Source organism: Ruditapes philippinarum, unplaced genomic scaffold (genome assembly GCF_026571515.1).
Source record: "Ruditapes philippinarum isolate M1 unplaced genomic scaffold, ASM2657151v2 ctg441_1_1_1_1, whole genome shotgun sequence".
NCBI lineage: Eukaryota > Metazoa > Mollusca > Bivalvia > Venerida > Veneridae > Ruditapes > Ruditapes philippinarum.
In genome coordinates this window covers 46345-190523 of record NW_026856228.1, presented here as the reverse complement: position 1 = coordinate 190523, position 144179 = coordinate 46345, and the positions used below count along the sequence as shown (strand labels likewise).

Sequence of the window (144179 nt, the reverse complement as noted above, 5' to 3'; positions counted from 1 at the left end):
AATTCCAATTGACGATGCCGATTTTGCAGCTTCTGACGATGATTTACCACCAATTATTACTAAGGTAAAGACACAAAAGTCAATCGGTACTGCATTTTATGCTTTTTGAAAAAATATTAATAATGGATCAGTTTGAACAGTTACACGGACGTAGTCTTTGAGATTCAGTTCCAGTTTATACCTTAAAACAGCTTTTGTTCCAAAACAAACATTGCAACCAATCAAGGTCTTGCCTGTAATTGACTCCCCATCCTTTCCAAACAAGTATAATATCATTTATGAACAGCCAGAAAAGTTAAAGCAGTCTACGATCTGGTGGATTAAATCCATATCTTAAAATGATCACTTGCTCATCGTCTATTTCTTGTACACCTGCAATGTCGAACGTTATTTTTATAAGACATCACATACACGTCGTAGTACACAAATAGTAATACGTACAGGAGGTAATATAATACGGGGTTGCACCATAGTAGGACAGGTGAAGACTATAACGTAAAGGGTTGTCTTGAATTGTAGTAAAATGAATTTCAGGTAAACATGTGACTAGAGACGTACATAAACATTATTTCATCTATCGGTCTTGTGACTTTGTTTTTGACAGAATAGTCCTACAGACCAGTCATTTAAAGATTAATGCAATAATAGTTTCATCCAGAATATAAAATAGTTGCGTCTTGCGTCTTAACCAAAAACATCCATTGCACTTAAAATGGTTGAATTGGTTGCAGATAAATTGAAAATACCTTTTATGCATATTTCAGGTATTATTGGAGACTGGAAGAAACACTTTACAGTTGCACAAAATGAACAATTTGAGCAAATAGCAGAGAAGAAAATGGGAAACAGTATATTTAATTACAAAGCGTGGAACTGATGTTATTTCTGTGTTACAAATATCCGTATATGGTTTTAGTTTTTGTTCTGGTTTGAAATAATTTTCAGCAATGTGATTTTATCTGTTTTAGTTTCTAAAAGAGGTGGTCAAACTTGTTCATCATGTTGTATAATTTATTTTTTATTTTTGTATAAAAACTTTACCTTACAATTTTAAGACATTTTAAGTATTGAGACATTTTTACAACAACAATCTAAAGAATCTTATCAATATTTGAGTTTGTATTGTACATAAAAGGAATATTTGCATAGCAAGCATTTTTTTGTGAGGGTCATATAATAAATAACCTTAAACAAAGGATAATTTTCCGATCTCTTCATTAAATTTTATGTAATATTGTAAGTCCTACTAGTATGTATTTAATCAAAATAAATGATCCCTCAGCGTTCATGTGATGAAATGAATAAATGAGATAAGCAATTATGCTTTTGCCGGAATTAATTTTATTTAATATAACAAACATTGTTTTTTTTTCAAGCATACCAGCCTTACTTATAACTTATTTATTCAAAGGAATATTAAAATACTTTATCAGTTACTGTTACTGTTTCAGGGAAAGGAAAATACAACACGCTAGTACAAAAAAAAGTGTAAACTTTGACAACAAATACGTATTCAAAGAATTGTATGTGGTATCATTTGAAACGGTTATGAAACAAAAATATATCAAAATAAAACTTCCATAAACCGACCCATGTTTTGGAAAAAAATATGTTTATTCTTTGATTGTCTTAAGTAAATAACCTGCGTGAAATACGCTTTACTTTCAAAAATCATCAACATGACATGCGATTTATATTGAAATTTCACAAGCGCATACGATAATTGGGCTTATATAATAAAGTAATCACAATTAAATGCTTCAGGTTTTCATCGACCAATGTTGTTACATTAAAAAATATCACAAATGTTTTGTGAACAATAAGTTTATAACATATTAACTTGCCCGTTGCCTATCATCATGCTATTCTCTTTGTCAATGAACGAATTTTGGGAATCATTCTTATTTTCAAAACAATTAATCACATGTTTATACTTCCAATAATGATTCCAATGGACTGCTACATTATCACCTTCGAAAATGATTAATTCATTACAAGAGAAGTTTTTTTTCTTCTTTTTTTGTGTTGATGAATATTTTAATATTTGTATCTGACAATTGTTGCACCAACTAGAAATTAAGACGATATAATTACAGCAACAAGCTATTCAAACCGTTTTAAACTCTTCAATTTATAAAATGTTACACTTCATTTATTAATAAATCAAATAAGCTAAATATTGTGTTTTCTATTGAATTTGAATTTGAAGATTAAAAGTGCTTTGCGTGTTAAATAATATACCGTATATCAAGCTATTCAGATGAGTAAGACAGGATGAGCGTTCGCGTGCATTTTATCAGATGATTTTCCGTCTTGACATAGGAGGTAGTGATATGCTATCAAATCCATTAAGCTGATAAATTCTACATTAAAATAAAAGGTCAAACGTGCCTCATACGTTATTATATCTAGGACATTTATATCAAGGCCAAATGCGATAGCATGTGTGTATACAACACAATGGTATAAGTGCACTTTGGACAAATTTATTTTATCAAGGCCAACATTGAAAGCAAGTTGAACAACCTTGGATTTAAATAAGTTGCACTATTCAACTATGGCGGAAACCAGTGAGGTAATATGTTTTTTATCGTCATAGAACATTATAATATAACAAAACACTTTTTTTAGCAAAACATTTTAGCCTTTGATTTCAGAATAAAAAATTTAAAATATACAGTGTAACAGATCATGGTATTGAATGCACATACATTTGAAGGTTGAATTATGGAGCACAATGAAGATATATTAAAAGATAGATAAAAAATAAACTTTAATTCGTTTAAAGATAATAAAAAGATAATATAAAGACATGATGCTGTTGTTGTACAATAAAATAATATTTTGTAAAAGAAACACCTGTCACTTCACGGAAAGAGTAAATACAGTATAATTTCCCATGCAGTTTCTTTAGACATATGCGTAATAAACATAAACGTTTACGAATTGTTATCTTCAAAACTGTATGTTTACAATGACTCATGTAGGTGTAATTATGTAGTCATTAATTATAGAAATATAGCGTTTATTGAATTTAAATGAAAACATCAAAGGTTTTCATTTTAAATCAAACGGTCTTGAAAAGTTACTATACCGATCAGATAAAAGATAATGATTTAATTAGCAACTATAATATATCGGTAGTATATTACAATATTAATCTTTCATTTTGTCAGAATATCTTTATCTCTCAATTTGGTTGTATTTATCTATTGATTTATGTACCATCAAAATCCAACGAAAGACAACAACGAAAATAAACGTAAATTTGTAAGATTTTTAAATCACATGTGCTTCACTTATAACTATGTAACTTTTACGTGTTAACTTTTTGTCAACAAAAAAAATATACTTAATGTTTTGGAAAAAATGACAGATGTCAGTCTATCTTTAGTTTGCATTTTTATGACACTTAAAATCATTGCTTACTCAGTCTATCAAAAATCGTATCATGAAAATATAAAATTAATATAAAAGTTCAAAATCTACATTTAGAAAAGTTTAAATCAAAGTCTGAGACATGAGTACATAAACATTGAGTTTAGTTTGACTGCATAAGCTCTAAAATTGGCTTATTTGCTATTAAGACCAGTTTACTATTAAGACCATTTTGAGTTAGCCCAGTTAGTAATAGAGAGAATTTATTGTATTGAAATTAAAATAGGACAATAAATAAAGTATGGAATTGGAAAAAAGTTTTGATCTGTTTTTAATTAACTTAACTTTCAGATCAATACCAAATCATAGTTTTTTAAGGGTGTCAAAATACGTTGTTGTGTAACACAAACACATGCAAATTAAAAGACAATTAAAATTCAAAGCCGTTACTATAACATTGTATAAGGAAAGACCCTGTGGAGGAATTAATTAAACGATTCTGTTCTAAATGGTAGTTGTAAGTTCAATACCTATCCCCCACTAGTAATTCCATGTCCAAAATAATAAAATAAAACTGTATGAGAGAAATATAACAAGACGTTCATGAAAGACTGGACATTTAATACTTGTCACGTGACACTTTAAAGTATAAATGTTGTGATAAATGGAACTCTTACTTCCCTAAGGTTTAAATTACATATTTTAAAAAAAATATTTAAACAAGTCAGAGTATAGCAAATATGTTGGGATAGGTATTAAACATGGTAACATGGGTCAATCACATATATGACTTTATTATAGATTTTTATCTCACTGATCAAATTCTATGCTCACAGAATAAAAATATTTTGATACTAATTCTAAGACAAAACCTGCCAATTAAAACAAGTGAGGTCTATATTTAAATAGTGTAATTATACTCAAATACAATTTCCTCACTGTCTTAAAATTGTTCATAATTCTCCAAATTGCAAGGTAAATGTTTGTTTTATCGGGATATAACTAAATTCATATATATTGTTGTCAATATTACTTTTTGTTTCGTTTTCTATTTTGACAAAACTTGTTATAAGGTTTTCAAATAACGTTATGTTATTTTCGTTTAAAAGAAAGATAAACCAATACTTCTATGGTATATAACTGTCTTACTATGTCAAAAATAAGTTTCTTCTATATCATAGTATGATGAGACAGGAACGAGTAAGGTTATGATGCTTGAGAGCGAAGACGGTGGACAAATTAAAGTGATTGACATTGGTGGAATTATTTTTCCTATGCCCTTTTTCGACAGTGAAGAGGCTGTACTAAAACGGCTCTCCTTAGTGAAGAATCTCCAGTATAAAAGCGGTGATGTAATGATATGTAGCTATCCGAAAACAGGTAAGTTTTTGATTTGGCAATTTATTTTAATTGTCTTAATTCTAAAGTTAACAACAAAATGACATAAATAAAGTCATATTTCTGTTTATATTTAAAAAAGTATTTAACTATATATTTGCAGCTTCCATTTTACGTCTAAATGTGTTTTATTATTGATGATACCGGTACATTTGAAAAGACTAAAGTGCCTCTATCTAAACGATATTCTGTAGATACTTAGTTTATGCCCGATTTTTGAAAGTAAAATGTGTTTAATATACCAAGAGTTATATTCCAAAAAAATGTTTCTAAACAATATTCAAGTTCATTATTCAATAGAGTGAGTTCTTTTGCTAGATCTTTCAATTTTGAGTTATTGTTTTTAATTATCACATACTGACATGTTTTGAAACCAACTGAAACAAAATCCATTGTAGGAACACACTGGACAGCCAATCTCATATACTTCCTTCAGCATCCCGATGGTCCGTTGGAAGATAAGGTTTCACATGGTGGTTGGCTAATAGATTTATATGGCATAAAAGACTCTGAAAAAGATGAAAACAGAAGACTTTTAACATCACACCTACATCCAAAACGTCTGCCAAGAGACCATTTTGCAAACGGCGGAAAAACTATTCTTGTCTTCAGGAACCCAAAGGATTCAGCCGTCTCGATGTACTACATGATGCGAAAACAGAAAGTTGTTGGTGATTTTAATATATCATGGGACAAGTTTCTTAGTTATTGGCTTGAAGGAAAAAGTATGTAATTTTACAATATGTCGTATTTAATAAAAGTAGTGCAGTAATACGAATAACAAATAGTTATTTTACATAGTTAATAAAAGTTTAAAACAATTGAATTATAAACGGTATAAATTTATGTAAAAGAATGTTTATGTTCCTACTTCGTCATGAATTGTGTTTTTTCCTGCATCTAGATTTCACAATTATCAACATTTGTGCAATAGTTTTTGAAAATGTAGTTTTGTTTCAGTCTTATTTGGATCGTACTTTGATTACTACAATAAATGGCAAGCGGAACTCAAAACTAATTCAAAAATGGATGTTCTTATTGTTCAGTATGAAAATCTGAAAAAGGTTAAAATTTATTTATTTTCCAATCTTTTATTTGTTAATTTCTATCTATAATATTTCACATTTGTAACTTGAATTTCATTGGTCAAGCGTGACTGTCTGTCTGATAAAAATCTGTGCAACGTATTCTCGTTTATTTTTTGTTATTACTATACAAGAAGTTAACACTTATCTGAATTAACGTAACAGAATTGATGAATGGAACTTATTTTACTTGTAAAATAACAAAAACATACACATATTTTTACTTTTAATCCGATTTCTTTACACGAGGTTAACACAATCAATTTGATTTCAATATGTATTGTTTTTATAAAGAAGTGTTTAAACGAGTTTTGCCGTATATATAATCACATTGGTTTGAATAATTTTATTTCTATCACATTTAAGATTATTTAATGTAACTTGGCATTAGAACAAAAGGTCTGACTCACCTATTGTCTATCAAAGTCACACATCAGTTGACACGATGATCGTCGTATACAGAATAATTTATATCTGAACAGTTTTTAACAGATTCAGCGTGTACGGAATAATTTTAATCTGTATTAAATTCACAGAACAGTTTACACGAGGTTCGCCGAATACAGAATTATCTCGGTACTAATCACTCAGATGAGCGTTTACAAGAAGTTATAAATAGATGTTCTATCGATTATTTGAGAAATGACGTTGAAAGTGGAAAGGTGGAGACAAGTCTAAAAGATGATAAAGGAAAGTCGGTGCTTTATAGGAAAGGTAAAAACTTTAACAATAATGGTAGAAAGATTTTATCATTTTTTTGTTTGAATCAAGAATATAGACGATGTTCACACAAAATGATGGATAATTTACATTATCAATGCATTGTTCTTTCAGATGTGTAAGGGTAAAAAATGATAATTTTCAAATAGTTAAAATTTTCTTTAACATGATAAGGTGAGCAAAAGGAGGTTTCCTTAAGTCGGAAATTAAGATATTTTTATGATATAAGACCATTTTACAGGAAATGTTCAACATTTTGAAATGCTACAAATGGCAATTTGAAAATCTCTGAATAAAGGAAGCGATTTATACATAAGAATCTATATCATAAATAATAGTCATCCTTTGTGAGAAATAGGCAGCTATTATTTCATAGTAATGTAGTATACACTACGGGTGATCCCGTGACCAAAATCGTACAATGGGCTCATGAAATGGCGGCCTAAACGCCTGAAAGTCGAAAAGGTTGATGTACATGTACATCTCGTTATGCAACATTACAAAGGATGGAAATTGTTATGACGCCCAAACTTACAATTGTACAAGATGACATGCTAATTTTGCTCAAAATGCGTTTCTTTGACTGAAAGCAAAGCATTTTAGTACCTGTTGCCCCACTGTGCTAATCACCCAAAACAACCTTTTCGACTTTCAGGCCTAAACAGAGATAAGAACAAAGTAACTGATAACAGAACATTGCGTGGATTTTATACAGGGGTTCTGTGCGACCTAGTTTTACATATAATGCTTACCTTAATTTTACTGTTTTAAACGGGCGTTCATGCCGCCCTTTTATGTTCCCATGGTGCGATTTTGACCAAGTGTTCATCCGCAGTGTAGTATAATCAAAGCACAAACGGCGCTGAATTGGTTTGGGTCTCAGAATGTCAGAAAGGTGAAGGTTGTGAGATTTTAAACCAATTTGTTTGTTTAGTGTCACCAATTCTGTTTCCAATGTTATACCTATAGTAAATTGGCTATAAGACTAATTGCATCACTGATATTTAATTCAACGTTTATTTGGCTTCAAAATTTTTTTAAAAAAGCAAAAAAAATAGCATGAGTTGCCCGAACTGGGGTTTGAACTCCAGATCTCTCGTTTCCTAAGCGAGCGTGTTAACCCCTAGACCATGGAGACTTATATGTTAACAGCTTGAAGAATTTCATATTATTCTAAATTAGAGTTTGTAACCCATATTTTGTTAACGGTAAACCTGTTGTTTAACGTTGTTTAACACTGAAGTAAATAATCATGGAGCTGAATATAAGCATGTATATCTATAAGAATAACACAATATTTGAAGTCTTCGACCAATCAGGAGCTATTTTTATGTAACGAAAATTAATGCGCCTGTCATTTGACAATCTTTACGCAGTGTTCTCCCCTTTATTTTTCGGCGTAAATGTACATATGAATGGAAGTAACCGCTTCGAGGAGTTTGGACTACTTACGGCATTTGCAAATAAGAACATTAGGGTCTGAAATTTCGCTACCATTATTTGTTTGGTCTGACGACCCAAACAAATAAAAATGATTAAAGTGGTCGTCAAAAATAATTATATAGTTTATAAATTAATCTAAATTGAAAAAGTAAATTGACGAAATATGCTGTTGACGCCTAAAGAAACATTGTCTTGTCAAAAATACCGGTGCTTTCTAATAAAAGTATGTTCAATTTCAAGCGAAATAAAATTATCAAATATTAATCTGAATTACTCTAATTTTTAGTTTAAGTTTGTTATTATAACTCTTAAAAGTAAATCAAATGATGCCACAGTATATATATATATATAGAAGGAGGGTAATAAGCAAAACAAAGAAGGAAATTTCAGGTTTATATAGATTGGAATACACAGATGAAAAGAAGCGCATACTGCCATCTAAAAATATACCCTTTCAAAACATATAAACCAAACCATGCAAACACAAATATTTCAACATTTGATTTCAGGTATCATTGGTGACTGGAAGAATCATTTTACAGTTGCACAAAACGAGGAGTTCGAGAAAATTACAAATGAGAAAATGAAAGACAGTATATTCAACTATAAAGCATGGAACTGATTGCATTTGTAATCTTCTATGAACTCAAAGTTAACTTACATAATTAGCATACATCATGTTCATTGTTGTTTTGAAAACAAAAAGTTCTAATCTCTAAAAGTACAAACATAATCAGAGTTACATAAATCCCGTCGTGTTAATTGTTAAACAACATGAAATCTGAAGATGACATATTGTCAAAACTAAAGTTATGTTTCTATTAGATTAATGATCGAGAAGATAACAAGTGTACTTGGTTTATTATGTCGTGTCTATTTGTACCTTTGAAATTAAATAAATAGTAAAACTTCGTGTTGTATATGAATCCCCAGAGAGTATCAACGATTTAAGAGAGACTTGTACATCATACGTTTTATCACTAAAGCAGTTTAAACTATATATGAAGCAATTAAACAAGTTAGCAGTTTGTGATAAATTGTTTTACAATATAACGAACCATCGTATTATGTTACCAACAATTTAATAAAGTGACTGAATATTTAGCAATGAAACATAATTTTAATCAATGCTTTTGAATATCAAGGATGATAAAGATAACTTGATATTTCAACGCTGAGCGTGTTTCTCAGGATAGCTACAAACGCAGTCTAATACATAGGTTAGATTGTATTAATCAGACCGAGGAAGTTCCATTAGAGAAGCCAAATTAATACAATATATTGATATTATAAAGACTTTGATAATTTTTTCCGTTCATGAATGCTATTGTTTGCAACATTTATGAGAATTAATAGTATATTTTTGTATGTACAGTAACAATTTACTTATAAGTGAAATTATGCCCATCTACGGGTATATGATGAGTGAATTGATGAAATTAAAATAAGTTAATATTCTGGCATAATTCATTTTAATCTTATAATTAACGTCACACGAACGATAAAAACACATGTGAATAAAGTAGCACAGTCCCCAAATATTTAAGGCAGATTTATATTTTAACTTTCAACTGTTTCAACTCTTGGTCAATCACCATTATAACATTCATTTTTGTAAAATAAATATTCAATTAAGCTCAACTTCACAATAGAGAAAATGAGCATAACTTCACAATGAACAAGTGTGAATAACAGTAAATCTGTGAATGTGATCGCCCTTCCCGGTTGAAACACCTTTTGTCTCGCCTCTTGTACTCAGAGATTCATTTTCATGCGTGTGCGAAGTTTAAAAAACGCCAAAAAAAGTTAGCATTTGTTTTCTATGATACAGTATTTTGTAGTGTGCTGTTTTTAAAGAATGTAACTTTTTTTTAGTCAAAATATATTGTAATGTGATTAAGCATATATAAAATATAAACACAATTAACTGATATATATTTACGTAGATGCAAAATAAAAAAAACAGTAACAAGAAAAACAAAAACAAAAAACAAGGTGTTCTTTCGATATGAATGTTATCTATTCAAAAAGTAAGTGATACACTGAGTCTATTAAAATGTTTAACAAATAATTACTCAAATTTAATCTACAGTATTTAGTTTTCAATCATCAAAGGTGATCACTTTAAAATGAAGTACATACATACCTTATATGTTAGTAAACAATTTTAAGATTGCTCGATAATAATAATAATAATGTATGCACATGATGAATAGATATGGATGCACTATGTAAATATTTATCCTATCTAGGTCAGCTTAGATAACGACTAAACGACCTAGGATATAAAAAGTAAAAAATATTAAATTATGGCGGATACTACTGAGGTAGGTCATTTTGTTTTCCAGAATTAAAGATTTATTATTGCATTTCAGACAGGATTATTAACCGTTCACACCGGTGCTTGAAAAAATATCTGTCTTGCACCACACCCCTTTTAAGACAAGTTGCTGCTTATAATGACGTCATTCTGCATCCATTTAATGAATTAATTGCGTTCTTAGAATGACGTCATTTTGCCGCCGTTATGAATAAAGTTGTAAATTCATACATTACCATTTTTTTCGTCATTTCTTTCCGAAACATGATAAATATGTAATATACAAGTAAAACGAGTCGTAACAAACGGGAATATCTAACTCTCGCGTAACTGTTTAGCGGAAACTCGACAGAGCCTCGTTACCGCCGTAAACAGTTGCCCTACAGATAGATATTCCGGTATGTACCACAGCTGGTGTAAGATCCTTATAATAATACGTTATCATAAATAAGCCTGTGATTATGTATGTGTTTTGTGTCAATATTGATTTAGCCCTAGACTAAGATAAGTTTAAAAGTCAACGAAATTTCATTTTACTGCTGCCAATATTTTGATGTTTTTAAAATGAAATCTATACACATAATATTTTAAATGTCAATGGTAAAATGGTTTATATTTAAAATCTATCTATTCACAATTCCTATTGCATAAATTCTGGGATTTAATTATTTGTATTGAAAGATTCAAATATAACTCGACACCTATAGTCGAATTCTATATCTGAAAAATGTACTCGTAAGACAACGACCGTACCGCATCCACGGTATATCGTAGCATTCAATATCACAATCTTTGCATATACTGTAGAATTATGTATTTATAATTCATTAATGTTATCACTATAGCATGTCTATACTTCTCATGATTCTCTGTAACATGTATTCCCGCCTAAATGTATGCAGCTCCAGGCACTTGGAATTAGTAAATCAAACAGTCAAGACACACTTTGTGTTAATTGTTTATACAATGACTTAGATGTCATTAGAATATTATGGACTATTGTCTATACAAAGTACCAAATATTACAATACCTTGTAATTTAAGAAGAAAACTTCTAGATGTCGCATAATTATCTTGTTATGTTCTATAGTATTTTCATCTATATCAGTATTTTCCTATCCTAGCGTGTAAAACAAGAGCGAGTAAAGAAATGCATCTTGAGGGTGGAGACGGAAAAAAAGATTCAATATTTAAGGCTCATAATTTTAGATGAATCATTGACAGTATTCGGGTATACGTCATGTTTTCGAAAATGTGTTGATAAATTTGAATTTGTATCTGAAGTCTTATTCGCACGATTTGACAATGCTCAATGCAATGTTCCGAACATCGGTGTACAGAATCGTTCTGTTACACAGGCACTGTAAAGGGTATCTAAGTAAATGAATATCTTATCGATAGTATTCATGAATCGTTTACTGGATATTTTCAGACTCTACAGTTTACTGTCTAAATAATACTGGCAATGTTAACAGTCATTCAATGTAACAATTTTCACTATAGTTACGATAATATAGAATAAATGTGTTTTGTCCGATTGATAGGCCTCTGATACTCTTAACTTTGATTAAATAATGGCATTTATGAAAATGAGCTGTATGTCTTCAGATGAGTCAAACTATGTCAAGAAAATCAAATTTAAGAAGGATAAAATATGATTTTAAGAAAAGATTTAATGAAAAATGTGCATGTTATTTGCGTTTAATTATTTTCCAGTATTAATTACCATATTTCTATGCGAGCAGCCTAACGCAATAAGGGCAATCTTTAGCATATGTTGGCTTATATTTGGTAATTTATGCCGTTTGCAACGTGTTTATTACTTTCTTTGGTTACAACAAAATATTTTACTTTTAAATACATTTTCAAAATGTTCATTAAGATATGCATTAATCTGGAGGTTCTATTTTTTGCAGTGGAGAATGTACATTGATTTTTAAGCTATTGCCTAAACATTTTTTGTCGGTAAGAGCAATGCCCAACTTATAACAACGTGTTGTAATTCAGATTTTATTTTGTCAGGTACTATTTTTGACTGGAAGAATTTGTGTTTACGAATACAAGGTATTTAAGCAATTGCAGATGACAAAATGAAAGACAGTATATTCAACTATAAAGCTTGGAAATGAAATGACTTTGTTATTATTTGTCTTTGTATATGTTGATATTGATTTCAGTGTAACAAATTTGCCATATCTCGATATCATTTGCAGTGTTGGATATGCTCATAGTTTTCTTTATATACAAATATGCACATTGTCATATCTACGCAAAGTCCGACCTTTTCTGGAGACACAGTTAATTGTCTTTAAATCAACGATAATACATACGCTCAATTAATGTGACAGACATATTGAATAGTGTTATGGTCAATTAATTTTACTTTAGTTTTAAATATTTAAGGCATTTTGATATGCAGACCATAATTATTAAGTATGCTGTGGTGGTAATAATTCTAATAAACAGTAAATCAAAATGTACTTTTGATTCATGTTTGCGATAATTATTGTATTAAGTTTTTGTCAAATAATAACATCAGTGCAACATATGAATACCCATTATTTGTATGTCATTTAAGCGTAACAATTGTGTAAACAGATGAGTTAATATGTTCATGCTTAAGAAAATATTAAATGCAAGCTGAATTGTATAAGCTTGCAATATTTTACGATGATCGGGATTTGAAGTTGCTTATAATCACAATAACACCAATCTCACTTTCTTGGCCCTATCCACTTGGATAATAAACCTGGAAAACAATAGTAAGAATACACAGAACGGAAACGGTATTTCGGTCTTACCGACGCTAAAAAACTAAACACATAAACATATATTTATTGAATGCAAGGAGTTGAAAAGTAAATTCATGTAAGTACATATCAATAAATCTGATGTCAGTATGACAAATACAACAGTAAACAGAACATTATTAATAAAAATTGTAACTATCCATTATGGTTTGCAAAAACGGAAAGTAATAAATATCTACCTGTTATTTGGTTATAATTTAACATCAGTTATCAGTTTAAAATGATAATGATTGTCAGATTTTTGTGCAATCAGGATTTTACCGAAGTAGATTTTATTAGCCTGTGGATTTCAAATATATATATATATATATATATGTTATACATTATGAAAGATATCAACCTCTCTTTTTGTTTCATCTAAAACTTTTAATCCGTATCAACTCCAAGGTTATTACTGATAATAGCCGAGATGTTCTGATTGCAAAAACACATAATTATACATTCAAAATTGAATCAATCATTTTAAAATCGAATTATCGTTTTCGAAGGGTAGCGGAGCGTCAGTAAAGATAAGTGACATTAAATTGCATTTACTTATAGTAGATGATACTGTGTTTCCGTTTCTACGCAAATTGTGCAACACAACGTTTAAATTTATTGATAGTTTAAAGCATATATAGTTGTTCAGAAAATAGTATAAAATTTCTTCAAGAGTGAAATGTTGTGATTGCATGTACATTACTGTAGCTACATTCTGACTTAATCATATCTTGAACGGAAAAGTCATCTAACTCTGCAGAGCTAAAACAATCTATAAGGAACAGATATAAACTGTATGCTACACCCACAATGTAGGCAACATATATATAAGCATTGTTAAGCCCTGATTCAAAAATTCGAGGAACTACTCGTGAACCAAAGTTAATAAATGAATATGATCTTACAATTTTTACACCCGTACTAAGCGCTGACTCTTTTACATTTTAGAGAGGTCTGTTTAATTAAACGAAGGCCCTCGACACGTCCGTTGACTGTACAGCCCTCGACCAAAACAAAGCTAAATAAAGATCACACAAATGTGAACGAACCATGGTTTGATAGGGGTGCCTTAGTACTTCAACAGCACGCCTCCAGAATTATGTTAATTTTCCTGAAATTTCTAAAATTGTTTTAAAAGAAAAAAACATATATGAAGTTATTAAAAGGAAGCAATCAATTGCAACCTGTACATACAGCACACACAGTCCGCGAAAATTACTAAAATAAGGTCAAAATATTTGAAAATAACATGTACTGCGTTAATTACGCAGTAGATATATAGTTGTAAATACTGAAAAAAATCAATCATAAATGGCATATTACGAGGGTGCATCAATAAATTCGTAAACTAATTCAATAGCGGGGAAATGATTTAATTCATATACCTAAAATGATTACTCCTTCTCAAAGTAACGTCCCATGCACGATTTGAACTTGTCCCATCTCTCAACACATGACTCGAACACGTGTTGTAGCCTGTCACGTGACATCTCCCCATGGCACACCTCTGTGCCTCTCTTGACTCAAATTTCGTAACAAGGAGACTGTTTTTTAAAGTTGGAAATAGCCAGAAGTCACAAATTGATAGGTCCGGGCTGTAGGGTGGGTGCGATAACAGTTCGACGTCGAGTTTTTCTAGTGTATCCATGACAACGTGGCTTGAATGGCTCAACGCGTTGTCGTGATGTAATATAAATCCGAACCTAAGTAGATGTGGACGCTTTCTCCTTATTGCCGCCATGAATTCCGTTCTAAGTAATGTTGCATAATAGTTCCTTGTGACTGTCGTGTTCGGAGGAACAAAGTGGTTTAGCACTACACCGTATGTATCACAGAATATAATGGCCATAACCTTCCCGGCTGACTTGGAATTAATCGCTTTTTGTAGGGAAAGGCGAGGAAGGATGCTTTCAGACAGAACGCAGACGTTAGCTTTCCAGTTCAAAAAAAGTGAATCCACATTTCATCATATGATATAACTCAACTTAGAAAGTAATCGCCTTCTTCACGATAATTATCTTCTGTCGTACTGCTGACACATTTTCACCCTTATCCCCATCTGCTCCGACGTCAACAAACGAGGCACCTATCTTACTGAAACACGGCGCATCCCTAATCTATCAGTCATAATGCCCTGAGCTGTATCATATGACATAGCGAACTTTTCCAACGTGCTCCACACTTACTCGTCTATCTCGGAGTATGTACTCCTGAAAAGCAGCCACTGTTTCTTCATCTGTTACAGTCTACAATCTGCAATCTGTTGCTAGTCTACCTGTACGACTGTTGTCTTCAGTTGCCTCTCTACTGTCTTTAAACCGCTTCATCCACTTTGAGATGACACCTTTAGACAGAGCAGCTTCTCCGTAAACTTTTTCGCAAATCTTCACGAATATCGGAAAACGACTTTCCGAGTTTTGTGTAAACTTTTATAATGATGCGCTTTTCGTTGACGCTGTGTGACGCCATTTTCGAACGGACACCAGTAACGTGACGTCATTTACGGTTTATGACGTATTAAGTAATGACGTCAAAGTTGTGTACATAGTACGATTCAATTTGAAATAATCTGTTTTCACAGCATTTAAAGTTTCATTTTAAACGGACCAGTAGTTTTGACGCTATTGAATTAGTTTACAAATTTATTGATGCACCCTCGTACGTGCAAAATTATTATTAAAATCTGGTATCATTTTCATTTTCTTAAAATCTTTTGCATTTTTCTCAGGTTTGACTTTATTGAAACAATTTGGCTTTTTTGGGGGCATGCAACTTTAAACAATAATCTAAGTAAACTGACGAAACACATTCTGTGTGCCGATATATAAATAGATTATATGTTATATCGAGGAGTGTTTACAGTTGAGATAGATAAGGTTAAAATGTAGAACAGAAAATTTCGTAGCTATATAAACTGCGGAAATTTCAAGGCTTTATCATAACACACGCATGAAATAGCACAGTTAAGTCGGGATAATTTCAAATACACTTCATGGAACAATCAGAAAAGGTAGGACTATGATTTGATTTTCTTTATCATTTATTTATTAAATGTTCAAGTAAAGAAATGACAAATGTATGACATGAAGTTGTTATCATTTATAATCTTTAATTTTTAATTGTACAATAAAAAAGACATTAAAGTTATGGCGGAAAATTCATTTTAAATCAGCTATATGAATTAGGTGTTCGAACTGTTCAAATTTTATTTCGTGCATAATTATATTGCAAAATACAATGGTTGTCCAAAAAGTTTGATTGTGAAAAGTTTATAGCTTAACTTGCATTTTTGAGAAAACTTGTATATAGTATCGAATTATCTAACCACATGCCAAATTCTACGGACAATTGTTCATAACTTTATTTTTATATTTCTGTCTAAAATTTTGATTTTTTTCAAACCGGCGCAGTTCAAAATTTTGTCAATTTTCGACGTCAAAACGAGTTATTATTTTCAATGTAAACTACAGGCACCTTAGAGGACTTTTTGCGTATCATTGTCGGGTGTATTTGATGTAATGCATTCAGAATGTTGACATCATATATCAACGTATATATCCTTTCAGCACGCATGACTTTCTAAACAAATAGCAATGAAAAACTTTAAAGAACTTGCAACTTAAGTTAAGAATTATATAATTACGAGTCTTAAGAAAGAGAAAGACGGGCAAAAATGTGTTCAGTAAGTAACAAATTAAGAGTCGGTTTAAGTTCTGCATTGAGAGTATATACATACATTCTTGGGAGACAGATCGATCTATTACGCTAAGTTCCCCAGCGATTGTTCAACCCTAGAACGAATGATATTATAGCCTTCATGTTGAAAAAATATTTTCAGATAATCACTAATGTTGACGTCAAATGACAAATGACGTCGTGACCTGCGCCGCTACGTCGATTCTGCATATTTTCAAATATTTGTTTTTTGTAAAACTTTATCAGAAAAAACTTTATTATAAAATTTATGAAATATGTCATGTAAGGTGGAAATATATTGAATATATGTATGTACACATTAAAGGGAGACACGGGCAAAATGTTCATTTCTTAGTTTTGAATTTTTCATTCATTATTCTGTAACTGTCCTCAAAATGAATACACAAGAACAGTCAAAGGAACAAACCTTTCTCCATATAAAGAATAAAATGGTGATTTCCTAACTTGACCTACGTGGGTCAGGTTAGAGCGCTAAGATTTCACAATAGTTGTCACTGTGTACTCTGGAAACGTTAAAGAACATGTCAACTGGATGACTTAGACTTGTTTCAATCAAACAATACCCACAATACCTGTTATTGTAACTTACAGGGTTTGTTCAAATCACATGACTTGTTTTTAAACTATTCGCTGATTCTGTTGGCGTCTAATTTTCGTTCAACATATATAGATATATTTAAGCTTCAAAGCCAAAATATATAGAATTTATACAGAAATTCATGCTGGGACTTTAAGAAATGTCATTTTAATGTGATTTCCGTACACAAGATCATTTTTATATTTTTGTCAATATTTTGCCTGTGTATCCCTTTAAAAAATTGTTTGTTTTTTTATTTCATGGAAGCATTATGCGACCATTATGGACAACCCTCGTACTATATATTACAATATCAAATTTTAAATTTACCCTGTCACGTTAGCTTTCGTTTTTCCTACAGTGCAAAGAGTTTCTTCTCATATCTATCACAAATGCTGAAAAGCAAGGGGAAGCAGGATTTATTTATAGTTTTAATGACGTTCGATTTCTTTCAAGAACATTCTGAAATTCTTCTTTTTTATTATACCAGTAACTTTTCTATCTTCATTATTACATGAACTATTTAATTTTCGAGACAATTATTTAAATTATTAAACTGTTATTTAAAGTTATAACATTAAATGACGGGAAAATAAAAAATTAAAACCCCATACACATGACCCCTAAACCTGTCCCCCTACCCCAATTACGGGTTCCCGGGCCCGGGGAAATTTATTTAACTGTAAAATTTAAAAGCTTAACCCACAAGTATTTAAGGGTTTTAAAAACCAAAGACTTTAAAAAGCTCGATAATCAATTTCATTAAAACTCTTAAACCCATTTATAAAAAATTCAAAAATTAAAACCTTTAAAATGCTGTTAAATACCCTGTATTAAATATCGAATTTGAAATCTAGAAACAATAATCAATATTGATTAATAACAATGGCGACAATTTTCAAAAGGCAGTTGTTTTTTTACATTTTTACATTAAAAGGCTATAATGCAATGAGATCAGAAAAGTTTAAAGATTCAAATCGACTGACATATTCAAATATTAAGGGTGACTGACCGTCCTTTGGAAGAGAAAAACACACGCTGCGACGAAGTTACATCTAAAATTGACAATGACAAACTGACAATTTAAAAGGTTATTTTCGTTGTATAAAAAAGTGAAAAAGGTATTCGTATTAATTTACAAACTTCTGCTGGACATAAAAAATCAAAGTATATAACTTAAAACTAGAAAGGTCACAGTAGTTTAATGTGTACTTTTTATCTCGTATAAACGTACAATTTAGACATACGCGTGAGAATATATCCTGATTATATGAATATATTATATGTAGTAAATTGACTAGACGAATGTGTATCTGTAGGTCTCCCTTCTTGTGCAGACGACGCTGCGATTTCAATATACATCATAAATTCATTATAAGTGTCAGCATAACAATTACTTCACACACTTGAACGTTAGTAAAAGATCCGATCGATGCGGAATGAAGAGTGTAGTGTCAGAATTGCCAAACACGAGTTGAGATACAAATATAAAAAAAATTATAGCGCCAAGAAAGAATCACGCAGAAATTATATACAGCAATTAAAAGAGCCGGTTGTCAATTGTGTTGGTTGTTAACCGTAATAAAAGAACAAGGCCAACTCCCCTGTCTCAGAGCGTTGTTATTAAGCTTTATTCAGCTGTACAAGTTTTGCCATATCAGTGACGATTACTTAAGGTTACTGTGAATTTAACATCAAATTGCTTTCCTAATAATGTGCAGCTTTTTTACTGGAACTGAATATATTTTATTGTTAAATGTATTCAAACTTGCTGTATGAATATATTTTTCATTCCTTTACCTTCATATAATGGCAAACGAAAATACTTGTTTTAGGTCAAAGATGAAGACGAGTGTAATGGTGTAGTGACAGTACTGGAAGATGAACACGGGAACCAGTTTAAAACTGTAACTGTTGATGAAGTTGTCTTCCCATTTGAAAAACTTAAAATTGGAGCAGAAAAAAGGCTTTCTTACGTTAAGAATTTTCCTTATGAGGATGGCGATGTTCTCTTATGTAGCTATCCGAAAACAGGTATGACTAAGTAACGTTATTTTCCTGTAATTAATTCTTTTTTATCCTTAAGTCATTTTGTACGTTACTAAGACTTCATTTCATGTGATTATGTAATGACCTTTTCTTACTTATTTTGTTGAAAAATGAAAGGATGACATTAAAAGCTTTTCCTAAAATGGTCTCTGAATTTACATCCATATCTGTTTTGTTCAACACGATCATGTGCTATATATTTATTTATAGACGTATTTGTTATGTTTGTATATACACAAATGAAAAGGTTTTTACATGTTAATTACCCACGAGTTCTTTATTTGGTACTTAACTGCAGTGTGAGTGTTTATTTATGATTAATTGCGTAAATCAGAAATTGTTATCCATCTTGAAATCCAAACCATTATTTGTTGCGTTTACATTAAGTTATTGTGTAGTCTTCTTCAAAGACTTATACTGTATGTCATCCACAGTTTTATGCAAAGATACCTTCAGTCCCTTTAGAAAATAAGTTTCCTTTTTGCTTTCAGACTCCGGCTAAAAATTATTTTCCAGTGTTTTTTTTGCTTTTTTCCCTTGTCCGGACCCTATTTTAAAAAAGACAAAAATTTTTGGAATTCATTAAAACTTCTTTAAAGTCAAGACATTGGGGGGAAGTACAAGTGCACAAGAACAAAAAACCTTTCATTTTTAAATTTAATTTACAAAAGTGATTGCCCTTTTTTAACTTTTCCTTTGTCCAGGCAAAATTTTTAAAAACTTCTTTTTTGGAAAATTCAAAAATAATTTTCTTTTTGGGTTTAAGCCCAATAAGGGGGAAGTGACAAAAACCATATTTTTTTCCTAAATTTAATTTAAAAAAGTTTTTTCCCCTTTTTTATTTTTTGATTTTTTTTTTCTTGTCCGGAGAATAATTTTGAAAACCATTTTATTTGGAATTCAATAAAAATTCATTCAATGTTCAAGCACATTGAGAGAAAGTGCAATGCCGAAGAACCATAACTCCATTTTGAGTAATCGAGAGTTATTGCCTTTTGATATTTTCAATTGTTCGGGGGATAACTTGAAAAGTAATGGTTGGAATTCAAAACAACTTCATACAATGGTCAAGCACAATAAGAAGAACTGCAGTGCAGAGTAATTAATAGGTGATTCCCCTTTTTAAAACTTTTTCCTTGTCGCAAGACCAACCCATAAAAATCACGGGTTTTGGAAATTCAAAAAAAAGTTTTAAATAGTCAAGAAATATTGATAAAAAACCCGCATTTTAAAGGGAGTGTATTTCTTAAAATTTCATAAAATGATCAAGCCCCAAGGGGAGCATTGAAGTTCAATGCAAAAGAACCATTACTCTATTTGGACTTATTAAGTAGTCATTGCCCTTTGTTCCTTTATCTTGTCCGGTGCTTAACTTAAAGACAAATGTTTGAAATTCATCAAGAGTTGATACAATGGTCAAGCGTAATGAGAAAGAGTGCAGTGCTTAAGAACCGTAACTGTATATGGACTTATTACAGAGTTCTTCAATAAAGTTTCATCATTGGTCAACCACAGTGAAAGGAAAGCAACGTACAAGAACCATAACTATCTTTAATTGCCCACAACCATAACTCTATTTCATTTTTACGAGTTATTCTGTTACTAGTTACTTCCTCATTTCCGAAGCAGTCTTGCTTGGGTATTAATCACATTTATTGATAGCTCTAGTTTAAATTGATTTTTACAAGCTTAATGCTGCATTTGTTTCTTACTGATCAGATAGATTCATGATGCATTTTATTAAAAAATCTCGAATCTTGAGGGATAAAGGTTTATCTTTGCACATCAATCTGTTTATTGAAACCTTTTTCTCCGTTTAAGGTACCCACTGGACAGCAAACTTGTTACATTATTTAATGTATGATGGACCACTGGATGATCTTGTTTCACATCCGCCCTGTCTTATAGATCTCTTTGATATGGATACAGTGCAACAGCGAGAAGGCAGACGAATTGTGACATCACATTTCCCGCCCAAAAGTCTACCAATCGAACATTTTGAAAAGGGCGGGAAAACAGTTCTGGTGTTCCGTAATCCCAAAGATGCAGCCGTTTCGATGTATCATCAATTAATAAGATTCAAAATGCTGGGTGAATTTAAACTATCATGGAATAGTTACATTGATTACTGGGTTGATGGAAAAAGTAAACAGTTTTAAATGATGATTTAAGACAAATGTAATTAATTAAGAAGAACTTATTAAAATGTTTATCCGAAATTCATTTTCACGTAGAATCATAGCATATACAAAGTCAGTGCACGAAATATTGTAAATAAAGTGATATTTCATTTAAAGTCTGTGAAACTTAATCATAATTGTGTGCAATTCAACACACTGGCTCGAGTGTTTAAGAGCATAAAATAAATATGATTTTATCTCACCTTGAATTAATCATGTTGTTTATTTCAAAGAAAGGTAACAAATCTCAAACCTTTCTCCGTGTCTATCCTTCTAAATTGATTCAGCAATAATGCACTTGTTCTCAATTTCAGTGTTGATGGGTTCTTTCTTTGACTATTACAACAAGTGGCAAAAGTATTTAGAAGAGAAGCCAGATCTTGATGTACTTATTGTCCAGTATGAAGACTTGAAAATGGTTTGTTTTTATTTTCTAATTATATTTTGTTGATGAAGGAAATGATGACGATTCTTTATTTTCAGAAATATATTGTTATTAGTCATATGTGTTCGTATCTGTGTATTCTATAGTTGCTTTCTTTATTTCTCTCTATTATATCTGACATTATAGTAATTTCAATTTTACGTTTACAGTTTTATATCGTTTATTACCTTCTGAAGGTAGGCAGTTACTCATCTCAGCATTGGGTTTTTTTTTTTATTTTCTTAAGAAACAATAAAAAATAACTAATTTCTTGTAACAACAAAATGATACTAAAATGTCTTCCCATTTCACAATGAACACTAAATTTGTATGTATTTCTTCCATCTAGGATAGTTTAAATCAGTTACGTCGAATTCAGACTTACCTTGGACTCAGCCATTCTGACGAAAGACTTCAAACCGTTTTAGATAAATGTTCGCTAGGCAATCTTAGAGCTGATGTAGAAAATGGAAAAATTAAAACAGTGCTAATTGATGAATCAGGAAAATCAATTCTTTATAGAAAAGGTAATTAAAACCAGACTTTCTGTAGTTTTGTTATCTTTGCATGGCTATTGAAGACTTGAAATTAACAAATTTCTATTTTCCTGAGAAGTCTGTAAATGATTCAATGCTTTATATAAATATAATTTTATCATTTGTTACAGGCATAATCGGGGACTGGAAGAACCATTTTACTGTTGCACAGGATAAGAAAATAGAGGTGATTGCTAGAGATAAATTTAAAAACAGCATATTTAACTACAAAGCTTGGGTTTGTTGACATAAGCTTATTATACAGTGATTTGCTGTATTTTATTGGACTTTTGAACAACGATGTTGAATCAAACAAGGTGTTCAATTACAAAAAGGCAATGTACCGCTGCTTGAAACTATATCCAAGCTTTTATAAACTCAATCATAGTAAGTTTTCTGACAAAACAAAAAAACATTCGAAACGGAGAGCACTTTAGGGGGTGGGGATGAAAACAAACGTTGAATAAACTTAGTTTGTATATTTAATACATAATCTTCCATACTGCTTATTGTTTCACTAGGATGCATTACTTTAAATAAAAACACGTTTGGTTCAAGGAATTAGACCGGACAAGTTGTATCCTGTCGAAACGTACATATTGCACTTACACTTGCATAGTTCATGTACATTCTATCATCTCTCATTGTATATTGTTTCCAATGATTTTTTGGTATTACTACTGATAAAAGCATCAGAAACATCGGCAACACTACAAAATGTTCTAACGGAAGAAACACATTTTATATAGCTTATAATATCGGATTATCAATGTGTTGCTTCTTTTTGAATAACATCTTAAAATGCTTGGATAGATAGATATGTTAAACGTTAAATCATTAGAAAGTTATAATTGCTCTTGAAAGAGTAAATGGAAATAGTAAAATGTAACTCATTAGTTAGTATTTTACTTGTTTTATTGCTTTCAAACTAATACATTATTTTATATTTCAAGCATTTTGGTGTTTTAGAGATGTATGAATACGAGTATGCCGCATTAAAATTATTGAAAATTAACAAAACCACTGCAAAGTAACTGAGCGTCCGTGACGTTTAACGTCGTTGACTTCAAACCACTTGTCCCTTACCACTGTCGATTCGAATGCTATCAGGGATTTTGGATTCTGTCATGTGATTAAGCTATCCACCTAGCTTACTGGAACGTCGGTGTCTGTACTTAGAATCCCATTATTGCCTGTATTAATGCACATAGGGGTGCCTAAGGTTTCTCGCCACCTGTAAAGTTTGAAGGGTTGAAATTTTTAATTTAGAAACATCCGCAGATGTATTCATACGGCACATTTTCGTAAATACTAAACACGCACTAAAATATGGAAACGGATTTCAATACGACAAAGATGGTGACGATATAATAAACACCGGACAATCCTTGCTCCCAAATATTATGAAAAATTTCACTACCGAAACTCTTCATAAAAATTTCACATGACAGTTTCTAAGAACATATAAGAAATAATAAACTGCTATAAACGCTGTTTTCACTTTTTCCCTAATATAGCGAAAAAACAAATTTTTTTAAAAAATTTCCGTCTGGTGGAAAAATGAAAAAATCAAAAAAATTAAAAATCAAAATAATGAATTTAAATTTCCAAAAAAAACGCAAAAGAAAAAGAATAACATTTTCGAATTGTCTTTAGTACTTTTCCAAACATTTTCTTTCTATTTTTTTTTATTAAATTAGGTTTTGGCATTTAAAAAAAGGGCCAAAAAAAACAATGTGTCACATTTCAAAAAATTATTTTTGTACCCGTTTTGAATCTTATCCGATTTTATGGAGCGAAACCCGTCAAAATTTACATTTTAATCAAAAATTTTGTAAGACCAAAAGCATTTAAAAATGATTAAAATTTTTTAAATATCTTTAAATTTAAATTTAATTATAGAATTGTTAATAAAGATGTTTTTCTGAATTCTCATCTAGACATGAAAAGTAAAGAAAAAACAAATATTAAAATTGATTAAAGATCATTTAGACTAAAGCTGTCTGCTAGGGAAACAGTTCAAACAATTCAAAAATTATTTTAATTTGGGAAATTATAAAACAGATGATGTTATTACATTTAATTTATTTATTACTAAGTGAGTTCGTGCGCGCGCGTCTGGATTTTTTATTTTTTGTTTTTCGTGTTTCTTTTAAATTATTTTTGAAACAATCTAACTGTCTAAATTGCTTCATTGTACAACGTGTGAAAGATAAAGAGGATATTTGTTTTTTGTTTGGTTGTTTTTTCCATCGGGGGAACATTTAAGATAGTATTTAAGTTCACGAGAAAAAAATAATAACATCTAACACAATAAACAAACTAATTATCTTTTTATTCTATGCTTCAAAATACCATTTTAAACGAAATTTCCTCAATATTAATTTGAATATAAAAATCAGTTTTCCCTCAATTTCAGACGAATTTCTCATAAAAACATGAAGTTTTGAGCTAAAAAATATATTCAAAAAATAACGTTAAATGTTTATGATAATAATAATCATTTATTTTATTTAAAATTATAATTTATAGCTTGTTTATGAATACAAAAAAAACCAAATAATTCCAGCAGAAGAAAATTTCACACCATCCGACCTTATTTTCGTTATTTTTGCCGGAAGTTTATATTTGACAAGGTTTTGTGTATTCGGGCGGTCGCCATTTTAAAAGTTGTGTTTTTCACGAGAGAAAAAAATGTGTTTGATTCAGAGGGATTTCGTTTGGATTTGTTAGTCAAACATCTGTTGGCAACAAAGCAAAATTATTTGAGGATTGTTAAAGACAATTAATAATTGGTGATAGATGTGTGTAAACATTCAATAAGAGACTAGGATATTGGAAAACATGGACTTGTTGAAAGGCTGTCTTACGACGCTAGGTCTTCGGGCTGGTGACTGTCACTGCCTTTTACATTGCATTTGGCAGTTATTGGTCGTAGGATACTTAAATATGCCCAATGTCAACAAGAGCAGTTGTGCATGGCATGTGGAAGGAAATGTGTTTTTCAAACTATAAAATGAAACAAAAATTTATAGACGAGAAAATATTTGGTGTTCCATAATTTGAATGAATTCTTTTTATTACTTTTGATATTTAAGTTATTGTTCAATTTCAGCTTTGCTTTTTTCTAACAATCCCTGACAATTACATTTTGATAATTTTTTACTATTACCAAAAATAATTTTCACGGATAAATCAGTTATCCACTCAAAAGCATAAATGTGATAAAAAGTAACTATAGTTTTGAAATGAAAAGATACAAAACCAAAAAAAAGCATATGAAAAAAGTGGTTAGCTGAAACAGGTATTTGTAAAATAAGAGGGATTAAAAAACGGTCATCTTTGCTATCTGTCGATAAGGCATCCTTATACCTTCATAATATAGTTATTTACGAGGTATAGTCAAAAGGTTCCCGGACTCTTACGATAACTTTGTTATTTTGTGTATGTTTTTATAATGACATATATCACATTAAAATTTAGAGAAATCGCTGCATGAATATATAAGAGTCAATGATTTTCATAAATGTTACACATATTTAACACCCCGTTAAAGTTACACACTATGTCACGTACGGAGCACTTCGGCGACGTCGACGACGCTAACGACGTTCAGGTGACGTTCATATTCCAGAAACAACTTACCATCACGTTCATGCTTTTCAAAATAGTCCCCATTGTGTTCAATACACTTTATGTGCCGCTGTACCCACTTCCGGTAAATGTCTGCATATCACTCTGGAGTGTAACTTCTTATTGCGGACCTCACAGCATATTTGATCTCATCTTCTGTATCAAACCTCCGACCCCTCAAATCTGCTTTCAGTCTAGAGAAAACACAAAATTCTAAGGGGGCGAGATCGGGGCTATAAGAGAGATGACGTAGCCGCTCATATCCTATGAAGTCAATAGTAAGGAGTGTCTCGTCTGAGCTGTGCTGGATTGTTATCTTGATGAAAAAATAAATTTTCGATGTCGCACCCTGCTCGCTTTTTCCTGATAGCGTTCGTTAGATCCCTCCGCACAACCTGTTAATAACAAATTCATTTTATTTGTAACTACCACAAATGCGGCAAATTATAAAAATAATAGTTTCTTTCACTTTTTGTTATATTTTATATACTTTTCACCTTACATATAAATAAACATAGAAATGTTGTAAAAACATTTCATACGACATAATCAATGCTTACCTTTTGATAGTACTCTTTGTTGACTGTCGGCGATCTTGGCACCGCATGTTGCAACAGCATACCCTAAGCTATCCATGAAGAAAATATACATAACTTTATTCGCCGACTTGCAGGTTTTTGCCTTCTTGGGGGGAGGTGATGAAGGTCGCTTCCACACCATCGACTCTCGTTTACTCTCCGGGTCGTAAAAGTTCACCCACGTCTCATCCGTAGTGATAATGCGCCTTAGGAATCGTTCGCCGTCTCTATCATATCGCCGTAAAAATTCTCGGGAAGCGTCTACACGGGTTGCTTTGTTTTCATCTGTAAGTAACCTAGGTACCCAGCGGGCGCATACCTTATTCATGTTTAAATCCTTCGTCACTATCTAATGTACAGTTCCATGACAAAGCCCGACGGTGTCTGCGATATCATCAATCGACTTTTACCGATCTTTGGCGATGACGTCCTTTACATCTTGGATTGAGCGCTGATCGTTACCCCGTCTTCCGCTTCATGCACTATCGGTAATTTCCGTCTGACCCTAAAACGCTTGTGCCAGTCAAACACAAGTGTCCTAGAACAATTATGAACACCCTCCTTCTGATTCAAAAACTTCAAGGTATCAGTCGGAGTCATGCCAGACATCGCACAGAATTTTATTACTGCCCGCTGCTCCGTACGTTTTTCTGAGGTTGACATTTTTTCGTATAGAAATTTTCACTTGGCTTGAATAATCGTGCTCAAAATGGCGATACGTCATCCGGTCACGCTGAAGTTTTGCAGTTGTTTACTAGTAACGTTCAGCTGACGTCACGTACAAAAATCACGACGTTCTGGCGCCAGTTTTTTGAGACATTCATGAAAGAGTAGTATTCACTTCTAGAAAAATCAAATTAATTCTGAAATGCTCCGTACACGGGTTGCGGGCGTGTTTCAATTGAAAAATAATTTCCAAATATTTACTAAATGTTTTTCATACATGTTGCTACTCAAATTAGTTTAAAATACCTTCATGGTAAATTTCATGACAATCGGACGTCAATAATCTTTTTAAACAGACCAGTCCAGGAACTTTTTGACTATATCTCGTAGATCTAATTCAAACTGTTTACTCTCAAAATTTGGAATATAAACATTTCAAAATGTAAAACCATCTTGTTCTCACTCATTTTACAGAACAAATGCATATAGATTTGTATATATATTTTATTTTAAATCAACAAAAAAGCAAGTGAAAATAATTACTCTTCAGAAAGATAAAAACATACATTTTTGTATATTGATCTAAGCCGCGACATATCAGTGTTAGACAAATAATGGAGTCACAACACTAAAACACCAACGTATATGAATTGTCCTGTTTTTGTTGCACTGACCCTGAAGTTCAAACCTGGACTGTGATCTGGCCCGCATCGCCTGCATCTCCGTAAAATGATTTTATATGTTAATTTGATCTAGAGAGTGCTAAAGTTCACTGTTAAATGAAGGAAAAAAAGACGGCTATCAATCGTCATATCCTTAGCATTTGAAATCGGTAAATTTCCTTTGGCTTAGCTTATAATCACGATGGGTTGACTATGCAAATGATAGGTTACTATATATTCTTGCGCTAAACTTTGGCATATGATCTACTTAAGGCCATCTTCTGAATAGCTTACATGCAACATGTAAAATGTTATAGAGATGAATGACTGACTTGTGAGACCAATTCCCCATATTGAAGTGTTACATTGACCTGACATGATATATTTGTATATATTAAGATAATAAGATCAAGAAAATGACTCGTTAGATATAAATGTAAATGCTTCAAATACTTTACTAACATAAAATCAAATAAAAAAAATTCTACAAGACTTTTGCGCTGCTTATGATAAAATTATAATTATTTGCTGTGATATGATATATTTATTAAGCGTGAAAATGATCTTGAAAACACAATCCGTCTGATATTTATGTAAGGTCAAAATTGACAGTAACATGTAGCAACGTCCATTTTCATAATTGATGATAAAATAGAGATCATAAAAATCCCTAAAATTAATATAAACGGTACTGTCAAGTGCACACAAGCGTCCTTGTCTTTAGCACCGGCTTAAACAGTATTCAACATTTAATCATGGTAATGGTGAAATTTTGAGTTTAGAATCCTCCGCAGATGTGTTCATACGGCGGTTGTTACACTTGATCGTATCCCAGTCCATTTGGAAACTTAAAATATTATTCTTAGTACATTTTCCTTGAAACCCAGAGCAGCTTTGTAACATTCTTAAGCTTTAAGCATAGGTGTTTCTGTTTCAAAACTTTGGAATGATGACTGAGCATGACAATTATATCTATTTTGTTAATTATGTCTGGACAGTATTTATTTAAGACAAAGGTTTCTGTTGATGTAAAATGATACAGTTGTTGTAAACAAAATGTTGCTCTTAAATAGGCCAATTTGTGAACGAACTGACAATATCACAAATCATCAGGAAAAAAACTGACAAAAATTAGCTATAAATTTTAAAATTGATATGTGGAAGCAATAACTAAACCGGATAATACATTAAATATGAGGTAAACATTTTTTAAACATATTTTATCTTAAAACTAGATTTTATCAATACATTGTACCATTTTGCATTCGGATATTGTTACACTAATCTTGCAGATACTTAAGATAACATGTTGAACAATAATATACTGAAAATTACGGAATACCGTCATGGCCATCGTGGTTATACTTTATAATGCAGAGGGCGACAATGCGACAGTGCGATGGCGACAATGCGATAGTACGATAGTGACAGTGCGACAATGCGATGGCGACAATACGATAGTGCGATAGTACTACCGCGTTGTCGTCATAGCGCTATCGCATTGTGGTCATCGCACTGTCGTATTGTCATCATCGCATTGTCGTATTTTCGTCATCGAACTATTGTACTGTCGCATTGTCGCCCTCTGGATTATAAAGTATAACCACGATAGACCCAAAGGTATTCCGTTGAAAATGGATCAAAAGAAAAATGTAATTTTCAAAGCACGTCAGGAAATGAATATATGGTACTCGTTCATGACTCTTTACTCGGTCATTCCTCCGATCGATTACACAATTACGAGTACTTGGAAAAATAAACATGAAAATTTAAATTGAATTATCATAAAGAATATATACATGTGCTATTTCTGTTTAGCTCTATAAGATAATGAATATGAAATTCAATGATAATAATATAGTCTGAGGCCAATTTTTGTTTTTCTTATCATACCACATTTTAGAAGGATTATACGTTCTTTGACAGTGAAGGACTTTGTCATAATAGACGGCAATTGAAACAAGCGATATTTTTACTCTATAGCTATAGAATGATGGTAAAGTTATTTTAGAGACTTCTTTACATGAATACTTTAATGCGTTTTCCTTTAAACATTTTTAAATACTCAGTAAACAATTTTCTAGACTTAATTCGGCTTTTTGGATTCTAAATAACATGCAGGTATGTCGAAAATCTCAGTCGGACAACAGTAGCTACTAGGATGAGATCATTTAAAAATGGGTTTTCTAAAACGTTTGAATGAAATATGGTAACATATAGTTAATTAATTACTAACAAGAACTTACACTTCAATAACGACACTTCAGAGCAATTTCTTTTGAAGACGCATTTAAAGAGGCTTCCAGCTTACATATCACCACCACCAATCTTTGTATATAACAAAACCCCATGTGAATGTTCCACTTATCTCTAATCTTAGGTTTTGCGCTTTCATTTATTGTTAATTCATATGTTTGAATTGTAAAAACAACCTTTTAAGCGCATCAAGATAAAGAAATGTGTACAATTAGTTATGCTAAAAGCTAAAAGCATTTTTATACTCTTGAGTCGCACTAACACAGAATAGGTCATATGGCGATTTTAAGAGCATCAAGATTAAGATCAAACGATTATACAAATTGCATGACGTGTTTTATAAGTCTTAATCAGTCATGTTAAATAGGTTTTCATAAAAGCTAAAAGCTTGTGGTTAAGTCGCACCAACACAGTATAGGTCATATAGTAACTTTTCAGCTTTACTGATGGAGGACAAGCTGAAGTGCTACTCTCTGCATTTTTTCAGACACTAAGAGGCACCTAAGTAGAACCGCCGACATTCCGTCAGGAAGCTGGGTAGCTTTCTCATATGACATAGTCCAAAGACGCTTGCGATGCTCGATTTTACAGCAATGAGTGGCAAGTGCCTGGAAGTCAATAACCTTAACCACTCAACCACGGTCGCCCCTAAGGTTTTTAAACCTTTTAAAACGAAAAAAAAATAACATAAAAAGAGGTTATTACACATGAAAAACATATGTCGATAAATGAGCAGTTTAACTAATTTAAAATAGATTTACAAGCTGCAAAAATAGTGAAATTTCCTATTGAATACGAAACGAAGTTGAATCATAAATAAACTATTTATTGTGAACAAAAAAGTCACACTTTTCAGGATTTTCCAGTATATTGTCTTGTTTTATTGTTCAGGCAAATTTTGATTTCTCTACGGCACGTATCGGTTGTTAATTTTTCGTAGCATTGCCGAAGAACTCTTCATTTAAACATGAACTGAGGAAACCACGTGCCATATTCTAAAATGTGCACGAGGGTCATGCTGTCTTTTCACGATAATTTTTCATAGCTGAGTCTTCAGCATGTAACATGTACAAGTACTATGCGTGGCCTACTATGCATGGTAGAAGAAAGTCAAGTTGAAATTGCACTTGCTCCTTCCGGAATACCAACCCGATGAATTCCATTAGATCTTTCACATTTTCACATCAATTTTATGTTAGGAAGATTCCTTTATTGCCAGCTCCTATCAAATTTTATAATTCCTTCTCACTTAAAACGGATCAATTATGTGTACAGGTAATGTATGACTCGTGTGATTCTGAGCTTTTTGCCAAAAGTCTCTTGAGAAACACTATTCCGTATGCGGAGTCCTTAATATCATGTGCTAAACCTTTGTTTCTGAACACGTTAGTATTTTCGATAAGCGGTATGTACTTCAATTAATCATTTAAGCAAGTACGAGTGTAATAACTTAGGGAAAGTTTCAGAATTAATATTCAAAAATAGAAAATAGAACACTGAAGTGAAGTACGGGGCCACTGTTTACTGCTGTCACACAGCACTTGACACTTGCTGTTTTGAAGTATAAAACTCTGGATAAAGTGTGATCCCTCGGAAGCATTAATCACAACAAAAAACATAATTGCAGACTGGAGTTTTAATTATGATTATATAAACTTATCATCCCTAACAGATGTACATGTCAAGTAAGATACAATCTTCGAATTCATTCTTGAAGGCATTCTCATAGTCCTTTTTCAGGTGTACTTTAAAAAACACTTGAATATTGCATAACCAAGATGTTTGCGATGAAAGGTATTTTTATACTTTGGAAACAAAAGGAAGTCAGAAGAGGCAATACCAGGTGAATACAGAGAATGGGGGAGCACAACGACTTCAGCTTTAGAACTTTAGAAAGTTTGCGTGCGATGACGCGTTGGTATGCAGCAATCTAATATTGCCCAAGCTTGTTGTGGGTATTCGTTTTCGAAAGTATTTGTTTAGTTTTCGAAGAATTCATTACTTTTAAATCATGTTTTTGTGAACTAAACCTAAAGAGATGCCAATGATACTTGTTATTTATCTTGCATCGGTTTTGAATATTTTATTCACTTTTAAAACGCATGTTTATGTCGAGGAAGATAAAACTCTCTAAGAGATTCTTGCCTTTTCAAGCGCAAAGGATTTTGTACTCGAGAGAGCTAGATTTTCCTGGGGATAAAAGCGGTGTATCAATTGTTATGCAATATCCGCAGTCTTTAAATACATTGCACTTATAAATTTTCTCATTTGAAATAAGACACATTTGATATTACATAGAAAAAATATTTTATAGTTTCATATAATTATTATTACAGTAACTGTAAATATTAAGTTGAACGATTCTTGCTAGACTTTCTGCAGTATTTGCTGAACATAAGCTTATCTGCACAGAAAGAGAAAGAGCTTTTGATTTATAAAAAAATGGGAAGATGTGTGTTTCCATTGGCTTATTTAATGGTTTATTTTCACATAAACATTTTCTGTCTAGCAATGCAAAATTTAAAATACTGTGCAATACTGGATTCTAAAATGATTTCCAATTTATTGCTCATATCATCGCCGTCACAATCAACTTGTGGAATGATTTGTCAACAGACACCCGGATGCCTTTCCTTCAATTATAACAGATCAACAGAATTTTGCAAGTTACATAATAAGGATCCTCCTGTCATGACGCCGCTTGAAACTATTGAAAGGAAAGGAAAGGAAATAATCTATATAACACATATTACAGGTAATTAGTTTTAGTTAAGTACATTAATCTTGCAAGTTACAAAATAATCCCACTCGTTCAAGATATTATATTTATTATGTATAACTCACATTTTTATTTGATGAAGAACATTGTTCCTTTCTTATTCTTACCACGTTAAATATAAAAAAATGGACTTGTACATCTTTTTAATCTGGACAAGTCCTTTCATGTCTTTTTTTTTCAAAATTTTAACTAACTGAAAATCGAACAGTGCAGACCATGATCAGACAGCATGTATAATACTCAAGAATTCATAGGGTTACCACGCTATTCTTTATTCCACGCAGCGAAGAAAGATTTCTAACAAGACAGCAAATTGAAACATATCAAAGGTATTTCAATGGTTGATTCAGATTTAATGCAAGTTTAACAAATTATATTGTTAGCACCGAACAAATCAACATTTTATCTACAAATAAATCGAGTTAAAACATTAATATTGTATACCGATAGGGTTATAACAATTTAAAATTGGTTTATACAGTCATTATACTACGTTTTTAACTTTGCCGGCAATGCATAGTAATAGCAATACTGAAAATCTTTCTTACATTTAAATTCTAGAAATATATAGGGACGATTACCAGGTGGATTTATTGAATCAATCAGGTCAAAGACCTGCAAAGAAATGATAGTTGTAAATTTGTATCTTTCTAAAAGAATATCCGTAGAATCGAGAACAATTGATTTGTGTCTCAAACATGTCAATTTTATTATGAGGCAATCGCTATAAATGTGTTCAATAGAGAAAATAAGAATCCATAAAGAAAGCGCAACACGGCAAAATTGAAAATATTGCAGGCTCGGTCATAACTTTTAACAGGTGTGAATATTCTACTTAGGTCTTGGTAACTCATCTGTCATGGAGGCCAAAAATTGCCTCAAATTTTACAACTGTATGAAAGGGATTGTACCAAAACTTACATTCTTTACATTAATCATCATTCCAAGTTATTATTTATGTCATAAATAAGCAGTTTGGCAAGAATGTTTATCACAGTTTGAAGTCATGTTTTCGTTTTCTTTAGGGATTCTGTATTTTATCTATTTCGTAATTATTGGTATCCGAAAAAATTAAATCGTTCAATGACAATGCTAAGTCGTACAGGACCAGACTTATTTCCGACTAATTAGAGGAAAATTTGATGAAAAGACTTATTTTTAAGGCCTGTCCTGATGTGATGAATCCCTTCTCCCATATATTAAATTCTTGCTATTTTGTACATTCTATTGCTCTCTCGAAGGTTTACCAGTATATTTTAGTTATAACATTTCAAGATCATAAAACTGTACGTTTTACCAAAGATTTAAGGATTGAAATTTTGTGTATGTGTTACGAGCCAGGCGTAACGAGAAAGAAAAGCCAGCAACAAACTTGTAACAATAACAAATTTATTACAGAAAAATTATTAAAGAAAAATTAAATAACAATTTATGTTTAATAAATTACTTAATATCCAAGTTGAATAATACTCCAAGTGTATTGATGACTTAAAAGGTAACTGATGACTTAAAAGATCAAGAAAATGAAAAATGTCCCCTTATATAAAAATTAAGAACATTCTAAATCAGTCTACAGTAATCATAATCTAGCACCTTTAACAGTAAAGAATAATCGGGAAATTTCTATCTAAATATAATGCACGAAACATAATCTAGACTTTTTTACATCAGTTAAGAAACTTCTAGTACATACATATAGTTTATGTTCTAAAAATAGAACAGTGATAATATTGGAAATAACTTGTCAAAGATATACTATATACATGTAATATATTGCATACATAACACTTCCCCTCTTCAAGAAAAAGAAATATGAATGAAATGAATATTTATTTTACATAAATCCGAACAGTGTTACTTATAAAAAAAAACTTAGGAGAAATGTTAAACAATTTTATATATAAAATCATATATATATGTCTATTGTAAACAATAGCAAACAACAAAGTAAATTTAAACAATCATATGATATAGATGTAAAATGTAAAATACTGAAAATTACAGTTTTAGACACGTGAAAGTGCATCAGGGATCAAATTATCTTTCCCTTTAATGTGTCTAATGTCAAGACTATATTCTTGCAAAAATAAGCTCCACCTCAACAACCTTTGATTTTTGTTTTTAAGTTTATGCAAGAAAGTGAGGGGATTGTGATCACTAAAGACAACAACAGGCAACTTTGAAGAAGTTAGATAAACTTCAAAATGCTGAATAGCAAGAATAAGAGCAAGGCACTCTTTCTCTATAGTAGAGTAATTTTTCTGATGTTCATTATACCAATACCAAATGGCATGACTTTATATTGATATAAGCCGTCTGGTGTTACAAAGGCTGATATTTCTTTAGCTCTATCAGTAAGTGGAACTTGCCAGAATCCTTTTAGAAGATCAAACTTTGTTACATACTTTGCTTTTCCAATTTTGTCAATACAGTCATCAATTCTTGGTATAGGAAATGAATCAGTTTTTGTTACAGAGTTCACTTTACGATAATCTGTACACATTCTATATGTTCCATTTGATTTCGGTACAAGAATACATGGAGAGCTGTAACTGCTTTGACTTGGTTCAATAAAGTCATTATCCAATAAATACTGAACTTCTTGTCTTAGGTACTTTTGTTTTACAGGATTTGTTCTATATGGATGTTGTTTTATTGGTTCAGAGTTTTCAAGAATGACGTCATGATGTATTTTATCAGTCCGTGTGGGAATATCAGGAAATAAGTGTTCATATTCATAAATAAGCTGTTTCAGTTCATCTCGTTTCGACGGTTCTAAGTGAGCAAGTTTTTCATCCAGATTTTTCAGAATATCAGAGTTTTCAAGCTTTGCTGAACCAGGATCAGACTTTTCAAAACTTTCATAACTATTAGATTCAACTGAACTTTGATCTTGTGGAACAGAGTTAACAAAAGATATAGGTTCACTAATTGTGCTATCTCTGTCAAAATATTCATTTGTTTTTGCTTTCGCCTCCCAGGAGTATTAATAATATAATTTAGGTCACTGACTTTCTTTTCAATAGTATAAGGACCAAAGTATCTTGCCTGTAATGGTTTTCCATGTATAGGTAAAAGAGCAAGTACTCTATCACCAGGGTTAAAACTTCTTACCTGAGCATTCTCATCATACCTTGATTTCATTTTACTTTGTGTTGATTTTAAATTAAGCCTAGCTAACTCACATGCATTAGTCAACCTTTTTCGAAAATCTGATACATACTAAGCAAATTTAAAGATATGTCATCTTCAGACAGGAATTTCTTTTTTAGAGGTTTTGAGGGTCCTCGGACAATGTGACCAAATACTAATTCAAAAGGGCTGAAGCCAAGAGATTCCTGAACATATTCTCTTACAGCAAATAACAATAAATGGATGCCTTCATCCCAGTCTTTTTCAGTGTCAAAACAATATGACCTTATCATATTTTTCAGAGTCTGGTGAAATCTTTCTAATGCACCTTGACTTTCAGGGTGATAGGCTGAAGACCTATATTGAGTAATTCCTAACTCGTGCATGACCTGCTGGAAAATACCAGACATAAAGTTTGACCCTTGATCAGACTGTACTGATTTAGGTAAACCAACAAATGTGAAAAATTTCACAAGAGCCTTGACAATAGTTTTGGCTTTAATATTTCTTAAAGGAATAGCTTCAGGGAAGCGCGTAGAAGCACACATAATAGTTAATAAGTACTGAGAACCTGATTTAGTTTTTGGTAATGGACCTACACAGTCAATAATAACTCTACTAAAAGGTTCATCAAATGCAGGAATAGGCTGTAAATGAGCTTTAGGTATTGTCTGGTTAGGTTTTCCAACCATCTGACAAGTATGACAAGATTTACAGTACCTAGATACATCTGCTTTAAGGCCAGGCCAATAAAAATGATTGAGAATTTCATGGTAGGTTTTATTAACACCTTAATGACCTGCTATGGGTGTTTCATGAGCCAAGTTTAATAGGCCAGTCATAATAGAAATTATGGTTAAACTAATTCCTTCACAAATGTTTTCACGATTAAATAAAAGATAAACATTATCTACATTTTGAGAAAAAAAGTCCTCCAAAAATCTCCTTGCAGAATCCTGAAAAATCGATCATAAAGATTTAGTAAAAATCGATATTTAAATGTGTTTCTTAAATTACACCATACTTAAATTTTATGCACGTTCGGTGACGTCACGTTTATTATATTTTCGTTGAAAGATCTGAAGTTACTTCAATTCCTGCATTCCTAGTGCAAATGTGAGTAATTTTAGTCATTTTTATATTCTTCTGTATAAATTTTAGGGAAAAATATGTCAGTAGATATATATTATTGACCACCAATCAATCGATTATGCAGATGACAAAATGTGTCATATAATTTCGCGATTTTAAACACAATTTTGAATGAAGTAATCATTAAAAGAGAGTTTATCTTTTACTTAGTGAAAGATATTGTTAATGTTGTAATACTATGGATTTAGAAGACAAATACCACTTTGTTTTGATATGCCCATGCTATGTTGACATGAGGAAAAAAATATGTGAAACGATATAATTATAAATGCCCATCAATGTGTAAATTTATTGAACTGATTACTTCTAATAATAAAAAATTAAACTTACTAATCTAGCTAAATATTTGAGAGAATCGATTAAAATCAGGAACATTATTGTTAGTACTAACAACTGAATTTTGATATTTTGTTACAAATTTATACTTAAAATTCAATTTATTTGTTGTATACTCTGCGTAACAAATTGTTTTATAAGTGGTTATAATATAGTCTTTATCCATTATTGTTCATTCTCCAGCTTTACATTAAATTCAATACTATATATTAAATCCTATATTATTTGTTAAAAAGAAACGTGACATCTTTACAATTTGTGTATTAATATTGTAGTGATGATGCACTATGTACAAATCCAAAAGAAAATTCTGTTCTGTTCTTTACAAAGTTTTATATCTTATGTTTTAACTATTTTTTTATTCTATCATTCTAGACAATTTAGATAAGTCTAATAATCAAATGTCAAAATGCAATAGATTTCACTTACCAAAATGGTTTTAAAACACAAAATTTACTTAAATACTAAGATGACATATGCGAAGAGAAAAATAAAATGAGGTGTTAACAGACCAGACTCCAAAATTGCATTTGATATAGATTTTAATCATATATCTTTTCCGATCCTCAACCATTTTATTCATATTATAACATATTAAATCTGCTTCAATTGTTTTCTTTCTAAATGTTGTGTAGCATGATAATCTACCCTCATGATACCAGTGCCAGTTGTATGTAGATTTTAAGTAATGTTTTCAATGTTGTTGTCAGCATTTATAGAACAGTTGTTGCATAATTAGTTAGAAGATGGATAGACACTTGACTTCTACACAAAGTGTAATGTGATGTGAGAGAAAAATGGCTTTTTACGTAGATATATCTTATTGAATGAATAAAAACAAAACAATTGGGTGTCTTTCAGGTTTGTTAATACAACAGAATTGATATATCAACACAAATTTACATCATTATTTTACAGCATGATTATAATAAATGCACATACAACAGATTTGGTTCATATCAACATTTTCTTAGGCGTTTCCCTATTATATAATTTCAAAACTATTTCTTTTTAATATCTTTTTGATAATGTTTTATGGACTTTATATATCTCATTATCAGAGGAAGGGCTAAACATAGTATGGGGTGGTTGATTGCTGAAGACAATATTTAGAGAGAGTCCAGCCTTTTATATTTTCGCGAACATAAATCAATCCGTTTATTGGATGTGGCAAGAGTTCTCCATATTTCCAAATTAGGATCATCCTCAGTAACCCAGGCTATTTACCGTATACATGTATTAAATGTAGTATATACCGAATGTGTACCGTGGGTTCCGACGATGAGTTAGGAGAGGCTAAATGGGCTCTGTTTGAAAAGATCCAGCATTTTTGAAAAGCAATTAACAGGTAAATCAAAGAAAAACCCTCTATATGTTTAATACACTGTTGCTGTACCAGATTCAATTTTGTGTGCTACTGCATAGATAACCTTTCTAAAAAGAAATTCACATTTGTAAAAGATAAATGGTTTTCTTATTTTTAGTGTCCAAAACCGCAGTTTTCTTACATTCTCGGAATTTCTAAGATCAGAGATTTATTTGTTGGTTTTTATGTCACATCAAGACTTTACAGGTCATATAATAATTTTCAAGCTTTACTGGAGAAGGAAAAAGTGTGGCAAAGGTATTATTTTTAGCACGTAGAACCGCCAATATTCTATAAGCTAGTTTGGGATGGCTATGTCAAATAATAGATTCCAAACCAAGGCACGACTCGAGCCTACACCGTTAACACCGTAAGAAGCAAGTCAGTGACCTTAAACACCCGACTTAAAAATTCCAATTTAGTTATTTGTATGAAGGTATAGCTGCCGTTTTGTTCAGTATTTCCTACTTATATGGCACATTATGATGTTTCACAGTCAGCGCTTCTTTCAGTCGATAGGCAATTTACACGCTTTGAATTTGTTATACTAATATAACATATTTTCTAAAGAAGAAAGCTGAGGCACGTTTTTGGCGAGGCTAAACATGCCTCATTTATTTATGAATTATTTGTAGATAATTCAATATAAAAATATAAACACAATCCTATCTTGCTTTTTATAGTACCTACATTTTCAGTTTGACATAAAATTGTTTTATTTTAAAAGCAGAATGCATTTTTCGCATTTTTATTTATCATATTATGTTGTTACAATTTTACAGATTCGAAACAATGTGTCTCTGTGAAAATGGCAGGCTAAAGGTTTCAACAGCACCGGCCGAAAAGGTGGAGATATAATTTCAGCATTGAACAAGGGCAGGGCAATATGTATATATACATGTGTAGCGTTGTCATACTATATGGATAGTCGGGCCTCGGTGACAAAAAATGATGAAATAACATTGTTTTTTTTTTCAGTGTCTTAACATTCGGAAGATTTATTTTATTTTAAAATGTCTTTTTACAATATTTTTTTACAAAAATTCTATGGTTAAGTAAGTGCAATTTAGCATTGGTAAGATATTTACTTGAAGGATTGATTTTCAGAACAGAAATGCAAATTATACAATGTATATAAATAATAATTATTCGTGTAAAATGTATTGCAATTTTGAATTATAATATGAATTTAGATAGATAAAGAGCTAACTTGTAAGAATATTAAATGGAATCTGACTTAAAGTAAAAAAAAAAAAATATCATTAGTGGGTGGAGTTATGTTTTATACCAGTCTAAATGATGATGTATAGATTATGCAGTGTTGCGACTTTTTGAATGTAATGAACATTGGTTGAAGTGTTTTAGATTAAATAAAGCATGTTTGTGTATTAATGTGTTACTTTGTTAATGACCATATTTCCGTAGAAAATCTGGGTTATTTAATTTCACAGATTTTTGTAATTGAAAACACGTGATTTCAAAACATGACATTTTTAGTATTTTATACTTCGAATTTTTGTGAGGACTTTTTTCCTGTAGCAACACATATAGTAGATAACAAATATGCAAATATCTTTTCTGAAGGAATTTGTTTGAGGTTGGGTCTTATTTTTGGCTAAAATGCCTAGCCTATAATATTTCCTGGCGATATGATTAAGGGACCATAATTTGGTGATTAACAGTCCACTCCACGTCAGCAGGGACATCGGGAGGTCGCCAATTTCTCATTAAAATCCCATTCTTTTCATAATAACAAACAAGGACTTGTGAAGCTACATCTTCACTCAAGGCATTTTGAACAAGGACTGAAATCTCAAGATCATTTTGTTGTTCCTGGATAAGCTGTGAATTTGACAGCGTGTCATGACCTTGATCTTTAGATCTTGGTGTAGAAAAGTCAGATATTGAACAATCTGTCTGAGTTTCAGGCAGAGTAGGAGTGAGAGAAAAAATTATTATCAAAAGACTGACCTATAACAGTATCAGCTAAGTCAATATCTGAACAATAATTGTCTTTTTGAATGGCCTTCTTAGCCATAGCTCGAGTAACTGCACATGAAGGGTAAAGGTCAGGAATTTCCTGCTCAAAGGGGTCAGGTGTCTGATTCACACAAAGAGTGTCAGTTACAAATGGATTTACCATTTCCTTATCTCCAGCCAAGTCATTACCTAGTTATAAATGAACACCTTTAAAGGGTAAGAAAGATCTTATACCTACAGCCACCGGCCGAGTTACCAAATCTGAGGACAAATAAATATTATGGAGAGGGACATTAGAAATACCACACTATACGCCCTGAATAAGGACACTAGATCCAGAAGAAGTCTTCTCAGAAAAAAGCAGTGTATCTGCTAAAATAAGAGATTGAGAAGCTCCTGTGTCTCTTTAAATTTTAGAATGTTTTTTTAAAATAGGAGTAGGTGGGCAAGTATCACCGATAAGTGACACGGAACAAAGAATGGTTATAGAATCAGACTTGGGTTCTTTGACCTTCAAAATTGCATCAATACAAGACTGAGGTTCAGACCTTGAAGTGGTAAGACCTGTTGGTTTGGCCTCATAACGTTGCTGTTGCCTCCTTTTTAAGGTATCAGAAATAAGATGTCCAGCTTTCTTGCAATAATTGCATGTAGGACGAGATAAGGGAGTATGACCTTTATGTTCATCAGATGACTTTGGTTTGGGAGTATTTGACTGTCTAGATGAGCCAGATATATTACCAGAACTGAACTTGGAATTAAAATGTGAGGGTGTGGACTTCCCTTCATTCATAAATGAGAATTTGTGGGTTAAAGAATAATCATCAGCTAGGCGGGCAGCTTCTTTTTAAGTTTCTACCTGTTTTTCATCTAAGAAAGATTTAACATCAGAGTGAATACAACGTTTAAACTCTTCAACCAACATAAGCTGTCTGAGCTTTTCATGAGTTTTATTAATTTTCTTAGATAGACACCACCCATCAAAAAGTTGTTCTTTTTCTCTTGCAAATTCGGCATGGGTTTGACCAATTTCTTTCTTAGAATTTCTGAATTTTTTGCCTGTAGGCCCCTGGTACTAACTCATAACCTTTCAGCATTAATTCTTTTACATTATCATAATTAGAGCTTTGTTCAACAGTAAATTGTGTATAGATTTCACGAGCTTTACCAATTACGCTCTGTAAAAGAAATGTCCAGCCCTCTTTTGGCCATTTTAAATTTTCAGCAACCTTTTCAAAATGAAGAAAATACTTATCAATTTCTTTTTCTTGGAAAGGTGGAACAAGCCTAATATTTTTAGTGACATCAAATTTTGAATTCATTCTATGTTCAAATTGATTTGCTCTCTCTTTGATTTCTAATTCTCTCATTCTTAACTAAAATGTCCTTTCCGTTTCTTTTTCCAACTGCCTTTCTTCCCTTTCTTTTTCCATCTGTCTTTCTTCCCTTTCTTTTTCTAACTGTCAATCTTCCCTTTCTTTTTTTCCCTTCCTTTTTTAACTCCATTTTCTCTAGTTCAAATTTAAATTGAAGTTCAAGCTCTCTTATCTTTATTTCATAGATTTCAGAGTGTTTTTCAACAATGTGAAAAGGGGGGTCTTCACCAAAAATATTTTAGTTTCTAGTTTACGCATGGAAGATTTAATTTCGGATATTTATACTTTTTTGCAAGATCGAGCATATCAGTTTTCTTAGCCAAATCTAATACCTCCTGGGAAGGTTCAGCTACAAACTTTTCTAAATCAAAAGACATGACTGCTTGCTGCTGGTTTTAAACTTAAAAGTGGTGTGTTTCAAAAATTTCAGAATTGAAAGGCACACTTGATAAAACAACTATAATATCAACTCAGATTAGTAAATACGGTAATAATTAAATGTAAAATAAACGGTAATAATTTCCAATAATGTAGACAAAAAGGAATATTCAATCCCGGACAAGCCCCCAATTTCTGTTACGAGCCAGGCGTAACGAGAAAGAAAAGCCAGCAACAAACTTGTAACTATAACAAATTTATTACAGCAAAATTATTAAAGAAAAGTTAAATAACAATTTATGTTTACAAATACCTGAAGTCAAAATAAAAATGTAAATTTCAAATGTCTAGTCTGATCCAGGAATGATCCTGTTTTGAACAGCACAGTTAAATCCAAGTTAAATCCAAGAACACTTTAGAATAAATTCCCACAATAAAATCCACAAGAATAATTTAATATATTTTAAAATCCAATAAATTACTTAATATCCAAGTTGAATAATACTCCAAGTGTATTGATGACTTAAAAGGTAACTGATGACTTAAAAGATCAAGAAAATGAAAAATGTCCCCTTATATAAAAGCTAAGAACATTCCAGATCAGTCTACAGTAATCATAATCTAGCACCTTCAACAGTAAAGAATAATCTGGAAATTTCTATCTAAATATAATGCACGAATTTTCTACAACAGTTAAGAAACTTCTACTACATACATGTTGTTTATGTTCTAAAGATAGAACAGTGATAATATTGGAAATAACTTGTCAAAGATGTACTATATACATGTTATATGTTGCATACATAACATATGTGCATGCAAAATGAGAGTTATTTGTTTCAAATAAAGTAAATAGTAATAAAAACATTTACATGGTAAGTGGCATTAATTCTGAAGCACCCCTTGTATAATCAATCTTCTTTTAGATTCATTACGCATTATTTAGTATGAACTTTTTATATATCAAAGGCTGTGAATCAGGTTGGGATAAATATGGTGACAAGTGTTATTTTTTCTCTACGACAGAAGAAAGAGCTTGGCAAGATTCAAAGGTATGTGATTTACCAAATATATAACAAATTTCTATGGTCAGTAACTGAACTTAAATCAACAAAGAATTGGTAAAGGTATCTATGTAAATGTTTCAACATTTATACTTTGGTCTAAGTTTATAAATTGTCATGCATAGGGTTAAAACAACAAAGACTGGTACAAGCTTTGGATTTGAATGCATGACGTTTAATAAACAAATGACTTATTTACATTTTTGAAATATCTATTCATGAAGTTTAACCCAGCTAACAAGTCATTATTTGTTCTTTTTTACATCTGCTGTTAAATCAATGAAGAGCTGGAGTAAGGTTTTGAATTTGAATGGTTCTTAGATAACAGGTGTATGTTCCTTTTTTTTTAAAAACAAAAAGGTGTTGAAAACAATAGTCTATGTCTATGAATATCAATACATTGTGTTCAACCAACTAAGGTCTAGTCTAAGTTTTAAAATTTATTTGTCACATATCATTGCAGTTGCTCTGTGAATCGATGAATGCAAACCTTGTCAAAGTTGACACAGACCAAGAACATACATTCATGCGTGATAAACTGATTGCACTAGGTAAGTGAAACTCATAGGTTGCGTTTAAGTTAGTCCTATAGTTTGTTCTAGGACTTGGGATACACTTAGGATTTTCTATGAAACGCAGCCCTAGATGTTTGTATTTTCCATTTAAAAGAGTAAATGTTAAATAAATTATCAAAATCAGTATAATAAAGATATCATTAGCATGAAGTGCCTTTTCAATGGAATAAATGAGGTTTGAATACCTGAAGAAAATAGATAAGATAGCCGAGAAGTAAATGAACATTTTAATGTTATGCTTTATATATTTTCTTCTTTAAACACTTTTTTTATTCTTGATGTAAACACGGGTGTGAAATATTGGTAAATGACGAACGGTTGTGATTTTTTTGTCGTATATCGTTTGCATATCGCCGCCACAATATTCCATTTTTTGGTTCTCTCATCTCTGGTCTGTTCCCAACTGAGCTGAGTTTTAAATGCAAAAAGTATTGGTTTGGAATTACAGATATTGTTTGGGCTTCATTTTTTATTAACACATCTTTGAAATTTGTATATTGATTTTCTTGCTTAAATGAGAAAGAAAATGCAAAAAGCACATTTAAATTATGCTTCATCAAAAATGTATTATTGTGTTTCTGCCAATTCAACGTGTAATGAATATATGAATTAAATATTTGAACGGAACAACAATGCGGCACCGATATCAACTTTTATATTGCTGGTAGTTGATTGCAAATGATTTCAAATTACATGATGCGCTGTTTGTTTATTGTCAAGGTGGAGACTATGCCTGGATAGGTGCTCGTTATAATGCAAGTGCCGGAGAATATCGCTGGATTGACGGATCAGAAATGAGAATAGATGGCTGGGCTCCAGGCAAACCAAACAATCAAGGCTGCATCAATTACTTACGTACTGACAATTGGCTATGGAATTCGCATGAAGACTGCCACTATACACCTTGCTCCTTCATTTGCGAAAAGAAAGCTTGTTAATAATATCTTAATCAATATTAATCATACATCATGCTTAAAAAAAGATTATAAATGACATGTTAAGACTTTCATTGATTTTTATCTATAAATGTTAAGTGTGTATATTTTGAGCATGTACCAAACTTTCGTTATAACATTTACTATTTGTACAATATATTCATAAGAACAGTATGTTCTAAATGTCCTTGTCAAGACACATGAATTATAGAAAAAACAACTTCATGACTTTTTTTAAAGATCCTGTAACACATTTTTTATGGTTTTATATCATAAATATGACGCTCAAATTAACATTTATCAATGTGGCAGTTCCAAAAAGCATTATTCATAAAGATATAAACGAATTTAACATTTCATGTAAATAAAGGGAGGCAATAAAAAATTATTTTCTTTCAAGACTAAGTCAAAATGTTAAATAAGAGATGAATATTAATATTTGCAGTACATATTTTACATATTCTTCGATGTTTGAAAATTGTTTTATAAGTATAATTATATACATATATATAAATTCATTTAAGTGTGGTATACAACCTCAATTACAACATCGTATTTATTTTTTTATATTTGCATGGAAAAGAATATTTATCATAAAATATGATGTAATAAAAACAAACAAAAAATGGTTGATGGACAAGATGCAGGCCAATAAATCGTCATATAAGAAAAATTGTTTATAGATGCACAATATTTGCTTACGCCATTTTTTTGGCATGGAAACATAAGTTTTAAATGTATCATCCTTTCTTATAAAAGAATGCTTTGTGTAAATGAAACACAATAAAGTGTTCGTTAATTTAAATACATATACTTTTTATGATTTATTCAAAATTTGATGAAATTTGCAGTCTCATTTAATGTTTACATCATTCTTTGGCATGATCATAAAGTATACGTCTATGTTTTTCAAAAAGAGATTTGGTTCATAACAAAAGTCAGTTAAATCATAAACAACGGTCATAAATAATGTTAATACATAATATATTTAAAGAATATCAGCCTGGAGAAAAAATGTACAATTATTTTGAGAAAAGTGAAAAAATACAAGAATCAAGTTATAAGTTGCATGTTATATGCGATAAATAACTGATTTGCAGTATGTTCTAATTATATTTCTACAGCGAGACTCACGAAGAAAAGGCTATATTTGCATATGTTGACCGCTTTTTTACAATTTACATGGACTGTAAGTGCCGTGTGCTTTACATTTTTGTTCTCTTATAAATACTTTTCATAAATGTTCATGAACATGTGCATGAATCGGGAGGCATGCTGCTTTAAGCGAGTATATTTCTCTACGTGTATATTTATTAAGAAGGGAAAAAAACAGTATTTGCTAAAAACAATTCATTATCAGATGTGAGCATTTTGTATCTCATACGTGCAGCTTTAATTGTTGGTTATTCATGGTTGAACTATTCTTATTGATATTGTTTTGAGGCGCCCGTGGCAGAATTGCTTTGGTCGTGGACTTTGACCGCATGCCCTTCTCACCACAGACTATATTCAGGTACAATGCATCGATTGAAGTTGAAATTTTTTTGTCCACAGACGAAATTAATATAAGTTCTGATGACGATGTATCTAAACAATTAAATGAGCGTATATCTATTACAGAAGTACGCGAAGGAATTAGGCGTTTAAAGCGTAACAAAGCTTCATGTCCAGCTGACAATTTACTAACTGAATATTTTTTTAAATGCAGCTGACATTTTAGACGGGCATTTAGCGGATTTATTTAACATTGTTTTTGATTCAGGTATCTTTCCAGAGAAATGTGCCGAAGGTTTCATTATACCACTACATAAAAAAGGTGATGTGAAAAACGTCAATGATTATCGTGGTATAACATTATTGAGTAATCCCGGTAAATTGTTTACGGGATTTTAGATGCGCGAGTCGTTAAGTGGTGTGAGAGTCCAAAAAAATTACCAGATGCGCAATTCGGTTTTAGAAAAAAATCATAGTACCGTAAATGCAATCTTTGTACTGCAGAATTTAATAGAGCAAACCTTAAACGACAAAAAAACGTCTGTGTAGCGCTTTCGTTGATCTGAAAAAGCATTTGATTCAATGAACCGTGACGCGTTGTGGTTTAAACTGTACAAAAAGGATTAAATGGTAAAATTTTAACAATGTTTAGAAACATGTACAATATTGTAAAGTCTAGTATAAAATTTAATAATGAATTTTCTGATTTTGTTGAAATCGCGTCGGGCTTACGTCAGGGGCAGACTAATTCGCCGACATTTTTTCCTTATTTATTGAATATATCGAATCGTTTTTGCAGCAAGTTAATACAACTGGCTTTACCATTAATGAAATTTGTCTTGTTATTTTGTATTTGCGGATGATTTGGTAATATGTGGCGATTCTGTAGAAGATTTACAATCGAGACTGAATTCTTTACGCGCATATTGTGAAAAATGGGATTAGAGGTAAACACTGCAAAAACCAAAGTTGTTGTTTTTAGGAAACGAGGGCCAGTTAAAAGGAGTGAACATTTCATTTACAATGATTAACAGTTGGAAATTGTTGATGATTTCAATTATTTGGGATTAACGTTGAATAACACTGGTACTTTCGCTTTAAATATAAAATGTCTAAAAGGCAAAGCACTTAGGGCGATGCACACATTGTTAAATAATATCAAAAGATATAAAATTCGTCCAGATATTTCATTGCAACTTTTTGATGCATACGTAGGATCGATATTGAATTATGGTTGTCCTATTTGGGGGTTTACTAAGTCTTGTGAATTAGAACGTATACATCTACAGTTTTGCAAAACAATCCTTGGTGAAGAACAATCGACAAGTAACGCAGCTATATATGCAGAGTTAGGTCGCTATCCTTTATATGTATTTCGTTTTGTACATATTATCAAATACTGGGTCAAGATTATCAATTCGGATAATATGTTATTAAAATCAGTTTATGCATATGTGTGTGTGTGGATGTGTGTGTGTGGGTGTGTGTGTGTGTGTGTGTGGTGCGGGTGCGCGCGCGTGTGCGCGCGTGTGTGTGTGTGTTTGGTTTGTTTACCCTCGCCACCGGAATGAACTATAAGGGCGAGCATATACTTCATTTAAAACATACTGTATTTATATGGGAACTAATGTTAATTAAGCTATAGTTTTATCGGTACATGTGTTTACGTGTGTGCCATAATTCCTATCACAAGTTCGTATAGAAGTACGTAACCAATGATAGGAATGAGATGGGATTGCTCCCATACTAAGTTAAAATTACGTGTATTTATAGAGTGAACAGCATATTTAAATTACTTAAAGTTAAAAGGGTCGAGACGTTTATAAATAGCACCGTCTCTTATAACAGATCAACTATTATAATATGCTATATTTAAAAAAGAGAAAGAAAGTCTTTTTAAAGCAGTGTCAGGAACGTAATTCCCCAATTCAATGTGGTCGATTCTTATAGGTACTATTTGATCAGATACATACACAATGGAGTGTCAAATTTATTAAAACAAGTTTGTTTTAGCATGGAAATGATAGAATTTGTCCGTTTATTGGTATATATCACCCGAACACGTGCTTTATGCACATTCATTGCCGCATTATTATAATGGTAGAAAGAGTTGGGTGTTCCATGTTAAAAAAAACTGCTCGATGATTATGGATTTAGCTCTTTTTTGTTAATCATGAAAACATAAATTTCAAGTTATTTGTAAATTTGTTCAAGAAAACAGTAACGGGTTACGCCTTACAGAAAGTATTTGGAGATATTGAGAAAAATGAAATACTGAAATCCTTGTACATACATTTAAAACGGATATCGGATTACTTGATTAAAATAAATTCGTTTATAATACGTAATAGCATAACTAGATTGCGCGTGTCGTCGCATAGTTTATTTATTGAATCTCTTAGACATGAGCGTAATCGAAAACCAAGAAATAAAAGATTATGTCATTCTGCGGTAATGACATAGAAGATGAATTTCATTTTATAATCACATGCAAAAAAATATTCTGACCTGAGAAACAAATTCATTCCAAAATATTATCTGAAAAACCCGAGCGTGTAGAAATTTATTGATTTATTAAGTTCTAAAAACAAAGCAAGTCTTGTTAAATTTGGGAAATTTTATAGCACAATATTTTCATTCTCCGTGTTTTGTTAATACAGTCCAAAGATGTAATTATATCATTGTATGACACTTTGCAACTAAATAATGTTAACTTTGATGATAACGTGATGTTTAATTAAATTTGAATGTATGTATTTTGTGACCATGTGCATTTTAAACACGTCTTATATAAATAAACTGTCTGTCTGTCTGCCTGTCTGTCTGTCTGCCGGCCTGCCTGCCTGCCTGCCTGCCTGTCTGTCTATCTTTATGAATCCCTCCTGGGAGTTTAGATTCTTTGACGAGGTTTGCCTGCACCAGTATAACAGGAAAGGTTCAATATGATAATAGTTGGTGTTACTGAAATTAAATTAAAATTAAACAAAAATAGCAAAATTAATAAACGTCATTATACATAAATGCATTTTACTTTTCATCGCCCTACGTATCAAATAATAAACAATCGAAGGAATATTTCCCTTCCATTTACATTACCTGTTTTTTCTTCCTGTTTACCAATAGTATTCGTATAAAACTCGTTTTTAAATTGATGTTTTGAAAAAATAATAAAAGGAATAAAAAACCCCATTATTATTTTTCTTTTCCCAAAGTCATTAATCTTTTCAGGGTGGAATTTTCCGGGGCCCTGGGGTTTGAAGTTTCGGATATGGTGAGCGGGAGACTTTCAAAATGTTTGTTAAAAAAATTTAAAAAAATTGTAAATCTAGCTTATCTCGTATTTTTAAAAAATTTAATTTTGGGTTTTTATCAAAATTTAAAAAATTTTTGTTAAATGTTATGTTTTCGTCTGTCAATTGTAAAAAATTTGTTTAATTTTGGAAAGTATTTTTAAATTTTTAGTCACTCGTCGAAAATTTTTTAAAAAATTTTTTTACTCCCCCTTGCATGTTCAAAAATTTACATAATTTTCATGTCATAAAAAAATTTTTCGTACAAAATATCGCAAAAATTTAAATTTTGGAATTTTGGTGTTTAATTTGGTTTTTAAACTTATTTCCTTTCAGTTATTTCACCGAGGTACTCGTCTTAAAATACTTTTTTACATGTTGAAATTCACGTAGTTTATCCGGGTTTTTCGGGGATACAATTTAAAAAAATTGACTAAATGCCTTCTTGTTTATATCAACGTCAAAACTAGGATTTTTTTTTTTTAAATTTCTGAAAAAGAAAAAAGTCGCGAGGGGAAGTTCTGGTGAGGGTTCCATAAAACTGTTACATTTTCTTCTTTTAAAAGCATTTTACAATGGCAGGCTTATTAGCTGGGCGTGTAGGAATAAAATGGAAGAAGAGTGATCTCTACGAAATCGTACATTTGTGAAACCGTTAAATAGGCGTCTCTTCTTTGCATTGTTTTACTGGGGGACCATACGCTGCTTTTCATGGAAATTACACAAATGTGTCACATAAAAATTCCATGATAACCATAACCATATGAACATATCTGCGGATGTACCTATATTTGAATTTTTACTTTTTTAAAATGTTTATATGTTTAATTCTGCTTATATATCCAACCTAGTAATGGGAGGTAATGGCTGGTGGGCGGTTTTCCTTGATTTTTTTAAACTGTAATCACCACGGGGAAGGATTTTTACAAATATTTGCAGTAAAATAATGAATTTAAATGATAAATTTATAAGTCTTAATAAGAAATTTGAAAAAATATGGGAAAATAGGTTCTTATAAATACATAACAATTGAAAACATAAAATCAAATTTGAACTAAGGGGTAGGGGAAAGTTTATTATGTAAACCATTTGACCAAAATGTTTGTAAACATAGAAATGTGAACACATGGCAATCTATGCACATGCAATATGGACAGCAATGTGTTACTTTCTTGATATAACAGTTTTCTGAGTTTTGTCATAAAAACTAAATTTGCATTTGCATCTTATTGATAGTAGAACAACTAATTAATTAATTAACTAAAAGTGCATGAAGTAGGTACATTTTCAATTATAAAAAAACAAACAGAAATAACTTTTTACTCTTTGTTTGTATTTCTCTCTCTTGTAAGTTTTAAATTAGTTGTAAATTAATTTTACAGGCACATTATATTCAAGTAATACAAGATTGTATTTTCTATTCTAATGGTTACGATTACCAAATGTGTCCAGTGTAGGGTTGTCCCGGTGGATTAGGATACATTACCCTTACTAAATTTAAAACACAACTTGGCATAATGATTATGTCTCGTTCATCTTTTATTCCAAGAATTCGAGCCTTCTTTCTCAGATACTTTCTTCGACGCTAAGCATTTCGTCTTCCAGCATTGACCAAACTTTTCGTAAATGATTCATTAAAATTCTGTTTTTAGGTGTTGGCCTTGTCCCCTATCCCATCCAGGACTGTTCATATGCTTCTACGCATGGGAAACAAGAATAACATTAACATAAATTATTGTCCTTCGCAGAATCAGAAACTAAAACACTATTTTCCACTGCTCTATGCATTGTATTAGTACTAGTGTTAGCTTTCTGTGTCCATGTAATCTATATTTTCAGTTTCCTGTGACATGTTGTGAGCTTCGTTAGTGACCTCATTCCTCTTCTCTTGTATTGATGAAACTGTTATAAAATCCCAATTACTGTGGTTGAAAACGGCTTCATTTTTAAGTTTCCGCTGCAAATGATATGTATATTGCACGGATATATATTATGTAGAGAGTTTCAATAATTCATTGTTGCAATAAAATCATGATAACGAATAAACTTTTCTGAAAAAGTATACAGGTTAAGAGCAAACATTGCAATACTGGACTGGAATGAACATGTAAGATAAGTGACATCATAGAAGGATATAAATGACCCTTTGACTTCCAAGGAGAACAGTTAAAACTAGTCCTAAAACGGAAAACATACAGCGTTGCTAAATTATGTTCACTCTTTGAGAGAAATGCAGTAAAGTCAGCATGCAGACATGTGATTCATAAAGGTAGATTTATTTTTGTGTAAAAACCCATCGTCTGCTTCACGACTGACTCTCAGGATTGCTGGACGTCGTTTATTACTGATAAAACAATGTAGTAAGAGGGTTGATTTGCATCCGGTAGTCTGATCGGATGATTGAGGTTAAAGCCTGTGTTATGGGGTAGTGGTCGGTAGCCTGCAATTTACCAATTTAAACAAACCGACCGTTTTAGGTTTTGCCGTTTGAGCGTTCTTTTAGGTATCTGTATTTTCTCTGTTTGAAAGTTTTGTTCATTTCTTCAAAACTATATCTTAATTATCCTTTCGGCAAAACCATTGCCTTATTTCACTGGCACAAGAACACCTTCACTAGAGAAGAAAATTGCATACAAACACTTCTTTGCATTTAACAACAGTTATAAAATTGAAATAACTTCGCAGCATTGCTAACGATAATGAGGCAATGTGCAGAGTGAGGATTGATCTTTCTTAGATCAAGATCAAGGTCGCACTAAGTCATTTTCTATAATATCAAAATTTTGTGTCCGCTCTGTATCTTTTGACCCGATAGTAAGAAATTTTAAAAAAAAATGGCAGAAATATTACATATATTATGATGGTGTGTAGAACACAAGTTCGGACTTTGTAAGATCAAAATTGGCCCAACCCAGGGGATTTATTGATTTAAATGGCCTTATATAGGAGTTTTGGTGTCCGGTCTGTATCTTTTGATCCGACGGAGGGAAATTCAAACTACTTGGCAGAATTGTTAACCATAATGAGACGATGTGCAGAGTGCAGATTTTACCTTTCTCAGATCAAGGTCACACTAAGTCATTTTGTATCAAAATAAAAATTTTGAACAATAGAAAGAAATTAAAACTTTTTGGCATTAATATTACTTATATTGAGACGGTGTGTAGAACACAAGTTTGGACTTCCAAAGATCAAAATTGGCCCCTTCACGGTGATAAATTGATTTATATAGACTTATATATTACGAATGTTCGTGTCCGGTCTGTATCTTTGGAGTCGGTGGAAAAAAATGAAACTTCTTGGCAGCAAAGTGAACTATAATACGACGATGTGCAGAGCACAGATTTGAGCTACTTCGGGTAAAGATCAAGGTCACACTGACTCATTCAAAATCCTTATATAAGTGTATTTATTACAAAGGGAGATCACAATGAATTATATAGATGTAACCTCCCTTTATTTCCCAAAATCTGTTACTTTATAATGCATTTTTGTTATCCAACTTATATGTTTAGATTTTTACCGTTTAGATTATAATGATTGAGGAGATGAGATTGGTTTATATGATTTAATTATATTTTAAAATAAGACAATCTTATTAATTGAAACTGATGTTTCTTAAAATATGAAAATTCACTTAATATCAATAAGTTGTAAATGATGCATATAAAGTTTTATTTAGGCAATTTATCAAAACTTTTGACAAGAATGATGTCTGAAGTATCGTACCGGCAGTTGTAAGCTACCTCCATTTTGCAATATTGTGGACAGTGTTTCTCTTTTTGAAAGACTGATATGGGTTGAAGGGCTGAAATAAAGTGGCTGTACCTGTTTTATTATACATTAAACAAAAAGAAAATATTCAAAGGAAGAAAATTCAAACCATGACTATCACTGCATGTTTAAATTGCTGAATTGTATAAGCTTTAAATCAAGGGAGGTAATAAGAGCACATTTTCATATGCCCGAAATATTATATTTATGTTAAAGCATAGATATTTTGTATGAAGCGTGCCTTGTTGACATCTACACAATTTATATAAATCATGCTCAAGGGGTAATTTTGACCCTGTCCTGTCCCAGGGGTCAGATCATAGTTATTAAGCTTGTATCATTACATAGAAGAACCCTGCAGTTGTTCTATAAATCATTTCACTGATATTGAAAATTGCTGAACCGAGTGAGTTGATCGGGATGGTTAGGTTTCGCACAGTTTACATGTTTACAGATTTATAAAGTATGCATGTTTTAAAAGTCTTTCCCTTCAACATACAGCATGCAGAGCACGTATCATCAATTTGTAAACGTAGAATTATCAGTTTTGTACAAATAATGAATGTAAGATGGATGTTTATGTGAGTATTGATGTTATAAATGTTTAGGGAGGTAATAACAAAGAAGAAAATTATTTGTAAGAATAGCATTTTAATTTTCCTTTAAACTTATACTCCCTGCTTTTGAATTTCTGGTATATTATTTATATGTTGTTTTTTTTTTCTTGTTTTTTTTTTTTTAATTTTTTTTATCATTTAATAAACAACAAAAACCTAAACAATATATACTTAAGGACAATGAAAACGCACGGTCGGGATAATTGCATTTTAACAAGGAAAATATATTTCTTTTAAATATTTGTTCACAGTTTCATAAAACCGAATACATTCCGGTCATTTTGATACCAAAGTTATGAAAAATGATTGCATTTTAATGAAGTTATTGCATAATAAAGACAGTACCCGAAAAATCAAAAGTAACACTTTTGGCTAATTGTGATAAGATCACAACGGAAAACAAATTGAACCAATTCATGGTTACTTTATGAAATGAAATTATTTTATTTTTTTAAACTGCTGATTATTAACTTGTTTTTCACAACTTTCTAGAAATGTTAGACACAAATAAGCAATTAAAATCTTTATGAAAATGAATATTAAACTATGCCAATGGTCAGTTTTAGGAATCGTTAAAGCTCACATAGAAATTGCTTATACACACTTTTCCTCTATAGAAGGTGCTAAATTTTAAACACTTCTGAAGACTTGCTAGCAAATTGTATGCAATGTTTCTACAAAGATATAACCGCTTGGTAGATTTAGGGACAAATTCAGTCTGGTCTGTCTTACAAACAAAGCGCCAACCATTTTGGTGTCCATCGGTCTACATTTTCTCGGCTTCACCAGCGTTTTCGCACTAAACTACAGGCCGAATGACGTCATATTTCACAGGCGACTATCCGCACCGTACGGTCTATGAGGCGACGATGTACATCTGTAAGATACGATGATGGAGGACATTGTTGTTTCTAAAGATCCCGACGGTGACATTACGAATAGACATTTTTGAGGGACTTTGTTTTGGATTTTCAGTTTGGTTTTTATACCTTTGTTAAGTTTGCATTACTGTCATGAAAAAGTGTGATTTTGGGATTTTCACCTTAGGTTCTTCGATTTACTGGTGTTCATTTGATTTTAAACATTTTGAATTATTTTCAGTTGTTAAGTTTGCGTTTTGTATTAAAGTTATGATATATATCTAATAGAGTCGTTAGTGTTTTGTTTTCATGTAATAAAATGCATATAGTGCGGGCGTGCGTTTTCATTGTCCTTAAGTATAATATACACGACATACTAAACAGCGAAAGCTGTGGGTGGCATATATAATTGTCAGTTGTATTTATGTGACAAGAGCTCTTAATCTTAATATTGATCATTGAAATAAAATATGCTGCAGACATATGTTTAAAAATGGGTATAAACTCCATTAAAAATTATTTTTGATAACTAAAATTCCGTTTTCTCAAAACAAATTTGCAGTCGGAAGTATATAGCCACATCCATGCGGTTACAACATCGCAAACTATTGGTAGCCCTATTTCGATGTTAACAACTTCATTTTGCAGGGAGAGAGCTATATACGTTGCAAATTTAGTCATTTGTCGGGTGCCAAGTCCTTTATGTGGCATAACATAGCATGCACAAGATTGATTTCTCACTAGAACGTATTGTCATTATACGTGGTTTAAAATTTAACAAAATCTGAAATCACAGGGCAGGCTTAAATTTAAAACCGTTACTTTTTCTCACAGTTTTTTAGTTTATGTTATAGTTCATATATTAGAATTATATAAAAATTAAGTGCAACAGAGCGTCCGCAAATGACCGGAAACTTATAACACCTAATCTTTGAATCTGCGACAGAAGACAAATTGCCATTGTCACATTCCTAAACGGATACTTTCGAATAGTGCACCACAGTGGTGCTTCATTCGGTGAATTATGGGTGCTTGATATGGCGAAAAATGCACTACTTTGAATTGTACCCCAAATAAGCAAAATAAACAAAAATGTAATATCTCGAGACAGTGCTATTTTCTCCATGGTCATGTTGTCATCGATATGAACTCTGAAAGGTGTTTAAATAAGCACCTTTGATAAGAAACTTATCAAACACTCATAGTAATTTTAATCATTAACCTCAAAACAATAGAAGTTATCTGCTCGTTGAGAGCCATGGTACTAATATGCTTTGATGTATCGTTATTTCCATTACATTTAGTAAGGAATAATAACAAACAAAAATACATATATGCAGTCAGACAAACACAGACAGACAAACAAAATAATAGGTAGATGCTTCCAAAAGGCTAATGTTATCGCCGAATGAAAATGACAGGTATACAGGACAGATAAGGTATATGGACATAAACATATGGACATACAGACTGAAAAGAGATGTACGGACAAGTCTTGGACTATCGTATCAAAACTGCATACCTCATTTGAAAAAATATATAAAAATGGTACGCAGGACATTCATTCATTAACAATAGATAATTCAATAAATAAAACAGTGACAAAACCACTTTGAATACGTTTTATTAACAAAACATAAACAATTAAAAGGATCGAACGACCATCTCATATTCAGAACTTTTCTCCATAATTAAGAAAATGATTCCGAGGGTAACAGTGTCTGCACTGATAACTGAATTTTACATTTTATATTGTGTTTCAAGAAATATAGATAATAGCATAGCTAACAATGCAATTGATTTTTTGTAGTACTGTAATGAAAATTAAAAAAAAAGAAACAATGGTGCAGCTTAGTAACTGCTTGTCGTAACTTTATGATTTATGATTAAAAAGTTCAGACTTAAAATAGTTATAACAATAAACGCCTTAACAATGACGTCTAGCTGTTCTTTCCTCGACCTATCAACACTTTCTCTAAACCCATCATTGGTGATTCAAATGCCAGTGAAATGATGAAAGCGAATCCATAGGTTAAACACAGGTTAGCCATGAACAAATAAGACTGAAAGATAAATATAGAAAAAGAAATCAGTTGATTTTATTATCAAATTAAATGCAATATATAGTATAATGTATTTAACAACTAGAGTATTGGCTGGTATGTTAACGCTCGTCTGTTAAGGGCACCCACTGTCAAAACCCATTTTTTTTAGATATTTTTAAGAGGAATAACTCCTTAAAGTATTGCTTTCTGAATATCGTATCGCGTCTTACAATTGCACTTTGTCAATATAATCAAGTATTACAATTTTAAAGTTGATCACATTGATTGAATGTTTTGAAATCATCCTATTTATTATATGCAAATTTGACAAAATATCTAAGGTAAAATGTGCATAATTCCAAAAAAAAGTAAAGTAATGCCACTTGTCTAACACGTATAGTTTCTTGTTGTTTTGTAATCATTCTACTTGATAGTTAATTTGAAGAAAAAAAAACAAGAGAAAAACAGGCAACTAACTGCATAGTTTTCAAAACACTGCCCCTCGTCTTTCAACTGCTTATTGTCATTATAAGGAAGCATCCAAAGTTTCATATTGATACCTTTCAAAACTATTTGAGTAATGGGCTACATTTAAATTTTCACACAATGACAATGAAGACGACGTGGCAACGATCTTAACAGTTAAAATTTTCTTCCAATAAGACGAACTAGTAGTATTGATTTAAAACAAAACAATATCAATACAAATCAATACAATATTTATGTATCACAAAACAATATTATGATATGATATTGTTTCGGTCGCTATCCGAAACTGTCTTTTCAGAATGGCTCGTGAAAAATTTATTCCAAATAAGAAAACTGACTTAAATTCTTTGCGGCCGACTTTAAGTTTGGAAAGCGCGATTTGTTTCAATGTGCAATCAATTTTATCGGTTGAAATCACTGAATAATACTTGCGATGTTTTCTGTAGGCGTACTTTAAGGTTTTATTGATGTAACAACAACAACAATGCCTAGATTAAACTTTTTTTATATGTTTATAACACAATAATTATTTACTTACAAACTCCAGATCGTACGCCACCAAAAGAGTCCTCCGACTATAGTAGTATGTGTACATTATCACAGGATGGACTAAATAGGCACAGTAAGTAAGGCGGCTTAAAGGTATTATTGCGCGCCAGGAAAGTAGTGCATTGACTGGACCTGTATCAAGAAAACGAAAAGATCAATTTTCAAAGAATTATTATTTTGGTAATGTTTTATATTTCCTTTAATACTAAACATTAATATGTAGTTTCCTTAAATATTATTCTTGTTCACCCGAACAACCAAACACCAAAAATTTATTTTCAGAAAGAAAATATAATATTATATTGTCCCAGTACTACAACAATTTATATAGCAGTCGCAAAAAGGAGAATGGTTTGTTACATTATGTGTATAAATATATTACATTATGAACATTCTTCGTGAGATGACATTGGTAGAGTGTTTCAATGTTTTCTTACTAAATCATTTTATGTTCAGGATTCTGTCACACCAAAACTGGCACCAATTTAATGGACATTTTCAGAGTTTTTTTGTATTTATGTCAACTCTCACCTTTATGAGGTAAATAAAACAGGTATCTATCTTTCTTTAACGTAAAAAGTACCTTAATTTGTAACATTTGTATCAATAAGGGCGTGATTATTTTACTATATCTATAATTATAATGCAATGTTCGACAATGACATTACTGTGGAAATCTATTTCTAACCATCCAACCAACCTCCATATCCGGTTGCGCACGCAAATATTACCCACGCCACAGCCATTCCCCATGCAGTCCTACCCGTGGCATTATATAGTGCCGCCACATCTCCACTGAGGTTATCATTACCGTCGGGATCATAGAGACCATACAGGACTAGTAGTGCTGCAGCAGTTGCTAATGCCCAACCTAACATGTTAATAATCTGAAACAAACAACATAACACTATTATAACAACTTTTTTATTCTTTTAAATGGTTTTCTTGCACCGCTGATTTCCAACAATCCTGAACTTCTTAACATTTCTAGAAGATATTAATCAAGACAGGATAACCTTAAGATCGGAAGTCGGAGTCATTAATCAGAAATGTTTTCACTTTTTTTTCCAGACCTTATAAAACTGAAGCCTGGAGAAATGGCCTTTCTCATAAATCTTTTTTTTAAAACCAAGCTTATGCAGCTTGAAAAAAAATTCAAAATTTTGTGTTTTTAACTCACCATAATGATTGTGGTTTCGTTGTTTCGAATTTTCACCATCGTACTTTCGATTTTTCATCATTCATTAATTAAAAGTGAATATATATCCCTGACATTAATTTTGCCTTGTTTGATAATCGATTGCAAAAATACGATGCTCTAGATTTTAGGATGTACAATATATAGACTTATAATTACAGCATTGTTGCATTCAGTTACATGAAACTACTCACCATAAGCAATTTTGCTTAATACACTAAGTAAGATCATGTGTTGTTTGTTATAGTATAATGGTAAATTTTGGTTCTTAAAAAATACTTACCCTAAAATCATATTTGAGCTAAGATTGTTATGCTTAGAAATAACACCTGTTGTGATGAAATTAAGTAACACGAGCACCAAACATGTAACACTCCCCCAAATCTTTGAACTGTAATTAAACAAAATCTCAGTTAACAACTAAAAATACTTTCTGCGGTTTCAATTCGAAACAGGTTTAAAAAGTAAATGTGGAGTACCTTATGATCGCCCGTCAGGGCGTTACTGAAAATAAATGCAGACCAGGTTTGTTTGAGCTTTATCGTGAACGGCAGCGGTAAGTGCAAGTTGTCGTCCATGCCCACAGGGAATGGAATAATAGTAAGTATTACGTGATCGTAAGCGTACATTCTTAAGTATCTTATATGCACTGTAAAGAAACTGTAACTAAAATAACATGTAAAGCTCAGTCTTTGATAGAAATCGACAGTATAAGTCGAAATTACACGAGCGAAATATGTTAGTAATGAGGATAATATAAGTGATATAATTACTAGTAAAGTGGAACCAGCATCAGTGGAGATAAGATATAAAACTGCATGTCGTTAGCTAGGTACCAGCTCCATGCCATACACTGAAAAATAACACAAAATGACCAATTACTTCTTGTCCTGTATTACTGAAATAATTTTAAGTATTTTGTATTATAAATCTTATCTTCAACGATATTTACTCATATATTGAATTACATGCAAATACTTATTTTGAAGCAGATGCCTGCAGATGCATGCTTATTTTCATAAATAAAAATGGAAATGTATAAAACAAATAAAACATTGTAAGTGAGCAAAGATAGTAGTTTACATATTACAAAAGTCCACTTGAATTACCAAAACAGGTCCAAATATACCACAATCGCCCTAACGGTGTTAGTCATGTTAAAAAAAAGGTGAAAAATCGATCATTAATCGGACATAAAATTTTAATTATTACTTAGGTCGTGAGTTTTGTTTTAACTTTTCTGAAAAGCGTAGTACATTTTTCTCAAGTTTTTCTTGAAATAGTTTGCTCATCTGAAGGCATACAGCTTTAAACTATGCATTTAACCTTTTGAACTTGTGTAGTCACATTAAAGTAGCAAATAAGTGAGAGGTAAGAATCAATAAAATAATTAATATCTTTTATTTTCTTTAGTTTATATATTCATGCTGGTAGCAAGTTATCAAACAACACTTTTTTTCTTCCTTTGAAATAAAAAAAAATACAAGGGCTATATAAACGTTATTCATGTTAGAAACGTTTTTTCGTCTTCTATATCTTTTTTCAAAGACTTACAGGCAGGAACATAAAATTAAAATGTTTGATTAAGCAGGAGTATCTAAAATTTGGATGATTGAAAAATTATTAATTCTATAATCTCTATAGAAAGTATGTTATTTGATAAAGCAATCTGTTGAATTAACTTGTGATTTCATTTCGCAATTTTTTATATGAAAAAAAAAACGCGACTTAATATAACAATCTATGGTATGAGCGTGTGATTTGATGTAGCGTTTTATGGAATAAATAAATGAGATTTTATTTAGCAATCTTTGGAATGAATGTGCGAGTTGATAAAGCATACCATTGTCTTCGGTTCTACGAGATTATTAATGTAGAGAATATTTTTCCACCAGGAGTCTCTGCATTCATCTACTTCAAACCCAGGCGTCTGTGGCCAAAGAGGTCCCATGGTCCAGTAGCGTATAGTAGGCACATATAGCATCAAAAAGAGCATATAGGGTGGCGTCAACCTAGAAAAAATCATTAAAACTCGTTAATATTTCATATTATTTCCAAATCTGAGCTGTGGTACAAAGATCTATTTTAATTAAAACTTTTTTCGAAAGCCTTAAAATGTTACCGAGTTAAACAACTGCTTACATGAAAATAATACATTTTAGACAAATTTATCAATTATGTTATTTAATACATGCATCAATGACATACCTCCAAAATCTATGGAAGTAAAACATTCCCCAGTTGAACTTTTTGGCACCATTTTTCTTCTTCATCTCTCTTAGTGTAAGGTAAGCGACCAACAATCCGCTGTTTGTAGATGAACATACGATTAATCATATAGTAATGTAAAAAATGAAAGAAAAAAAAACATCACAGTAAGCGGGTGGTATATTATGAAAGGACACGTTTGGAAGCATTTTGCAGGTGCACGATGACATCTTTTCCTACCATTGTATATTGCTATGCAAATGAATATATAAACAGTGTTCTTCAGCGTGTATTTTGTATTTTAAGGGACCCCATTTAGGACTTTTGATATGATGAGAGATATTTTTCCGATATTTGTGAACCTTTTGATGCAGGCCTGGACTAACAACTTTTGTGATGTATTGTTCGTATCATTCATTCCTTAACCCCGTTTCTTTACCAGAAAAATCATATTTCTTGTCGAAAATGACCCAAAAAATTACAAGCGTTTAATATTTGTCACCCAAATTATGCTAAAAATTGCACAATCAAATCGATATTCAATATAGTTCTGAGTATTTTTTTTTTCTTATTCTTTGTAGAATTATCGGTTTTAGTGCTTTATTTGATATATGTATGAAATTCAAATTACTTGTATGTTTTCAGGCTTTTTTTACCTCAGTGGAACTCCTCTACCAGTTAATTTTGTTTTTCTATTTACGATCTATACTAGATATCATTTGGTTCACGTATCTAATTAAAGACGAAGAATACACATTAAATTTGGAAAACATAAAGAGTTGTACCCATTTTCCTTAATTTTTTAACAAACAAATTATTTTACTTTTTAAAAAAAATGTATGCATATAGCCAAGAAATACATGGGTCCGTGTATATGATATTTTAGATTGTCTTTATCTTTTACAAGCACGTTACATGTATATGTTACATAACAATATTTAAAGCAGACGACAATTCACCTTAATACGAAAAATGTATCCACAGCCACCGTAGCATTTGATATTACCTGGAAAGAAAACCTCTTCAGGACTGAAGGAAGGAATGTGTAAATGTTGTCTGAAAATAAACAATGTCAATAAATAAATATACATTATCAATACAATAGAGGTCGTTCAAATAACGCAATTATACATTTTACGACAAAAAAAATTTAAAAGTATAATTATAATTGCTTTTGTATATTTTTATTTTATATTTCTGATTTATGTTCCCAAGTTAAACTGTGAAAGAAATTCAAAATTTATGTTTTTAGGCTTTTTAGACCTCAGTGAAGTTACTTTCATGATAGCTATTAAATGACATTTATATCTATAAATACAATTACAAATATTATGAAAATCACATACCAATAACACCCAGGCCAAAAGCGTATGAATGACCCAGAACAACCCAAGTCATGCTGATGAATCTTATCCCATTAACGCTTGTTAATATTCCAGACGCTTGATCCGTGTTTAATATTTTCGAGGCGTTTGTATAAGCAGAAAATGACAGCAGCAGTTTTCCAGGTAGTCCTAGAAACGTCAAATTTTAAATTATAGAAATCTATCTATCATACAAGTACAAATGTTGCTGCAATGCAGCAATTGTGAAGCTCCGCGCAAAAAAAAATGCGCTCATTATAGATACCTTACCAAATTATTCCTACGCACAGGTCATGTTATATTCAGATTAAGTACTATTGTAGATTTTTTCCGAATGTTTTGTAAACCATTTTTTGCATAATTATACTTATCTTATGCACTGTCCATAATTAAAAAGAGGGGGAAAATATTTAATTTAAAAAATGCTTTCACTGATGCCTACCTGGTAAGGAAAGTAATTTCATTGAATACAAACAAGACTTACAAGACTTGTAAATGTTATGTGACATGACTGTACTGTGTTCTGTTTCAGTAACAGAAGATAGATGCTAGAAATATCAAAGTCTGTTATAATTGTAACAAATACACAATAATAACAAAAGGGACTAATATTATAATATAGTAATATTACATGAATATTTTTCATGTCAAATTAAAAAAATGGTTTCTTTCAATACTGAAAGTAGAACACACTCTGGAATGAAAAAATGGGATGAATTTCCAAAAGACCAAATTCAGGATTTTTTTTGTTTGTTATACACGCGTTATATGGTGATACATTATTTATCAATATAATAGAAGACTGTTACCTGAATTTTAGGTAGGTATTAGGAAATTCACTAATATCATATTCGTGCGAGACAAAGATATGAAAGCTATTTGACATTGGTAATATATATAAAAAAAACTATTGTTAATTAATTTTTAGGGAGATCAATATATATTTTTTTGTTGAAATGCTTTAAAACCATTCATAAAAATCATTACACTTCATGTTCAAACTGCAGATCAAAGTTTCTTTTGTTGTCATGATATCTATCTATAGCCTATGCTTAAGGTGATTCCGCTTTGTCAGCCATGTTTGTTTTAACAAAAGTCTGTCCAAAGTAAAAGTAGGCCAAAATTCATATAACAACAAAGCTCCTATTGTAAAATGATGAACCATTTGAAAATACACTTCCAGGTTTATATTTTAAGGGCAATTATAAAAAAAATAAAAATGATAACAATAAGAATATTAACCTTGAATGTGCTACATTTCTGAAGACCAAAAACATTCTGTTGCAAAGTTTTATGCACATTTCATGAATGGCAAAATCCTTTTAACCAATATATCATCATGTTATTATTAAACATTAAATTTCATAAATAGAAATTAAAAATAATTATCAAAAGCAAAATTGTTAAAATCTTTTGCCTGGAATCATCAAATTCAATCACTAATAGTATACTTGATATGCTGTGAGTAAATGTATTTCAAAATGTAACAAATTATAATTTCATGTACTACTAAAAAGGGAAATAACAAATTTATAAGTGTCAAAAATCAAAACATTTATAGCTATTTATAGCTTTCGAATTTATGTAACAGCAGAACTGCTTTCCAGTTCTCATTCATTAATATGACATGCTGCAAATCACCGACGGGGAAACCAATATAGAAATCGAAAGGAGTTCTTGAATGCGGATTTACTTTTAGCTGTTAATCGAAAGGATTTATTGCTCAAATCCCGGTCCATGGACAAAAAATTCATATGTTTTAATAACTATTAATTTTTTAAATAATCATATAAGAAGGACTTTACAGTTGATTGTTGTTTCTGCAGGTACCCCTTAGACACAAGGATGAAAAAGGATTTGAAACCCCATGCTTTATTCTAAATAATTAATACTTAATAATTAAATATCAATTATATATAATTATGTATATGTCTATACAATAAGCAAAACTATTGCCAAAAGGGAGTTGAACATTATTTAATGTACTCTATAACTTCCAACATATAACGTTGTATACATTCACAAACATTCATGGCGTAGACATTAAAAACTTTATCAAAGATTGATATAATGAAAGGAAACGAAATAATTTCTAAATTTAGCAAAATTTAGCAAGATTTAACTTTTGAATTTACAGAAATTGCCATTTAATAGGACATTCAAACAAATTTCACAGGGTCTTCCTGTGTAGCATAAAATGCGGTCATGCGCATTATTACACAACATTCTTTCACGGTTCATAACGGGAATGCGCACAAGCCGTATGACGTCAGATGTGACGTCAAGAAAATTATTTTGCTGCTTCATGTAGTTCATCATTTTTGTCAATTTTCCTTCTATTAGCAAGTAAGAATGGAAATAACTATCAATGTTTCTTGCGTTGAAGTACACTTATGAATGATATATATCATTCATGTGCTTTGTAATATATCACCAAGGCCTACAAACTTTGACTATTGTACATTCAAACATACTATTACAAAACAATAAAAATAAATAGTTTGAAACTAAACTATTACCGGGTTTATATTTTACACCTGAATCCTCGTCATAATCCTTTGTGGTGACTGTATGCTCGTAGTTACGATTTAATGGAGTTTTATCGGAAATGACGTCACCATTCCGAGCGTGACCATTCGATGCATGTATGTGACCATTTGTATATTTCGCATTGAAAGTTCCATACATGTCATTGCTTGGCTGTAAAGTAAACTTATTAAAGCTATATTTCCATAGTACATAGTTAGTTTTATCAATATTTTCAGACATACTGCAATATGAAACAATCCAATTTGAAAATCATTCCCTAAATAGAATATGCTTTGTAAAATGTCATACTTAGTCTAGAACTTTATGGAAAATATTTAACGGTTAACTTAATATCAAACTTTGTGTTACATTTTAACGAACAATAATTGAATTATAATATGATCAGACTGATACCTCTACGTTGTAATTCTGGGAGATGTAAGGCAGCAAGATTTGGATGACCAGGTCATATATAGTCGCAATTACTATTATAGCAAGAAATATTGAGCACACTACGCTGAAAAGGGAAATAGCACAAGATGTCGAATGTTTCCTTTTTACCAATTTGTCTTTTGCTTCATATTTACAAACTAATACAATCATTTCTTAAAAAATGTGGAAACAAAGAGATCCCTCGGGAGCATTAATCACAACAAAATTACATGAAAATTGCAGACTCGGTATGATTGAGTCTGTACATGAAGGATAATGATTAAGTGCAACATGCCTCACGCTCCCTAGCACCGGCTTGTGCGGTACTCAATGCTCAACACTTAATAGTGTTGGCATCAATGATCCCGTAGGACTATTACAAATGATTTCTATACTACACATAAGAAAGCTTATAATACACCCTATATTGACATTTAATGTTATAATATGTGTAATATAGAGTATACAAATTTTCAAGGCATTATATTGCCATCATTTGGAAAATATCTCGAAACAAACCCTTTCCAATAATCATAGTTTGTAATTATAGGTATTCTAAGCCATATAAAGACTGGCAACAATGTGCTTTTACTTAATGGGTGTTAGAATATTTCGAGCCACATCCTAGCTCATTTATTATAACATTCTTTACAAAAAAGTTCATATCTAAGACACTTATAGTCAAATACCAGCCAACCCACACATATTAAACGAACCAAAGCCGAATTGATACATATGTAGTATATAAACTGTATAGTCCAAATGAAATGAAAAAAGAAAAATTACATAACAGCAATTGCTTTGTCACTGTATTCCAGATCTTTCTCTTGACATTGTACATATGGGTATGGAACCGTGGTGTTGAGTGGGAGTGAGCTAGCCACTGAAAATAAAAGAAAGTAGATTTGCAATGTTGATTTTCAAACTTATATTATTGATTAATTAATATGCTTTATAAAGTATTACACAGAGTGAGAGTGAACTAGTCCCTATTTTATTTAAACTCTTCTTACCACAAATAAATAACATTATTTAATCATTTAAATACACTGTACAAAGTTTAACAAAGAAAACTTAAGCTGGTTGTTTGTTTGACGTAACTACAAAAATGAAACATCATATTTATTTTTAAATAATTGTCCTTTGGTCACTTAAGCACAAAATCGAAGGTGTCTAGTAAGTTAATAATAAACTGCTTAACAGCCTGCAGAGGAATGATACTAAGTAGCTTATTGTCTCCGGATCGGAGGATTATACACCAACACATTCAGGCATTTCCCTCGTGAAACCATCTTTACTCTTGGCTAGTAGTGGAAACAAGATCAAAATATATATCGAAGGGGATGGGTGTACTGTTGGCTAAAGTAAGATCTTACGTGTATAAGCTAGAGCTGCTGTATCGGCGGTTGAACAAGAATCAGGAAAACACATTCCTATGGCAAGACTCAGACCTGAAGGCTGGAGCGATGATGCCGACTAAAACAAAACGATAAAAAATAAAAGTTTTACTTAGTTATTTTTGTTGTTTTTATTCTTATGATATAAAATGTAGCCTTTTAGCAATGTTATTGTATTACATAAAAATATTAGAAAATTATTTTAGGCTAGCGTGTAAAATGTATGTTTCCTAGCACATAATAATGACTGAACCAAATTTTGTTATTTTCATTAGTGAGGACAAGAAATATTTTGTTGAATACTGGTCTACTATATACCTGGGCGCCCCCTAGCGGAAAGTAAGCGAGGCAGTATTTTCCATTAAAAGGGTTACTCGGTCCTTGGTCGTCATTGACGACAGCCTGTACCGCTATACATTCTTCATAGCTTCCCAACCATCGTAGATGTAAATCTAGCAAATCACTCGACGGTTTACCGAGAGAATCTAACACTGTAAATAACAAAAAAAAATATATGAGCCGTGTCATGGCAAAACCAACATAATGGGTTTGCGACCAACATTGATCCAGACCAGCCTGCGCATCCGCGCAGTCTGATCAGGATGCATGCTGTTCGTTAACCAACTTTATTACAAGTAGAGGAACTGATAGCGAACAGCACGTATCCTGATCAGAATGCGCGGATGCGCAGGCTGGTCTGGATCCATGCTGGTCGCAAACCCATTATGTTGGTTTTGTCAAGGCGCGGCTCAAATAGTTTTGAAGTTCTTAATCACCTTTACATTGTTAGTTTGAGTTGTTTAGGAAGACGGTATTTAAGATTCAAAACGCTTGAATTCTAAACAGAACATATAGCCTTATATTGCATGCACATTACTTAAAGTGTGCCCCGCACATAGGACTTAGATTTGCCAAAACAAAACATAATTATATTATATTTTTTGCTTTCCATGCGTCATAAAGCAATAACGTATTGTGAATTAGTAATGTATTGCATGTAACTGTTTCAGTGATTGAATATCAAGTGTCGATAAATCAACAGCTCTGTGTGATTTAGAAAAAAATCAGGCTTACCAAAGGACACAGGACTGATAAGTTTGATTTAAATACAAAGATTGATAGCAAAACATGTTTATATAAAGAATATGAGCCGCGTCTTGACAAAACCAACATAATGGGGTTTCGACCAGCATGGATCCAGACCAGCCTGCGCATCCGCGCAGTCTGATCAGGATCCATGCTGATCGCTATCAGTTTCTCTACTTGTTATAGAGTTGTAAGCGAACAGCAGGGAACCTGATCAGACTGCGCAGGCTGGTCTGGATCCATATTGGTCGCAAACCTATTATGTTGGTTTTGTCGTGACGCAGCTCAATTATGTTTTAGTTTGGTCCTTCACACGATAACAATATTGACATAAGCAAAGTAGCCTAAGATTTAAGATGTGTTTTAATGCGTATGTCCCATTTTATACTATGACAAAAATGTGCTAGATTTGGACCTCGTGATTTCTGACCTTTTTGCGATTATACATGATAGTCGCTGATAAATATCATGAAAAATATGAGTCATAGGTGAAAATTTAGTTTGTCGGTGTGTTTTGATAGAAGAGATGTCAAATTAGTATTTACATAATTATGTTCATTACTTTTATATAAACATGCTGATCCGAAAAATGAAATATTCAACACTGATACTTCAAAATATATATTTGCGTCAGATTATGTTTTAAACTTGAAATTAAAAGTAAAGATAATGATAATTAAAATTTAAATTTAATTAAAGGTTAAAATAACCAAATTATACCGGTTAAACGAACCAAATAATACCGACACGCACTTAATTTGAAAAAAATGTAATAACATATACATCAGGTTTGACCAAAATCCTGTCGAACTTGTTAATTTTAACGGGTACGGTTTGAATTTGGAAAAGTCCAATCACTCTTAATGGAATTTAAAATCTATATATACTAACAATATTTCCAATGCTCTACACTGGTGGTTTTTGGTTCGAGATTACCAAAGTTAAAAGAACCAACGAATCCCGACACACACGTTATAATGGTACATAAAGTCAAAGATTCACGATATTTCAATAAAGATTTTGCGATAAAAGCAAGAAAAAATATCAGACATTGTAAGATTTAAAGATATACTATGCTCAAAATATTTGATAAATGCAATTCGATCCATTTGTAAATAAGAAATAAACATGTTTTGACTGTATGTTACATATGTTTAAAAGTCTACAGGCTATAGGTGGTCTCAATATGAATTTATAGTTTCATTTAAAAAAATGGCAGTTTTTTTTAAAGTAAAGTGTCAAACTTTACTTGAACTGTATTAGGGAACGCAGCTTCCCATACATAGTGTATACACTTTTTTATTCAAATAAGACATATTCAGTCAGAATTTCTTAAACTTCAATAGATTTCTGAGATTAAAATATTTAACTCAATGATGAGAATAGTATATCTTTAAAAGTACTTACTTCGTTGGGCCCATTTTTCACCACTTAAAGTTGCATTGATAAGAATCTTCGTGTGATTTAGACAAGTCCCTCCAACTTCATAAGGACTGGCACCTAATCCAGAATTTGACAGGAGGTTCTCCGCATCGTCAGTTACGCTAAATTCGTTATACACATGTTTAAGTTTTGTTAACATACCCGTTTCAGATTCAAATTTTTCAGTCTCTTTATCACGTGTCTTTGACTGTGTAATTTCCGTCATAAAGTCTCCAAATCTTTGGCAGGAGCACAAACAAACCGAACACACAAGAATGCATAAAATCTGCTTCATTTTTTAAAAATAATTTACACTGTATTATTTTATTTATTTTATATTTCAAAGTTGTCAAACGAAACTATATTGTTTAATTCACTGTGTCGTGTTTTGATGTTTTATAACAAATGTATGTTACGCGTTCTACTTTTATGAAACCACTTGTTTGGTCATAAAATAGGCCCCTGTACTTTCAGTGAAATATGATGACAAAGTGGCTGTTTATTTAGTCATTATGAAACACTATATAGATTAAAAGGGATGTGATAGGATACAAAGATAATTTGGTTTTAAATTTAGATCATCTCATGATGAAGTTGAATGATCGGAGATGATAACTAATGATAATTGTTTTCATGCGTATTTTGTACACTCACTTTGTCTGCAGTTTGTAGGTTTGTTAGAGATTTGTCAGTCATTTTATAAATATCTAAGCCAGGAAAAATAAGTTTGCGTACCCATTTTTAAGCTTACAGAATATACTTTTAAAGTAAATATTATAACATTGATCATAACTCAAAGATCTAATGAATATCAAAATTTACTTTTATATTAATAACTTCTTGTTTGTTTAACCATTACAGCTGTCTGTCGTTTTGCGATTCGCTATCACAGACTCAGGCTTTAATTTGTGTTTCTTCTTACCAACGTATTCATACATGTACATTTTGGAATATGATATACATATGTAGTATCAAAGATGATATGAAATTGTATACACTTAAAATCTGACATATTCACATCTAATTATAGACTTTGGTATGTTTGTCCTGCAGAACCATTCTTTCCTGGAACAAGTGGTCCGCCCAATACGTTGTTTCAAGTGTCTACCTGTACCAAAGGGCACATGTGTATTCATATTCAATGGAGAAGGAATGATGCTGTCTAAGCAGTGCCGAGGCATATCTCTGTTAATAAAACTACTGTGATCATCTGTTGTTCAGCCAATAAAACACCTTTGATCTTTTGTTGTTGTGTCTGTGTTTTTTTCTTCAAATTTTTAAAGCCCTGATTACCCTGATAAAATTTAACCAAAATGATCATTTAACACTACAATATATAAACATCACGGTAATATCATGAAGGTATATTTCGTTATACTTATTGACCTTTTCTGATTACAAACTTATCAAGATACAAATACACAAAACCTATTTTAGAGCTAGTTTTTAAACCAAAAATATAATCAGAAAAAATAAGAATCCAAAATGAACCTTTAATAGTCTTTCCAATGCACTTATGTATTAAAGCAGGCGTTTTATTTTGTCTAACAACATCTAAAACTGAATACACTGTGACACACTGCAAGCATCATTTTTAGTATACAGATAAGACACGGAAGACACGAGACGCTGTTGTTAATAAGTTGGTATTAGAATGCTAAAAAAGAGAGAAAAACAGAATCCCTAAAGGACGCACAAAACGACAGAATTAATAATGTTGCAGGCTCGTTGCTCGGTTTGAGTGAGTCTGTTCATTGAAGGAACTGGAAAATGCAAGTTACCTTCCACGCCCTCTAGCACCGAATTTAGCAGATTTCAACTTTTAAACACGAAAATGGTGATTTTTTTTATTTAGAACATCCTCACATGTCGCAGTTGTGACTCTTGACGAAAAATAGGTTAGGGTTGATAGGTGTGACTTAAATATTCTTTATCTAAACGATCCTTTTCTCTGGCAGTCGATACAATAAAATTGATTATATTTGAAAAATAAAGAACCTTTAAATCTGCCTGTTCTTAAGCTCTTGTTCAAGGATAAATCAACAATATAGGACATTTTCGAGTCAAGTCACTGTTTATCATTGCACATTAGTTATTTCAATTTACGAAATTCTCCAGTATACCGTATTTATTCGAAAGACACTCTGAAATGTTATCATATACCAGTTAAAGTGATGTGCTACATTATAACCGTAAATTGTATTTACATAGCGGTTTAATTGATTAAAACGAAATTAACCTTAATCTATAATATACAGTAAGATAACAGTGATACAGTTTTAAGGGTCATTCATATGCTGATCGGTTGAATGGATTTTACGTCGCACAAATACAATAGAGGTCACACGGCGTCTTTTAAGCTTTACTGGTGGAGGAAGATCTCAGTTGCCTGTCCGTGCATTTATTTAACTGGTGTTGTTGTTGTTGTAGAAATAGAAATAACATTTTACCATGTTGATATTAGACCTTTACACGATTAATAAAGACATAGACGTTCGTTATATTTGTTGACCTGACCTTGATAAGAGTGTTGGTGTATGTAACCTTATCGATATTAAAGCTACATGCCAAAATATTTCACTAAAATCAAAGTTGAAAAAAAATGCTATGCGGTTTTAGGACAAGTAAAACATTTAAGATTCAAATAATAAAGTACGTGTTATTTGTGATTAATGACTGTCTTTTTTGGGGGGAGGGAGATGGGGGTTGGGTTTAGTATTTATAACTATAATATTTCTTTTGCGCAACTTACGCAGTAAGGGCTATCTTTGTCTATTTTGAACTCTTTGGTAGTTTACATGGGTTGCAAGTGTCAATAATAATATGAGCCACGTCATGACAAAACCAACATAATGGGTTTGCGACCAGCATGGATCCAGACCAGACTGCGCATTATCTGTTATCTATATTAAAGCCCCTGAGTTAATGCACGGAAGTGGCACCTAAGGTCTTCATCCACCAGCAAAACTGCTGACTTAACAGTGCTGATGTGACTTAAACTCAACCAATATACCAATTAAGTATTATATTTATAAATAACACTGAATTTTAGAAATTATTGACAAAGGTATGACGCCTATAGATATATGTTATATTCGGTCAAATTGTCCCTGATAACACAATACGGTTCCTTGAGATTATGATTTGTTGATCTATGTCGTGGCGACGCTCATTTGATTTGTAAGATATACGGAAAGTAACGAGCTATGACGATAGGTTCCGTATGTTTACCATTTACTATTAGTAAAATAGTATAAAGCTTATGAGCTTGAGAAGTAGGTAGAGGCGGGGACGTAGGTTACAGGATTTGGTAAAGGCGGAAAAAATATCATTCACCATTTGTAAAAACGCACTTACTTATATATTTTCATTTATAAAGAAATCAGTTATTTGTTGAAATGAAATTGTAGCGACAAATATTTAAACAAACCGAAGGAAATCGAACCATTAGCCTTTGAGTTACCAAATAGTTTAGGAAACCTTAAAATAGACCTAAAATATACTCTTCAAAATGTCGAAGAAGATATTCCCCGTGTACTTACAAAGCCAAAGAAGTAAACATTAGTTTTTCAATTTAAAAAGTCATCAACAAAGATCATCAATTACTTCTTTCAAAAATCATAGAGGATCATGAAGATTTTATCAAAATTCACATGGACACCTCAGAGAATGGTTGTATTATAAGTGACACCGGCTTTGAAAAATATTTAACATGCATCTGTATTTACAATAGAATCCATGTTTCGGCTCCGTTATCAATGCTTGTTGATTATCTTTGCTTAAAGGTCGGAAACATTTTGAGCAACTGATTGGCAGTTTGTACTCGTTCACTTTCTTAGTCATCTGTTAATATATGGAGCATTGAACTGGTGGAAAATTCTCGGACTTAAAATACGCTTCAAAATAATATGCGACTGCGATTACGATATGCCAAAAGCATTGCATATCACTAATCGTGTATCTTCCTCATAAGATTCCTTATCAGACCAAGAAATTTACTCCAATTAGTATTCTGTTTATAGAATGACTGAGCGTTCTCAACCAACCATTTTATAACAGCTGTCAACGATTGGCTCTATCAAATATGCGATTAGTTTAAAGCTGTGTTTAGCTGAAGGCCCGTGTTTATAAAAACGTGAGGAGCTATTCCTACATATCAACATACACGAAATCGTACGGAAGCCCATTGAGGCCGTGTTGAGTTAGAAGTTAGAACTTAGATGTTAGATCTTAGAACTTAGGTCTTATATCTTAGAACTAGAGGTCCCATAAAGACGGGAAAACGCCATATTGAATGCAAAATAGACATGAAGATGTATGTGAGGTAAACTTCTAATTATATTTCTTTAATTTTATATTTTGTTTTTAAGAATTGCAGAGATATATCTATTATGCTCATCGAAGATTTTTTTGGTAGCCTGGCTCGGCTAAAATTGCTAGAACTGGCTAAAATAGCTATTTATGGAGTTAATTTGTACCAGGTTGTTGAAGATAGATTTGTCGACTTTTGTCTCCTGTTGAAATTGGTTGTTTTTTAACCCGGTCCTTATATATATTATATAATAACTTAATCTTTTAACGTTCTAGCTATATCTCTGCAATTGTTTAAATTAAAAAAGAATTAAAGAAATATAATAAAATGTTTATCTCATTTACATCTTTTTGTCTATCGTGCAGTAGATATGGCGTTTTCCCGCCTATACGGAACCTCTAAGTTCTAAGAGCTTAGTTCTAAGATCTAATTTCTAAGATCTAACTTCTAACTCAAAACGGCCTCAATGGGCTTCCGTAAAATCGTGCAAAGTGTTATACATTAAACATTACATATCGAACAACCCTCGTATATTCCATACAGAATAAGTATACTAGTAATCGATACAGTTCTCATTTTAAATTGATCTTCTTATCTCCCAATGTGCTTCTTTTTAACCCTTGTTATCAGAAACAATTTTAATGACAAATATTTGAACTAAATGTACTAATCATTTCGTAACACATCCACATTGTATGATAAAATATGTATGACATCTTTATGATAATAAGAATATATATATTTCATCATGTTTCAAAGATTTTTAAAAAGAAATAAATGACCGAAGCTTTCAAAAACTGTACTACATTTGTAAGAAAACAGTGTGCTTATTTGGTAAAGAAAATAAGTACACTTATGTTAGTAACCCTTTGATGGTGTCATATCTAAAATTAGGCGTGCCCTTGCTTCAATGACATAGAATTTACCCCGTTTTATATATTGATAGCTACGACCTTTACAGTGATGATCATGAACAAAAATATTTCACCACCATCTCTTTATTTGGTATCATATTTAGTTGAGGTAAACTGTTAAAACTCATAACCTTTAAAGGACACGGTTTTAAGCTTAACTAATAATACGCATGCGCGCACACTTGCAATAACATCATTTATAGAAGCTTAATTTTTTGACTGTTCTGTTTGTTTACATAAATTAACTGATCTTCTGTTATCTTTAGGTGCCTACAAAAAGTAAATATGTCCCATGTGCTGTTGTTTTTGTTGTTTGGCTTGTTTTTGTTGTTGTTGATATTGTTTTTGTTGCTGTTGTTGTTTTTGTTGCTGCTGCTGCTGTAATTCCATTACAAATTTGTATTTGTGTTTATAATTGAAAAAAATCCAATTTTTATCCATTTGTCAAGTTTCTGAAGCTGAACATCATAAAGTATATATATTGTTGTATTTGACTACATAAGAAAACTTCATCATTGAAATATTTAATTTTACAAGTTATTTTAAAAGTATTGTTTATATATTGACAAAATGTCATCAAATTCCATGACGTTAAATCTGTTAAAATCTAAATGCAATATATGTTGTTGTGTTGTTTATTGTTGTTGTTCCCTTTTTCAAGGGGAGGGGTTGGGGGGAGGGAGGTTATAAAAAAAGAATTCTTAAAGAACGTCCAAAACAACGCAACTAAAAATGTTGCAAACTCATTTCATTTTGTTTATGCCTGCTCCTGGCCTCTACTTGAAAGTGCAAGGTATTCTCAACGCCCAGTAGCACCTGATTAAGCAAAATTCAACCTAATTATAATATCGAGTTAAAAAACATCCGCAAATGTGATCATTAAACTTCAATTTAACGTGTAAGTGTCATTCAAAAAGCGGCGTTTGGTCCCTTTATGTATAAGTGCGTGTACATTTAACGAGATATCAATCTTATTCTATATAATCTGTGGTTATCCAGAGCACAGCACATTTGCTGTATTGTATTGCTTATAACTGCGCAATAGATAAAGCTTGCGCAAAACATCTGAATCGATAAACCTTGTCCAACTTACCTTAGATATTTAATTTTGATTAAATAATTTGAAATGCTCATACAATTTTTATCTTTTTAATGTGGAACATTTAAAGCAGGTGACATCAGTGTATACTTTGAAAATTTGAAAAATTACACATTGGATAACCTTATCTAGATAGCAAACAGTCCTCATTTTGAAAGTCTGTTATCACGAAGACCCTTTTGTCGTACTTACAGTGTCTTGCTCATTTGATAAATGTTAACAAAAATATATATGATTTCATTGAACATCCATATTTGGCCCAAAAAACCCGTTTGTTATCTTAAATTACCTATTGGCACGTTGTAAATACTTTTTGGTTTCAAATGCTGCTTTGTGTAATGTATACTTATTATTACTGTCTTAAAAAACACACTTTCATAAGTAAGTGGAAAAATTAAGGCAAATGAAAGAATTTTTGCTACTTAGTTAAGTTTTATTGCGTTTGATTTTACCTTGTTTTTAGTTTTTTTAAAATTTAAGGTTAAGAAAACCCCTCAAGTATTTGGAAAATGTCGACAAAATTTCAAAGTTTCTGATAAAGGAGGGAAAATTTTTCTGCATAAGTTTTTTTCTACGACTCACGTTCCCTACTAATGTGGAACCAGTTTTATTTAAGTTTGAAAAAAAAATTCCCTTTTTCAATACTTTTAAGTTTTGCTGGGAAAATTTTAAATAACTCTACAATTTTAGGTACGCGATTAAATTTTGTTGGACACGCATTTTTCTCCAATTGCACTTTTTGTCAGTGAAGGGTTTTTAAAAAGAAAAAAGCATTTATTTTAAGAACTGCTCCGGACAATATTGCAACAGATGCAAGGACGCACGGTCGGAGACCTTTTTAATATCTACGGGGATAAATGTCTACACCAGTCTGGCAGTAGTTTCATTTTCTATTTTCCATTGACTGCAGGGTGCATCAACACTTGCTTATATATCTGCGTTCATAGGCTTAATTTAGAGTTTTAAAAGCTGTTGAAAAGTTAAAGTCAAAAAATCATGGTTGTGTCTTAAACTGCGTCATGCTGTGCTTCAACATTATATGAACTAAAAGTATATTTTATTTTGCATAACATTTTATTTTAAAGCCACACATCATTGAGGTTTCATTAAGTTTAATAATCAGGTCATGTACAATGTAAGTTGAGAAATATATTAAATAGAGGATATTGAATGAATGTAAGTTTAATACTGAATTTATTGAACGAGTTGAATAAAATTATATTATGCGAGCCTCTGGCAAGCATGACATTGTTTTATTCAACGAGTTTAATAATCTAAGTAATGAACTAACACGAATTTAATAATCTATTTATCACATACCAAAAATAAAGACCGTTTGAAATGATAAAGTGACATTTTTCATTGACACACCTTTAGAATAACGCTAATATTTAGCGCGTTTTAACGCTATGTTTATGTAACGCAAATGACGTCACGTCAAAATATATGCACCGCCGTGTAATAGCATTTTACGCAGTCGCAAAATCGGCACGGGTATGCAGTAAACAACTTTACGGTCTGATTTTAATTAAAAAAATATTTCAAAATCAAAGCTCTCACATAGGAAAACGACTTGAGCTGGAAAATGACCTATTGTGTATAAATTGTGCAACATCATGTAAATAGGCATATCTTTATTCAACATTAATATACTGAATATACCGCATGTAGTTTGTTTAACTGCAGCTTATAAACACATGGCATGCTTAGAAACATTGGAATGGGTTTTCGATACGTATATGTGGACTGGTTAAAAATACGATATATGTAAGTTCATTGAACTACCATTCCCTATCGCATTTTGTTATATAAATTGAAGTTTATTCATTATTACCCAACTTGTTTTAAGATTATAAATAATAAATCCGCAATTAAAAGGTAATGTAACTTAAATTAAATCAGAAACAATTCTTTTTTTGGTGTACGTTGTGTAACATACACGACAGTGTTGGAGACTACATTTTACTAAGAGATATTTGAGTTGCTCATCAGCCCTCGATAAGCCCCACTGATAATGTGCAGGTGACCCACTAATACTTAAATGAAATGCTGTTACAAAATTCGCCAGTGATACTAAAGCGTCATCGGCACAACTTTCATTGAGCCAGTTTAAATATTCACTGAACAATAATTTTATTGTGGAACAAAAACAAAATGCATGCTGCAAAGTGGTTTAATATTTTAGCCTTGTTGCAAGTCGGTTTTGCTCAAGACTTGGATGTAGGCTACTTGAAAATTTTACAAGACGGCTTAATAAATGTCGGAACTATGCAACAAGGTGGAATTCCTGGTGCAAATATTTTATCATTAATTGGACCTCTTTTACAGCAAAACCAAGATTTGATAATAAATTATGCCTCGGATACATTAACTGAGAGTTTGGATGAGGCGTCGAGGAACTATACAAGTGCTCTCTGTCTAAACCATACAGAACTGTTTATCAAGGCATTGTTCCGCCGAGAGAACTGGGCACTCAGAAGTATGTATCAAATTTTCCATGTCTCTATTTGTATTTGTTTATTGAATTTATCATTATGTAAATTTTCATCTAACGCAGCACGCTTCAAGATTCATGCTATTTTTCATGAAAATTTTGAAAATGTGTTTAAAGTTAAATATTTCAAGCTAACGAAGAAAATAATTTTCACATGGCAAACAGCGTTAACAATTAATGTAACATTGCCAAAAAGAGGTCAAAATATGCAAAAATAAGCCAAACTGAGTTAGTAACGCAGTCGAAATATGGTGAAAAATACTGCGAAAATTTTGGTTTTTTTTTTGAACAAAAACAGGAAAATTTTTAATGTTTTAAATTTAATGTGTTTTTGTTTCTTAAAAATCAAACTTTAAAAGTTAAAAAGAAAGTTGGTTTTTTAAAAACTAATTTTTTTTTTGATTTTAAACAAATCTATCAATTCTTAAAACAAAGTAAAAATTGAATATAAATGATTCGTGGTCAAGCCTTTTACAATTTGGGGGGGAAACCCTTCCCCTTTAAATTTGGGTCTTTAAAAATTTTTAGTATGTGAAAAATTCATAGACCCGGGGAGAAAAATATTAAATAGTTTATACTTAAATTACTTTCAATTTTTAGATATATGTTTAAGATGAATGAAGAAGTTCAACATTATCAGATATTTTAATTGTTTCAGTGATTGATGCCTTTGGCAAACCTGGTCCTGGGTTAATGGACTACAGTCTAAAGTTTGTGGGAAATTTTGATGAATGCATCGCCATACAAGCCGACAGGTACACTGACCCAGCTAAAAAGCAAGGACTAGATCACCCATACACCGGGAAGTATTGTACTGGACATGTGCAGTTATCAAAAGATGTACGTTTACGTGCATTTAACCATTTTGCACGAATTTGTGCGACGCAGATATCCTACTTTAAAAAAGCCAACACAATCTTAAAAACTATCAACATATTATTTAACGCACGAGACTGTTGTAAGTAAACATGATCAAAATATAATGCTGCTATTTTAAGAAAGGTTTTATCGTTTGACAATTATTCTGTGCATTCGCATTTTACTCATATTAACATATTTTGTTTAATTGAACAATTTGAAAATAATTTTAAAATTTCAGTCTTCTGGGGTTGACGGGGTCCGCTGGAAGCTTCAATTGGCATTGTGTTACCGGATTCTGATTCTAAACGCCGATCCCGGATTACACTTATGAATATAGGTCTGACTCTTTTATTAATTTGAATTTCCAATAAGATACACGGTTTGTATGTAACAATAACAATCATTATAACTTATTAACGCGTGCACAGGCAATATTTCTTCTAGCGTTCTTATTTATTGCAATGAGTATTATGCTGATTCTAATAAACTGTTGCCTGCCAATCATTCTGTGAAGCAAAAATGTATTGATTAAATGGTATCATTTTTTTACGTTCATTTAGATTTCCAATAAAATGCAATAGAGCGAATTTTAAAATGGTCATTGATCATTAATGGGTTAATGTGAGGAATAACATTACTGAAAATTACAGAACCAGATTGACAACTATTTAGAATTTATAATTACACTGAGTCTCTTTGTGGTTTATGTTGAAAATTCTTGTGGAATTTGAATAATGATTCAAGAACAATATACCCTACTGTAATTTCGGGTTATTATAAACTGTAGAAAGCAAACAATCTCTTGACATCACGAATAAATACCTAAATTTAATATATACGTCCTTTAACCCTACCTAAGTTTTAACTCTAATAGTATTTTAATTCACTAACATGTTAAAGTGACATTGTTTATATTTAATCTATTTTTTATTTGTAGTAATGTTATTGTTTGTATCTCTTTGATTAACAGTGGCTTTAAAACTATTCAAAAACATGTCATTGCCAACTATTTATGCGACCTGTCAAGAAAAATCTATCGAGTTTACAGATAAAGCCCTTGCAGTCAGGTATGTGAACGTTATCTCAATAATTTATCTTCATGTAATAGAAAACATTTATTTTGATATGTTTATTACTTAAAGAACCCGTAACTCAATTTGTTGTGTCTTTTTATCCTCCTGTGCTCCTTGCCACTATATATTGTTGCTGGGATTGGGATTGCGTTCATTGAACGCCGCCTTTCCAACTTGATATTGTTTATCATAATTCATTTTATTTTGTAAAGATAATACGGAATTAACATTTCATAAAGGGAGGTAATTAAAAAATTATTTCTATGAAGTCTTAGTCAATTTTTTCAATAAAAAATGGATGCATGTATTTAAATGATACATAATTATAAAGCGAATAAATATTTGCAGTACATATCTTAATATATTCTTGGATATTTGCAAATTGTTTTAGAAGCATGATTATATTTATATATAAAATTTCACTTTAAAAGCGTTCTTATATCCTTAATTACACCATACAGGATCTTTAAAGTGGTTTTAAGCCCATCCAAACAAAAATGGTCAGAGTTCAGGTTACATCAAAGTAACGATCTATTTTGTCACATTTGTTTTCAATATTATCCTAAACGTCACTTAAGTAATTTTTAACTCTCGTGACCCAAAAAAATCTATAAATTTGTTTTCGAATAATATTGATAATTTTCAATATAAAAAAAATTGGGCAGTCTTTTTATATTTTAGGCATTTTTTAAAATATTTTTTTCCTAAACATGTGTGATTATCCTTCAATTATTGTTTAATCACCATCAAAATAGTCAATCTTTTTTAAAGATTTTGAAAAAGATATTTACTTTACAATGAATTGGGACAGAATGCAAGGTCTTAATATACACATATAAATAAGTATTTAGTATTTTTGACAACAAACCATAAATATCTAATCTGTGTTGTAATGTGATGTTTGTAAAGTGAGATACATGTTAGTTAGTTTTGGAACAAAATGTAAATATTCACCTATAAATGTTATTAACTACATAAAAACCTAGCTTTCATGAATAACCAAATGATACATTTATATGATTTTTTTTTATCAATATTTGAAATAATTCTGGTAAATGTGCCCATTTTAAACCAACCCACTCTAGGATGAAATAACTGTTGGTGTACTGGAAAACATTAAATGCAAATAATAAATTTGCTATTTTGACCATTTCATTGGTTTATTCTAAGTTTATCTTGAAATTTGAAAACCTTAGTGAATTGGAATAAAAGTGTTTACGCTTGCAGTTTGCATACATGTATTAATGATAAAGAACATAGCTTTACAATTATCATTTTTTAAGTCCGAATATAACATTTTATACAAGAAAAATATTTAATTAATTTATTTTGGAAATAAACTTGTTACTCTGATCATTGTTTGTTCATAAGATTACAAGTGCCTGGAACGCTTCACAATAGTAGAATGTGTTACATAAATGTTTTTTTTTTAATTTTGTGGTTATAAATAAATGGTGCGAAAGAAAAAGTCAATAAAATGAACATGATAATAAGAAAGATAAATATAATTTGTTATTTTACTGTCTACACATATGATTTATACCATTTCAGTATCGTCGGTGCAGTTTTCGCCGCTATAATTATCTTAGCTACAGCATATGACGTCATCATTCAACATTTTCTTCAAAAACAACCAAAACAATATGAAAAGGTAATTGTCCAGGGTCTGTTATTTTGCAGTAATTTGCTGTTTTAATTTCTTCCGAGTTATCTTCTTTTTTTCAAGATATTTCTTTTCACAAAACATTTACTAGGAACGGAATACCAATTAAATGTAAAAGCATATGAATATTATCAATAATCGGTCAAAACATTTACATCATCCACAGCCTAATAACTATTTACATAATGTTCCATTGAATGTATTTCTATAAAGACAGTGTTCATTATATTCTGCAAACGTGGTTATAATATCATCTCATTTTGTATTCAAGGAAAAATGCCAACTTACATATGCTAATGGTAAACATAACAATGCCTTCACTATCACTGATGAGAAAATATCAAACGGTGACAGTTTGAAAAATGGCGATGTTGCAAAGGACTTCAAGGACATTGAAAAGACGGTGCCTAATGTAATTAGTTTTGAGAAAACGTCGTATAAACCAGGTACATTGTATTATACTTTTTCCTAATTTTCTGAAAAATTGAAAGCATCTTCCAAAATTTCATCCGTGAAAAAGCATTCCATTGTCCAATTACATACATAATATATACTGAATGACTTTGATCGCATACTGTCATAACTGTTTTAAAACACTTTATTTTCTATTTCATTTCATATTTCAGACAAGAAAGTTTTTCGTTAATAACTCTATACAATATTTAAGTTCGATGAAATCGGATGAGAGATGAAAGCTGATTTGTAAAGCTCTCGAGCATTTTTCCTAACAACTAACAAGTACTTGTGACGCAGAAAGAAATACTGTCGTAAACTCAATAGAGCTTGAACCCACAACCTGTGGTTTAAGACACATAAACATTTACAGATAGGATTATTTTACCTTTATCATATTAACATTTTTTTTCGTATTACAGGTTTACTTGGAAAGCTTCTACTCTCTTTCTCTGTATATACAAACGCTCCTAAAATCCTCAACACGAGTCAACCTAAAGGAACGCTGACATGTGTGAATGGGATTCGCTTCATCAGCACGACCTGGGTCATCCTGGGTCATACATACGCATTTGGGTTCACAACGGCAGGTGTGAAAATTAATGTGGTTTATCCATGTTAACACATTTTATGCATCATTTTTACTTCTTTGCTGGAAAGTTCAATTAATGCCATTCTGTTCAATTTCTTGGAAAAAATCAGTTGCCTTCAATTCAAATTAGTATGCTTAACTGAACACGCTCTATTCAATAAGCCTATGCATTAATAATTAATTTTATACAAAAGACAAACAAGAATATTAACACCTTATGTTAAGCTTAAAATACAATCGTATGTGGCTATTTTAACAATTTGATCCATGTCAAAACTTAGAGTCAACAAGGTTTTTATACAATTTTGCAGATTTTAAATCAAAACTGAAGATACTTTTCATTATCGGAAACCTGAGCTCCGTTTTCTTTTTTACAGGAAACGTTGCAACGTATTTCCCAGCGCTGACAAAGCGATTTACCTTCCAAGCTATTCTGAACGCAACTGTTTCTGTAGACACATTCTTTGTCCTCAGGTAGATATAAAACACCATGTCCAATGCTTAGAATGAGGTCGCAAATAAAAATCATAACAACACAAGTGTTTGCACGCCTGATGATCAAATTATTCTCATTTGCCGCTTTTGAAAGACGATCGTAAAGTTTTTTTAACCAAACTACTTTTGTTTGTCTTTTTAAAAGTCGTTTTTGTTATATGTTATTTTCTTTAACTATGATTAGGCATTGAAATTACGGATCAATATCTATACAATGGTAAAGAAAAGGAAAGAATATATATTTTATTAGACTTAAACATTACAAGTTCATCGTCGTTAAACAGTAAGAAACAAACATTCATATACCTTGTACGACACAAAAAGAATACAGTCATATAGATCTAATAAATATTAAATAGTATTATGTTAACATACATTCAGTGATAATGTTACAAACAAATAAACTATAAGTTTCATGAAAATAAAAGGAAAATAAATATATATGATAAAAATGATAGATTGATAAGAAAATATCTATAATTATTTAATCGAATGTGCACACGCATAGTACATCATTTAAATTAATACTTGAACACAATGTGATGCTAAAATATATTTATTGCCAAAACATTTTTTCAGTGGCCTGTTGGTGTCTTATCTGTCATTAAAAGAATTGAAAAAGAGAGGAGGGGCGTTGAAGTTTAACTGGCTACTCTTTTACTTCCATAGATACTGGAGGTAAGTTTCATTAGTTATTAACTTGACAAAAGTTTAGTAGGTCTCTCACATACCTCAAGATATTTTAAACTGTTGATTATTCTTTCCTTAAGCACAAGTATTACATACAATACACGATTCAAATGATCATGTAAATATTAGTGTTTCATAATTTTTAAAAGTACTTCCTTGTCCCGTAACATTGAACGCCATCTACTTTATAACTATTTCTGTAATATATATATAAATTCGCCTATAGTTTTGAATACTTGCATCATTTTCTGTATAACAGATGTAGGCGTGCCAAACTGCCATCACCGTCTATGTTACTTTTGATGATGTACCTACTAACGTCTGGATAATGGTCAGACGGACTTGCTCGGCCACAACAAGGAATTGACGTTGATGAATATACTCTTATATCTGAATATGTTATATGAATCGACCATGTAGATGAATTTCGATTATTGTTAACAATTGCATGGATACTTTGTTTGCACTTTGTAAATGATTTTCCTTTGTCGTTGTCAGACTGACGCCGCCTTATATGCTTCTGTTGATGCTGTATGTACCTACATTTAAGTACTGGGCAAGTGGGCCTTTATGGCCTCAAAAAGGCATTGAAGTAGATGAATGTGAGGATCGCTGGTGGACAAATATGTTGTATATAAACAATCTTTACAAAGCGGACAGACAGGTAAGCGCCTGGCGCTATTCTTGATCAACATTACTATCCTGGTATATTAAATCTGTGTCTATAAAATAAGTTATATAAAATAAGCAACCTACCTTGGTAATAGTTTGTATTTGTGTTTAGAATGTGTAGTTAAACCTCTACATAAGTAGAGATAGAAAATAGCGCAAGGGCTGCTCTTCCACAATACCTGATGTCATTTATTTTAAGAAAAAGAGTTGCTGAGGGGGCATGGACGGTAACTTGCACTTTCGACCGTCCATGAACATGCTCAACCAAGCTGAGCCTGCAACATTTTCAATTTTGCCGTGTTGGGCTTCTTTTAGACGTTTTGTTTTTCTCTATTCTATTATTTTGAGCTGAACTTATTTAGTTCCAGATAGATACAGGTATCTCACGTTGATCTTCTCTGTTTCAGTGTATGGGATGGAGTTGGTATCTAGCGAATGACATGCAGTTTTATGTCATAAGCCCTCTGATGTTGATTCCGCTGTTTTAGTGAGTGTTTTAATTCATTGAAGCTTAACTAAGTCTATAATCCTTAAAACAAACTAACAAATTAAATCAAAAAGGTCTTTACTATGTATCAGAAAAAGGCGTTTTATATTATGACGCATAAGGTTTTCTGTACGCCCGTTCTTTAGCGATTTTGTGTCTATTCTATATCCTTTGAACTGATGAAAGGAGATTGAAACTGCTTGGCAGAAAAAAAAACTACATTGAAACAATATGCAGAGCGCACGTCTGGGTTTTCTCGGTAGAACTTGCTAATTATGTATAATGTTTAAAAAAGTGTGGCCACAATGTATATTTTTCAATTTGGAAGCAAACTTAAACTTACAGTCTTGGTTAAGCAAACATTGATAACGCTTTTTAACATTTGATAAATACATTATTAATGTTTTGTCTTTCTGAGTATTATGTTCACCGAAAATGTGATGTTTAAATTTTGTCTCACTCATTAATAACGCCAGTATTAATGTACATGTTTTATCTACAAATGTGTTTGTTAAAGAATTATTTACTGTAGTGTAGCAGTTTAACAACACAGTAACACAGTTTTCTTTTGTTTAGTTCCCCCGTTGCAGGAGCTGTGGTTTGTTTTGCACTCCTACTCGGAACATTCATCTGTTCTGGACTTGTAGCTAGCCATTATGACATTGCGGCAAATATGATGTTCAGGTTTGCTGACATTAATCAAACTTACTTAAATAAAGTTGAGTTACCTATAAAAACACAGAACTTAGTCAAAAGCTTTTTGTATATCTGTTTTCATAATAAATATATAAACGGTAACCGAAGAATGTTATTATATGATGGCTTTTGGTGTGTGTCTTTTATGCTCACAATAATTTCGTGACTTGATTATTCAGCATGTTACATTTTGTTTTACTAAACCAACAATTAGAAGGGCGTCCGTTGCCGTGTGTGGTTAAGGTCGAAGACAATAAACTACATTTGTACTTGTTTCTTACTATTATATGATCCAAACTCTCCAGGAGCTTTAAATTATTTCATGTGATGAAGCTATCAAGCTAGTTTACAGAACGTCGGTGGTTCTACGCAGTTGCCCGTACTTGTCTCACATAATTCACAGAAGGAAGTACATTTGAGATCTTTCGTCACCATAAAAACTACAAAGTTGCAGAGTTAAATCAAACCAACAAAGAGAAATTGAATCAAATAAAAATAACATATATGTCTAAAATTGAGCATCGTTTAGTCATTTTAAATATTGTATATGTTGCGACCCTAACATAGATGCTAGTTCAAACAAATTATACCACCACTCCGTGAACAATCAAAGGCTTTCGAAATCAAACTATGGCACCAGATAAACTAAACAAAAACAAAATAAATGATACCGCTATTTTCAATATATTTCACCGCATTGGCAAAAACAAGTCACTAAACATTATAACCCCATTATGTTCTTTTCGAAAACACATCAAATACCTTTTAAACAAAGCAAAGCAATTTCTATTTCAGTAAAGATGTCGGAGTGGCAATGGACAAAATGTATTATAAACCATGGACTCGTGTCGGACCATACATTGTGGGTTTCTTTCTGGGTTACATCTTGTACAAAACAGAATGCAAAGTGAAAATGTCAAAGGTTTGGTCTTTGTTTTGGAATAACAAATAGTAAAATTATTTTTGCTGAACTTGTTATTCAATAGTTTCAAGCCCTTGTGGCCGAGGGAGTGCGTTTAGTGGTTAACGCATCAATTGCAGCCATTGTTTATCCCTGTGTGATCGTAAGAGGCGACTAAATGGGTTCGAATTACTTTAGTCTATACTTCGTAGCTCCAGCAGGTAAAGTGGTTTTGACAACTGGTGTTGCTATAAATTTGTAACACCCAAATTTGCCAAAATCATCTCTCCTTTTGGCGCCATATGACCTAATTTGTGTTAATGCGCCGTAAAACAAAACAAAAGCCATGTTAACATGGCCATCCACCCCCCCCCCCCCGAATGTGTATTCTCATTGGAAGATGTATATGTAGCAGAGCAGGATGATACAATTTTAATAGGTCTCTCGGTAATGAAAACTTATGGTTGAAGAGATTACAGATTTGAAACCTATTGGAGTACTGATGGCTGAAAATAATAAGGGCAACAACCGAACAATTATGCAGGATGGGTTATTATTCTTGTGTGCTGTACTCCTCCTCAATGAGATCTATCTTCCTTTAAAGTTTCAAGTTGATACCTCTATAACACTTTTTGAGATAAGCTCCGGACAAAAAGTATGAAAATAACAAAGGACAATAACTCAAAAATTATAAAGGGTAGAGTTATCATTCTTGTTCACAGCATTCCTCCTCAATATGATAAATACCTATGATATGTTTCATGTTGACACCTTAAAGAATTTTTGAGTTATGCTCCACTAAGGTGAAAAATTAAGTATGAGAAATAAAGGCAATAACTCAAAAATTATGAAGGGTAGAGTTATCACTCTTGTACACTGAACACCTCCTGAGTGAGATCTATCCGCCTATCAAGTTTTATGTTGATATCTCAAAGGCTTTTTGAGTAATACTCTGGACAAAAATTAAGCATGAAAAATAACAAAAGGCAATAACTGAAAAATAATGCAGGGTATATTATCATACTTGTGCACTGCACTCCTCAATATGATCTATTCACCTATGACGTTTCAAGTTGATACCTCAAACATTTTTTTAGATAAGCTCCGGACAAAGTGATGAAAAATAACAAAGGACAATAACTCAAAATTAATAAAGGGTCAAGTTGTCATTCTTGCGCATAGAGCATTCCTCCTCAATAAGATGAATCCACCTATGAAATTTCATGTTGACATCTCAAAGACTTTTTGAGTTATGCTCGACTCAGGTGAAAACTTAGGTATGAAAAAACGGCAATAACTCAAAAGTTATGAAGGGTAGAGTTATCACGCTTGTGCACTGCACACTTCCTGAGTGAGATCTATCCGCCTACGAAGTTAAATGTTAATATCTCAAAGGCTTTTTTTAATTATGCTCTGAACAAAAATTAAGTTTGAAAAATAACAAAGGGCAATTACCGAAAAATTATGTATGGTAGAGTTATCATTCTTGTGCATTGCACTCCTCCTCAATATGATCTATCCAGTTGATACCTCAAATACTTTTTATATGCCCGAAAGAATTTCGAACATATTACGTAATACCCCCTGGCGTTCGTCCGTCTGTCCGTTAGCAATTTGGTTTCAGGAGCATAACTTAAGTTCCATTTGGCCAACAATATTCAAACTTCATAGGATGATTGTCCATATTAGGTAAAAGACCCCTATTGATTTTTGGGTCATAAGGTCAAAGGTCAAGGTCACTAAGACCTTAAAACTGAAAACAGTTTTTGGAGCATAACTTAAGTTCCATTTGGCCCAAAGTGTTCAAACTTCATAAAATGATTGTCCATATTGGGTAGAAGACTTCGTCTATTGATTTTGGGGTCACAAGGTCAAATGTCAAGGTCACTATGACCTTAAAACTGAAAACAGTTTTCGGAGCATTACTTTAGTTGCATTTGGCCCAGAGTGTTCAAACTTCATAGAATAATTGTTCATATTGGGTAGAAGACCCCTATTGATTTTGGGGTCACAAGGTCAAAGGTCAAGGCCACTATTAACTTAAAACTAAAAACAGTTTGCGGAGCATACTTAAGTTCTATTTGGCCCACAGTGTTCAAACTTCATAGGATGATTGTCCATATTAGGTAGAAGACCCCTATTGATTGATTTATGGGCCACAAGGTCAAAGTCACTATTACTTAGAAATTGAAAACAGTTTCTTGAGCATAACTTAAGTTCCATTTTGCCCACAATATTCAAACTTATAGGATGATTGTCCATATTGGGTAGAAGACTTCTATTGATGTTGGGATCACAAGGTCAAAGGTCAAGGCCACTATTAACTTAAAACTAAAAACAGTTACCGGAGCATAACGTAAGTTCTATTTGACCCACTGTGTTCAAACTTCATAGGATGATTGTCCATATTGGGTAGAAGACCCCTTTTAATTTTTGGGTCATAAGGTCAAAAGTCAAGGTCACTATTACCTTAAAACTAAAAACAGTTTTCGGAACATAAGTTAAGTATCATTTGGTCTTCTGTGTTTAAGCTTCATAGTTTGATTGTCCATATTAAGTAGAAGACCACAATATTGAAACTTCAAAGGAGGATTGTTATTTGAAGGAGGTAATAGTTTATTTAATTCCCATGTCTTACAAAATAATGCTTCATCTTTACTAAAAAAATCACTTTCGGGCATATAATGCTCCGCCTAGCGGTGCTCTTGTTGAGATTTGCTCCGGACAAAAATGTCGGACGAAGGACGGAGACCATTTCTATAACCACCATCGCCTTTCGGCGAGGAATAACAAGCATACAAAATCTATTATGAGATTATCGTGGAAGAATTATTAATTTATTTGTTACAAAGTTCTCCAACACCATGAAACGCCGATAAGGCATCATTTAAGTGTACAAACAGTGTGTGTCTTAAACAAAACAGGTTTATCACACCACGTACTAAAGACGTTTGTTTCTATAGATTGATCAGCCATACCGCATTTATTTCCTGAAATACATGTTGTATATAATTCCCTTACACTTCCTTACAGCTATTAAACTTGGTCGGATGGGCTGTAGCAACAGCTATGGCAGTCAGTGTGTTATATGGACTGTATACACCAGAGGGAAATCTACCAGACCTTTCTAAAGGCGTATCTGCCCTCTACAATGCTACGTCTAGAACTGCCTGGGGAATAAGTGTTGCATGGGTGATATTTGCATGTGCTACTGGATATGGGGGTATTTTTTTCTAGTTTTCTTTTTGAATTATATTTTTTATCAATGATTCTATTAATCATTATCTCCTTATCAAAATAATGAGAATTTTTGTTCGTCTTTTTAATTTTGGTTGATCAATACTTTGCATGAGTAAGTTTAATCCCCAAATACCTTTTAATCCAGTGTTACCCACTTTTGCTCGTTCAGGGCACACGAGTTATTTAACTGAGGGGACTATACGTCGATTTCCTGGAATAGCACTTACGTTTCACATTAATAGTTTCATGATTTTGGCCGTAATAAAACATCGGTGGATTTTTTTTTTATAAATTCGTTTATTTTACTGTTTTCTGTTTAATATTGAATTATGCTCCAGTCGCAGTAAGCGGGCGTAAACGACAGTTTGAATTTTCATGTGTGCTCCCGTACACCGTTAACTTAGAGTTGATGATATGCCTAGCTTTAATGAATATCAAATACATGATGTTGTTCATACAATACACACAGACATATTGCATTATTATAAAAGATTAATTGATAAACTATAAAATGTGGATTCTTCTTAAATTTATTTTTGCATTGCCTTTCAATTATACCAGTTAGATCTTGTTAGCAACTTTATTATAATAAAACTGATATTGTGATCGTTTCCCATATGAGCAAAGTGTATGGTTTGTACAAAAAAATTTTTTCTAGAGTATTTAATAATCACATTGTATATCATTTTAGGACCCGTCAATAGCCTGTTGTCATGGCGAGGAATTATCCCACTTAGTCGTCTCACATACTGTGCATATCTTGTACATCCTATTGTGATGTCCCTTTACTTTTTCAGTAGAAAAACTATGATGTACTGGTATGACCTCAATCTAGTAAGTTGAGTTTTAAGTTGTAGGCTGTTTAAGAAAATGATATATCCCAACAGTGATTTGAATTGCAAAATAAAATCACTGTTTAGAGATTGGATGCGTCGAATTATATCACGAAGGCGCAGCCTGAGTGATATAACGCTGCTTATCCGGACAACACACATTGACTGCATTGGATATATATTTTTTTTACGATTCTAACACGACAAAATAAACGACGCCGAGGCTGATCAAAGTGAAATGTGTCTGATTTGTTTTCGTATTTATTTTTTCTTTAATAACAATTTTTTTTGATTAAATGTAAACGTAAGGAACACATACAATTTTTTTTAAGAAAATGAATTTTCTTATTTGTATCACTTTAGGATTGAAAATAAATTCCATGAAGGAAATGTTACAGTTTTAATCGCAGTGTGTGCTTGTTTCTAATACATTGTTGAAAATAATTTTATATAAGTGGTACACATTCATTTGTTAATTTACATAACAAAGGAACTGTGTTTTTATTTTGTTGCTTTCTTTTTCTTTATTCAGATTTACCTTTTCCTGGGACATCTCTGTATATCGTATGCGGCAGCGTTTGTGATATCTTTGGCGTTTGAATCACCCATGATGGGATTAGAGAAAGTGCTGCTTGGGAGGAAGAAAAATAGTTAGATTTATCTCAGAATATGAAGGAGGCAAAAGTGTTGAATATAAGATTCACATGTATTACTGTCGGTCTAATATTATTGTATCAATCAATCAATCAATCAATCAATCAATATATATATATATATATATATATATATATATATATATATATATATATATATATATATATATATATATATATATATATATATATATATATATATATATATATATATATATATATATATATATATATATATATTACCATGCAACGAATCGCTTTTTCTATTGTTTTATATATGTGATTAAATGCTCTTTTTCAAAACTAACTATGACCCTTTTATATTTTTATCACAATCGTGGAACAATCAATATCTTGAAGAAGTGTGATCCTTTGGAAGTATTACTCACAACACTTATTTGGCTTATTGTAATTCATATTGTGAATTATGACCTTTAAGGAAAGCTGACATGTTAATAAAAAAAACATTGAAAAGTATATAAACATGGGTACTCTATCGAGAAGGCATCTGTCTTAGACTGCATTGTCGCAGGAAACATTCTTGACATTGTCATTAGTATGTAATTTGTGAATATTTGTAAATATAGCCAGTTAATTTTTAGAATTTGCAACTCAATTATGTGAATAGCCATGTGTTGTCAAAAGACACATTCATTGACGGTGAAAAGTATTATCGGCGATTACTTTTGCAAATAATTTGACTGAGTTTATTTTTTGTTTGTTTTTATATTTTTTTTTAACATTTCAAATTTATGTTACATTCATTAACATGTTTGTTTAGCAATCTTTTTACATTAAGCATAAAACACCCTATATGTGTTACCATGTAATATATCCCGTAGCACCATTTTGGAAATTTATATAATTTGATTAAAATTATTATAATATAATTGAAACAATCATTGTTATTGTTTATAAACCATCTGGATACAAGAATGTATTCAACACAATATTTTGTATGATTACCTTCAAATGTGATTTAAGTTAGTCAAACCTGTGCAGTACCATCCATGAACAGACTCAATCAAACTGAGCCTGTAACATTTTCAATTTTGCTGTGCTGGGCTTTCTTAAGGGATTCTTATTTTCTCTATTTTATTATAAACAGTTACTACGAAGACTGAAAATGATGCAGTTATGACCGGTAATCATATTTCACTTGTATCAAAAGAAAATACATTACCTTGTTAAATATCAACTAAGTAAGAGTGTTATGGAGTCAATGAAACCTGTGCTGCAGAAGGGTCTGCCCAGTTGACTTTGTTATGGAATGTGCTGTAATCATGGGCCTTGACTACCCAGTTTGCCAGACTGTAGTCAAAGCCATTGATTACAGCACGAGGGTCTTCCTTTGTAACATACCGTATGCAATTCTTTAGGTTTCGCATACGCTGTATGTCACACATTTCGACCCTCTTTGTCACTTTACTGTAAAACTGATCCTTGAACTCTTCAAAGGTCAGTTTGACTTTTGTTTTGAAAAGTCCATGGCAATGTGAGTACCCTTGGTTGGAGACCTCATTTCCAAAGGCATATGCCTCAATAAATGTGTCTTCCTCAGCAAGTTCTCTCTCCATCACCAATCAGACTCAAATTTATGCTTCTTATGCCCCTTCTGCCCCTCCTCTATAATATCTGCAAAACAAAATGAAACGAAATTAACCCAATGTACTCGCTTTAATCTATAATATACAGTAAGATAACAGTGAGACAATTTTAAGGGTCATTCATATGCTGATCGGTTGAATGGGTTTTACGTCGCACAAATACAATAGAGGTCACACGGCGTCTTTTAACCCATTACTTCATATACACGCCTTTTAACGCCTTTTTCACCCCCCCCCCCCTATTTGTTGTCTCAAATGATGAAAAAATGCCTTATTTAGGCCCCAAACACTTGTTTTTGCTTGAGAAATGTTGTTAAAAAAGTGACCTCTTTTTCGGCGCGGCCCCCAACCAAAAGATACATCAGGGGGTTGCCAGAAGGGGGGTGTGCCCCCTTCTTTTTGGGGGGTTTGAAGGTGGGCGGAGTCCCCCTCATCGCCAAGAAAATTTTGGACTTGTGAGAGGCTGTAAATGACCCCAGATTGATCATAAGGTAACGTGTAACCAACGCTGAAAAGCATTTGACTCTATCTCAATCCATTGAGAAGTTGCAGCACTTTGAAATCAATTTTGATGGAAAAAGTCAACGCAAAATAGTGATTTCTGGCAATTTTGAGATGTCCCCTCGTTGCCATGGTAACAGAAAATTTAAGCCTGAGCATGCTGTTGCAAGGGCAATGGTCCAGTCAACATTTGTGCCAAGTTTGATTAGTGTTGAAGCAGATTTTATAGTATTATAGCAATTTGAACTTGTAACGGGAGACTTTTCAATGAAAACAGCCATTTTTCACAAAATGCTCATAAAGCAATGGGTTAAGCTTTACTGGTGGAGGAAGATCTCAGTTTCCTGTCTGTGCATTTATTTAACTGGTGTTGTTGTTGTAGTAGAAATAGAAATAACATTTTACCATGTTAAAGTGTTAAATTAAGACCTTTACATGAATAATAAAGACATAGACGTTCGTTATATTTGTTGACCTGACCTTGATAAGAATGTCGGATTATTTTAAAACCTTATCGATATTAAAGCTACATGCCTCCAGATGAGCCAAAATATTTCACTAAAATCAAATTTGAAAAAAATGCTTTGAGATTTTACACATTTAGTAATTTTGTTTATATATTATTGTACACATCTAATCATATGTAAATATGCTGAGTGTTTCAATAAAACTTGAAACTTGAAACAAGTGAAACATTCAAGATTCAAATAATATTTTTTTCATTTTATTTGTGATTAATGACTGTCTTTTTTTCGGGGGCGGAGGGAGGGTGGTTTTTGGGTTAAGTATTTATAACTATTATATTTCTGTCGCGCAACTTACGCAGTAAGGGCTATCTTTGTCTATTTTGAACACTTTGGTAGTTTACGTGGGTTGCAAGTGTCAATAATATATTGCTTCCTTTTGGTTACTTCACAACATTAAACATTTTCAAAATTTTTATTAACAATTAGCATTTATCTGAAGGTATGTTGCTTTAACATATTTTACAACATGATCTTATTGCCACTGTTAAGTATGAGATAAATTAAATAGAATTCTTATTTTTTAATAAGTGTTATCTATATTAAAGCCCCTGATTAAATGCACGGAAAACTTAACAGTGTTGATGTGACTTAACCTCAACCAAAATACCAATTACGTATTATATTTATAAATAACACTGAATTTTATAAATGATTGACAAATATTCACCATTTGTAAAAAGGCATTTACTTTTATGTTTTCAGTTATGAAAAATCAGTTATTGGTTGAAACTAAATTGTAGCGACAAATGTTTAAACAAACCAAAGGAAATCGAACCATTAGTCCTTTGTGTAAAGAAAAAGTTGAGAAAACCTTAAAATAGACCCAAAATATACACTTGAGAATGTCGAAGAAGATATTCCTATGTGTACTTACAAAGCCGAAGAAGTAAAAATTAGTTTTTCAATTAAATAAGTCATCATAAAAAGTCATAAATTACTTCTTTCAAAATTCATAGAGGAACATGAAGATTTTTTAACAATTCACATGGACACCTCAGAGAATGGTTGTTAAATAAGTGACACCGTCTTTGAAAACTATTTAACATGCATCTGTATTTACAAACATCTGTGTTTCGTCACCGTTATTAATGTTTGTTAATTATCTTTGCCAAAAGCAGTGGCATATCACGAAACGTGTATCTGCCTCATAAGATTCCTTATCAGACCAAGAAACTTACTCCAATTTGTAAAAATCTGTTTTATAGAATGACTGAGTTTAAATCTCAACCCGTTTTCAACCAATCATTTTACAACAGCGGTCAACAACTGGCTCTATCAAATATGCGATTAGTTTAAAACTTTGTTTACCTGAAGGCCCGTGTTTATAAAACCGTAAGAAAGGTAAAGAGCTTTTTCAACTTACACGAAATCATGCAAAGTGTTATACAATAAACATTACATAACGAAAAACCCTTGTATATTCCATACTGAATAAGTATACTAGTAATCGATACAGTTCTCATTTTAAAATAAACTTCTTATCGGCCAATGTACTTCTTTTTAACCCTTGTTATCAACAATTTTAATGAAAAATATTTGAACTAAATGTACTTATCATTTCGTAATACATCTACATTATATGATAAAATATATGTCATCTTCATGATAGTAATAATATATATATTTCATCATTTTACAAAGATTTAAAAAAAAAGACCGATATTCGTTTCTGGAAGCTTTCAAAAACTGTACTTTTTAAGAAAATAGTGTGCTTTTTTGGTAAAGAAAATAAGTACACTTATGTTAGTAAGACTTTGAAGGTGTCATATCTAAAATTAGCTGTGTCCTTGTTTCAATGACATAGAATTTACCCCGTTTTATATTTTGATAACCACGACCTTTACAGTGATTATCATGAACAAAAATAATTCACCACCATCTCCTTATTTGGTCTCATATTTGTTAAGGTAAACTGTTAAAACTCATAACCTTTAAAGGACAGGTTTTAAGCTTAAGTTAAAATACGCATGCGCGCACACTTGCAATGGCATCATTTATAGTAGCTTAATTTTTTGTCTGTTCTGTTTTTTTACATAAGTATAAATATATTGTTGTATTTGACTTAATCAAAAAACTTCATCATTGAAATATTTAATTTTACAAGATATTTTAAAAGTATTGTTTATATATTTACAATATGTCATCAACTTCCATTACGTGAAATCTGTTGAAATCTAAATGATTTATTATGACTCAATACATGTTGTTGTGTTGTTTATTATTGTTGTTCTTTTTTTAAGGGGGAGGGGGCGGGAGGTTATGAAAGAATTCTTAAAGAACGTCCAAAACAATGCAACTAAAAATGTTGCAAGCTCATTTTGTTTGAGCCTGCTCCTGGCCTCTACTTGAAAGTGCAAGGTATTGTCAACGCCCCGTAGCACCGGATTCAACCTTATTATAATATCAAGTTAAAAAGCATCCGGAAATGTGATCATTCAACTTCAATTTGATGTGTTATTGTCATTCGAAAAGCGGCGTTTGGTCCATTTATGTATAAACGTGTGTACATTAAACGAGATATCAATCTTAATCTATATAGTTCGTGGTTACCCAGAGCACAGCACATTTGCTGTATTGTATTGGTATAACTGCGCAATAGATAAAAGTTACGCAAAACATTAGAATCGATAAACCTTATTCAACTTACCTAAGATATTTAATTTTGTATTAAATAATTTGAAGCGCGCATACCATTTTTATCTTTTTAATGTGGAACATTTAAAGCAGATGACATTAGTGTATACTTTGAAATATTACACATTGGATAACCTTATCCAGATAGATGGAAATTTGTCACACTGGCCTCATTTGAAAGTCTGTTATCACAACGACCCTTTTGTCGTACTTACAGTGTGTTGCTCATTTGATAAATGTTAACAAAAATATATATGATTTCATTGAACATCCATATTTGACCCCAAAACCTGTTTGTTATCTTAAATAACTTATTGGCACGTTGTTAATACTTTTTGGTTTCAAATGCTGCTTTGTGTAATGTATACTTATTATTACTGTCTTGAAACAAAACGATTTCATTTGCCTCTTACGACTATTTCAGAAATTATGTGAGTTAATAATGGTGGCTCGTGTTGGGGTTCCGCCCGCCCTTGGTGATCTTATTTTTCATATTTTAAAAGTAAGTTGCGGATAAATTGGTAATAATTGAATAGTTATTTAATTTAAACTTAGATAGCGGCAATCGAGTCTTATATCTTCTGATAATGTGTTTGTTGTTTGTTCAATCTTGCGTGCGTGTTTGACAAATGTCGTATAAAAATATTAAACAAAACCGTAGTCTTTACAAAAAGGATCAAATGGAATGACGGAAAGTGTTCAATGCCCTGACTTTTATTCTCATCAGCCTTACTTTCAAAACTAGTTCTAAATTCTCGACAATGCAGCTGCTAAAATTGTAAAATGGCTCCAGATTTCTGTAAAAAAGATAAAAGGTTGTTAAGTTTCTCTTATTAGCATTTATATATGTATCAACTGAGGAAGCTTAATAAAGCGAAACATGTTTTGATACTTAATTTGTGTTGGTTTTTGATCCAATTATCCTATCTTATTAGCATAAACACTTTAGTTCCTGTTATTTTCCTCTGTTTTTATTATTACACATGTTACACATGGTTAATTCCCTCGCTGGGTAGAAGTTGCATAAAGGTTTTACTTTCGTACATTTTACTTGGTGAGAGATTATTTCTTAAAATGCTATGTACAGTTGTTAAGTAAGTGGAAAAATTAAGGCAATGAAGAGAAGGTTAGCTACTTTAGTAACGTTTATGCGATTGATTTACTTTGGTTTTATTTATGTAAGGATATTAAGCTTGAAGAAAATCACTCAAGTACTTTTGAAGCTATGCTCTTGACAAAACTTTTAAAATAAATCTGGTAAAGGGGAATAATTCTGACAGTAAACAAGGTAGAGGTTGTTTTTCTTACAGACTGTACCTTCTACTAATGTGCAATGTCAGTGTATTAAGTTTGAAGAAATTCCCTCAAGTACGTTTGAAGTTTTGCTTTGGACAAAGTTTGTCAGTAAATCTGATAAAGGGGAATAACTCTGCAATTAGGTACAGTAGAGTTATTTTTGTTGGATACTGTACTTTCTCCCATTGTGCTCTGTCAGTGTAGGGTGTTTAAAGAAAAACCGCTCATGTTATTTTAGAGTTATGCTCCGGACAATATTGCGACGGATTCAAGGACGCACGGTCGGAGACCATTTTTAATATCTCCGGACACCAGTCTGGCAGTGCGATTGGTAGTTCCATCTATTTTCCAGTGACTGCTGGGTGCGTCTACATTTGTTTATACATCTGCGTTCATAGACTTAATTTAGAGACTTGAAAGCTGTTGAAAAGTTAAAGTAGTTGTGTCTTAAACTGCGTCATGCTGTGCTTCAATGTAACATTATATGAACTAAAAGTATATTTTATTTTGCATAACATTTTATTTTAAAGCCACACATCATTAAGGTCTCATTAAGTTTAATAATCAGCTCATGTACAATGTAAGTTGAGAAATATATTAAATAGAGGATATTGAATGAATGTAAGTTTAATACTGAATTTATTGAACCAGTTGAATAAAATTATATTATGCGAGCCTCTGGCAAGCGTGACATTGTTTTATTCAACGAGTTTAATAATCGAAGTAATGAACTAACACGAATTTTATATTCTATTTATCACATACCAAAAATTAAGATCGTTTGAAATGATAAAAAACATTTTTCATTGAGTCGCCTATAGAATAACGCTAATATTAAGCGCGTCTTAACGCCATGTTTATGTAGCGCAAATGACGTCAAGTCAAAATATATGCACCGCCGCGCAATACCATTTTCTACGGAGTCGCAAAATCGGCACAGGTATGTGATAAAACATAAATTCCTTTCTGATTTTAAAAATTTAAAAAAATATTTCAAAATCAAAGCTCTCACATAGAAAAAACAACTTGAGCTTGAAAATGACCTATAGTACAAATTTTACGACATCACGCAAAAAGGCATACCGTTATTCAACATAAATATACTGAATATACCGCATGTCGTTTGTTTAACTACAGTTTATAAACACATGGCATGCATAGAAACGTTGGAATGGGTTTCCGAAACGTATACGTGGACTGGTTAAAAAAACGATATATGTAAATTAATTGTGCAATCTTTGCTTATCGCATTTTGTTATATTAATTGAAGTTTATTCATTATTACTCAGCTTGTTTTAAGATTGTTAATAATAACTCCGCAATTTAAAAGTAATATTACTGAAATTTAATCAGAAAAAAAATGTTTTTGATGTATGTTGTGTAACATTCACGACATTGTTGAGACTATATTTTACTATGAGGTATTTGAGTTACTCATCAGCCCTCGACAAGCCCCACTGATAATGTACAGGTGACCCACTACTACTTAAACCAAATCCCGTTACAAATTCGCCAGTGATTCTAAAGCGACATCGGCACTACTTTCATTGAGTCAATTTAAATGTTCACTTAACAATTGTGGAAAAAACGAAATGCATGCCGCAAAATGGTTTAATATTTTAGCCTTGATGCAAGTCGGTTTTGCTCAAGACATGGATGGAGGCTACTTGAAAATTTTACAAGACGGCTTAATAAATGTTGGAACTATGCAGCAAGGTGGATTTCCTGGTGCAAATCTTTTATCATTTATTGGACCTCTTTTACAGCAAAACCAAGATTTGATAATAAATTATGCCTCGGATACATTAACTGAGAGTTTGGATGAGGCGTCGAGAAACTATACAAGTGCTCTCTGTCTTAACCATACAGAACTGTTTATCAAGGCATTGTTCCGCCGAGAGAACTGGGCACTCAGAAGTATGTATTAAATTTTCCATGTCTCTTTTTGTATTTGTTATTGAATTTATTATTAATATGTAAATTTTCTTCTAAAGCAGCACACTTCCAGATGCATGCTATTTTTTATGAAAATTTTGAAAATGTATTAAAAGTTAAATATTGTCAAGCTAACAAAGAAATAATTTTCAAATGTCAAACAGCACTAACAATAAATGTAAAATTGCCAAAAAGAGGTAAAAAATATGCAAATATAAGCCTAACTGAGTTAGTAACGCAGTAGAAATATGTTGAAAAATACTGCGAAATCGACCATAAATCGCACATAACGAGGAAATTTTATCTTTTATTCTAAATCTTTTAACTTTTCTTAAATATCAGTACTTTTGTCTCAATTTTTATTTTCTTGAAATATTTTGGCTCATCTTGAGGCATGCAGCTTATATTCAATTACAGTTTTCAAACGATTCGCATAACTATGATTAAAGCATAAATAAGAGTACGAGAGAACTAGGGTTCTTAGCCAAGTTATGCAAAGAAAATGTATGGTTGTGTTTAAACATATTCAAAATATCAAAAAAATGGACATAGATTATATTTATTGCAAGTCAGAAACTCTACACAAGCAAAATTTTATTACTACCTAAATTCAAATGCTAAAGCCTAGACGGTTAAAGTGTTTAATAGTTGTACAACTCTTTTTATAAATCTCTGAATGTGTTTTTGTTTTATTTAAGTATACTAAAAACATGGACAAATGTTTTAGATGTTAGTTTAGATGTGTTATTGTTGATGCATTCACAAAAGTCAAATTGGCTGAATAGATAAAATCGATGTGATTTTTTAAAACTAATTTTTTGTTGATTAAAGCATATCTATCAATTCTTAAATCAGAGTAAGCATTTCGTTTATGAATGATTCGTGGTCAGAGCCTTGACATTATTGGCAAAACCTTTCCTGTCCTAATATATTTGCATCTTTGTATGTGAAAGAATTCATAGACGCGTAGAACTACTCTGTAAATAGTTTGAATTTATAATACTTAAATTACTTTCAAATTTTAGATGTATGTTTAAGATGAATGAAGAAGTTCAACATTATTAGATATTTTTATTATCCCACGATATAGAAATAGTCTCCGTCCGTCCGTCCTTCCGTCGGACATTTTTGTCAAAAAGTATTTGAGGTATCAACTTGAAACTTCATAGGTGGATAGACCTCATTAAGGAAGAGTGCAGTGCACAAGAATGATAACTCTACCATGCATAATTTTTGAGTAATTGCCCTTTGTTATTTTTCAGAATTAATTTTTGTCCAGAGCATAACTCAAAAAGTCTTTGAGATATCAACATGAAACTTCATAGGTGCATAGATCTCACTCAGGAGGTGTGCAGTGCACAAGAATAATAACTCTACCTTTCATAATTTTTGAGTTATTGCCCTTTGTTATTTTTCATACTTAATTTTTCACCTGAGTGGAGCATAACTCAAAAGTGTCTGAGATGTCAACATGAAATGTCATAGGTGGATAGATCTTATTAAGGAGGAAGGCTGTGCGCAAGAATGATAACTCTTCCCTATATAATTTTTGAGTTATTGCCCTTTGTTCTTTTTAATACTATTTTGTCCGGAGCTTATCTCAAAAAGTTTTTGAGGTATCAACTTGAAACTTCATAGGTGAATATATATTTTACTGAGGAGGGGTGTAGCACACAAGAATGATAACCTACTCTGCATTATGTTTCAGTTATTGCCCTTTGTTATTTTCAGCCATCGGTATTCACATACCGGTAGGTTTCAAATCTGTAATCACTTCAGCCATCAATTTTCATTACCGAAAGACCTCTTAAAATTGAATTATTCTGCTTTACTACATATACATTCTTCCAATGAGCAAGCACATTCGGCGGGGGATGGCCATGTTGACATGGCTCTTGTTGTTTCAGTGATTGATGCCTTTGGCAAACCTGGTCCTGGGTTAATGGACTACAGTCTACAGTTTGTGGGAAATTTTGATGAATGTATCGCCATACAAGCCGACAGGTACATTGATCCAGCAAACAAGCAAGGATTAGATCACCCATACACCGGGAAGTATTGTACTGGACATGTGCAGTTGTCAAAAGAGGTTCGTTCATGTTCATTTTACCATTTCGCACAAGTTTGTGCGACGCAGATATCCTACTTAAAAAACCAACACAGTTTTAAAAACAATCAACATATTATTTCACACACGAAAATATTGTAAGAAACAGGAAAAAGATGTTCCTGATCAAAATATAATGGTGCTATTTTAAGTAGGGTTTTATCGTTTGACAATTATTTTGTGCATGCGCATTTTACTCATTTTAACATATTTATTTAATTGAAGCAATTTGAAAATTTTTATACTTCAGTCTTCTGGCGTGACGGGTCCGCTGGAAGCTTCAATTGGCATGTGTTTACCGGATTCGTGTTCAGACGCCGACGGATCTACACTTATGAATATAGGTCTGATGGTTTTTAAACTTTGAATTCCAATAAATAATACGGTTTGTAAATAACAGAAACAATATAATTATAACGTTTTAACACGTGCACAGGGAATGTGTCTTTTAACGTTCTTATTTATTGCAATGAGTATTGTGCTGATTCTAATAAACTGTTGCCTGCCAATCATTCTGTGTGTTGCGTAAGAAAGCAAAAATGTATTGATTAACGGGTATCATTTTTTATTTTGTTTACGTTTATTTAGATTTCGATAATGTAATAGGAGCGAAAAGTGGTCATTGATTAAATATCTTTATCGTTTAACAAAGTTTCAAATGTTATTTCAGAAAGTTTATTTAATCCTACCTAAGTTTCAAGTATAAACATTAACTCTAATAGTATGAAATTCACTAACATGTTAAATTTACATTGTTCATATTTAATCTGTTTTTATTTGTAGTAATGTTATTGTTTGTATCTCTTTGATTAACAGTGGCTTTAAAACTATTCAAAAACATGTCATTGCCAACTATTTATGCGACCTGTCAAGAAAAATCTATCGAGTTTACAGATAAAGCCCTTGCAGTCAGGTATGTGAACGTTATCTCAATAATTTCTGTTTACCTTCATGTAACAGAAAGCATGTGTCTTGATATGTTTATAACTTAAAGTGACTTTATGCCCATACAAAAGTAAATTGTGAGTGTTCCGGTTAAACCTGAATAACGTTACATTTCTTCACATTTGTTTTCAATATCATCCTGATCGTCACATGAGTAATTTCTATCTCCCGTGTCCCACATGAATATAAATATGTTTCGAATGATATCAATAATTTTCATTTTATAAATGTTCATACAAAAATTTAAACTTTATAGAATAACAAAATGATACATTTATATTATTTTTATCAATATTTGAAATAATTCTGGAAAATGTGCCCATTTTAGACCGACCCACTCAAGACTGAAACTACTGTTGGTGTACTGGAAAACATTAAATGCAAATAATAAATTTGCTATTTTGAGCATTTGTTTAGTCTAAGTTTATCTTGACATTTGAAAAACCTTCGTGAATTTGAATAGTGTTTTTTACGCTTGCAGTTCGTATACATGTATTTATGATAAAGAACATAGCTTTACAATTATCAATTTTTAAGTCCGAATATTACATATTATACAAGAAAAAAATAATTAATTCAATTGGGAAATAAACTTGTTACTCTTATCATTGTTTGTTCATAAGATTACACGTGCCCGGAACGCTTTATAATAGTATAATGCGTTACATATATGTTTTTGATTTTGTGATAATAAATAAATGGTTCGAAATAAAAAGTCAATAAAATGAACATGATAATAAGAAAATTAACAATAATATGTTATTTTACTGTCTACACATATAATTTATACCATTTCAGCATCGTCGGTGCAATTTTCGCCGCTATAATTATCTTAGCTACAGCATATGACGTCATCATTCAACATTTTCTTCAAAAACAACCAAAATTATACGAAAAGGTAATTGTTCAGAGTCTGTAATTTTCCTGTTATTTTGCTGTGTTCATTTCCTCCGAGTTATCTTCTTTTGTTCCAGATTTTTTTCACAAATCATTAACTCGGAAAGGAATATCAGTTTAATGTAACAGATTTTTTACTAGATAGTGTGTTTATTCTAAATACCCACGTTGCGTTGTTGTTAAAGATATACTGTTCTCAAGTTTGATATTTTAAAATATTGATAATTGACACACAGTCTCTTTGCCTCACAGTCTCTTTGATAATATGAAACAAACATGTTTTGACTTCATCCAAAGTAAAATTGCTATGTTTTAAACTTTACACACTATAGGTGCACCCAATAGGAATATACTGTTGTGTCATTAAACGTTTAGAAAGGACCAACTTTCCTTGACACGTTATAGAGAATGCAGCTTCCAAGACATAGATTTTACATTCTTTTATCCAAATTAGATTACAATTTCATAGATATCAATATATTCCTGCAATAAAAATAGTTTACTCAAAAATGAGCCTAGTAAATTTAAGTTAATTTGAACAATTACATTAAGTTGCATTCTCTTCGTAAAATCTTTAACACAGTCAAGCAGTAATATTTCTTAATTAAAAGTATGCCGCATACTAGATGTTTTCAAACTCTTTCAACAAATTCAGCATAACAAACAGTGATGTAATAACAACTTCTAAATAAGAGATATGTGGTAACAGTATACGTTTAGTCATCCTACTGCCTACTGCAAAACATACCGTTAAAATATCATCAATTTTGACCAATATCTTTACAATCCTTCTTATTCATAAGGCACATATTAATATCAATATTATGAATAAACGGTCAAAACAACAATTGGACATCATCCATAGCCTAATAACTATTTAGAAAATATTCCATTGAATGTATTTGTAAGCAACAGTGCTCACTATGTGCAGCAAACGTGGTTACATTATCATCTCATTTTCTCTTCAAGGACAAATGCGATCTTACATATGCTAATGGTATACAAAACAATGCTTTCACTATCACTGAGGAGAAAATATCAAACGGTGACAGTTTGAAAAACGGAAATGTTACAAAGGACTTCAAGGACATTGAAAAGACGATGCCTAATGCTATCAGTTTTGAGAAAACGTCGTATAAACCGGGTATTATACTTTTTCCTAATTTCCTGCAAAATTGAAAGCATCCTGCAATATTTCATCCTCTGAAAACGCCTTTTAAAAATGTCCTTTAACATACATATATTGAAATGTCTTTGACCGGGTACTATATTAACTGCTAAAAACACTTCATTCTCTAATTCATTTCATATTTTAAACAAGAAAGTTTTTTTGTATTACTTAAAACATCATTTAAAATCGATGAAATATGATGAGCGATGAAAGCTTATATGCATAATCCTGGCATCTATCTTTTTCCTTTGAACTAACCGGTACTTTCGACGCAGAAAGTAATATTGTCGTAACCTAAATAGAGCTTGAACCCAGAACCTGTGGTTGGAAACACAGACACATTTACAGATAGGCTTATTTTACCTATTCATACTAACAAAATATATATTTTTCGTATTGCAGGTATACTTGGAAAGCTTCTACTCTCTTTCTCTGTGTATACAAACGCTCCTAAAATCCTCAACACGAGTCAACCTAAAGGAACGCTGACATGTGTGAATGGAATTCGCTTTATCGGCACGACCTGGGTCATCCTGGGTCATACATACAGAATTGGGTTCACAACGGCAGGTGTGAAAATTAACACATTTTATGCACATTTAAGTTCTTTGCGGGAAAGTTCAATAAATGCCATTCTGTTCAATTTCTTGGAAAAAATCAGTTGTCTTCAATTCAAATTAGTATGCTTAACTGAACACGTTTTAAATCCATTCAATTGGCCTATGCTTTAATATTTAATTTTATACAAAAGACAAACAAGAATATTAACACGTTGTGTTAAGCTTAAAATACAATCTTATGTGGCTATTTTAATAATTTGATTCATGTCAAAACTTAAAGTCAACAATGTTTTATACAATTTTGCAGACTATAAATAAAAACTGAAGATACTTTTCATTATCGGAAACCTCAGCTCCGTTTTCTTTTTTTACAGGAAATGCTGCAACTTATTTCCCAGCGCTGACAAAGCGATTTACCTTCCAAGCTATTATGAACGCAACTTTTTCTGTAGACACATTCTTTGTCCTCAGGTAGATATTAAACACCATGTCCAATGCTTAAAATGAAGTCGCAAATAAAAATCATTACAACACAAGCGTTTGCAAGCATCATGATCAAATTATTCTCATTTGCCGCTTTTGAAAGACGATCGTAAAGTTTTTTACCAAACTACTTTTGTTTGTCTTTTTAAAAGTCGTTTTTGTTATATGTTATTTTCTTTAACTATGATTAGGCATTGAAATTACGGATCAATATCTATACAATGGTAAAGAAAAGGACAGAACATATATTTATTAGACTTAAACATCACAAGTTCATCGTCGTTAAACAGTAAGAAACAAACATTCATATACCTTATACGACACAAAAAGAATATATATATATGTATTCTTTTTGTGTCGTATAAGGTATATGTGTGTTTGTTTCTTACTGTTTATATATATATAATACATATTGAATAGTATTATGCTAACACACATTCAGTGATAATGTTAAAAAGTAAAAAATAAACAAACTAAGTTACATGAAAATAAATGGAAACTAAATATATATAATAAAAATGATAGATGAATAGGAAAACATCTATAAATATATAATCAAATGTGCACACGCATAGTACACCATTTAAATACATACTTGAACACAATGTGATGCTAAAATATCTTTATTGCAAAAACATTTTTTCAGTGGCCTGTTGGTATCATATCTTTCATTGAAGGAATTGAAAAAGAGAGGAGGGGCGTTGAAGTTTAACTGGCTACTCTTTTACTTCCATAGATACTGGAGGTAAGTTTCATTAGTTATTACCCTGACAAAAGTCTAGCAGGTCTCTCACATACCTCAAGATATTTAAACCGTTGATTATTTTTCCCTTAAGCACAAGTATTACATACGATACAAGTTTCAAATGATCATGTAAATATTAGTGTTACATAATTTTAAAAGCATTTCCTAGTCCCGTTACATTAAAAGCCATCTCTTTTATAAATTTTCCTGTAAGTAAAATATATATATAAAAAACATTTCTCGTTTTGAATACTTGCATCATTTTCTGTATAACAGATGTAGGCGTGCCAAACAGCCATCACCATCTATATTACTTTTGATGATGTACCTACTAACGTCTGGATAATGGTCAGATGGACCTGCTCGGTCACAACGAGGAATTGACGTTGATGAATATACTCTTAACTTTGGATATGCTTTATGAATCGACCATGTAGATGAATTTCGATTATAGTTAACATTTGTATGGACATTTTGTTAATATTGTGTAAATGATTTTTCTTTTGTTGTTGCCAGACTTACACCGCCTTATATGCTTCTGTTGATGCTGTATGTACCAACATTTAAGTACTGGGCAAGTGGGCCTTTATGGCCTCAAAAAGGCATTGACGTAAATGAATGCGAGGATAGCTGGTGGACAAATATGTTGTATATAAACAATCTATACAAATCGGACCAGGTAAGAAGCCTTGCGCTATTCTTGATTAAATTACTATACTGGTATATCAAATCTTTGTCTTTAAAATAAATTATATAAAATAAGCAACCTAGCTTGGAAATGGGTCTGTTTTTGTGATCTGAATGTGTAGTTACACTTCTACGCGAGTAAAGATAGAAAATAGCGCAAGGGTTGCTCTTCCACAATATATGATGTCATTTATTTTAAGAAAAGGAGTTGCTGGGGGCATGGCCGGTATATGGCACTTTCTACCGTCCATGAACATGCTCAATCAAACTGAGCCTGCAACATTTTCAATTATTTCGCCGTGTTGGGCTTTTTTTTTAGAGATTTTGTTTTTCTCTATTCTAGTTTTTTAACTGAACTTATTTAGTTCCAGATACCGGTATCTCACGATGATCCTCTCTGTTTCAGTGTATGGGATGGAGTTGGTATCTAGCGAATGACATGCAGTTTTATGTCATAAGCCCTCTGATGTTGATTCCGCTGTTTTAGTGAGGTTTTTTTTTAATTCATTGAAGCTTAACTAAATGTATAATCCTTAAAGCAAACTAACAAATCAAATCGAAAAGGTGTTTTATTGCAATCTTTATTATGTATCAGAAAAGGCGTTTTATATTATGACACACACGGTCTTCTATATGTCCGTTCTTTAGCGATTTTGTGTCTATTCTATATCCTTTGAACCGATGAAAGGAAATTGAAACTGCTTGGCAGAAAAAAAAACAACAAAACTACATTGAAACAAAATAGAACTTGCTCATTATGTATAATGTTTAGTGTGGCCACAATTTATATTTTTCAATTTGGAAGCAAACTTAAACTTACAGTTTTGGTTAAGCAAACATAGATAACACTTTTTAACATTTGATAAATACATTATTAATGTTTTGCCTTTCTGAGTATTATGTTCACCTACAATGTGATGATTAAATTTTGTCTCACTCATTAATAACGCCAATATTACTGTACATGTTTTATCTATGAATGCGTTAGTTAAAGCAATATTTATTGTAGTGTACCAGTTTAACAACACAGTTACACGATTTTCTTTGTTTAGTTCCCCGATTGCTGGAGCTGTGGTTTGTTTTGCACTCCTACTCGGAACATTCATCTGTGCTGGATTGGTAGCTAGTCATTATGACATTGCGGCAAATATGATGTTCAGGTTTGCTGACATTAATTAAACTTACTGTAATCTAAAAAACACAGAATTTAGTCCAAAGCTTTTTGAAAATCTGTTTTCATAATAACTATATAAACGGTAACCGAAGAATGTTGTTACATTCTGGTTTTTGGTGTGTGTCTTTTATGTTTACCATAATTTTGTGACTTGATTATTCAGCATGTTACATTTTGTTTTAATATACCAAAACTTAAGGGCGTCCGTTGCCGTGTGGTTATGGTCGAAGACTTTAAACTACATTTGTACTTGTTCATTTCCACTATGTGATCCAAACTCTCCAGGAGCTTTAGATATATTTCAAGTGATGAAGCTATCAAATTAGCTTACAGAACGTCGGTTGTTCTACGCAGTTGCCCGTACTTGACTAACAGAATTCACAGAAGTACATTTGAGATCTTTCGTCACCATTAAAACTACAAAGTTGCAGAGTTAAATCAAACCAACAAAGAGAAATTGAATCAAATTTAAATAACATATATGTCTAAAATTGAGCATCGTTTACTCATTTTAAATATTTTAAATGTTACTACCCTAACACAGATGCTAGTTCAAACAAATTATACCACCACTCCGTGAACAATGAAAGGCGTCTGGAATCAAACTATGGCACCAAATAAACTAAACAAAAACAAAATCAATGATACCGCTATTTTCAATATATTTTACCGCATTGGCAAAAACAAAAGTCACTAAACATTATAACCCCATTATGTTCTTTTCGAAAACACATCAAATACCTTTAAACAAAGCAAAGCAATTTCTATTTCAGTAAAGATGTCGGAGTGGCAATGGACAAAATGTATTATAAACCATGGACTCGTGTCGGACCATACATTGTTGGTTTCTTTCTGGGTTACATCTTGTACAAAACAGAATGCAAAGTGAAAATGTCAAAGGTTTGGTCTTTGTTTTGGAATAACAAATAGTAAAATTATTTTTGCTGAACTTGTTATTCAATAGTTTCAAACCCTTGTGGCCGAGGGAGTGCGTTTAGTGAGTAACGCATCAGAATTGCAGCCATTGTTTATCCCTGTGTGATCGTAAGAGGCGACTAAATGGGTTCGAATTACTTTAGTCTATACTTCGTAGCTCCAGCAGGTAAAGTGGTTTTGACAACTGGTGTTGCTATAAGTTTGTAACACCCAAAATTAGCCAAAATCATCTCTCCTTTTTGCGCCATATGACCTTATTTGTGTTAATGCGCCGTAAAACAAAACAAGAGCCATGTTAACATGGCCTTCCCCCGCCGAATGTGTATTCTCATTGGAAGATGTATATGTAGCAGAGCAGGATGATACAATTTTAATAGGCCTTTCGGTAATGAAAACTTATGGTTTGAAACATATTATACTGAATACTGATGGCTGAAAATAATAAGGGCAACAACCGAAGAATTATGCAGGGTGGGTTATTATTTTTGTGTGCTGTACTCCTCCTCAATGAGATTTATCCACCTTTAAAGTTTCAAGTTGATACCTCTATAACACTTTTTGAGACAAAAAATATGAATATAACAAAGGACAATAACTCAAAAATTATAAAGGGTAGAGTAATCATTCTTGTTCACAGCATTCCTCTTCAATTAGATAAATACAACTATGAAGTTTTATGTTGACACCTTAAAGAATTTTTGAGTTATGCTCCAGTAAGGTGAAAAATTAAGTATGAGAAATAAAGGCAATAACTCAAAAAATATGAAGGGTAGAGTTATCACTCTTGTACACTGAACACCTCCTGAGTGAGATCTATCCGCCTATTATGTTTTGAGTAGATATCTCAAAGGCTTTTTGAGTAATACTCTGGACAAAAATTAAGCATGAAAAATAACAAAAGGCAATGACTGAAAAATAATGCAGGGTAGATTATCATTCTTGTGCACTGCACTCCTCAATATGATCTATTCACCAATGAAGTTTCAAGTTGATACCTCAAAATAAATTTGAGATAAGCTCCGGACAAATTTATGAAAAATAACAAAGGACAATGACTCAAAAATTATAAAGGGTAAAGTTATCATTCTTGCGCATAGAGCATTCCTCCTCAATAAGATGAATCCACCTATGAAGTTTCATGTTGACATCTCAAAGACTTTTTGTGTTATGCTCGACTCAGGTGAAAAATTAGGTATGAAAAAAACGGCAATAAATCAAAAATTATGAAGGGTAGAGTTATCACTCTTGTGCACTGCAGACCTCCTGAGTGAGATCTATCCGCCTATGAAGTTCAATGTTAATATCTAAAAGGCATTTTTGAGTTATGCTCTGGACAAAAATTAAGTTTGAAAAATAACAAAGGGCAATTACTGAAAAATTATGCAAGGTAGAGTTATCATTCTTGTGCATTGCACTCCTACTCAATATGATCTATCAAGTTGATACATCAAATGCTTTTTGAGATTTGCTCCGGACAAAAATGTCGGACGAAGGACGGAGACCATTTCTATATCACCATCGCTCGGCGGGGATAACAGCACCTCTTTCCGTTAGCTTTGGTTTTCGGGAGCATAATTAAGTTCCATTTGGCCCCAAACAATATTCAAACTTCAAAGGATGATTGTCCATATTAGGAAAAGACCCCTATTGTTTTTTGGTCAAATGTAAAGGTCAAGGTCACAAAGGGCCTTAAAACTAAAAAACATTTTTTGGAGCAAAATTTTAAGTTCCATTTGGCCCAAAGTGTTAAAACTTCATAAATGTTTGCCCATTTGGGGTAGAAGACAAACGAAAGTTCTATTTGACCACTGGTTAAAATTTCTAGGATATTGTCCATTTTGGGTAGAAGACCCCTTTTAATTTTGGGTCATAGGTCAAAAGTCAAGGTCACTTTTCCCTTTAAAAATAAAAACATTTTTTGGGAACATAAGTTAATTTCATTTGGTTTTCTGTTTTAAGTTCATATTTTGATTGTCCATATTAAATAGAAGCCCACAATATTGAACTTCAAAGGAGGATTGTTATTTTAAGGATGTAATAGTTTTTTTTAATTCCATGACTTACAAAATAAGCTTCATTTTTTCCTAAAAAAATCATTTCGGAAAATTGCTCCCCCTAGGGTGCTCTTGTTAATTTGTCCGGAAAAAAAGTGGGGACAAAGGAGGGAAAATTTCTATAACCACCATCGCCTTGGGCGAGGAATAACAACATACAAAATCTATTATGAGATTATCGTGGAAGAATTATTAATTTATTTGTTACGAAGTTCTCCAACACCATGAAACGCCGATAAGGCATCATTTAAGTGTACAAACTTTTAATCTAGACAGTGTGTGTCTTAAACAAAACAGGTTTATCACACCACGTACTAAAGACGTTTGTTTCTATAGATTGATCAGCCATACCGCATTTATTTCTTGAAAAACATGTTGTATATAATTCCCTTACACTTCCTTACAGCTATTAAACTTGGTCGGATGGGCTATAGCAACAGCTATGGCAGTCAGTGTGTTATATGGACTGTATACACCAGAGGGAAATCTACCAGACCTTTCTAAAGGCGTATCTGCCCTCTACAATGCTACGTCTAGAACTGCCTGGGGAATAAGTGTTGCATGGGTGATATTTGCATGTGCTACTGGATATGGGGGTATTTTTTTCTAGTTTTCATTTTGAATTACATTTTTTATCAATCATTATATTAATCATTACCTCCTTATCAAAATAATGAGAATTTTTGTTCGTCTTTTTTAATTTTGGTTGATCAATACTTTGCATGAGTATGTTTAATTCCTAGATACCTTTTTATCCAGTGTAACCCACTTTTGCTCGTTCAGGGCACACGAGTTATTTAACTGAGGGGACTATACGTCGATTTCCTGGAATAGCACTTACGTTTCACATTAATAGTTTCATGGTTTTGGCCGTAATATAACATCGGTGGATTTTTTTTTATAAAAAATCATTTATTTTACTGTTTTCTATTAAATACTGAATAATGCTCCAGCCGCAGTAAGCGGGCGTGAACGACAGTTTGAATTTTCAAGTGTGCTCCCGTACACCGTTAATTTAGAGTTAATGATGTGCCTAGCTTTAATGAATATCAAATTCATGATGTTGTTCATACAATACACACAGACATATTGCATTATTATAAAATAATTGTGCTTGCGAGATTAATTTATAAACTATAAAATAAGGATTCTTCTTAAAGCCGTTATATTCATTTTTGCATTGCCTTTCAATTATACCAGTTAGATCTTGTTAGCAACTTTATTATAATAAAACTAATAGTGTGATTGTTTCCCATATGAGCATATTGTATGGTATGTACAAAAATGCTTTCTAGAGTATTTACTAATCACATTGTATATAATTTTAGGACCTGTCAACAGCCTGTTGTCATGGCGAGGAATTATCCCACTTAGTCGTCTCACATACTGTGCATACCTTGTACATCCAATTGTGATGTCCCTTTACTTTTACAGTAGAAAAACTATGATGTACTGGTATGACCTCAATCTAGTAAGTTGAGTTTTAAGTTGTAGGCTGTTTAAGAAATGATATATCCCAACAGTGATTTGAATGGCAAAATAAAATCACTGTTTAGAGATTGGATGCGTCGAATTATATCACGAAGGCGCAGCCTGAGTGATATAACGCTGCTTATCCGGACAACCCACATTGACTGCATTGGATATATTTTTCACGATTCTAACACAACAAATAAACGACGCCGAGCCTGATCAAAGTCAAATGTGTCTGATTAGTTTTCGTTCTTTTTTTCTTTAATAACAGTTCAAATTCTTTCTTTAAGGTATTAGGACCCTAATGGGCACTATCAGGTACTGAAAAAATGACATCATAGGTCAGATGTAAACCTTAAAGTACACCTGTATGCAAAATTTAAACAAAGTTTACCGTACGGAAATCAAGTTATGGCCAATTTTCTGAACTCAAGCTGGGATGTTATGAGGGATCTTTTTTAGAAATGAGGAACCTTTAAATAATCTGCAATAACATGCTAATGAAAAATGTTTTCCCATTAATTTGTGGTAAGAAACAAATAGTACCATTCAGCTAACAATCCACATAAGCAAAATTATGGTTTCTACTTAAAATTTATGAAATCTGTATAAAAATGTTACCCTATCCCACCCATTTTTACCACGTGTCTGACCATTTTTCTACTTAGGGAGCCTAATTTAAAAATTCTTAAAATTTACTCAAATGAGTGCCTGTTTTCAAAGTTTCCCTAAATTTTTAAAAAAGTATATTGGTTGACTTTGTAAAATATGAAATACTTTTACCGTCTAGTTTTGATTATATTACACTTTGAAAATATCAGGTACCATATTTATTACTAGATTTAGCATAATTTAGCCAATAAATACCTATTTAAATTAAAAAATCAAAATTAAACACTTCTTTCTTTCCAAATGGGACATGAGAGATACATAAATAATGTTAAAGAAAAAAAGAAAGAAAAAAAAGTTGACCCTTCTGGGGATTGAACCCATGGCCCTCATTTTCAATGTAGTTAACAGTAGTTCTAGCCTATTTGAATACTCTTCAAAACGGAGGTAATGCATTAGGGTGCTAATACCTTAAATGTAAACGTAAGGAACACATATTTTTTTTTGTTTTTTTAAGAAAATGAATTTTCTTATTTGTATCATTTTAGGATTAAAAATAAATTCCATTAAGGAAATGTTACAGTTTTAATAGCAGTGTGTGTTTGTTTCTAATACATTGTTGAAAATAATTTTATGGTACACATACATTTGTTTATTTACATAACAAAGGAACTGTGTTTTTATTTTGTTGCTTTCTTTTTCTTTCTTCAGATTTACCTTTTCCTGGGACATCTCTGTATATCGTATGCGGCAGCGTTTGTGATATCTCTAGCTTTTGAATCGCCCATGATGGGACTAGAGAAAGTGCTGCTTGGGAGGAAGAAAAATAGTTAGATTAATCTGAATATGAAGGAGGCAAATTGTTGAATATAAGATTCATGTATATATATTGATGGGATTCATTGTCCATGTATTACTGTCGGTCTAATATTATTGTATCAGTCAAAGTAATTATATATATTTCCATGCAACGAATCGCTTTTTCTATTGTTTTATATATGTGATTAAATGCTCTTTTTTTCAAAATCAACTATGACCCTTTAACATTTTTATCACAATTGTTGAACAATTAACATCTCGAAGAAGTGTGATCCTTTGGAAGTATTACTCACAACACTTGTTTGTCTTATTGTAATTTATATTGTGAATTATGACCTTTAAAGAAAGCTGGCATGTTAATAAAAATCATTGAAACGTAACTATATAAACATGGGTACTCTATCGCGAAGGCATCTTTCTTAGACTGTACTGTCGCAGGAAACATTCTTAGCATTGTCATTAGTATGTAATTTTTGAATATTCGTAAAAATAGCCAGTTAATTTTTAGAAGTTGCAACACAATTATGTGAATAGCCATGTGTTGTCACAAGACACATTCATTGACGGCGAAAATTATTATCCGCGATTACCTTTTGCAAATTATTTGATTGTTTTTTATTTTTTGTATGTTTTTAAAGAAATTTATTTCTTAACATTTCAAATTTATATTACATTCATTAACATGTTTGTTTAGCAATGTTTTTACATTAAGCGTAACACTCTATATGTGTAACCATGTAATATATCCCGTAGCATCATTTTAGAAATTCATATAATTTGATTAAAATTATAATGATATAATTGAAACAATCATTGTTATTGTTTATAAACCATTTGGATACAAGAATGTACTCAATGATTACGTACAAATGTGATTTAAGTTAGTCAAACCTGTGCAAACAAACAGTCTCTGAATAAAGACCAAGTTGTGAATAAAAACCACTTTCAACAACTGTTGACCACTTATCATATTTGGTATCTTCTCTATGTGGTCTTTATCAATAGGTTTGTCTGTACTGCATATTTATGTGGATTAAACTTGAAAGTAAAGCATGTAGGTTTTTTTTGCAGGGTATTATGCCCCAAAAACTGCCGCAAGCATTTTAATTACAATTTCGCTGCTATACGATAGAAACTACATATCAAAATACAAGTTAATACTACCTTCATTGCTCTGTCTAAGGAAGGACAAGGTAGATTCCTTTATAAACAATAAAATCAAAATGAAAAGCTATCGATATAGCATTATCATACATAGCACAGCATACCCACGATAAATTTGTGATATTTTCTGACTCGCTTTCTGTTTTAATATCCATTAAAAATAAAAGATCTGACAATATCATGGTAAAGAAACTTCTTTTACGATTTCATGATATACTAAAAACAAAATATGTTAAATTATATTGGATTCCAAGTCATGTAGGAATACGAGGAAATGAAAAAGTAGATGCTTTAGCTAAACAATCATTAAATTTTCAAAAAACTGACTTATTGTTACCTGCTTGTGATTTTAGACCGGCTATAAATAAACTCGTATCATCTGAATGGAAAGCAAACTGGGACAATGCCGTTTTTAATAAACTTCACGATATAAACCCATCTCTTGATGTGTCACCATCTCTATCTCTGTCGAACCGCCGTGATCAAACAGTTTTTCTTCGATGCCGAATTGGACACACTAAAATTACCCACTCTTATCTCCTTACAAATGACAATGCCCCTTTCTGTGAAGGTTGTAATGAAAATTTTACTGTCAAGCATTTTCTTCTTGAATGTCATGATTTTTCACAGGCCCGTAATAGATTTTATTCTGTAAATTCACTCAAAGAACTTTTTAATACAATTCCATCAAAAAACATAATTGATTATTTGAAAGAGATAAACTTGTATTCTAGGATCTAATTGGTTCATTTCTATTGTCATTAACAAAGTTTTACATAACATTTAAGCCTTTAATAGCATTCGGCACGATATGGCCAGTTATGTGTTGACGTGCCGTAAAAATCCAAACAAACAAACAAAAAAGAAAGAAAAATGAAATTTGATGAATTGGATTAACTTGGAGTTTTTTTCTTTTGAGAGAGGCTATGAAAAATGAAGCATTTCTCAAGCCTCTTAGGATCGACCTACGTGGCTTATTAGATGGTATACAATAGATTAGAGAAAAACGAAATCCATAAAGAAAGTGGAACAAGGCAAAATTGAAAATGTTGCAGGCTCAGTTTGACTGATATCAACCATGACAGGCGGTGGTCTTGCTCCTGTGGTCCTGGTTAATTATTTTTCTGAATTTTTACAATTTTATAATAAATTTATGAATTCAATACATTCTGTGAAACACCATGAATTATTCAAATTTAAACTCGATCAATATGACCTAGAACACTCAGTCCAAAATATCAATTTTATTTTATTTAGTTCCGTCCGTAGTTTTCTCATTTAGGGCACACGCTTTCTATTACTTGGGGACCATACGCCGCTTTTCACGGAAGTGTCACGTTGAAGGTTCCATGATGACCGCAGTACGTACACATCTGCGGATGTTTCTAAATTCAAAATTTTACCATTTCATGTTTAAAGCTGCATGCCTCCAGATGAGCTAAAATATTTCAAGAAAATAACACTTGAGAAAAATGTATTTTTTGTTTGTTTGTATTTTACGGCACGTCAACACATAAATGGCCATATCGTGCCGAATGCTATAATAGGCTTAAAATATTATGTAAAACTCTGCAAGTGACAACGAAAAAGAGCCAATTAGATCCTTGAATACAAGTTTATCTCTTTCAAATAATCGATGATGTTTTTTTTGTGGAATTGTATTAAAGAGTTCTTTGAGTGAATTTACATTATAAAATCTATTACAGGCCTGTGAAAAATCAGGACATTCCAGAAGAAAATGCTTGACAGTAAAATTTTCATTGCAAGCTACACAGAAACTAAAGATAAAAGTAATAATTTTCATGTTATTTGCGATTGATGGCCAATTTTTCAGTAATTTTCACCATATTTCTACTGCGTTACTTACGCGGTAACGGTTAATTTTGCATATTTTGACCTCTTTATTGTACTTTACATTGGTTGTAAGTGCCGTTTGAAATTTGCATATTACTTTCTCTGTCAGCTTAATAATATTTTACTTTTAAGTGCATTTTCAAAATTTCATGAACATTAGCAGGGATCTGGAGGTGTGCTGCTTTAAATATTGAATTCTGCTTAAGCCGGTGCTACGGGGCGTCGACGGTAGTTTGAACCTGACAGTACCGTCCATGAACAGGCTCAATCAAACCGAGCCTGCAACATTTTCAATTATGTTGTGTTGGACTTTTTTTAGGAATTCTTATTTTCTCTATGTCTGGTTTTCAAATTGCCAAAACTTATTTTTTTAAATGATATGACTGCCCTTATGGACTCTTGCTAATATGTCGCTTTTATCTAGCGAATAATCAGTGAATACTGGTATTCACATGAAGTAATCACGGCATAATCGCTGCTATTTTACTGTTTCTGCGATCTATTAGCAAATATCACCAATGTAATCGCATAGTATTCGCAATAAACATTCTAATCACTAAATACTCGCCAAAAAGACTTACACTTTTACCACACTTGTAATGTCACACCATTTATTCGCTGAGTATTTGCAGAATAATCGCAAAAAGACTTATAAATTTTGCAACATAAATCTTGTTTCTCACATATTCGCGGGAAGCACTTGTACTTTTACCATTGTTCACCAAAAGTTTGCTGAAAACACTTGTATTTTTAACAAATGTGACAAGCTCAGCAATTTTTGGCCCAAATGGGGTATCTGTGCGAAAATGAATTTTGACCAGTTTCAGGTAGAACAGTATCTGCTTAATTGTTGGAGACCAATATTTTTTGAAAATTTCTGTTATTCAAGGAAATATTGTGATTTTCCTAACATCACCATAACAACGAAATATGTAGTTTTTAGTTGAAATTTATTGAAACATCTACACAAGTAGATGCCATACTAATGCATGAAAAAATAATAAACAATAATAAAATTCATCCCAGTATGAAGTATGTGAATAGTTGATATAAGAATTATGAAAAGAAATCTAAACGGGTTGCCATGGCAACAAAAAAACAAACTGTAAAAAACATTTAATACAACATTATTGCATGTAACATGATTATTTTATTCCAAAGTAATGAAAATAATAATAAACATTTTTGCAACCATTAAGGAATTAAAAAAAAACAGTAAAAGCTTATGATTTTACCTACAAATGCTTAAATTAACAGATTCGAAAGTAAATAATGCCATTCTAGAATGCCCAGAAATTCATTCATTTTCCCAACTGTAAGCTATATAGCACTTTAGCATTCACTCAACTACTAAAACATATATCTAACATGTTAGCAATGCAACCTATACATATAATGCAAGACAAAAATTCAGTCATAATATGATCATAAAAATATAAAATATTGGTAGCCATGGTAACAAAAATATCGAAATTTTCTCTAAAGCTTTACCATAATGGTATTTTGTGTGTCTGTTTTATCCCAAAATCAATAAAATAAATGACCAATACTTCCTCAGTCCATTGAGAAAATGAAAAAAGTAATGCTCAACCTTGCTTTTTATCTAGAGATGCTAAAATTAACATCTTCCAAATAATATAATGCTATTCTAGAAAGCCCAGAAATTCAGTCATTTTTCCAACTGTAACCTATATAGCATTTTAGCATTCACTCAACTACTAAAACATATATCTAACACCCTATACATATAATGCAAAACAACAATTCAGTCATAATATGATAACAAAATATAAAATATTGGTTGCTATGGTAACAAAAATATCGCAATTTTCTCTAGAACTTCACCATAATAATATTTTGTGTGCCTGTTTCACCCCCAAATCATTAAATCAACGACCAATACTTTCTCAGTCCATTGAGAAAAAAATGAAAAAAGTAATGCTCAACCATGCTTTTTATCTACAGATGCTAAAATTAACATCTTCCAAAGAAAATAATGCTATTCTAGAAAGCCAAGAAATCCAGTCATTTTTCCAACTGTAAGCTATATAGCATTTAAGCATTCACTCAACTACTGAAACATATTGTCTGATTAAACCGGAAGTGAGGGAAGCTGCTGCAAGAACAACAACAACAATGATACAGCAAGATGTTCTTCGAAGTGAAGCCTAATGATGTCAGGCTTAATAATTTGCCATTTTGTTTGAAAAATCTGAAAATTCACAATTTTTTTTTGTTTAATTTTGTTTTTAAAACTATCTAGAATGATAGAAAATGGTCTAACTAAGAAAATAAATCCGAACACCAATATCTTTAAATCAGTCATTAACACTGTACAGACTTTTAAAGAGTTGTTTACGTGACGTCAAAATGTAGCGCTAAATATCGCGTGCAAAATAAGACTATATTACTGCGTGCTGTACAGTTGCAGTTGCGTAGCAAGCAAGGGGGTTCGTAACCATTTTTCTTTGATATTGAAATTAAATAAAAAGGTTATTTTTTCGTTTTTCATGAAATAAAGTATATATTTTCCCTCAACATGATAAAATGCCATATATTTTCACTCGCTGTCCCGGCTCGCCGTCCCGGCTCGTGAAAATATGTGGCATTTTATCATGTAAAGTGAAAATATATTCCATATTTCACGAAAAAATATCCTCTTATTATTTAATTTTACCCATGAAATATGGTGCTATATCAGTCAAATATATTTCATATTTTCTAAAAATAAATATGAAATATATGAAAGTGGGCGCAGTCCAAACTCATATTTATTTTAAGGGATTTCTTTCGCCATTTTGTTTGAAAAATCTGATAAATACAAAACACTTTTTGTTGATTTTTTTTTGAAAACTATCTAGTATGATAGAAAATGGTCTATATTTAACTTAGAAAATAAATTCGAACACCAGTATCTTCAATTCAGTCATTAACAATTATGTATCTTGATTTGTTTTGGGCATGTTAATTTGTTTGCCTCATATTTTCACTCGCCGTTGGCTCGTGAAAATATGAGGCATTTTATCATGTTTCGTGAAAATATATACCATATTTCACTCAAACAGAAAAAATACCCTCTTAGCATTGCCATTTTCTGTATTTTCAAATACTAATCGCATTCCATGGTATTTGGGTACTCACAGACATGGTATTCTCCAGTTGCATCAGAAAAGGAGACATCAATACACAAATAAACAATTCTTTGCAAACTTACAACTTCAACTTTGTTGGAATCTTTCAGTTCATGAATATGATTCAACTTCATGTTAAGATATTCTGGGAAATCCTTATGACTTCTGTCAAGAAGACTTGATGCTGCAGTCTTATCAAGAACATTAACAAAAGTAACAGCATCGTTTTTGCAGCAACAAATATCATAACAAAAACAGTCATCATGTCTATGAATAGCAAAAAATTTCACATGCCCAAACAAATCAAGTTATTTTTTCCAAGGTACATAATTGTGTAAGAATTTCGACACTGGACCCGAGAATATGCTTGTGAATAAATTAGAGTATTCCTTAACATAATACGTGAATAAAATGTTAATTTCTGTGGATCATATCCTCAAAACCCACCCAGAGCTAGTTTTTTTTATTCATTGCCTACTTTACTTTTTGTTTTCCACCGACAACAAACACATTATGATCAATTCTAAGCCCAAGTGAAATTTTTGTTGTATGAATGAAATCGTTAACAAATGATATGTTTTGAATTGTATCTGGAAGCATAGAAATTAAATCTGGCAAAATCTGGTGACTATTTACTGCACTGACAATCTGTGTTTCAACAGATTGTGTGCAATGAAAACATGAAAGCAAGTCTCCATTCAAAGACTCATAAAGAAAACAGGAATACACCCACAAAGGTCCTAGTTCTCTAACACAATCTGGCAAATGCAGCAGGCTATGTGTATTCAAGGTGCAGTACCTAGCACCATACAAAGGCTCCATCATTAACACAAAATAATTGAGAAGAAAGTAGGCATTGTCTATATCAGTTGGAAGAATACTGTCCTGACTTAATATCCAAACACTTTGAACAAAGACACAGTAATGAAAGAAGAATGTTTGGTTCATCAAATCTTTCAGCACTGGCACTGAATAAAAAAAAGCCAAGATCTGAATTATGATGCCTTCCAGAATTTGAGATGTTCACTAATTCCCCTTGGAACAGTTCATGTTCATGGCAGTACATTTTGCAGGTAGATCCGCTGTTCCACATATTAAGTATCCTCGCACAACAATATTCTCATTGTCAACAACTACTTGAAGTCCATCATCTTCCAGTTCTTTTAAAGAATTTAAAAGAGGTGAACAAAATAGATAAATTTCTGGTTTAGTATCACCAAACCATAACCCATAAAATAGCATATTCCTTTTCTTTATCCTTTCTTTGTATGGAAGCTCATTTATTTAAAGGTATATTGATACAGAAGAACTTTTGAAGACAGGCACTCCATCTGTATTCCAAGAAAACGATTAATTATGTGGGTTTGATAATGGCTGTCCCTGCATGGATAACCTTTAATAAATGTTTCCATCATTAATATCTTCAATGCCATTTGGTTTGGACTTTCGTCTGTTTTGCTTATATTTCAAATTTTTTCTGAAGTCATCTCGTTTATACAGATCTAATAACTGTTTCTTTAATGGTAATTAAGTGAAGTAAGCAAGGTTACCAGTCACTTTTAAGTCTCTTAAACAGAATGTGTTTGGACAGATTTCAGAATTCTCGGACACTGACATCAAGCAAAATGAACAATAGTAATGTTTGACAAGTGGTGATTTCATTTCCGCAAAATACTGCTTAAAAGTCTTTATATTATTGTATATACTTATGTTTGACAAACAGTGTACATTGATCAAAACTAGTAAGTCTGACAACTGACTGCCAGTAATAGTGTGTGTCAAAGCATATGTCCAAATAAAAACTGCACTCATAAATAAAGTCAGAGAATGTCCTTGATAAATAGGAGTTGAGTTAAGATTACCATCATTTACAGAGCATGCATATTCTTTTACAACTTCACTAATTTGTTTAACATTTTCAATATCTTGTGCAGCACTTTCAGTGTTTTGTTCACCATTTTCAAGATTTTCTTCAGCATTTTCAGTATTTTTCAACAAGTCGATCATCTGAATTGATGTCCTCCATTACTGCATAGGATATATCGTGATCATTCTCTGATGTCCATTAAGCAATTGTTTCCAGTGCATAAGTTTCATGAATTTTTTCATAAGACTGACTGGTGCTCTCATTTGCATGTTCATTTATGTTAAGCTCAACATCTGTTGAAGAATCGTCTATAGCTGAAAATGAAATGAGAAAAAGCTATATTCTCTGTCAATTACGCTTTTTTACTATATACATATATGAAGAAATGTGACCCGTCACTTGCGGCCATGTTTTTTGACTAAATAAAATTATCTGGACAATCTGTGTAGCAGGTCATCCTAAGAACATTTGTGCAAAATTATTTTGAAATAAGGCCAGCAGTTTCAGCCCAAAAGAGTTTTGAAATTTCAGATATATATATAGCTATTTGGAAAAGTGACAAGTTACGCCCTCTCGGCCAATGTTTTTTAATAAAACAAAATTAGATGAGCTAAAAATTTTAAACATTAACTTGTTCTACAAGGATCTATAAGTTTGCCATCAAATATATTCTTTGCATGGTTTGCAGACCAAATTTTATTTGCTTGCTGTGAGTGTGAGCAAAGAGGTGAATAGAAAGAAATTTAAATAATTTTTTTTGTGCTGATAAATTAAGATCTCACACATTATAAATCTCTAAAATCAAAACAATTAAAAAGGGTAAGCACTTAAAGGTATAATTATCTTATATTCAAGGCTTATATACCTTTCCCCTCAATACTGATTTCAGAAGTGGTTGACAATTTTTCTTCTTCTCAAAATAAGGATTCTCTCTGTTGCAATTATCAAATCGGTGATAGTTGTATATACAAGGTCTTACATGCCCACGTGAATTCACTCTAGATGGCGTTGATTGGGTAACTCTGACAGGTTCCTCTCTCCATACACCCTACAAATTACACCAGGAATACATACAATTTATTATTTGACAAAAAAAGCAAGCACCTAACATGATACATATACGGGAGTTTTCATATAGACATATCGGCAAAATTAAAACTGTTCTACTGAATTTCTTTAAACTTGGTATATGTTTTAAGAATATGATAACAGAAACATTTTAAGCGAACAAAATTGGCCCTGAATCAGAATTTTCTACTTATTTGAGGTCATTTAAACTTTAATACATATGTAAATGAATTCTTGTTTTTACTTCTGGATAATATTTTTTCTTTTTATTGTTGAATACAATACATATTAATTACATGCAATTTCTGAAATCATTTCTGTTTTGTTTTTTTTCAATGAAAATAAAGGTAATTTAAATTAATAAAAAATAGTTAATTTTTAAGAAAAAATACACAGGTTAAGAGAAGAAGTGGGGGAAAAAACTATTCACACTTAATTTGTTCTTGAAATGTTGCATATTGACTAAGATAAAGGTAAGCTTCACGAAAAAAGAAGACACAAGAGCTGTCACAGGAGACAGCAAAGCTCGACTAATAAAAATCTTGATGCAGTACTGCAGACAAAACAATGAAAGAAAATCAATTATGTATAATTATGTATTATGTTATAGTATAAAAATAACATTGTTAACATAAATTACAAAATCAAAAGGAATAATTCTGGAAATAGTCACGTTATAGTTATGAACCTTGTCACAAACATATGTGTAATGATAAGAAATATATATATATAATTGAAGTCTGAAGTAGATACCTTAAAAAGTAAAGACAATCCTAAATTCAAACAAAGATAAATCTGTAAATATTGCTCCAAGAGTTTTTTAACATTATCACATAAAATGTAATTTATGATAAAAAATAAGTAATTGAAGTTTGAGATAGATACCTTTAAAACTAAAAAAGTTATAGTAAAAAATAACATTTTTCAAGTAAGAAAATTTAAGTTTATGGGGAGATAATTCTTGCAATATTGGTGCTAGAGTTATGAACCTTGTCACATAACATGTGGTAAATGATAAGGTACATATATCTGAAGTATGAAGTTGATCACTTAAGAAATAAGTAAGTAACAGCAAAAAATAGTATTTTTTAAGGAAAATTCCAAGTTCAAGCGGAGATAAATGTAAAAATATTGGTGCTAGAGTTATGAACCTTGTCACATAAGATGCGGTTGATGATAAGTTACATATCTTTGAAGTATGAAGTTGATTACTTAAGAAACAAATAAGAAACAGTAAAAAAAGTATTTTTTAAAGATCGAAAATTCTAAGTTCAACGGGAGATAAATCTGAAAATATTGGTGCTAGAGTTATGAACCTTGTCACATAAGATGTGGTTGATGATAAGGAACATATATTTGAAGTTGATAACTTAAAGCTACAGTCTCATTTACATCCCGACAGAGCCCAGGCAGAGCCCCGGAAGACGTCCGGGATGATCCGGGAACGTCCGGCATTCGACCCCGGATGGAATAAAATATTTAATATTACCGGGATGATCCGGGAAGGTATAGCTTTGCCGGCTTCATCCTTAGCTCTGCCGGGAACGACCTGGGTTATATCGGGGAAGCACCGTAGCTCTGCCGGCACAAACCGGGGATTATCCGGGGTATGATATAGCCGGTAGAGCTACGGTAGAGCCCCAGTATATGCCGGTAGCGTCCAGGTAACTTCAGGCAGAGCCCCGGAGGATAAAGGTAGAGCTACGGTTGATCCCGGTAGAGCCCCGGCAAAGCCCGGATCATTTCAAAACATTAACGACAATTTGCGATAATTACAAGGATTTTTCAGAAAATCATCATGAATTACTATTCTGAAACAATAGATATTATATTAAATAAAAATTATGTATCAATGTTATCATTTTCGGTCGTTTTAAATCAACCGGGGTTCTGCCGGGCTCTGCATGGATCTTCCTGGGCTCTGCCGGGGCTCTGCCTGGGTTCACCGGGGCGAACGACCGGGGAAGCACCGGCATGAACCGTAGCTTCACCTGGGCTCTGCCTGGATGATCCGGAGCGCATCCTGGGTGGTTAGTTGGGAACTACCATAGTGCTGCCGGGGAAAGTGTTACTGCAACAATAATTTCACCCCGGATCGTTCCGGATCATCCCGGTAACTTACCGGGATGGTCCTGGGCTCTGCCGGGAGTAAGTGAGACCGAGGCTTAAGAAATGACAAAATGAAAAATATTTTACTGCACCAAAATTTTATTCTGAATTCTGGACACAAACGCCAACAACGGGGCGAGTAGGAAACCTCTCCATATACTTCGTATAGTCAGGCTAAAAATCTATTGTTTCGCTTCATTGTAAATTAAAATAATTCTGTTGACATGACAAGTTTTAAGAAATGTTATTGAACAGTTTTAATTTTGCCTATATGTCTATATGAAAACTCTGGAAAACGTCTTTAATATTTGACAAATCATTGACACTCCCAATAAAATTATACAAAATAAAATTTTGCATTGAATTTGTTAAACCCCACAATAATCATTGTGCTTAAACGATAGTTACCGATATATTTATTAAGGTAATTGTTAAGAGAAAATTTGAAATAGTATCTTCTGAATTAAACCAGCTAGGCTAGCTTCTGTGTCCATGTCTTTTACAATTCAAAAAATAGATAAATACAGAATCCCTAAAGAAAGCCCAACACGGCAAAATTGAAAATGTTGCAGACTCGGTTTGATTGAGCCTGTTCATGGACGGTACTGTAAAGTGAAAACTACCGTCCACGCCCCCTAGCACCGGCTTAAGCAGAATTCAACATTTAAACGTGAAATAGCAAAATTTTGAATTGAGAAACATCCGCAGATGTGTTCATACGGCGGTTATCATGGAACCTTCAATGTGACACTTCCGTGCTATTCCATGAAAAGCGGCGTATGGTCCCCAAGTAATAAAAAGCGTGTGCCCTAAACGAGAAAACAATGGGCGAAACTAAATAAAATGGAATTTTGAAAGGGGATCAGAGGTTATGAAGCCTAAATAAACCAGGACAAAAGTTAAATATGAAAATCAACAAAGGGCAATAACTCAAAAAAAACAAGCAATTATCATAGTATTGCAAGCAATCCATAAGTCCCCTACCGGTTAGAACCCCATCAACATTCTGGGGGGCCATTCTTTAAAAGTGATCACAGGAAACAGTTTCTATGAACAGACAGGCAGACGGACTTAAGGACACTCTAAAGTTAATATTTAAAACATCCCTGTTACCAAAATATAACATTTTTAAAAGCAAAGTACATAAAGAGGAGATAACTCTTTAAATAAAGATGCAATTTCATAAAAAAATTTCAGCTCTTTTTGACTAATCACAAATATTGTTATATTTGCCATGTTTTAAGCCTATTTGTTGCCAAGGCAACCAATATTTTTTCAAAATAAGAAGAACAGATAAGACATGCATAATCTCAAGACTGCCATCTACCCAATTATGTCAAGATTCATAAAAATATTTGCAGTACTTTTTGAGTTATCACTGGATTCAGTTATGTGTAAAATTTGCAACAGTTTATGTGTAAAATTTGCCATATTTTATTTCTATGTGTTGCCAGAGCAACCAGAATTTTCACTATAGGAAGAAAAGAAAAAGACATACATAATCTCAAGACTACCATCTACACATATTACAAGTTTCATAAAAATATTTCTATTACTTTTTGCATTAACACTGGATTCAGTTTATGTGTAAAATTTGCCATATTTTTGTTGCCATAGCAACCAGAATTTTCAACATAGGAGAAAAGAAAAAGACGTGCAAAATCTCCAGAATGCCATCTACCCATATTTCAAGTTTAAGTAAAAACAAATTTCCAGTACTTTTTGCGTTATCACTGGATCTAGTTTATGTGTAAAGATTGCCATATTTTCAGCCTATTTGTTGCCATAGCAACCAGAATTTTCAACATAGGAAGAAAAAAAAGACGTGCATAATCTCCATACTGCCATCTATCCCTATATCAAGTTTCATGAAAAAAATTTCAGTACTTTTCAAGTTATCGCGGGATTCAGTTTTGTGGACAGACGGACTGACGGACAGACAGAAGGACGGACAGACAGACGGACGGAGGTTAAACCTAAAGTCCCCTCCGGTAAACCGGTAGGGGACTAATAAGAATGCAGAGCAGCAGTTTCTGTGCACTGCACTTCTTATCAATAAGATCTATCATCCTATTAAGTTTCAAGTCTACAGTATAGCTTTTATAATTTATGAGAAATGGCCTGGACAAAAATAAAGTATGAACATTAACAAAGGGCAATAACTAAAAAAAGGAAAAAGAAATGCAGAGTACCAGTTCTTGGGCACTGCACTTTTTCTTAATAAGATCTATCATCCTATGAAGTTTCAAGTCCATAGCTTTTATACTGTAGGAGAAATGGCCCGGAAAAATAAAGTATGAAAATTAACAAAGGGCAAAATCTCAAAAAATAAGAAGTATACAGTATTGGTTCTTGTGCACTTCACTTTGGGTCATTATAAGAAGCATGCATACCAAGTTTGAAGTCAATCCGACTTATAATGACTGACTTATGCTCTGGACAAGCTTAAGGGGACGCCAACACCGACAACCACGCCGACACCGACAACGACCGCACCGACAAAAGTAACCCCTATATGTCGCCTTTTTCAAGGCGACACAAAAAAGTAGTGTCCAGCTGCCCTGAAACAGACTCTTAAGCAAGTACTAAAGGACTCTAGACAAACAGGTGAAAACCTTATTAGATTTTTGGTAAATTATTAGAAAAGTCTTACTGATACACCAACCTGTATGTAATAACTAGGGCTGTCATTGATGGAAAATTTGGATGAGGAATATTGATGATACATAGATAAATTGCGATATTCAGTAGCAGCCCTACTATTAATTAATATATAAGAATTTATATAATTTAACAACCTGTATGGTCTTAAAGATGTAACCAACAAATAGAAGTTGTAATGTGGGCAGGGTATAAATGTTTAAAATTATCTTTGTTCAGAAGTATATGGACGTTAGCTTACAATAATTAAATGTTATGAAAGTCTGTGTTGAGAACACATGTCAAGACAAGATGTTTTTATGATATATTGATCCATAAAAGTTTTTGATTGAATTTTGGGACAATAAATGTTATCGAATTAAACACTAAAGTACTAGTCTGTTTGTTCTTCATATCAACCGAAGTTGTTTGAAAGGTAAACAATTAAAGTGATAATGAAAATATATAAAACTTTCAACATTAAATGCAGTAATAATGACCAGTAATATACATGTTAAATACCTATGTTACTATATAAAGTAACAAAATATAGGGTATTCCAGGGCCATTATGGCAAGATCTAGGTCATTATGCAATTTTGGCTGCCTTGCTACTCGGCATTATTTTTCAATAATGGGCGAGTGAATGTCAGCGCATGTGCAGATTGACATAATCAACTCTCCGTGACTTTCAAGATGGCTGCTGACGTTGAATGAACTATAGTCACTTGCACACAAAATATTTTAAAGTTTTTAAATGGCATAATTAATCGCAATCAGCAAAGCTTAACATTGAAGATTTATAAAATCAAGCCGAAACATCTAGGAGGTGAAAAGACCATGGCCGAAAATGTCCAGGAGGTGCAACGTCCAGATAATGAGACACCTTTTTTGTGTCATATTATTGCATACAAATACAATTAAATTTTGGATTTAAAACAAACATATCCAGCAGACTAGCAGTAACCTCATAACGAAAAAGTATGATAATTTACATCAGCATATGTTTACATATCCTTGTCTGCCCATGATTCGACTCCCTAAGCTTTCAAATGTTATGTAAACGATTAAAAAAATCAAAATAAAAATGTCTTACTAATTTATTTATAATTCTTTCACATTATTCCATTATTAATTTTCTATTAAAGATTCAATGACCGATAAATCGTTGTAAACAAAGGTTATTGACCTTATCATCTGCCATTTTGAATGGTCCTTAAGTCGTCACCACGCACCTGCAACGCATTTTGCTTAAAATATTCACTTCCGGTGTTTCTGAGGAATTTTCCATTAACTAAAATGTAAGCAAAGCAGACGAAGTTAAAAACTTTTGATGAAAAATCGATAAAAATGAAATAAAACAACATTAATGATAATATTCAGGTAGGATTATAAAAAAATGGATTATTATTTATTTTATCCTTAATTTACCGACTAAAACTTGTTGCTAAATGTAAGTTGCCGATACATGAAATGTACACAATAATATTGATTTCCTCATCTTTTTTGGTACCTCTAAAAAGATCGTGTGACGTAATAAAACATAGTGACGAATCAAGGACAGCTTCGTATCTAGGGCACTTGACGATAATTTTGGGTAATGGATAATGATTTAATTTTTGTAAATATATGAGTTGAAAAAGGATCAAAGATACAGTATCCAGACATCAAGAATCAACTTCAAGAGTGTAGTGTTTTATTTCATCGATTGGTTAACAATAAATAGAAGATAAAATGGGGTTCCAGGCTAAAATACCTGATAAATCCTACACCAAACCAACTTTCACTCCAAAAATCTGCCCAGTTTACAGCACAAAAAAATTATTATGTGAAAATTGAAAGACAAAAACAAAACAAAAACAGATTAATTCAAACCTTTTTCAATATATTTTCGTTTTCTTAAGCCTGACATCATTAGGCTTCACTTCGAAGAACATCTAGCTGTATCATTGTTGTTGTTGTTCTTGCAGCAGCTTCCCTCACTTCCTGTTTAATCAGACGACATTCTTTTTTTCATTTATTTTACAATTTTAATTACTTGGCCTCTTTTTTGCTTAAAAAATAGTTTGAAAACAAAACAAGTCTTTATAACAAAAAATACAAGCTAATGATAATAATAAAATAATAGTGACTGCATTCATGGACTGGTTCTCGACAATTTTTCACAAAATACGTATTGGCGCTTCATTTTATGTAAAGCAGTCTCATTGACCTCTACAGTGCGGGCGGGATTATTCAAAACTTTCCGGAGCGTAAATTTTTTTGTAGATTTTTACTGTGGAGTTCACTTAAATAATTTGGATATTTTGATTTCATTGAGTTATCCTTAACATGACACTGGCCTAAGGTATATTATGACAGGACAGGAAGGACCGCCTCCCTTTTTTATGGTGAAAAATGCAATGAACAAGATTGGATTTTGTGAGCAAGATCGAGACATTTCTGTCAATTCATTGGTTTTTTATTATTCTGACAACACCTTTGATGTTGTACACGACACTGGCATTCAAGTCCAAAACCCCAAAAAGGATGGAGAGGACTATGCAAGCGGAGTTGCCAAATATGAGAATGAAAGTTACAGTGTTGCCTACATTGCAAAAGGTATGCCTTATTCTGGTAAAGGGTCAACTCGGCCCTATACCTACTCGGCACAAATCAACTCGGCTCTCTATTAAAAACATATATAAGGATATAGATTGTTTAGATAGTAAAAATTTTAAGGAGAAAATTACTATAAAGTTTTTCAGAAATATTGACCGCTTACAAACAGATATTGAAAAAGTTGGCAGTGTACCTGTACGTATTGTTTGAAATATCTTTGTTAAGAAGAGATCTCAAGACAATACATGTTAAATATTGATCAATAGAGTTTTTTAGATTCAATTTTTGTGACAATAAATGTAATTGTATTTATTACTGTTTTGTTCTTTAATAAAACCAATGCTTTTTAAACAATATTTTTTTCAAAAAATCTTGAGTAGCAAGACATGCGTATAAATTGTAAATTCTTTCTTTTTCTACAAATTCACATACAAATTGGTACTTTCACCAATAAAACTTTTCAATATCCTTGAGTAGAGGTCTGTTAGTGTGAAAATGTTAAACCATGAAAGTTATGATGAAAACATATCAATAGTAAAAAAAAGTAATATATAATTATGGACCGAGTTGACCTGTGCCGAGTTGAAATAGGGCCGATCTGACTCGATCGAGGGCCGAGTACGTTTTAGGACCAAGCTGACCCTGATTCCCTTATTCTCATCGATTCGTGCCTTCTCATCGATTCGTGACCTAAATTAATGTCTGGTATAAATACTTCTGCAAGGACATACACGGTGTAACACCATCCGAAAACTACACAAGTTTTATTAGACACTCGATTTGACAATTCTTTCCAATCAAAATAAGTAACTGAACAGGGTAGATGTGCTAACCCTATTGATGTTTTTAATTTAATTATGAAACACACTTACAATTAAGCCAAAAAATATTCATTATGCTGTAAGAATTTACTAAAGACTTTTAACGTTTATTGATCAGATCGGACTGAAAATACCCATGCGAACATTTAGTGGTGTGAGCACCTATATTTTGATGACGTCACAGGATGAATCGGATTTCACGAATCGATGGGTAAGCATCCAGCTGAGTAAGACAGTCATGGTTAGTAATTTAAAGTGTTTAAACTTTTAGATAATGAATTTATTTAACAAATGCACTAATTGAACTGTATGTATGTATATTTGTTGTGCAAGCGCAATTTTTCAAAAATAAGAGTCACGAATGGACGAGAGAAAAAAGCATACTGTTTTTTAGATAAAATGCTCCAACAGTGTCCAATGATGCATGGATCTTTTTGAAATATTTTTTTCCCCTGTATTTTTGCAGGCGAATAAAGACTGTTTCCCCTAGTCCAAAATAGGTATTTTTGTCCCCTACAAATGCTATACTGGTTGGGGAGATAACTTCGGCTGGTTGATAAACTCGGCTTTTTTATGTAATCAAGCTCACCATCTCGTACGAACGCCGGAATTCGACAATATCTGGAATTTTTTTCAAGTTTGGTAAGATATTTTAAAAATGGCACAGACATTTACCCGTTTGTTTAAAAAACATGCCTATAAATAGTACGGGAAATCCGATTGCTGTACGCATGCGCAGTAGATGTTCATTTTGAGGCCCGTAAAGGGTACTTTTATATATTGACCGACTACCGGTAAAGCAGACGATGTTCACGGATACATTTTGTAGATGAATTTACACTATATTTTGTCTTGCAAACCCGGAAAAAGTCCGATTGCACAAATAATCACAAATGTGATCTTTTAGTGCAATGGATTGAAAAACTGATGTTAAATGCTCCTTTATATGCTATTGTGTAGGTTGAATACCACTAAATCAATTTCTTCTTCACTCTGTTAAATTACGAAGTTACCCAAGCCAAAATACATTTGAATCACTAATTCTAAAACTACATATTTCGTATGTTAATAAATGAAAATGCATGCCTTTTTACAAAAAAAGTATCCGAGTTTTTTGTGGTTTTTTTACATAACATTGTATAAATGTAACAGTCCTTATTGAAAATTTCTGATAAAAAATATTTTGGATTTGAATAGCAAATGAATAATAAAATGTCTAAACATGTTATTCTACGTTTTAATTTACTAATAAAAAATTTACCCATTAAAATGATTTAAGAAGAAAAGCCGAAATTATCTACTCGCGCGTGTTAAAAAGTGCTTTTTACTTACCTCTTCCAGGGCCTCTTAAAATTACCCGTCTTGATTCTAAATATAACTTTTATGGTAATATCGGAATATCGAAGAGCTGAAGTTTATTATGGTGCAAGATTAATCAGAATACGTAAACAAATAAATGAAATATGCCCCAAAAACACCGATTTTCGGCCGAGTTTATCTCCCAAAACCAGTATGCCTATTATTTTCCCCTAAAATGCCCTGTGCATATTATTCACCAGAAGCAGAACCTTGACTTAACAGCCAGCTAGAAGACAGAAAGCTGTCCTGCTATGTATCATGCATGTTACATATAATTGAAATTCGCAATTTTTGGAATTTGATTTTCCCCTTTTTGTGTCGCCTCTACGGAGTAGTGGCGACATATAGGGATCACTTCTCGGTGTCTGTCTGTCTGTCCGTCTGTCTGTCCGTCACAAAACTTGTCCGGACTTCTCCTCATAAACTACTGGTGCAATTTCATCCAAACTTTACAGAAATGACCAGTACCAATTCTAGTTGTGCATGTTTTCAGCATTTTCAGGTTCAAATGATTTTTGTAAGAGCTATTGCCCTTTAAAAAATTTTATTTTTAAAGTTTGTCCGGACTATTTCTATTATACCACAAATGCAATCTTAATGAAACTTTACAGGATTGATCTGTAGCTCAAGTCCTTGCGCTTTTTGCACAGGTTTTTCGGTGGAATGATTTTTGGCCAAGTTATGGCCCTTTGATAAAAAGGTGTTTTTTTCTGTGTGTTACTAGATACACAAAAGCTTGTCCGGACTACTCCTCATAAACTACTGGTGCAATTTATCTAAACTTTACAGGAATGATCACCGACAACCACGCCGACACCGACAACGACCGCACCGACAAAAGTAACCCCTATATGTCGCCTTTTTCAAGGCGACACAAAAAAGTAGTGTCCAGCTGCCCTGAAACAGACTCTTAAGCAAGTACTAAAGGACTCTAGACAAACAGGTGAAAACCTTATTAGATTTTTGGTAAATTATTAGAAAAGTCTTACTGATACACCAACCTGTATGTAATAACTAGGGCTGTCATTGATGGAAAATTTGGATGAGGAATATTGATGATACATAGATAAATTGCGATATTCAGTAGCAGCCCTACTATTAATTAAATATAAGAATTTATATATTTAACAACCTGTATGGTCTTAAAGATGTAACCAACAAATAGAAGTTGTAATGTGGGCAGGGTATAAATGTTTAAAATTATCTTTGTTCAGAAGTATATGGACGTTAGCTTACAATAATTAAATGTTATGAAAGTCTGTGTTGAGAACACATGTCAAGACAAGATGTTTTTATGATATATTGATCCATAAAAGTTTTTGATTGAATTTTGGGACAATAAATGTTATCGAATTTAAACACTAAAGTACTAGTCTGTTTGTTCTTCATATCAACCGAAGTTGTTTGAAAGGTAAAAAATTAAAGTGATAATGAAAATATATAAAACTTTCAACATTAAATGCAGTAATAATGACCAGTAATATACATGTTAAATACCTATGTTACTATATAAAGTAACAAAATATAAGGGTATTCCAGGGCCATTATGGCAAGATCTAGGTCATTATGCAATTTTGGCTGCCTTGCTACTCGGCATTATTTTTCAATAAATGGGCGATGAATTCAGCGCATGTGCAGATTGACATAATCAACTCTCCGTGACTTTCAAGATGGCTGCTGACGTTGAATGAACTATATTAGTCACTTGCACACAAAAATTTTTTAAAGTTTTTAAATGGCATAATTAATCGCAATCAGCAAAGCTTAACATTGAAGATTTTATAAAATCAAGCCGAAACATCTAGGAGGTGAAAAGACCATGGCCGAAAATGTCCAGGAGGTGCAACGTCCAGATAATGAGACACCTTTTTTGTGTCATATTATTGCATACAAATACAATTAAATTTTGGATTTTAAACAAACATATCCAGCAGACTAGCAGTAACCTCATAACGAAAAAGTATGATAATTTACATCAGCATATGTTTACATATCCTTGTCTGCCCATGATTCGACTCCCTAAGCTTTCAAATGTTATGTAAACGATTAAAAAAATCAAAAATAAAATGTCTTACTAATTTATTTATAATTCTTTCACATTATTTCCATTATTAATTTTCTATTAAAGATTCAATGACCGATAAATCGTTGTAAACAAAGGTTATTGACTTATCATCTGCCATTTTGAATGGTCCTTAAGTCGTCACCACGCACCTGCAACGCATTTTGCTTAAAATATTCACTTCCGGTGTTTCTGAGGAATTTTCCATTAACTAAAATGTAAGCAAAGCAGACGAAGTTAAAAACTTTTGATGAAAAAATCGATAAAAATGAAATAAAACAACATTAATGATAATATTCAGGTAGGATTATAAAAAAAAATGGATTATTATTTATTTTATCCTTAATTTACCGACTAAAACTTGTTGCTAAATGTAAGTTGCCGATACATGAAATGTACACAATAATATTGATTTCCTCATCTTTTTTGGTACCTCTAAAAAGATCGTGTGACGTAATAAAACATAGTGACGAATCAAGGACAGCTTCGTATCTAGGGCACTTGACGATAATTTTTGGGTAATGGATAATGATTTAATTTTTGTAAATATATGAGTTGAAAAAAAGGATCAAAGATACAGTATCCAGACATCAAGAATCAACTTCAAGAGTGTTAGTGTTTTATTTCAATCGATTGGTTAACAATAAATAGAAGATAAAATGGGGTTCCAGGCTAAAATACCTGATAAATCCTACACCAAACCAACTTTCACTCCAAAAATCTGCCCAGTTTACAGCACAAAAAAATTATTATGTGAAAATTGAAAGACAAAAAACAAAACAAAAACAGATTAATTCAAACTTTTTTCAATATATTTTCGTTTTCTTAAGCCTGACATCATTAGGCTTCACTTCGAAGACATCTAGCTGTATCATTGTTGTTGTTGTTCTTGCAGCAGCTTCCCTCACTTCCTGTTTAATCAGACGACATTCTTTTTTTTCATTTATTTTACAATTTTAATTACTTGGCCTCTTTTTTGCTTAAAAAATAGTTTGAAAACAAAACAAGTCTTTATAACAAAAAATACAAGCTAATGATAATAATAAAATAATAGTGGACTGCATTCATGGACTGGTTCTCGACAATTTTTCACAAAATACGTATTGGCGCTTCATTTTATGTAAAGCAGTCTCATTGACCTCTACAGTGCGGGCGGGATTATTCAAAACTTTCCGGAGCGTAAATTTTTTTGTAGATTTTTACTGTGGAGTTCACTTAAATAATTTGGATATTTTGATTTCATTGAGTTATCCTTAACATGACACTGGCCTAAGGTATATTATGACAGGACAGGAAGGACCGCCTCCCTTTTTTATGGTGAAAAATGCAATATACAAGATTGGATTTTGTGAGCAAGATCGAGACATTTCTGTCAATTCATTGGTTTTTTATTATTCTGACAACACCTTTGATGTTGTACACGACACTGGCATTCAAGTCCAAAACCCCAAAAAGGATGGAGAGGACTATGCAAGCGGAGTTGCCAAATATGAGAATGAAAGTTACAGTGTTGCCTACATTGCAAAAGGTATGCCTTATTCTGGTAAAGGGTCAACTCGGCCCTATACCTACTCGGCACAAATCAACTCGGCTCTCTATTAAAAACATATATAAGGATATAGATTGTTTAGATAGTAAAAATTTTAAGGAGAAAATTACTATAAAGTTTTTCAGAAATATGACCGCTTACAAACAGATATTGAAAAAGTTGGCAGTGTACCTGTACGTATTGTTTGAAATATCTTTGTAAAGAAGAGATCTCAAGACAATACATGTTAAATATTGATCAATAGAGTTTTTAGATTCAATTTTTGTGACAATAAATGTAATTGTATTTATTACTGTTTGTTCTTTAATAAAACCAATGCTTTTTAAACAATATTTTTTACAAAAAATCTTGAGTAGCAAGACATGCGTATAAATTGTAAATTCTTTCTTTTTCTACAAATTCACATACAAATTGGTACTTTCACCAATAAAACTTTTCAATATCCTTGAGTAGAGGTCTGTTAGTGTGAAAATGTTAAACCATGAAAGTTATGATGAAAACATATCAATAGTAAAAAAAAGTAATATATAATTATGGACCGAGTTGACCTGTGCCGAGTTGAAATAGGGCCGATCTGACTCGATCGAGGGCCGAGTACGTTTTAGGACCAAGCTGACCCTGATTCCCTTATTCTCATCGATTCGTGCCTTCTCATCGATTCGTGACCTAAATTAATGTCTGGTATAAATACTTCTGCAAGGACATACACGGTGTAACACCATCCGAAAACTACACAAGTTTTATTAGACACTCGATTTGACAATTCTTTCCAATCAAAATAAGTAACTGAACAGGGGTAGATGTGCTAACCCTATTGATGTTTTAATTTAATTATGAAACACACTTACAATTAAGCCAAAAAATATTCATTATGCTGTAAGAATTTACTAAAGACTTTTAACGTTTATTGATCAGATCGGACTGAAAATACCCATGCGAACATTTAGTGGTGTGAGCACCTATATTTTGATGACGTCACAGGATGAATCGGATTTCACGAATCGATGGGTAAGCATCCAGCTGAGTAAGACAGTCATGGTTAGTAATTTAAAGTGTTTAAACTTTTAGATAATGAATTTATTTAACAAATGCACTAATTGAACTGTATGTATGTATATTTGTTGTGCAAGCGCAATTTTTCAAAATAAGAGTCACGAATGGACGAGAGAAAAAGCATACTGTTTTTAGATAAAATGCTCCAACAGTGTCCAATGATGCATGGATCTTTTTGAAATATTTTTTCCCCTGTATTTTACAGGCGAATAAAGACTGTTTCCCCTAGTCCAAAATAGGTATTTTTGTCCCCTACAAATGCTATACTGGTTGGGGAGATAACTTCGGCTGGTTGATAAACTCGGCTTTTTTAATGTAATCAAGCTCACCATCTCGTACGAACGCCGGAATTCGACAATATCTGGAATTTTTTTCAAGTTTGGTAAGATATTTTAAAAATGGCACAGACATTTACCCGTTTGTTTAAAAAACATGCCTATAAATAGTACGGGAAATCCGATTGCTGTACGCATGCGCAGTAGATGTTCATTTTGAGGCCCGTAAAGGGTACTTTTATATATTGACCGACTACCGGTAAAGCAGACGATGTTCACGGATACATTTTGTAGATGAATTTACACTCAATTTTGTCTTGCAAACCCGGAAAAAGTCCGATTGCACAAATAATCACAAATGTGATCTTTTAGTGCAATGGATTGAAAAACTGATGTTAAATGCTCCTTTATATGCTATTGTGTAGGTTGAATACCACTAAATCAATTTCTTTTTCACTCTGTTAAATTACGAAGTTACCCAAGCCAAAATACATTTGAATCACTAATTCTAAAACTACATATTTCGTATGTTAATAAATGAAAATGCATGCCTTTTTACAAAAAAAAGTATCCGAGTTTTTTGTGTTTTTTTTACATAACATTGTATAAATGTAACAGTCCTTATTGAAAATTTCTTATAAAAAATATTTTGGATTTGAATAGCAAATGAATAATAAAATGTCTAAACATGTTATTCTACGTTTTAATTTACTAATAAAAAATTTACCCATTAAAATGATTTAAGAAGAAAAACAAAGAGCCGAAATTATCTACTCGCGCGTGTTAAAAAGTGCTTTTTACTTACCTCTTCCAGGGCCTCTTAAAATTACCCGTCTTGATTCTAAATATAACTTTTATGGTAATATCGGAATATCGAAGAGCTGAAGTTTATTATGGTGCAAGATTAATCAGAATACGTAAACAAATAAATGAAATATGCCCCAAAAACACCGATTTTCGGCCGAGTTTATCTCCCAAACCAGTATGCCTATTATTTTCCCCTAAAATGCCCTGTGCATATTATTCACCAGAAGGCAGAACCTTGACTTAACAGCCAGCTAGAAGACAGAAAGCTGTCCTGCTATGTATCATGCATGTTACATATAATTGAAATTCGCAATTTTTGGAATTTGATTTTCCCCTTTTTGTGTCGCCTCTACGGAGTAGTGGCGACATATAGGGATCACTTCTCGGTTGTCTGTCTGTCTGTCCGTCTGTCTGTCCGTCACAAAACTTGTCCGGACTTCTCCTCATAAACTACTGGTGCAATTTCATCCAAACTTTACAGAAATGACCAGTACCAATTCTAGTTGTGCATGTTTTCAGCATTTTCAGGTTCAATGATTTTTGTAAGAGCTATTGCCCTTTAAAAAATTTTATTTTTAAAGTTTGTCCGGACTATTTCTATTATACCACAAATGCAATCTTAATGAAACTTTACAGGATTGATCTGTAGCTCAAGTCCTTGCGCTTTTTGCACAGGTTTTTCGGTGGAATGATTTTTGGCCAAGTTATGGCCCTTTGATAAAAAGGTGTTTTTTTCTGTGTGTTACTAGATACACAAAAGCTTGTCCGGACTACTCCTCATAAACTACTGGTGCAATTTATCTAAACTTTACAGGAATGATCAGTACAAAGTCTAGTTGTGGATATTGTCAGCATTTTCCGGTTCAATGATTTTTGTCAGAGTTATGGCCCTTTAATAATTTTTATCTTTTAAGTTTGTCCGGACTACTTCTCTTATACCACTAATGAATGCCATTTCAATGAAACTTTACAGGATTGATCTGTACCTCAAGTCCTTGCGCATATTGCACGGGATTTTTGGCCGAGTTATGGCTCTTTGATAAAAAGGTGTTTTTTTCTGTGTGTTGCCAGATACACAATAGCTTGTCCGGACTACTCATAAACGACTGGTGCAATTTATTCAAATTTTACAGGAATGATCAGTACCAAGTCTAGTTGTGCACTGTCCGTCTGTCTGTCTGTCTGTCACAAAACTTGTCCTAACATGAAATTGGCCATCATGAGGCGACACATGTGATCACTTATCGCTCTTGTCTGATTTATAGAGCCACAGGTTGTTTTGAAAACTGCACAAAAACTCACTGCCATCTGTTTTTTAATATTTCATTAAGTAGCTTTTCAGTATAATTTTTTTTCTTCGTAAAATCGTGGAGGATCGTCTATTTTTACACTATTCACTTGAATGTTATTATTTTCAGAATGTATTGCCATCTGATTATCTGTATTATTACAGTGTCCATCTATAAGTACTCATGCACATGTCACTTCCTGTTAATATAACAAACAGAGATGCATACATATATATGTCTCTCTCTTTGATTTTTCTGACCAAAATTTATTGTTAACTTATATTGAACTTTTTTTCTACTAATAAATTAGCTTTACGATAACATCAAATGACTTATTACATTTGATTATATATGGTTTTTTACATAATGCTGAAATCAGAAAATATATCAATGCACAAAGTGACAAGCACTTACACTTCAGACATACATGCATCCACTTGGTGGTGCTCTTGTTATTATATATTACATTGTTTTTGTTATTACATGAATAGGATCCAATGAGGAGCAGTTGTTTAAATTAGCTGACACAATAGACAAGGATTTCAGAAAGCACAAGAAACAAAGACCAAAAGAACCCAAGCGTAAACCAATTAAGAGAAAAATTCTTGATGAGTTTGAGACTGACAATGAGCAGGTATATATATATATATATATATATATATTTATAGTTTACTGAAAAGAAGTGGATGACAATCATGACAATGAATATATTTTTTTTTCTTTGAAAAAATGGATATATAATGAATATAGAGGATATTTGTTTGTTAGTGTATAAGATGAAATTTTATTTCATCGAGTGGGCTTTAAAAACAGTATTCTCACAAGTGGCTACTTGGAAGCCTTACAAACAAAAATGTCCTATTTGGGCCCCAAACACCTGTTTTCGTTTGAGAAATGTTGCTAACCTGTTTTCAGCAAAAAATCCTAAATCAAAGATCTAAAGGTACAAGCAACGGAGAAACAAAGCAAGAAAGCAGGTAATTTCTGTATTTTTATGCCACCAAAGCATCTGCAGTGTGGTTGCAGTATAGCGATTTACCTATATGTGTGTGTGTGTGTGTGTGTGTGTGTGCGTGTGTGTGTATTCGCTAATATTTGAGGACTTAAGCTTGAATGCACACCTTTATAACGAGGACTTATTGCCCTTAAGAGGACTTACACTCGAGTCCTCGCAAAGAAATCCACAAATTTGATTACTTTTTAGCATCTGTATTGTTTTAAACAAAAATAAACGAGTCCTCATTTTGGTGGTTATACTAGAAACCGATACACACTCTACGCACAAAATTATCTGTCACGTGACCTTGAAGTGTGTATGAACTTATGAATATTCGGATCTCTTCGTTAATTTCCGGTACACTCGAGTGTAAGTCCTCTAAAGGGCAATATGTCCTCGCAAACAGGTGTGCATTCAAGCCTAAGTCCTCACATATACGATCATTGTGTGCTAGACACGTGTTTCTAACCAAGCGTCTACAGATCTAGATATTCAATCGTGATTAAAATCCTGTTTGCTGAGGAAAATCAGTTTTAACATATATTTTTCGGTATTTTGATAAATATTTAATAGTTATGGCTTTGGATTCTTCAAAATCTGTGGGCTATATTCAACTGTATCATTGCTATGAAATGATAAATTGCATGGATTTTTGCACATCAAGGGGAAATTTATTTCATGCAGACAGTTACAAAAAAGAGAATTTTTCTGTTCAGTAAAGATAATTTTATGAAAGTTGCAGACTTTACAGTGCGAAGTTCCTTCAAACATCCATTGGTAGTCAATATAATTTAAGTGCTAATCTAAATATTTAAACATGATTACTTGTCAGCAGCTTTTGAATAGCAATTTGAACTGTTATCTCATCTTCTGTAAGATCATCAAAAGATTAACGTTTTAATAGACGATTGTAATAACACTGCATAAAAGATTAAAATTGAAAATGTATGCTGTTTTAGAGGCCACATGGATGTTTTGTAGGTGCAAGCAATAGTCCACGTCAAGTTATCTATCAAGGACCATTTACGACGCCCACATTCATTTCTATTATGATTCCTAAAATATGTAAATGTATTGTGATATCATAGTTCCATGATAATGCTATTATCTGTTGGACAAAAGAATTTATCTTATGATAGTGTCGAATAATTTAGGGGCAGCTGATCTCAGATCCCTGCTCATGAGGATTCTACCAATTATGTATTAAACCTTGTATCATTTTCTCAACATTAAACATCCATCCCTCGTTGAATAAATGCCCAAGGTATTGATGAAAAAAGTAGAATCATTCTAGCAATTTCCATAAAGATAATACTGGTGCTTGTTGATCTGTCACTGCTTAGTCTAATAACTTTCAGCTTGCTAAGACTAAATTACTTTTTGATTAGGCAGTACATAAGTAATGCATAAACGTATAATACTACACGTTGTTATCAATTGAAATTTAAAAAAAAATATCAATTTCAACTGTTATCTTTGGCTGTACTTGTGGTAAGTGACTAAATGCTGTGTGGCATATGTAAAAAGTCACCCCGTTCTTCATTATAGAGTTGTTATATTTTTCTGGTCCTTTGGGATAACAGGATCCAGCACGTTTAGTGTAAAGAATTGAGTACCGCTCAAGCCGGTGCTATGGGCGTGAGAGATGTTGCGCTTTTCATTATCCCTCGTGAACAGACTCAATTAAACCGAGTCTGCTTTTCTCATCTGATGTTGGTGTGTTAAGTGCTCCGATGTATCACTGTTTTTACGGATCTTTAAATTGAAACATATCATATGTATATTTTTTTCGAAGAACTTTCACACACTGACACAAAAATAGAGAAAATATAGAATCCCTAAAGAAAGTCCAAAATGACATAATTGAAAATGTTGCAAGCTTGGTTTGATTGAGCCTGTTTATGGACGGTAATGGAAAATGCAAGTTACCATCAACGCACCCTAGCGCCGGCTTAAGCAAATTTCATCATTTACAAAAGATAATGGTGAATTTTGAATTAAGAATCAT

The 144179-nt window shown here is 32.0% G+C and overlaps 7 protein-coding genes across 10 annotated transcripts in view; 6 read left to right on the top strand and 1 right to left on the bottom strand.

Moving 5' to 3' along the window:
• Window positions 1-2132, top strand: part of LOC132745876 (sulfotransferase 1C2-like) — a gene marked incomplete at its 5' end in the record, with an annotated part of 4034 nt that extends 1902 nt beyond the window's left edge. The window contains one exon of the mRNA XM_060734883.1: window positions 765-2132. Within this exon, the coding sequence (XP_060590866.1) occupies window positions 765-877 (113 nt within the window). The remainder of the gene's footprint in view (window positions 1-764) is intronic.
• Window positions 2133-2460: 328 nt separating this feature from the next.
• LOC132745868 (sulfotransferase 2A1-like) lies at window positions 2461-8935 on the top strand. The gene is made up of 6 exons (XM_060734870.1): window positions 2461-2575; window positions 4560-4758; window positions 5175-5501; window positions 5737-5840; window positions 6398-6575; window positions 8534-8935. Exons 1-6 carry the CDS (start codon window positions 2558-2560, stop codon window positions 8644-8646), a joined length of 939 nt encoding a protein of 312 aa, XP_060590853.1. The 5' UTR covers window positions 2461-2557; the 3' UTR covers window positions 8647-8935.
• Window positions 8936-10267: 1332 nt separating this feature from the next.
• On the top strand, window positions 10268-23512 carry LOC132745874 (sulfotransferase 2A1-like). 3 transcript variants are annotated; one of them, XM_060734880.1, is made up of 6 exons: window positions 10268-10351; window positions 19263-19461; window positions 21298-21621; window positions 21971-22074; window positions 22430-22607; window positions 22748-23512. In XM_060734880.1, exons 1-6 carry the CDS (start codon window positions 10334-10336, stop codon window positions 22861-22863), a joined length of 939 nt encoding a protein of 312 aa, XP_060590863.1. In that variant the 5' UTR covers window positions 10268-10333; the 3' UTR covers window positions 22864-23512. The 3 variants fall into 3 exon arrangements, with proteins under 3 accessions (XP_060590863.1, XP_060590862.1, XP_060590861.1); XM_060734879.1 differs by lacking the exon at window positions 10268-10351 and adding an exon at window positions 15995-16143; XM_060734878.1 differs by lacking the exon at window positions 10268-10351 and adding an exon at window positions 16648-16683.
• A 20345-nt stretch (window positions 23513-43857) lies between these two features.
• LOC132745875 (C-type lectin domain family 12 member B-like) lies at window positions 43858-46148 on the top strand. Its single transcript, XM_060734881.1, has 3 exons — window positions 43858-43962; window positions 44438-44525; window positions 45270-46148. Exons 1-3 carry the CDS (start codon window positions 43858-43860, stop codon window positions 45485-45487), a joined length of 411 nt encoding a protein of 136 aa, XP_060590864.1. The 3' UTR covers window positions 45488-46148.
• Window positions 46149-60063: 13915 nt separating this feature from the next.
• On the bottom strand, window positions 60064-70741 carry LOC132745872 (O-acyltransferase like protein-like). The gene is made up of 12 exons (XM_060734877.1): window positions 70224-70741; window positions 68049-68221; window positions 67710-67809; window positions 67120-67216; window positions 66316-66418; window positions 65892-66072; window positions 63355-63522; window positions 62968-63064; window positions 62009-62107; window positions 61644-61812; window positions 60574-60653; window positions 60064-60191 (listed from the first exon to the last, which is right to left on the bottom strand). Exons 1-12 carry the CDS (start codon window positions 70531-70533, stop codon window positions 60080-60082), a joined length of 1689 nt encoding a protein of 562 aa, XP_060590860.1. The 5' UTR covers window positions 70534-70741; the 3' UTR covers window positions 60064-60079.
• Window positions 70742-78607: 7866 nt separating this feature from the next.
• On the top strand, window positions 78608-116142 carry LOC132745870 (O-acyltransferase like protein-like). 2 transcript variants are annotated; one of them, XM_060734875.1, is made up of 16 exons: window positions 78608-79042; window positions 79716-79897; window positions 103224-103317; window positions 103790-103886; window positions 104717-104816; window positions 105785-105959; window positions 106389-106556; window positions 106921-107017; window positions 107676-107774; window positions 108291-108453; window positions 108868-108947; window positions 109514-109621; window positions 110409-110535; window positions 113032-113221; window positions 113954-114096; window positions 115419-116142. In XM_060734875.1, exons 1-16 carry the CDS (start codon window positions 78718-78720, stop codon window positions 115539-115541), a joined length of 2271 nt encoding a protein of 756 aa, XP_060590858.1. In that variant the 5' UTR covers window positions 78608-78717; the 3' UTR covers window positions 115542-116142. The 2 variants fall into 2 exon arrangements, with proteins under 2 accessions (XP_060590858.1, XP_060590857.1); XM_060734874.1 differs by lacking the exons at window positions 78608-79042; window positions 79716-79897 and adding exons at window positions 100486-100848; window positions 102774-102955.
• LOC132745871 (nose resistant to fluoxetine protein 6-like) lies at window positions 80245-92509 on the top strand. The gene is made up of 14 exons (XM_060734876.1): window positions 80245-80255; window positions 80889-80985; window positions 82543-82642; window positions 82926-83100; window positions 83530-83697; window positions 84077-84173; window positions 84774-84872; window positions 85383-85548; window positions 85964-86043; window positions 86620-86727; window positions 87535-87661; window positions 90674-90863; window positions 91572-91714; window positions 92246-92509. Exons 1-14 carry the CDS (start codon window positions 80246-80248, stop codon window positions 92366-92368), a joined length of 1683 nt encoding a protein of 560 aa, XP_060590859.1. The 5' UTR covers window position 80245; the 3' UTR covers window positions 92369-92509.
• Window positions 116143-144179: the final 28037 nt, after the last annotated feature.

What these genes read in the sequence shown, in the direction of transcription:
- LOC132745872 (XM_060734877.1), bottom strand. Translation starts at nt 70,533, where the DNA reads ATGAAGCAGATTTTATGCATTCTTGTGTGTTCGGTTTGTTTGTGCTCC. An exon ending in AGCAGCTCTAGCTTATACAC is followed by an intron (nt 67,217 to 67,709) that starts GTAAGATCTTAC and finishes TTTTATTTTCAG; the next exon opens with TGGCTAGCTCACTCCCACTC. An exon ending in CCCAGAATTACAACGTAGAG is followed by an intron (nt 66,073 to 66,315) that starts GTATCAGTCTGA and finishes TTTACTTTACAG; the next exon opens with CCAAGCAATGACATGTATGG.
- LOC132745870 (XM_060734875.1), top strand. Translation starts at nt 78,718, where the DNA reads ATGCATGCTGCAAAGTGGTTTAATATTTTAGCCTTGTTGCAAGTCGGT. An exon ending in AATTGGGTTCACAACGGCAG is followed by an intron (nt 106,557 to 106,920) that starts GTGTGAAAATTA and finishes CTTTTTTTACAG; the next exon opens with GAAATGCTGCAACTTATTTC. An exon ending in GACACATTCTTTGTCCTCAG is followed by an intron (nt 107,018 to 107,675) that starts GTAGATATTAAA and finishes ACATTTTTTCAG; the next exon opens with TGGCCTGTTGGTATCATATC.
- LOC132745874 (XM_060734878.1), top strand. Translation starts at nt 16,663, where the DNA reads ATGTTGACATCATATATCAAC. An exon ending in TGTTGACATCATATATCAAC is followed by an intron (nt 16,684 to 19,262) that starts GTATATATCCTT and finishes TACTTGTTTTAG; the next exon opens with GTCAAAGATGAAGACGAGTG. An exon ending in TTACTGGGTTGATGGAAAAA is followed by an intron (nt 21,622 to 21,970) that starts GTAAACAGTTTT and finishes TCTCAATTTCAG; the next exon opens with TGTTGATGGGTTCTTTCTTT.
- LOC132745875 (XM_060734881.1), top strand. Translation starts at nt 43,858, where the DNA reads ATGAACTTTTTATATATCAAAGGCTGTGAATCAGGTTGGGATAAATAT. An exon ending in GAGCTTGGCAAGATTCAAAG is followed by an intron (nt 43,963 to 44,437) that starts GTATGTGATTTA and finishes ATATCATTGCAG; the next exon opens with TTGCTCTGTGAATCGATGAA. An exon ending in TGATAAACTGATTGCACTAG is followed by an intron (nt 44,526 to 45,269) that starts GTAAGTGAAACT and finishes TTTATTGTCAAG; the next exon opens with GTGGAGACTATGCCTGGATA.
- LOC132745871 (XM_060734876.1), top strand. An exon ending in GATAAAGCCCTTGCAGTCAG is followed by an intron (nt 80,986 to 82,542) that starts GTATGTGAACGT and finishes ATACCATTTCAG; the next exon opens with TATCGTCGGTGCAGTTTTCG. An exon ending in ATGTGCTACTGGATATGGGG is followed by an intron (nt 90,864 to 91,571) that starts GTATTTTTTTCT and finishes ATATCATTTTAG; the next exon opens with GACCCGTCAATAGCCTGTTG.
- LOC132745868 (XM_060734870.1), top strand. An exon ending in ATGTAGCTATCCGAAAACAG is followed by an intron (nt 4,759 to 5,174) that starts GTAAGTTTTTGA and finishes AATCCATTGTAG; the next exon opens with GAACACACTGGACAGCCAAT. An exon ending in AGTATGAAAATCTGAAAAAG is followed by an intron (nt 5,841 to 6,397) that starts GTTAAAATTTAT and finishes TTAAATTCACAG; the next exon opens with AACAGTTTACACGAGGTTCG.